At 32.5% G+C, this 144179-nt stretch overlaps 6 protein-coding genes, 2 long non-coding RNA genes and 1 pseudogene across 9 annotated transcripts; 2 read left to right on the plus strand and 7 right to left on the minus strand.

Annotated features, from left to right (window-relative positions):
* Positions 1–20702: 20702 nt before the first annotated feature.
* LOC123654046 (intraflagellar transport protein 81 homolog) lies at positions 20703–34725 on the minus strand. Its single transcript, XM_045590008.1, has 11 exons — positions 34579–34725; positions 26997–27202; positions 26054–26241; positions 25490–25611; positions 25285–25416; positions 24946–25077; positions 24147–24347; positions 22588–22707; positions 22343–22516; positions 21667–22053; positions 20703–20959 (listed from the first exon to the last, which is right to left on the minus strand). The coding sequence occupies exons 1-11, from the start codon at positions 34723–34725 to the stop codon at positions 20792–20794; spliced, it is 1977 nt and encodes a 658-aa protein (XP_045445964.1). The 3' UTR covers positions 20703–20791.
* Positions 34726–35578: 853 nt separating this feature from the next.
* Positions 35579–75230, minus strand: LOC123653591 (trafficking kinesin-binding protein milt). The gene is made up of 13 exons (XM_045589582.1): positions 75126–75230; positions 70038–70142; positions 59204–59280; positions 57390–57554; positions 52120–52321; positions 48436–48566; positions 47763–47852; positions 46188–46393; positions 44222–44395; positions 40854–40996; positions 38488–38643; positions 38250–38400; positions 35579–38053 (listed from the first exon to the last, which is right to left on the minus strand). The coding sequence occupies exons 3-13, from the start codon at positions 59252–59254 to the stop codon at positions 37312–37314; spliced, it is 2211 nt and encodes a 736-aa protein (XP_045445538.1). The 5' UTR covers positions 59255–59280; positions 70038–70142; positions 75126–75230; the 3' UTR covers positions 35579–37311.
* On the minus strand, positions 49560–49678 carry LOC123654130 (annotated as a pseudogene).
* A 10653-nt stretch (positions 75231–85883) lies between the features above and the next one.
* Positions 85884–89218, minus strand: LOC123653592. Of its 2 annotated transcripts, none has more exons than XR_006743126.1 (3): positions 89191–89218; positions 88476–88521; positions 85884–86466 (listed from the first exon to the last, which is right to left on the minus strand). It is a non-coding gene; the product is annotated as an uncharacterized LOC123653592 (long non-coding RNA). The 2 variants fall into 2 exon arrangements; XR_006743125.1 differs by lacking the exon at positions 89191–89218 and adding an exon at positions 88889–89137.
* Positions 89219–102416: 13198 nt separating this feature from the next.
* LOC123654048 lies at positions 102417–103165 on the minus strand. Its single transcript, XR_006743181.1, has 2 exons — positions 102897–103165; positions 102417–102784 (listed from the first exon to the last, which is right to left on the minus strand). It is a non-coding gene; the product is annotated as an uncharacterized LOC123654048 (long non-coding RNA).
* Positions 103166–108548: 5383 nt separating this feature from the next.
* LOC123653594 (DNA primase small subunit) lies at positions 108549–112405 on the plus strand. Its single transcript, XM_045589585.1, has 7 exons — positions 108549–108637; positions 108716–108972; positions 109644–109813; positions 110138–110336; positions 110659–110869; positions 111885–112224; positions 112316–112405. Exons 1-7 carry the CDS (start codon positions 108635–108637, stop codon positions 112333–112335), a joined length of 1200 nt encoding a protein of 399 aa, XP_045445541.1. The 5' UTR covers positions 108549–108634; the 3' UTR covers positions 112336–112405.
* Positions 112399–128721, minus strand: LOC123653595 (peflin). Its single transcript, XM_045589586.1, has 5 exons — positions 128552–128721; positions 128444–128478; positions 116522–116750; positions 115773–115916; positions 112399–112972 (listed from the first exon to the last, which is right to left on the minus strand). Exons 2-5 carry the CDS (start codon positions 128453–128455, stop codon positions 112749–112751), a joined length of 609 nt encoding a protein of 202 aa, XP_045445542.1. The 5' UTR covers positions 128456–128478; positions 128552–128721; the 3' UTR covers positions 112399–112748.
* Positions 122308–125466, minus strand: LOC123653593 (leucine-rich repeats and immunoglobulin-like domains protein 3). The gene has a single exon (XM_045589584.1). It carries the CDS (start codon positions 125170–125172, stop codon positions 122494–122496), a length of 2679 nt encoding a protein of 892 aa, XP_045445540.1. The 5' UTR covers positions 125173–125466; the 3' UTR covers positions 122308–122493.
* Positions 128722–129457: 736 nt separating the features above from the next.
* Positions 129458–133449, plus strand: LOC123653596 (NECAP-like protein CG9132). Its single transcript, XM_045589587.1, has 5 exons — positions 129458–129751; positions 129818–130023; positions 130222–130403; positions 130921–131102; positions 131353–133449. Exons 1-5 carry the CDS (start codon positions 129666–129668, stop codon positions 131414–131416), a joined length of 720 nt encoding a protein of 239 aa, XP_045445543.1. The 5' UTR covers positions 129458–129665; the 3' UTR covers positions 131417–133449.
* Positions 133450–144179: the final 10730 nt, after the last annotated feature.

Genomic DNA, 144179 nt, shown 5'->3' on the forward strand with positions numbered 1-144179 from the left:
TCAACCGATTAATCTGAAATTTTGTATACACTTTGGATTTTGGTGACAATACAATTATGTTTATTCATTATCATTATAAATTCAAGATGGCCGCCGCTACAAAATGGCGGATAATTTATGTTTTATTAATCCCATCAATATGGGTATCAAATGAAAGGGCTCAACAAGCAGAATACAATATACTATAAAAAATTGAAATCCAAGATGGCGGCCGCTACAAAATGGCGGATAACGTAGGTTTTATCAATCCCATCAATATGGCTATCAAATGAAAGGGCTCAACAAGCAGAATACAATATACTATAAAAAATTGAAATACAAGATGGCGGCCGCTACAAAATGGCGGATAACGTAGGTTTTATCGATCCCATCAATATGGGTATCAAATGAAAGTGCTCAACAAGTAGAATACAATTTACTATGCAAAATTGAAATCTAAGCTGGCCGCCGCTACCAAATGTCTGATAACAATTTTTTATCAATCCCACCAATATGGGTATCAAATAAAAGGGCTTGACAAGAAGAATACAGTGCACTATACAACCTCAATATTTAAGATGGGCCTTGCAATAATGAAGCGCTAAATGAATTAAACAGAATGCGAAATAAAAACTAAAAACTAGAAAATAAAAATAGGTAAAAAACTTTTTAAGTTAAACGGTTTTATGTTAAACATACATTGCAATGTTTAAGATAAATGTACTAAAAACCAAAAAATAATAAAATAGATACAGTCGTGGGAATTATAAACATATGCATAGACTAGACTAAAATAAAACCGTGGGGCACGTCAATTGTCTACAAATTATCGACTTAATGTGCGATAGAAGAATCGTTTAATTCGTCGTTAAAATAGGCAGTTGGCCCGCAGACGGTGAGGAAATTACTTACTATTTTCTTGCTCATGGAAATTCCAATAGTTATACACTCCATATAAATAAAAGAGATGTTTCAACTAGTTTATCGTTGGACATTCACACTGCTGGCTGGCGAGGAATCGTTTCACTGCTTGTAGTTTGTCTTTAATCGACAAAACATATGATAAAAGTACTACTCGCTCACCACTATGAAACCCTAAAACTCGCTTATAATCGAGCTTGCTAGCTTGTTTCCACATTCTAGCCCTACTTATCACACGTCCATCGTTGTCGGTTGAACAACTGCCTAATTATAGTGTAACATTACAAAACAAACATTTTAATCAACGATTGTAGACAATTGACGTGCCCCACGGTTTTATTTTAGTCTAGTCTATGCATATGTTTATAATTCCCACGACTGTATCTATTTTATTATTTTTTGGTTTTTAGTACATTTATCTTAAACATTGCAATGTATGTTTAACATAAAACCGTTTAACTTAAAAAGTTTTTTTACCTATTTTTATTTATAATAAAATATTGTTAACGCGAATTCAAGGATAAAATGAAAACAATATTTTATTTGTTTATTTTTTTATTTTGGAAACAAACAATTTAGTAACACAATCAATTAAAAATGTTGTGCTAGGCCATTAGGTTTAGATTAAGAACCATCGAATTATGGGGTTTCGGGGGGTGGAGGGCAGAGGGTGGATGGGGAGCTACACTAGGTAACACTGCCAACTTTCGAAAACCAATGGTTATGGAGATATTATGGAGATATCCATGATTAAAGTTTTGAGATTAGCAGAAGAATTCCGCAGCTTTCACACGTTATTTTCACATTTCACGCGTTATTTTCACATTTAACAAGTTATTAAACCTTACATATCTCAAATTTATATATGTACTAGCTGTGCCCCCGACTTCGCCGATGAAATCTAACATAAAGTTATTTTTTAGTTCGCAGAGTTATAATATAAATCAATTTCTAAAATAAAAGTGGCCTAAGTTACTCCTTATTACATCGCCAGTGAAAGTCTCGTCAAAATCGGTCCAGCCATTTCAGAGATTAGCAAACAGACAGATAGACAGACAAAAATTGTAATAATAATTATTTTTGTATATGTATATCCATTTGCATTAAGTAAAAAGCGATCATTTTAATATTACAAACAGACACTCCAATTTTATTTATTTATATAGATAAAGGTTTGATATCCAAAAGAAAGTTTTTGTTTTTTATTTATTAATTTGTAATGGTTAAAACGTTTTTAAATTTATTTTCGTCGTAATATCATCATTTAATGGTATTTTTAGTAAAGTCATCGTTCCGCAAAGCCCTGATTGTGGCACTTACTCAAAAGTTAATTTGAAAAATTTTACAAAAGGAATTTTGCAACGTTAAATGAAAAATTAACAACACTAATGGTTAAATTTTAAATAAATAAGAATTTAAAATACCTATAAAAAAATAATTCTAACTCTTTCATTTGAGTTTAAAAACCGACCGATGGCGGGATAACCATCCAACTGCTGCTGGCTTTGAAATACACAGGCCGAAGACGGGCAGCAGCGTCTTCGGTGCGACAAAGCTAGCCCTGCGGTCACCAACCCGCCTGTCTAGCGTGGTGACTATGGGCAAAACACATGAGTTCACGTCATTTTTGGCGTGAACTTATGGAGACCTATGTTCAGTAGTAGACTTCAAAAGGTTGCTGTGATGATGATGATGATGATGTTATCATTTGAGTTATTTATTTTCTAAGTAATTTAACGAACACGGCCATGGGCACTGCTTGTTTTGATACTCTATTTAGAAACTAATGTATGTTTAATAGACTATTATGAAAGAATATTATGAAGAGGAGGAGATTTTAGATAAAAGATATATAAAGCAAATGCGAGGCTCGCGTGTGTGACTATTATTTCCTCAATAGACGACGGTGAATTCGACTCACCTTGTGATACGGGAAGGCCGATAAACTTTATTATAAGTAAATTTCAGGATTGACCTTGGCTTTCACTATCGACTGCTACACGTTATTTATTAGTCAATGTCAAGTTCAAGAGGGGATAATTACAATTCTGCCAGAAAAGTTCAAAATATTTTTTTCGCTCGTCATTCTTTTTTCATAAAGCTTTAAAAGGTTTCTAATGGTATATAGCATGTTTAAAACAACAATAGTTTAGTAATAACTATATAGGTAGGGTGCCATCAACTATATATGTAATTTTCTGTATATTCTGTTCTTAAGTGCAATAAAGTATATAATAGGTATACATTATGATACATAAGCATGGAAAGTTAACTTTCCATGCTTAAACTCAATGTATCATAAATAAAATTTCCTCAAAAACATTGCATTGTTAGAAGGTACATCCGCTGCCGAACTAGGCTTTTGAAAACATTTTAAGCACGTTTTCAATTTTTGTATGCATGAAATCTTAATCAGCTATTTAATATAATAACTATGGAATCACGAGACGTGATCAACCGAGAGCAAAAATAGCCTTCTTGTACTTTTTATAATAGTATCATAGACCATTCGGAAATAGATGCTCCTAGGATATTTGATTAACAGTATTTCATACTAAATGTCTTATAAAATATACTGTCTTTTTTAACACTAGCTATCAACACTAGTTTTGAAGTTTATTTACAAAACAAGTAAAAAAAAATCTCTTTACAATATTAGTAGAGATTATAGCTTTTTCGCAATTTAAAATTGACCTTTACCTTATTTATTTTTACGAAATGAAACACCTCGGTATGGACTTACTTCATTTATTATTCAATAAAAAATTTACTAGCGTTGGCTTCTTGCTCTGGAAATCGAATAACCCTCGTTCTTTTTTTTTTCAGAGTGAGTATCAGGCCAGGTACTGAGACCCAACCGTGAAAGAAAGGGAGGAGCTCTTTAGGAGAGCGCAGGATGGCCATTCTACCTAAGGGTAGCCTAGCGAGATCGCCCCTTGGCTTATCGGCGTAATCAGTATAGAGGAAAACGCATTGCCGATATCTGATGCCGGTATATATGGAACAGCTTGATGTAAGCGGAGACAGGCCAGACCTTGTATAACGTCATCTTAGTTCTAGGTGACATTTTATTCCTTCCGCATATCATCGTACATAATCGAGCTAGTACGAACGCTGCCCTGTACTTCGTACTTCGTTTCCTTTTGCCAAGGGATTTTACTACCAAATAAAGTGATAGTCTCGGGTCCATCATATCACTAGAAGACATATTTCGGATGTTTGGAGAAGTTCACTGCGGCACTCGTTTTGGAGTTTACTTCGTTTTTCTGCATCCTGAACCACGCGCCGGAAGCGGTGACCGAGATTGAAGTCGATAATTTATGATATTGACGGAGGGTCCTGAAGTGTGAATTGTTATGTCGTCGGCGTATAGTGCTTTTTTACTACTAAACCTCAAACACGCAAGTTCAGATTCATTCATACCAGTTCTTGCTTTCATCCTGCTAGTTCTTTCATGCTTCATACTATTTATATCTTTCTATCATCCATCATCTATCGTCCGAAGAGAAGGTTCCTTTATTTGGAATAGGTAGATGGAAAATTGAAAGGGCAAATTTTTTTTTACATTTTTGGCTTCATTTATTCTAAGCTTGCTCCGCACTGCACTGGATCGCAAATAAAAAACTTCAATTTTTTTTTATTGAATTTAATAAAATTTATACAATTTCTTATAATAATAGCGTAGCCCATGCAACCACTTTCTTTTTCACCTTTAGTAGACAGGCGTTTTTCTCTTGTCCTGCGTGGTTTTTGCTACAAAGCAAGCTTATACTATATCCCTTGGAGCAAGTGCGGGTGCGGATCTGCAAGCATTGGCTCTCTACCCGGGTTATCTTCACCGAGGGGCTTAGCACTCGGGTTCCTGCATTTTGGCCCAGTGGGCCAGGGTCATACCTATAAAATACGCAGTAGCCTACATTGAGGAAAGGAGAAAAAATTTTTGGGAAGTTCTCTTCCAGACGAAGTTCGAAAAGACACCGTGCATAAGCCTCGGGTTTCCTACTCGTCGTTGCGCGCTGGTAACCGTTAGAGGCGAAGATCTGTCGTTACCAAGCGTGGTCGCAGCATGCTCAGCAGCGAGAGGTGTGACCTCCTTCTGCGAGGAGAACCGACCACGATATCTGGTCACCTTATTTACCACAGGAACGCAACGCTGCTTAAAAGCAGTATTATTTAGCTGTGATCTTCTGTAAGGTTTAGGTACTTCCCCAGTCTGACTGCTCCAGATTTTGAGCAGGATTTTTCCTGCTGTGCCCTAACTCAGTCATTATTACTTAAATGCAATGACTAATAATATACAATTAGTTAAATAATCTTATTTGTACATATTAATAATGCATCTGTTTATACACTACTCTCAAGACCGCTTGCGGCAAGTAATAGAATGGTTTAACTTTAATCTCATTTAACCCAAACTCAAGATAATAACTGCGTAAATCATTGATAACAAAATCCATAGAACAAATTTCAGGTAATTTATTTAAGTCCTTTACTCGATTTAATAAGAGACTAAGAATCCCAATTAATCTCTTTGTTTTATTAAAACGTACTTATCAGATTTGGGGTTAACTAAAAACGTTAGCTGCCACTACTAATTGGGTATTATGATGATATCTTAAAATATGAGTACTACGATTGTGTTTACATTACAATGTATTTACATTATAAAATATTGATTGATTTTCTTTTACTCATGATGGAACACAGAACGTATTGCGATTGTGTGTATGTGTGTTTTTGTATGATTGTATATGTGAATATATTAAATTAGCCGATCTAGCACCACATTCAAATAAAATTACTTTACAAATTTGTAATTCATTAAAATTTTCAATATTTCTTTCATTTTTTAAAGAACACTATTATATCAAATTAAATTATACAATACCAAGTTTTTTTTCAAACGAAACTAAAATTCGTTTTTCTTCTAACATAATTATATGCTATGTTTGTCTCATATAGAACTTTAAGTACCAAATAGGACTCTATGAATAATGGAACTTCCGGAACTGTGGAGTAATTCCGGATGAACAAAGAAATACCGGAAAAAGAGGCGGTCAAGAAAAAGTCGATACAACTTCTTAAGCCGTATAAGACAACAATAAGGATAAAAAAGAAACGTCACTCTAATCTGTTTGGATATAAAATAAAGCGATTTTAACTCCGCCTGCGTCGTAGTATATTTGCTTGAATAGTTCACTTGTGACCAAGTAAGCTGACATTAAATTTTGAAACTTAGGCTTTTACGAAACAACTTTAACGATGAAAACAAAACTCGCTAAATTAAAACTCAAATTAATTTTTATAGCTGAAGTTTATGTGTTAACTTGTTATATTGATGAAGTTTTGATTAAACAATATATAAAAACATTTTAACGCAAATAAATTAAATGGTAATTCATAGGGACCGGATTATAGAATTCATTACATTTAACACATCACTATTAAAATCTATTTTTTAACATCATATCAAAAATCAACCGTTCCAGCGGGGATCGAACCTGCATCTTCGACTGACCCGTGCGGTGCTCTAGCCAATTAAGCTATGGAACGATGTACCCGCTAGATCGAAATTCGTCGATTTTTGATATGATATTAAAAAATATTTAGAATTCCTAATGTGTGGGTAACACAAAAATAAAATCGTACAAATTAAAATCTTTTTGTTATAAAATCGTATACCTGTGAGCAACTAAAATCTTTAGGATAGGGAATAATAAACTTTTAGTGGTTTTGTTTATTACTAGAAGATATATGTTAGATATATGTTACATAATCTACATGTATAAAAATGAATGTTTGCCTGTATGTCTTTTATAGAATCGTAAACTATGCATTTGATCGTATCGTATCTTCAGCAAAGTGTTGTGCATGAGCTCACAAAGGTTTCTGAGTTGGTACAACAAAAATAAAATAAAATAAAAGCGTAACAACGCGGGCAAGGTACAGGTACATAGTAATTAAAATTCCTAGGGTAAACAACTGTTTTTAGGTAACAGTCAGCTGATATAGACATATATTTTTTTTTCAGTTGTCACGTACTTATAAATAATACATGTATCAAATTACATTTCAACTAGACTTAGAATAAGAATTGCTTCCATAACACCTGGACCAGAAATAAGGGACTCTTTAAACGCCGCCAGTTTGCCATATAGTTATATCGATTTCGTCTCATTTATGAGTTATTAAGAATGATTTGATCCTTTCATGGTATGTATTTATGATCCACATTCATTATACTCTACAAGGACGAATTATAACTATTTATTTTATGGAGAAGAAGAAAATTGGTGTGGTATTTGGCCAATTTCCACAACATGCTGAATAGTACAGTGACGTATGTGCGTCTCGTGTACACCATCCATCACGTTGTTAACGAGGGTATGCTACATGACACGCATTTCTGAGGCATTCTTGTATTATATGTCAATATAAAACGTTTGACATTTTCTTACCCTTATCATTTCATAACGAACCTTGTTAGTGGAATAGCCCAAAGCGGTTTTGTAATTTGAACAAAAATGCCGCTTAAGATAAATTACTCTCAATCGACCGCTTACACTCTTATATCGTCAAGAGTAATTGTAACAATCTTTCTTTTCAGTCATTGCATTATTAAGAAAATTCTAGATCACTAAAATAACGGGAAAATAAACATCTAAATTATAACAATCTCAAAAGTAGGTCTTTAGTGGTTACATACAGTTAAGAGGCCCAAAAAGCGATTTTTCAAATGTTTTCCATGAATATACTTTTTACTTAAACATTAGTGCTTCAAGAACTTGTTCGGGTTATCGGGTTTTTTATAGACATTGTAACATAGCCTCACTTTTACAAAACGTCTAATAACTCCGCTCTCAGATAGTCAAAATATAGAGAATTGTAAATACATTAATTGATACCATTTTCATTTCAATACAGTTGGGCCCAAGAATGTATGGAATCGTTTCCACTCCTTTCTAGGACACAAAATAACAGGCAGCGGTGCTGCAGTACTGCAGTGTTGCTGTGCTGCTGTGTTGCAGTTTTGTAGTGCTGCGGTGCTTCTGTGCTGCATTGCTGCTGTGCTTCTTCTTCTTCTTCCTCCTCTTCCTCCTCTACCCGCTCTTCCTGCTCTTCCCGCTCTTCCCGCTCTTCCCGTTCTCCATCTTCTTCTCCTTTTCCTCCTCCTCCTCCCCCTCTACCTTCTCCTTCTCCTTCTCCTTCTCCTTCTCCTTCTCCTTCACCTTCTCCTTCTCCGAAACCTAACCTGAAGAATAAAATTATATATAAGAGATTTCCACCTATTTATTATATTGACTCATCACGATATCTCTAGAACCATAAGGCGTAGACTTGAAATGGGGTAGGAATATTTCTTTTACCGAGGGAACGGATTTTAAGAAATTCCACCCAAAAGAGGGGTTTGCGGGGGCGTTAACAATGGATAATTCCCGTTTTTTAACCGACTTCAAAAAAAGGAGGAGGTTACTTAATTCAACCGTATATTTTTTTTAATGTATGTTCGGGAATAACTTCGTCGTTTTTGAACCGATTGAAACCGAAACACAATGAACGATGCAATACAAACCTATGCCTTGATTTGCCTTTAGTACCCCTTGAGAAACAATAACTACAGAAATATCTACCTATATTTTGTACCTAGATGTGTATTATGAGTTACATTTCACCTGAGCGAAGCCGGGTTTTCATCTAGTATATTTATAAAGTATTCACTCATTTTCTCTTGCTATTTCTTCGTCACTTTTTTCAATAATAGATGCACTTAGTTCAATTTCTATATTTTAAACACTTTATATACATGAATTTTATGTCCCTCCGTCTTACGATTTTTCGATCAGACCACGTTTCCTAACGCGAGTTTAACATTTTTTACCCATCGCAAAAAAGTGCACACCACCGCTTAAGAAGTTTTCACTTCAGTAAAAATATTTATTAATAAATATAGTATATATTTATAAACGAAAAGTTTTAAAAATGTCACAAATAATTGCAGTTTCGACAAAATAAACAAAAATATTTTTCACGACAAGCCAATATGGTATACAACGACTTAAATTATATTTACTCAAAGTTTTAAATTGAAATTGTGTTTATTTTCTTCTAAAGTTTAATTGTTTTTCTTATTGTTATCTTTATTTTATGGTGGATTAAATTGACAATTTATAGCATCATTGCAAAAGCTCAAAACTCTGTAGGGTAACACACAGAAGAAACTCCACAAATATTTGACATCATTAAAAACTTATACTTTATGTTAGCAGAATAACTTGATGACGAGAATATCCGCTATTGCTTCTTTCTTTCCTAATAAAGTAAATCTCACTTCTCAATAACAAATGCATGACGACGCATCAGCGCAATGGTCACAGCGCTATAGCGATTTCTTCTTAATATATTTATCACAGCTTACTGTTATCACAATAGCTCCCTTAGATATGTTACTTAAAACCATCTTAAAATTTATGAATGCACTCACGTCTATCTCGGTATGTTTGCTTGATGTAGGATACGAACCAACTTATAATAATAATAGCATAGTCACCACGCTGGGCAGGCGGGTTGGTGACCGGAGGGCTGGCTTTGTCACGCCAAAGACGCTGCTATCCGTCTTCGGCCTTTGTATTTCAAAGCCAGCAGTTGGATGGCTATCCCGCCATCGGTCGGCTTTATAACTGTGTTATCCCTTAGTCGCCTCTTACGACACCTACGGGAAGATAGGAGTAGCTTTATTCTTTACTGCTGTAACCACGCAGCAATAATTGAAAGACAATATATATATAAGTAAGATGCACCATAAAAAATAAATGAAATGTAAAGCTTAAGATCAGCTCTGTAGCCTAAGTGGAACCAATTTCGACGGTGTGTGTGTGTCCGAAATTGCTTAATAAATCTTGTTGTCTCGGTGACGCCAATAAATCTCACGATACACCATGTCCACCGATAACTAGTAATTTTCTTGATTTATTATTTACGTACTTTTTAAAATTAATATGTTCATCAAATTTTTGTTTTATATCAAACAAAAGTTTAACTTGCTGTAATGCATAATAAATCATTTGTAAAAAAATATTATATTTATTTGTAAATGAAGATTTTTGTATTTTAATCAACATTAAGTATAACATCATCTTGTGAAAAAAATACATCTCATCGATCAATTACGATATTGTTGAAAGAAAATTAGCTTAAAATCAAATATAGTAAACAGAGTTTACAATTCGACCACTCAGAGAGTACGTTATTGACACATATCAAATAGATGGTAACGATTATGTTAAATACTACAATTAAAAAAGTACTCGCATAGTTAAATAACTTGTATAAATACATATTTTTATATCTCCTTATCATATAATAAAAACTAAATTATTTATTATCTACAATACCAAATCATTTCAGCATCTATTATTAGTATATGTACAACAAATAGCAGTATTCGAATAATAACTTTAACCAAATATAAAAATGTGTAAATAAGTTGTTGTTATTATTAGTTATTTTTATTATTAGTTAAAATAATATAATACTACCTAGCTTTGAGTTCAAATCTTCGCTCACGTATGCATATTACACGATATTGACTAAAACAAGACAACACTTATACTATTGGTATAAATAATGACGATTTTCTACTACTTATTTTCATTTTAGAAAAGTGTATCATTTATATGCACAAGAATTTTTGAAGTGAAACTTCCTTAGGCACATGAGGGTAAAATTTTTACGGATGAAACGACAACATTTTGATGAAATGGCAATGTTTTTGTCGATGGCGCTGAAACGGAAATCAAAAGCTTTAGATTTGTATAAATATAAACAAGACTTAAAAATTAGTTTGCCAAAGAAGTTTCACTTCTGACATTGACTTTTTTATATAGCTTACGTAAAAATTAAGCGACATTGTAAAATTTCCTAACGTAAAAAATCGAACCATTTGTACGAAAATCTAAAATTCCAACTTCCATAGTAATACATTACAAATGGCTACCTCATTTGTGAAAATCTTTTAAACGCTTTGTGCCTAAGTGGCTATTTAGCCACGTAGAAAAAGAGTGCAAATGCACATCCCTCAAAGCAAATTGTGATATAATGAAGATAGAAAGTATATGACGTTTATTTTGAAAACAAAAGAAATATAGTATTACCAAAATATGAAAAACTAAATTGAATATTGCTTATAATATGTCCGACGTTAACACAAAAAGACTCAGGTAATGTATTCCGCACCAGATGCGATTATTTTAGGACTTTAATTTGAATATTCAAGTTCTGGTTGTTTTTATTGGTTGTTTTTATAAATATCTGATAGCAATAGTTACTCATAGTAAAAAACTTATCCGCCAACCTGTAAAAAAGCAGCGTGGTGGATTAAGCTCCAATCCTTCTCCTACATGGAGAAAGGCCCAACAGTGGGATATTACAGGCTGAATGCGTGAATGCGATGCGAAAGAACGAAGAATTGTATCATTGACCAAGTTCGAAAACTAGATTTTGTATTCGATACTTTTCTCATACTCTCAACCAAGTATACATATATATTTCAAATTTTAAGTTCATTTTTTAATGATTCAATAATATGTCTTCTATATTTTAATAATGTAGAATTTCCTACATATTTTAACAATACATACTATTATATTATATCTCTTATCAAATTTAAGTAAATACCTATGTTATAGAGATGTAATTGATACGTCTATTGTAAACAATCTTAAGGAATAGGTCAAAGCTGAGGTATGCCAATAAAGTGCTGTCTTTTGTCACCATTAACGCGTCGAGGTATCCATTAACTAATGAGTGCCCGCAACAGCGCCATGCAAACAACGACGTACTAGTTCGGTTTAACTTAACGCCCATTTAGCTTACATTTACACTTAAATATTGTACTTAATATTGAGTAAACTTCAATGCTCACGTGTTCTTATTTCTATTTTTTTCGTGATATGTTTTTTTTTTTACTTTGTTTTTGTTCAATTCTACAGTAAGCGGGTATATAACGTTAATAAAATGCGGGATAAAAAACATAAGCAAAAGGAATACAAAAAAATAATAACACTTTAATTTGTATACAACAAAGTCGGTTATAAAATTTTCGAGTATTTGACTTGTATTGTAAGGCAATTCCTGCAATTAATGCCTTGTTGAAGATACAATATGAACGAAGAAACGGTCTTGTTTGTTGGGTCGACATTTAAATATTCATCAACGTGAATAATGGAACTCGAAAAGGGGCTTCAAGTTGTATGGCAATTAGATTCTTCTCACTAATTACTCACTGAATTTATCGCAAGTAGTTTCTTGATTTCTGCCTCAGAGCATCTTTCTTACTCACTACTTGACAAACTTTTACCAAGCGCTGAGAAACTCGAGATTGAATAAAATGGAGTACACGTCAGTACTGGGGTTACTGGTATATGGAATGTCTGGATAAAATATTATCTACTACATATATACGTATATTATCTATATTCATTTCTTTCATGATTATAGTACAAAAATAAAATACAACGTTAAATTTAAAAATATACTCAAATTCGAATACACTCGTAGTTCCCAGTCTGTGATATATTTACATCCATGTGAGGAAGTCAAGTGGAGTCAGATCATATTGATTTCGATTTATCATGAAAATACTCTTAAAGTGTCACGTGAGGTCAGGAAAACATTAGTTGTCTAAAGCTGTGATTGATGAAATTTTCAACGTGTTGTGGATCAATCGGCGCAAACTGTTGCTTCTTGGGTTAGTAATGTCACTTGACAACTGAGGCAATTAGTACCGACAGATGTTCAGAATAATTTTAGGGACGATTATTACAACGCTAATAGAAATATCGGGTGAATTTTGGTTATTACCTTTACTTAGTACAAAAGAAGTTATATTGAATTTTAATTGAAATATTTAAATAATTGAATTAATCATTTCACTTCTCTTTCAACATAAAGCGTACTGTCAACAAAAAAGTACCCAGTATAATTTTTTTATAGCTTGAAGTCTTTTTGAAGTGTATATATATATTATTCTTATTTATACGAACCTTGTTCTGACACGAATACAAAATAAATATATATTAGTACAAAATAATTAAAAATTTCAATTAAAGAAAACCAAAAAATTATGAAAATAAAGAACCTTTTTAAATTTTTTTCAATTTAACTACAGACTTTGACAATCAACAAAAGAGACCAAAGAATCAGAAAATATGCGTGTGTGTGTGTCAAATAGGTACATGGTGGTGTGTGTAATGAATTGTTTTTATTGATTTATTATATTTTTATGTATAATTTAAAAAAAAATTAGCATTATGCATTCCTTCTCTACATAAACTATAAGTGTACAAAATTTCATACTCCTCCATCCGCGCAATTTGCGTAAAAAGGGGTACAAAGTTTTTGCTTCACGTATTAATATATAGATGTATCCCAATTCAGTGCAGAATATAACGGTTAGTACGCGAGTACGTACATTTCGGTACTATTAGTTTTATTTGTATAGATTTTAGTCGTCTTTGAAAACAAAATCCATTAAAAAATTAATAAAAGGTAACAAAACGGGCGCCTTTGGTGTTTAGACTTTCAGGCACTACTCGAAGCACATCATTGAGACTCGTGTTACTTCAAGCCTCACGAGCGAGTGCCAGCAAGGCGATTTCAACTTTTATTTGAAACCGTATTCCTAATCTGATGAGTTTGCGTTGTTGGAACAGCACGTACATAGTATATTTATTTTCACGGACTTAACTATAAAACATACTGTAACAACATTGATTTATTTTTAACGTGTACATAAAAAATTTAACAAACGTACGGCCAACCTGATGGTAAGCGGTTAGCCAAGCCTAAAAACACCTGCAACACCAGAAGCATCACAAGCACGTTGCCAGCCCAATCCTTGACCCTTTTCAGGAGCTCTGGCCACTTTGCTCACCACAGGAACATAACACTACTGAGAGCAATATTATTTAGCTGTGTTCTTCTGTAAGAGTGAGGTAGCTATCGAGACATGCTGCTCTATATACAAACTTATCTATATAGTATTTGTTAAGGATATGAATTTCAGAGGTTAACCGCAAGTCGATGTTGCATCTGATGAACAATCGACACAATCAGGAACTTTCGCCGCCTGTCAGTCATTAACTATAACTAATTCGAACTGCGACGCGGAACTACTAAAAGTTCATTAATGAGTTCCGAAACTGAAACCGCTATTGTTTTCAATTAATTAGTACAGATCGTCACGGTCGTTGAACAAAGACGGATCTGAAATTCCACCGCTTTGCATTGAACGTTTCAAAATTTAACTGGGGTAGGGCACAGCAAGAAATATTCTGTTCAAAATATGTAGTAGCCTGACTGGGGAAGTACCTTTTTTTAAATATAAGAAAAAATTCTATACTAGCGTAATTATATCGTATATTTTTAAGCTAAGTTTACCCCCGTAACTTCGAGTTTGCATCCCAGCAAACGAATTATTTAAGTAAGGCTGCATTTAATATTATATTAAACTACGCTATGTTCTGCAGTGTAGCACTGTTATCAAAAAAGGAGTTTCGATTTAAAAACACCTAGGTTTTATTTTTTTGGAAGATAGTAACACAGGTACCCAAGTTTCCTTCGCAGTTCGTGCAATAAACATTTAGGTAAGCAAAGTTAACTGTTTTTTAAATGTAATTTATGTCCTTATATAATAAAATTGCACCGGTACTTAACTACATATAGGTATACTCTTTCCCGAAACACATGGATTTTCTCAAGAAAACTTCCTTTACCGGTGATAATAATTCACCATATTTTAAAACAAAAACTCTTTGGAACAGTCACAATAAGCTGTATAGCAAAATATAAATCAGGATGTAAATTATAAGCCTGTGATATACCTCATAACGGGATTGAATAAAGCCGCTTTTATCATCTAGGTAATATAATTATAAACACAACGCTATTAAACAACTAACAAAGGAAAAGGCGTACAATACATTTTACACCGTAGGTTGACGTCATATAAAAAACGGGCCGACCACAGTTAATGGAGAACTCTCGTAACTGCCAGCTACGACACCTTAAAAGCTTTGTATGAATGAAGGTTTATGGTAATATTTAATATTGCTAATATGAGTACCGTAAATTTTTATGTAAAAGATTCTATAAAATTTTATGTAAAGCTCTCTCTTGCTCACACCCTAATGCCATTTATTACAATGTAGCCAAAAAAAATCTAATGAACATATTTAAAACTAAGATGCTACCCTAAGTGCCTACAAGTAAGAACGGGATACTACATGTGTGGTAAAACTAATAGTCACTACCTAATTAGATGTTCAAGAGTTATGAGACAATAGTTGTAATTAAGAAAAATTATTTTATTTTTTTACAACTACTAATTAGCACTAAATATACATACATTAAGAGACAAACATTTGTGGATGTGGATAATTTGAATGTTAGCATATATCATTCTATAGTTAAATAATCGTATTTTATAAGATTAGATCAGTTTCGTCTTCACCATTAGGGCACACAGGTCCCAAGCCCGAGGCCCTCGACCTTACGGGGCCCCGAATCAATGACAAATTTACTTTTGTATTAACTGAAAGTCAATTCCAAAACTTATATTTCGAGTTAAGATGAAACTTACTATAAAATTCGGCTATAATTTAAAATATTCACGGTAAAGTTGTGAACACGCTTGCTAAGCATCTTTTTTATCAAACGTGTTTCATAATTTAACATATAACGACCTACCCAGCAACGAAGGGCTTTGAGTTATTTACTGTGCCATATATTATTGACCATGTACATATTTTTTTATTTAGCTAACTGAAATCGTCGTAATAGAAACCATCAAAAGTTTATTAATCTCTAGACCAAAATATAACTAGCAACAAAAACTTTTAAGATGCAATAACAACGAATAGGCTTTAATCATCTTGAAGATATAAGAATCATAAGTAGAGTTATTTTTGACGAAGAGCACACTTGACCCGAATTATCTAAGTAACTTATCTCATCTTAATATATCAGCTTATAGCAATTAATACTCGTCACATATAAATACGTAATAATGTGACTGTATTGTTTTATTTGTTTAGTATATTCCAGTCATTACAGAAGTAAAAATATAACAACAAGTACAAGGATATGAAATTATATATATATAAGAATTGCTCGTTTAATAGTATAAGATATAAATCTAATCAATATGAATTACATGCTTTTCGCTCGCAGTTTCGCCCGCGTGGATTGCAATATTGTTTCACTTCCGTTTACTTACATTTCTAAAATAATGTATGTCACTCAGTAATAACAGCATTCTACTAGAGAAGGAATTTTAATCTCAATCCTCCAATTTCAATCCTCCAGAAGACTTTATAAAGCTCCGTATTGGACCAGACAAACAAATCAGAGGCCCTTAAGCCGAAATCCTTTAAGGTCAAATCAACACTATTTACCTAATACGATAGGATCTACTGGCTTTATAACATGACCAAATACAACAATCCTAATTAACTAATATATATATCTATACAAATAAATAAAATTGGAGTATCTGTTTGTAATATTAGAATAACTGCTTTTTACTAAATGCGTATGGATTTATACACGATACTGTCGGTCAGTTTGTTCCGGATAATCTCTGAAATGGATGGACCGATTTTGATGTGACTTTTACTGGTAAATAGCTGGTGTAATAATGAGTAACTTAAATTTATTTATTTTATAACTGCAAATTGAACAATAACTTTTTTGAACTTTTAAATTTGCTGATGAAGTCGCGGGCACATCTAGTTGGTAAATGAAGTAATAAATTATCATTTTCATAAATTATGTCAAGAGTAATAATAAAAACTACTCGTTATTTACTTAATACTCATGTATTAAAATAAGATACCTACGTATAAAATTTAATATGTGAAATGAATAAATGTAATATGTGAATAAATGTAATGTGTGAAGATAGCTACGTATAAAATGTGTAAGTCTGTAGTCTTGCCTTACAAAACAACAGAATCATCTATTTGTTAAATCGTTAGGGCAAGTAAGTACATAGTAACATATGGTTTTGTTCAAGGTTAACCGTCTTATTAGCAAATCAAGAGACCATCATATTTCACATAAATTATTTTGGTTATTCACGTATACAATCTATTAAACATATCACAATACCGTATCACAAGCACCACCTTTCAAACAAAAAAAGAAACATCGAAATCGATCCACTCTTCCGATCGTTTTTGGAAGTTGGTAGAAAACTAACTTTCTTACGTCCAAAAAAATTTGAAATAGACTACAACGTGATCGTAACTTGTACAATACACAATACAATTTTGAAAAACCAACTGCAAAATTGACAACTGTATCATATAATTACTTTGGCGATTAATCCACCTCGTTGCTCAACTGCGGGTTGGCGGGTATATTCGCTACTATGAGTAACGATCGTTATCAGGTGTACATGATAACATCCGGAACCGACGACTTAACGTGCTCTCCAAGGCATGGCGGGGAGACCCACAAGGACTGCACAAACACCCAGACCGCGGCAAACGCAATTGGCCAATACAATTGTTTTTAATGTGCGGGAAACGAACCCGCAACCGCCAGCCCAACAGCCACAAACCAGTGCTGTGCCCGTTGCGCCAACACGCCGTCAAAAGTCAGACATGCAGACCGGAAACAAATATATATTTGTACAAATACAAATATCCATCCCGAGCGGAAACAGAACCACTACACAATATCAGTGTCATATGCACATATTATATCATATATTTAAAAAGATCAAAAAACATATATCTCAATTTTAATTTAACCTTGTTTCGTTGTATGAAACTAATACTGTAAATCCAAATAATGTCTTTTCAACAGATATTACACCATATTCCATATTAATATATATTAATTAACCTATAGACATAATAAAAACCAAAAGTAATAGGAGTATATTTAAATTATCGTTACGTATCGTAACTTTAGGTTGTAATTTCTTGAGAAGTATAAACTACTTTCCGCCGCGGTTTAGCCCGCGTCGATTATAGGATTTTGACTATTACGTTTTCTCCTACGTCACTATGTTATGCAGCATTCTACTGGTGAAAGAATTATTAAAATCAGGCAGTATTTAGTACTTTTTGAGTTTATCCATTAAAAACAAACAAAAAGACAACAACTGCTGGCTTCTAAATAAAAAAGCCATAGACGGACAGCAACGTCTTCGTGTCACTTACAGTGTCCAAATAATGTATCGTAATCTATATATATAAAAGAGAAAGGTCACTGACTCATTCATCAAGAGAACTCAAAAACCGCTGGGACCATCCAGCGGTTTTTAATCCATCCAGGATGGACAAAGATGAAATTTGGTAGGGAGGTAGATTATAGTAAGTAGACTTCGGATAAGAACGGATTTTGCGATATTCCACCGCTAAGGGAGTTTAATTGGGGTTGATAGTTTGTACGAAACATAAACAGCAGCTATAAGTTTGCCTGATAGGTTATTTATACTGCAGCCTGAAAATAAAGCTAAAAATGTGGTGTATAGAGAGGTTTTATAAAAATGACTATTAAATTATACTAAATTGTGCCTTTTAAAAAGTTACTCAGTGTGATAAGCATTTCAAGTGACTGAAATGAAAAAATAGTTTGCGTTAAACATCTCAATAGTAATGCATATCTTCATAACCACGCGAACGTAGTCGCGGGCAACAGTTAGTGTATTATAAAACAAAATCCCCAAAAGTGTATGTGGTCGATTCCCTCAAAATCTACTGAACGAATTTTCATGCACTTTCACCAATGGAGAGAGTGCTTCAAGAGGAAGGTTAACGGAATGACTAAGCCGATTTTGATGAAAGTTTCACTGGAAGTTTGCCGGTAAAACTTTGTGAAACACTGATTTCAACGCGGGTGAAGCCGCGCACACAGCTAGTAGCTGTATAATTGGGTGATTATATTTAAAAAATTTGTTTCTTGATACAATTAATTGGTTGATGTATAATAGGGATAGTGAAATAGTACTTTGATCACTTTATTTTGAATTCTTTGTAAAGGCATTAAATTTATCTTAGCGACACATCGCCACATTTCTATTAAATATTCAATGTTAGATTTAAACTAAGGTGCTATAAATTATCGTTCGTACTTTATTATAAATGCAGTTTGATACCTTTCTCAATGCACCCAGTATAGGTAGTAGATTGGTTCCAACGTGCTCTATGTGTTCTTTCCAAATCAATTTATCATCTATCGAAAAGCCCAGACATTTTTCTTTTGTTGAGCATTGTATGATCTTAGTGTTAATTGTAAAGGTGAAATTTTTATTTAAAAATTTATTTAAAATATTATACATTATTTTTTCATACCTCTTGTTTAAATTTAAAACATAACAACCACTCTGGTCTAGTGGTGGGTGTGCCATGTACTCGGCTAAGCATTGACGATTTGTGGATCCCATTTCCCTCTCGGCATGGATTTTTGATTTTTTATTCAAATTTTCTTTCCGGTTATGATGTCTGTCCTTGTGAGTTAAGTCATCGGTCCCAGTTGATATCATAGACACCTGATAGCGATCGTTACTCATAGTAGGGAACATATCTTAACCCTTAGCGGTCAGCTTAGTGGTTTAAGCTCCAATCTCCTAAATGCAGAAAGAGGCCTATGCACTACATATACATGCTGAGCAGTCCGTCTCGGTTGTTACCATAAATACTTGATAGCGATTGGTACTAGAATGGAGTGACGGATTAAGCTACAAATCCTTCTCCTACATGAACATAGAGGCCTATACCTAGCAGTGGGATTTTACAAGAAAATTCATGATTATAACAAAAACAGAATAATCCATACTAGCATTATTCCATTTTCTTTTATTACGTTTAGACTCGAGATGATGTATCAGGTGATATTTCATTTTTTTAATCGTTCGATCGGTAAGAAAAGTTTTCATGTTGCCACTTACCACCAAAATAATAATTATGTTGGTGATACTTACCTATTGCCTTTTATTATTAGAATCCATTTTAATAACTTTATTTATAAATAGTGCATAAAAGAACATATCTTTGTTCCTAATATTTTTTCATATTAAATTGTTAAATACCGCGTATGTCATTTTCCTTTGACATGTTTCCTTATCAAAGGAAAATTTCAGTTTTGATCTACCGTCAAGTTGAATATGTTATATTTTAAAGGAGCTTGTGGAATTCTACGTTTCAAATCAAGGTTCCTTTGAACATGTAATAAAGGCAACGTAATAGGGGTTGTAGCGTAATTAAAACCCATATATAATGATTTGTTATATTTTTGTTTGAGACAGTAATATTTTCCATGAGTAACTGAATAAAGGTTCTTTTTTGTTTGATTAGGAGCAATTTGATAGAAGGGGAACAGAAAAACTTTTGTGCCCTACTGATGACTGCTAGTAGAGCGAGAGCACAATTTTTTTATTTGATTCAAGTGATCTAAAAAAATCTTCCTAATTTTCCAAGGGATTCTAACCTCAAACTAATCAGACTTATTTCATATCCCTCACTCTAGGGAAAGGCATACTAGCTGACCCCGCAAACGCTAGGGGTATGAAAAATAGATGTTGGCCAATCCTCAAGCTATGGGCAAAACACATGAGTTCACGTTATTTTTGGCGTAAACTTGTGGAGGCCTATGTCCAGCAGTGGACTGTATAGGCTGTAATGATGAATCCTCAAGCCAACCCGATATGCACACAAAATTTCATAGCAATCGGTCAAACCGTGTCGGAGGAGTATGGTAACTAAAATTGTGACACGAGAATTTTATATATAAAATTGTTAATACATATGTTTATTGTTATTAAATATTATTACTTCGTTATAATAAATTAAATCTTGGTATTCAAGGAATAATAAGAAAAGTTTTAAGTAAGGGTCAACATTTGCGAATGTTGCGTGATGTGCATGCGCTCTTGCCGCGCGGCGGGTTCGTTACGCGCCTTTATCTTGCAGCGCAACAATTGCAGTGTGTTCTGCCATAGACGAGTTTGCTCCTGCACGACTCCTTGACGAGAACTTATTGCTCTTTGTTCCTAAACGATAAATAAAAACGTATATAGCTACAGTCTATTCGCGTTAAGAAAATAATATAATTATAATAAGGACTCATTAATATCACTCAGCTAAGCCACTTGACCAATTAAATCATAGTCTGCTGCCTGTGTAAAGACTTATTTCAACTAGTCTATATGAACAAAGCGTTCTACTTTACTACGATTTTATTTGTCAAGGAGCGTGGCTAAACTGGGTAGCCGTAAAGTCACTATTTTACTAAACGTATATTACTAAATGTATATTAAATATAAAATAAATAAATGGAATGTACAAACAAAAAGGTCCTAAATACATGCAAATACAGAACTAAACTAAGTCTTGTGAGACACCGTTCATAACAAACAGCATCGCATAATCCTAAGCATTCAATTTATATACTAGGCACTCGACACATGTTTCGCTGGAAATTGGAGCACCCTCGGGAGTTATGTAAGTACCTACTACTACGTACTACGTACGACAATTGTGAAATTTGCTTTGCAGAAGCATCATAAAATAGTCATATCTGTCCTACATAAAATATTTCTTAAGCCTTATGAATATATATAAAAAACTCATATAATATTTGCGCTCGAGACAAACTTGCGATAACTTTTTCACTACCTCTAGTAAGACTTGTAATCGGACTTTTCGTCTTAAATCAATAAAATACGTTATAACGACGATATAAAAACAGTGTGGTTACCTCCTCTAAACTTTTGACGGCTTCTTCCATATCAGCGACCTTTTTCTTCAAGGCTTCCATTTGTGAAGGTTTCCTCGGAGATTGCATTGAGTTTTTCATTTCGAACATAACGATTTCCTGTAAACTTTCCGCTTTAGTTATTTTCTGCCTTAAATTTTTCCATTCATCTTCCTTATTATTCAGTTGGTCAGTCAACTCCTTCACTTGATTCTTTAACGGATCCATTTGAGAAGAGATATTTATAGACGTGGCTTCGTAGATTCTCTTCTTTTGCTCGTATTGCTGTTGAATTTCCTGAAACTCTTGTTTAATAGGTTTTACTTTTTCACCCAGAGGCTGTATTTCTTGACGTACCTGCGACAGCTTTTGAGCCGTTTGTGCTACTAGCTATAAAATTAAATCGAAAAATCTCATTATTAAAAGTAATAAATATGTCAAAGTTGTCAAAAATATTTGATGGAATAACACTTTACATACAAATTAGCTATGTAAGAATACAAGTACGACTATATATATAAAAAATACGCTTTTTTTTAAGCTGGTTAAGTGTTTAAAAATAAAATTAAAAACAATTAATTGATATCTATTCAGTAGTTTTTCTGCAATGCGTGTAAAACAGCTGACCCCTATAACTGTATTTATACACTACTAATCAATTTTCAATAGTTCAATGTACCTGAGACATGTCATGTAATGACTTCTTCGTCAAATCCGTAGTTTTGTCATGATCCTTTTGAACAATGTCATCTTCATCAATTTTCGTCTTTTTATGGTTTACAAGAGCTATTTCAACTGTAGGGTCGTTTGTACTTAAAATGTGTAATGTCCTAGTGAGAATGCCCGCTTCTACCTAGATTAAAAGCTTTTATTTTATACATAATTTCAATGCTACTTCATACTAAATTTAAGAAACAATTATACCTTAAATGAAGAAAGAGTAGCTCTCTGTCTTTTGTAGAGATTACTTTTGGTCCGTAAAGCATTGACATATTTCTTCAGTTCTTCACCTCTAAGTACCATGTCACCAAGTAGTTGTTTTACCTAGAATAGATATGTAATAAAAATCCTGAATCCTTTAATAAAATAGTTAAGCATTAAACAGAACAAAGCTAATTTCGAAGATAACAAAATGCATTGATTATTGGTACAGATTTATCATAAACTAGCTGACTCGGCAAACGTTGTCTTGCTGCTAAATGCTATTTAAAAATTGGGGTTGATCGTAGAGGGTTGAAAATTTAGAGTTGTGTGTATTTTTTAATGTTGTATCATAAAAAAATAAATAAAAATATTTAGAGGTGGACTACCCTTAACATTTAGGTAGATGAAAAATAGATGTTGTTCGATTCTCAGACCTACCTAATATGCACACCAAATTTCATGAGAATCGGTCAAGCCGTTTCGGAGGAGTTTAACTACAAACACCGCGACACGAGAATTTTATATATTAGATTATTCATTCTATTCAAAGATTTCCTATCTTCATTTAGAAAAGAAATTGCACAGAAATTATCAGCGCCGAATCTTTCGACATTTCGACATAATGACCGATTACTCGAAATGAGAAAAATGTTCCGATATCTGTTCGAGGTGGCATATCTATGAAAATTCTTTAAGAAGTAATCGGATATGCCACGTATATTAAAATACCTCATTAACTTTTATAACATCTGTAGAATAATATACAATTAAGTATTTTTACTTTCACTTACACAGACTTTACCGCAATTGTCATTTAGAGAATTTCCATATTTAGGTGACGTTGCTATCGCCCGTGACCTGTGACCCTCTGTTACGTCACCGAAATATCAATAACTTCAAAACGAATATCCTAGTAAGCCCGTTTAGGTCTAACTATAATTGCTATATACTTATTATATGATAATTAGAAGGGAAATTCTTAATAGTTACTATGAAAACTGACAAACTTTATTAAGTATTTTTACGTAGTCAAGGTAACACGCACGTTATTATTTTTGTAAAAGAAGTTTATGATTAAACATTGTTTATTTTTAACTGGTAGTTGAACAATTTATGAGAATATAAAAATTTCTGTGTATTCATACATACATATTTTTAAAACAACTGCATACTATCGTCTGATTTAGCAAATCCACAATTATAATATAACTATAACAAATCCAATTCTGTACTTTGAATTTTTTTTTAATAGCATTCATTTGTATTGAAGCCAAAAAAAATTCTGTCTGTCTGTTTATATCTGGACCCCAGATCATATCAAAAGTGCTACTTTAATTCATAAGAAACTGAGCTTGATTCAAGTTTTTTCATTTTTCGTCTGTGAAACTGTATTTTCAGTATGTAATATTTACGCTCTGTCTTATTTTTCTTTAGTTAAGTGGGAACTATATCAAAATAATGTAGCTTTAATTTTAACAAAAAAGAAGGATTCCCGACAACATAGAAATTTTAAAAATGATGCGACCATGTTAGGCCACGATTAATTGTTCTATACGAACCTGTGAGCGAAGATCAGCCAGTGTAGCTTCGTGTTCTTTTAACGAAGCGGCGAGCTCGTGGACGCGGGCAGCACTCGCTTCCTTGTTGCGCCTGATAACAGCGGCCTGTTGTCGGAACGGCGCGAGTTTGTCTTCCTGAGGGTCGGACGCGGCGAGGCGGCGTTGCACCAGCTGCTCTACCTCACTGTTTACAGCCGCTATCTATTGTATGTAGCATTTTAATTAATATATATTTAGAGAAGTTCTCTGTTTTAAATTTCGTATCTATTATCGTTTGTATATACAATTATATAACAAGAAACTCAATTTAAAAAAGTTACAATTTACAAAAGTTATATACATTATGTTTATAGATTTTGTTTAAAAATAACACTGCTAAATTGAACTGCGAATAGTAAGGCTTCTTGAGGGTGGCTATAGGCTATAAAACATGCGACTGCTATTTATAGTATGAAATAGTATGCAAAACATTTTGGTTACCCCAGTACAGTTTGGTGCTGCTACGAGTACGAGTATATGTGACTTGAAACTAAGCAAATAATTAATATTTCGAACATCGTTTATATGAATTGGTAAAAAACGAAATATAAAATAAACTTCAAAATAATTTTAGCGACAGTGTCTTCAAAGCCGTAAACTTGTAAAACAGAGTTATAAAAACGTTTGAAGCTTCGACTATCTCCGCAAAAGTTTAATGCTAAAGTGTTAAAAGTTTTAATACTCTATCGGTGATTTCGAAATTTAACATCGCTATCTGAAATTTTAATACTCAAATTAAAGTGGAAGTTAAGCCTCGTACCTTATCTTGAACTGTTATTAAATCCGACCTGGTAGGATGCTGCTCTGAAGCAATCATCTGCATTATATTTAACTCTTTTTGTAAATTCGCACTCTCCTGTGGTAGTTTCTCTTTAACAAGATAGCTATTCAACTGTAAACAATAGTCCCATTAACGTACGATGATGATGTGTATGATGTACGAGCTACAGTATCTGCCCAAATTAGTTTCTTATTTATTGATGCTTTTGATTATATTTTTTTCATTTCAAATTTGCACACAGGCAGATACAAAAATGTTAAAACGAAAATACGCTTTTCAATGTTATAAAGGTTTAAGTCCAAAAAAAGTTAGTGAAACCTGAATTTCCTCCTGTAAATGTTTAATGACATCGGACGCGCTCTTGGGAGAAGCACTCTGGCCGTGAATGACGTTTAAGTACCGCTTTAACTGTTCCGACGCAGTTTTTAGCTGTAGCTGCTGCATATCGTACTACAAGAAGATGACATATTTATAGTAATGAAATAATAAAATTATATTTGAAATTCAAATCTGAAATACATACTTGATTTTCTAACTCCTTTGCCCTTTCTTGTTGTAAGCGCAAAAGTTTACTCATATTTAACAGTTCCTCCTTATCTCTTACGTCTACCAAATGTATTTGAACATTTTCCAATCTCTTGATCACTAAAAGTTTTATTACACGATTTATTATACTGAAAATACTTTTTGGATTCTTTATTTTGTTTCTTTACTACTCGTGACATTCCCATAGGACGTCGATTGCGAGACTTGAGGTAGGTAAATTGTATTTACATAAGGCTCCCAAGAGATTTTCTAATGTATATTAAAATTACAACTAAACAGTATATTTGTAAAAATTCTATTTATTCTCTAGAATAAACTAGGATATAACGTGATAAGTTAAATTACATTTTGCTCACATAAATTGACAGGGTACCTAGTACACAAAATGCTTATGAATAATAGAAAACCGTAGCATGATGCTTGAGTACCTGCTACAACTTTGTTAGTACAGAGTACACAATGTATTTTAGCGTTAATGAACATAATTCTAAGACAAAGATACTTTAATTAGATGTAGCATTAAAATCAACAAAGATTATACCGATGTCTCTCTCGACGGCCATTTCTTTTATGTCGTTAATCATTTCAGCAGCGTTTTCTTTTTGCAACAGTCTCGTTCTCTTATGAACATCTTTAAATTCATCTATTAAGTTTTGATATAAGTCTAATAAGTCTTGTACAGAACTGTTTCGTGCTACATCAGCTGGTATATCAGGGATCTTTAAATACCTATAAATTACTATATAATTAAAAATTTAGAAGTTATACGAGTATACTAACATATAACGATCATGAAAATTAATAATAATAGTAGCGTATTAACCGCTTTTTTTCTTTTATGGATACAAAAACCGAATAAACAGCAAAAATGTATCTTCTGTAAACGAAATATGATTTTCGGACTCTATTAAAGCAGAGATGCGATATTTTTCAAAATCGTAAACTTTTTTTCAGTTTTTAACAATTTTCATAAAATGTAAAAAATATTTTTTTCTAAAATGTAAAAAAACATTAACTATCTGGTTTGGCAAAACAAACAATCATTGGTGAAAATATCGTTCTTTTAAATTATATAGTTCATTTATATATTTATCCACGAATCATATTTTATGGCTATAAGTCAAGGAAACTATACCTCGCTCAAAAGTTTTTTACACGTAGAGCTAATGTATTAGAAGTTCGTAACTGTAATTAATGAGGGAGAAAATTAAACTTCCCTGTCGATTCAGAGGCATGCACGCTAAAGTTTTCGTAAATTTCTAATTACTTCTTGATGTTCTTTATTTACAATATATCATTAATGTATATGTTATGTCTTTATTTATTGTACATAATTATTGTTATATCGTTAAACATAATATATTAATTTTATGTTTTCTATATTAAATTAGTATAAAGCCCATAAATATGATAGGTACTTAGTTTTTTTAAAATAAAACAGTAAAATTTGTAAAGGAATTTTAAAATTGTTGTAATATACGTACTTGGCAAGATACGCTGTATTTTTTACTTGTTCTTTATTCGACAGGATCCAATGTAAGGCATGATGAATAGTTCGCGAATCTCCAGATAGTAATTGCGACCTAAATAGCGTCGGTTCGATGCCTGCCGGTGGCCGATATTTGACGTTCCCCAACATTTCCAATATTCGTACCGTCACAGTTTCTGGGTCTTCGTCTCGAATATTTAGCTATTTAAAAAAATAAAGATTTTCTAAAAGAATATTTTATACATCTACGCAATAAATTTCTTTGAAATGATAGCAAACTACGAGTATGTACCATAAATTCAAAATTATAATATGAACTAGCTGACCCCGCAAACGTTGTTTTGCCATATATGTTATAATCACCCTTAATCCCGCCCCCCCCCCCCCCACCTTATAACTTAATAAAAATTGATGTTGGCCGATTTTTCAGGCCTACCCGATATGCATATAAATTTCAGAAAAATCGGTCCAGCCGTTTCGGAGGAGTATGGTAACTAACATTGTGACAAGAGAATTTTATAGATAAGATTTTTTTTAATCACACGATTCCGAGAGCCTCCAGTTACCGATAAACTACTTATTTATTTATTTCAAACAGAGATAGTTTGAGGTCGTGAGGGACTATTTTTAACCGACTTCCAAAAAAGGAGGAGGTTCTCAATTCGACTGTATTTTTTTTTTTTTTTTTTTATGTTTCAGAACTTTTGACTGGGTGGAGCGATTTCGACAATTTTTTTTTTAATCGAAAGGTGGTGTGTGCCAATTGGTCCCATTTAAATTTATTTGAGATCTAAAACTACTTTTCGAGTTATATCTAATAATGCGTTTTTACTTGACGCTTTTTTTCGTCGACCTACGTTGTATTATACCGCATAACTTTCTACTGGATGTACCGATTTTGATAATTCTTTTTTTGTCGGAAAGGAGATATCTCTAGTTTGGTATCATGATAAGGAAACCAGGATCTGATGATGGGATCTCAGAGAAATTGATGGAAATTCTTGAAAATCCGCAATAACATTTTACTGGGTGTACGATTTTAATAATTTTTAATTTAATCGAAAGCTGATGTTTGTCATGTGGTCAAATATAAATTTCATTGAGATCTGATAACTACTTTTTGAGTAATCTTTGATAACGCGCAGTTACTTGAGTATTTTTTCGTCGATCTACGTTGTATTACTCGTCGATGTAATTGAAGTCGGTTTTTTTTCGTTTGCGAGCAAACACAATTATATAATACAGACATCATACAGCTACTGAATCCAATATTCGAGAAATTCTCGTCTTTCAAGACCCCAAATACGAATTATATTACTTGATTCAAGAAAATATAATAATAATTTTTGTAAAAATCTTGGAGAGTTCATATCCCAACAAGCGTTAAGAAGACGCCGCGTTGGCGTAACGGTTACAGCCATGGATTGTACCTGTTGCGCTGGAGGTTACAGGTTCGATCCCCGCACATGACAAACGTTTGTATTGGCTATACAGGTGTTTGCCGTGGTCTGAGTGTTTGTGCATACTTTGTGGGTCTCCCCACCGTGCCTCGGAGAGCACGTTAAGCCGTCGGTCCCGGTTGTTATTATGTACAACTGATAGCGATCGTTACTCATAGTAGGGAATATATCCGCCAACCCGCATTGGAGCAGCGTGGTGGATTAAGCTCTGATCCTTCTCCTACATGGGGAAAGAGGCCTATGCCCAGTAGTGGGATGTTACAGGCTGAAGCGTTGTGCGTTACGTCTGAAATTTTTACAGAAAGTAATAAGAGGTAGTTAATCTTAACGCTTATTTAGTTTGTTGTTTAACTGACAAACTTCACTGATGAAATTTGGTCCTTTTTATAACTAAGTACCAATAGGATAAGCTTGATCACATAATTTACCTTGAAGCCTTCATAAAAGAAGTACGTATCATATATGGCAAAGACATTTTTTGTTTAAATAATTCAAAATTACAACATATAAACTGTGGGTTCAACAAAATAAAATCCAAATCAGAAAATAATGAACAAAGTTATGCGTGATTCGATTAACAGTATTGTATCCTAAATATGAAACCTTTTCCCATTTTCTTTTCTAGCGCTGTATGTTTTTTTTTTAAATTAAAAGTGCATCTAATTTCGATTTACACCCTACACATTTAAAAGTAAATCATTTTGGAATTTGAGGTCCTACCTAAAAAAATCGAATTAAAAAAACAAGATAACTAATATTTAACCGACTTCAACAAATGATGGAATATGTTCGATATCCGATTGTATTTTTTGTGTTACCTAATTTTCACTGGCTGTACTGATTTTGATGATTCTGTTTTTACTCGAACTGGTGCTTGTCATGTGGTGCCATTTAAATTTATTGAGATTTGATGATTACTTTTTGAATTATTCCTAACTAGCTGCCCGGACAGACTTCGTTCTGTCAAAAGTTAATAGTAATTTTTTTTGTATTAAATTGTGGGCCTACACAAAAAATAAATTAGCCGAATTGGTCGAGCTGTTCTCGAGTTGGGCGCTTAGCATTCATTTGCATGTATATAGATAGATAATATAGATAATAATATGAAATATTATTGACTGTTTTATCGAAAACCTACGTCGTACTTACTTATTACTTTTCGACGCAAGTGAAGTCGGTTTCGTTTGAGAGCAAACACAATTATTCGGTAGTATGTACATGAATAATACGGTAAAACATAAAAAGCTAGTTGGGATTTTTTATTTCTACTAGTGGTCATCCAGTGGTCGAAATTCGACCATAACCAATTTAAATTATAAGTTTTACAATAAACAAAAGAGTATATACTCGTATCAGTGTGTGTGTCAAACAGGTACGTAGTGATGTGTGTAATGTTTTTTTTTTTATTGATTTTATGTATTTTTTATATATAATTAAAAAAAAACGATTAGCATTCTGCACTCCTTCTCTATATGAACTATAAGTGTGCGAAATTTCATACCCCTCCGTCTGCGCATTTTTGTAAAAAGGGGAACACTGGGATACTTACTTATGTTATATGCAATCGAAACTATTTCCACCAAAACGCTCCTACTAACCATTTCCCTGCCAAATTTCAGGCATGTAGCACAAAAAACTAAGGACTATCATACAAAATATCACATCATACAAGACAATACAACATAGGTAAGACAAGACAATATAAGAGCCAAGTCCATAATCTTGCTATCGATTTACCACCTGCCAGTCGCTGTTTTTTAGATACTTGATGTAAGTTTTGTAGCTTTGTTTTGTCACTGTTTTGGATAACTGATTTTATGTTTGTCTACTGAATTGTGTTTAATTATATGCATGTGGTGTTTACCTAGATGAGTTGTACACTTAGATTAAACATAATGTACCTATTTTCCCTTATGTAAAGAATGTTTTAGTGCAATAACTGCTGATAAACCAATAAATAAAAAAAATATTCTCGAGCCCTTAGACCACATTAATCTGATCCAGCCACAAAATCCGTTCTTAGCGACAAAAAAAGATGGATTTTCATACAAACTTGTGAGAACCCTAACATAACTTTAATGCGGCCCTATCGAAAAACCACTCTTAATGGAATTTTACCAACTATAAACTACATCTGAGTCAAATTAAGGACTTTTATTTAATCTTTCGGAGCCCTTAGACCTTCATTATACGACTCTGTCACAAAATTCGTTCTTAGTGGACTTCTTACTATTAACAATCTCTCTGCCAAGTTTTAAGTTTGTAGCACGAAAATGAAAGACTTTTATTCAAAAGTCCCGTTAAACCGGCCCTATCGAAAAATCCGTTCTTAGCAGACATCTACTAACTACAAATTATCTCCTTCCCAAATTTCATATTTAGGCGTCCTGCAGTTTATATAAGAGATTGTTTTAAAAAAAAAAAAACATTTTAATTTATTGATTTTTCATTGAACAACGTTTCATTTAGCGAGTTTTTATCTAAACGTACACGATCGTACCCGAAATGTTATTTAAGTAAAAAGCTTACAAAAATACACCAACAAACGGGGCCCCCAATAGGCTTAGTCTGGCACTGGATAAAAACTTAACCCTTAATTACTCGCACAAAGAATATTACATTACTGCTCGCATGGGGTCATGGGTGACCCCAAATAGTATGAGTAGTTTTTAATATATTTTGAAATATATAAGTAAATGAAACGATTTTATTATTAAAGTGCTATGTTTATTTTATAATATCTATAAGTAATAACATGAATTACTAATTAATTATACAAAAACAAGTTAAAATAAAATTAATATCAATAATCAACAATTTGTACTTAGGTATACTGAGATCATAGTAAATACTCGTATTTTTTTGGAACTCTCCAAATCACTCTCGTTACACTGTTGACAGTATATATCAGAATGATCATAGCACACAAATCTTATACATTTCTTGCATTTTGTTGGTACTTTGCGATCGCATTTCCTTGGGCAGCTGTTGTAACGTTCACGTTTTGCAATGGTTGGCGGGACGCGATTTTCCAACTCGTGCTCTTCCATCAGACGTTTTTTTACCTTCTTAGGAGTTGCTCTGACTTCAAGTCGTCGTTTTTGGTTATTATGAATAAGTTCAACAGACAATTGCCGCAAGAAATTACGCCTCATGTGAGTACGTGATTTTTCGGTATTTACTCGATGTACAATGAGTGCATTTATGCCTGAAACATCTATCAGGTGGAAGGAAATGGCTAACGGCCACCGTTTGGTTCACCTCCCTACGTTGAATGTACCACACAAGTGATCATTGGTGTCCACTCCTCCATTAGTGCTGTTGTAAAATGTTATTATTTCAGGTTTCTGCTTGTCAGTTGAGGCTGGGTCGATATGAGCTACATGATGCATGGAAGATAACAACACAATAGCTTTTTTGGTTTTTGAACATAAGAAACCTGACCCTCCAACTTCTTCTTCATCAGAACCTCCTTCATTCTCTACCAACCATTGCGCAAATCGCTGTTCTCTCCTATCCATGACTAACTCTGACAAAAAGACAAAACTCGTAGTAAAACGGAATTTTTTAATAATTTCATTGTATAAAGATGTAAAAAACATATTTATAACAAACATTTATTCACTGAACATACAATAACACAAATATAATTCATAATACACAAAAAAAATACATAAAATAAAAAACTTACCTCTTCCAAAAAAGTAACGTAATTACTCGCACGGGGTCAGCGCTGAAGAGTGCAGCGACGCATCCTTCCACTCCTGTGACTTGGTCGCTAGTAAAATACAAACTTAGACGCACGTTATGAAGCTAGCGAGGGCGCGGGAGAAATCGGGCCGAGTCAAGTGCTTCATTTTTTAATCCGAAAATGCTTTGACCCCATGCGAGTAATTAAGGGTTAATAAGCTTCCAGATACAGAATTTGTTTTGATGGATTAGAGAGAGGCAATTTCCGTTTGATTATAGCTTCATAAATTTTTACTTTAATAAAATACTTTGCTTATAAACATGTCTTGATACGCGTTGCTTGATGAAACAGTCGTAAGATTAATGAGTTTTCAGATTGCACTCATTATTTTAAGAGAAATTAATTGGGTAAAAATAAAGTATGTTTTAAATTACTATCAACACTAACAGAAAATTGTCACAAAAGCTCGCGATTATTATCAGAGCGATAACAGATATATTCAATCTCCAGTTAATCAAACTAAGGCTCGATCCATATTACAGTGTTGATCTCAGTTCGTTCTCGGTGCGATCTCGATCTGGTATAATATTGTTAAACAAGAAACAACAGACGTATCGTTGCTGGAGTGTGATTTGATTGGAACTTGACTGTTAGGGATTGTGTACACAATTTTTTTGTATTGTGTAATTATTTGTTTACACTACCTTCATAGTTAGCATGTTACAATTATTTTTGAAATATCAGCTGACACAAAAATAATCTCTACCTAAGATATCTTTTAACGTTGAATTAAAAAAAAACTAAAATGGATATTAAATTAAAAGAAAACATAAAATTACGTCAACTTTAATAACCACTCCCCTTATCCTTCATAGGTTTGGATTAAATTCGCGCAACCCAATTCCTAATTGGTATAGAACTCAACCAATAATTACTCGAAAAAGTTCTTTCCGCTATGTGTTAAAATATATATATATATATATATATATACTAGCTGACCTGGCGAACTTCGTATCACCTTATTTTTTTCTGAAATATAATAATAACATAATATATCAAAATAAAATATAGCCTATCTTTTAAGTTGGATCAATCTGCACACGGTGTGCAAATTTGACTAAAATCGGTTAAGTAGTTTAGGAGTCCATTGAGGACAAACATTGTGACACGAGATTTATATATATTAAATATATATATATATATATATATATATATATATATATATATATATATATATATATATATATATTCTTTATTGCACTTTAAAAAAATCATAATTACAAGTAAAAAATAATACAAGTAAAAAATAAAATTATATTTTATACTAGCTGTGCCCGCGAGTTCGTCCGTGTGGAATTTAACAAAAAGTTATTGTTTAGTTCGCAGAGTTATAAAATAAATACAGCATAAGTTACTCCTTATTGCACCAGCTATCTGTCAGTGAAAGCCCCTTCAAAATCGGTCCAGCCGTTTCAGAGATTCGCCGGAACAAACAGACAGACAGAGAGACCAAAATCGTAACAAATATTATTTTAGTATACATGTATTTAGTAAAAAGTGGTTATTTTAATATTACAAACAGACACTTCAATTTTATTTATTTGTATAGATATTTAAGAAAACACTACAAAAATCTTTTGGTTCCTTATTTAAAACTATCTTGTACTAGTATGAATTTCTAATAGTAATGGTATTTTGGTTTTTTTTTTAAACCATTAAGGTAAAGTTTAAATTTTTAGAATACTAAATAAAATACGAGATATGAGAAATTAAAATATTTGAAGTGGACGCTGATGTTACTAATGTATAATCTATACATATAATAAAATGGTAGGAAAGTCAAAACTGTACATTGTCAACTGTACATCTACAATCGATACCGAAGCCAAAAATATAGTTTTTAGAATTTTTGTCTGTTTGTCTGTATGTATGTCCGGGATAAACTCAAAAAGTACCGCATGGATTTACTTCAAATTTGGCACGTATATCATTAAGAAGTCGGGTGAACATATAGGCTACATAATATCACGCTATCACCTACGGGGAACGAGCAGTGAATCTTTATTTCTTCAACACATTCTGTAACAACGTGTAATCTAACGACGCATATTTGAATGTTGTTGTTATTATGTTAATAATCATGCTATAAGCTAGCTTCACACTATAAATAAAGACATTCTGTAGTATATTTAGTATCAGCATTGCACCCGTGCGAAGCCGGTGCGGGTCGCTAGTCATTGAATAAGAGTAAACTTGACTATGGCATTAATATTCAAAACGATATTTACTAAATGAGAAATAGCTGAAGTATGACGACACATGATAAATGAGAAATAGCTTAAGTGGGTTTAGTTTGCAGAGAAGGAAAAAATTGTAATTTTAGCTGGATTACTTATAAAAGAGATTTATAGATTAACAAGAATTACCTTATCACCAGCATTAAAATGACAGAGCAAGTCAACGAGAACCTGCAGTAGCTGTTTTTCATCTAAAGCATCAAATTTTATCAGGTCATAGTTTCGATTCAAAATCGCATTCAGTTCTTTCACAATAAACTTCATCAGCTCACTCATATTGAAATATTTTCTTGTAGAATGTTTTAAAAAGTATATTTTTTATAACGACGTACTCAACAAATTGCAAATGTTGTGAGTTACGTTGTCCTGGTAACCTTATGTAACCATATGTTAAGTGTTGCCATAGGTAGTTATATTGTTGTTGTTTGTGTTTATTACATCGCTTCAGCCTGTAATATCCCGCTGCTGGGTATAGGCCTCTTTCACCACGTAGAAGAAGGATCAGAGCTTAATCCACCACAATGCGTGTAGGCGAATATATTCCCTACTATGAGTAACGATCGTTATCAGGTGTACATGATAACAACAGGGACCAACGGCTTAACGTACTCTCCAAGACACAGTGCGGACCGACAAGACTGCACAAACGCCCAAACCACGGCAAACGCATGTATGGCCAATACAAATGTTTGTCATGCCATGCGCGTTGATCGAATCCGCAACCGCCAGTGCAACAGAGATAAACCAGTGCTGTGACCGTTGTGCCAACGCGTCGTAGGTATATTACGTAATATGACAATAAGCTTTTATATTTATTTATTTATTTGTGATAGATTAATTTCAAAAGTGTATTGATTTCATAAGTCAAAAAGGTTGCGCAATGTTAGAATTGACTGCTACGCTAGCGGTCACGAATTCGAATCCGATTCTTGAAATGAGCTGATAATAGTATTTTCCAAAAGTAAATTAAAGTCAGATCTAAGGGAACGTTCATGAAAGAATACTTTGCACCAGTATCTACATCTTTCAGATTAGTGTGTTTTACCATGTTTAACATTATTTATTTATGAAAAAGGAAATGTGACTTTACCTTTATAATAAAAAATCGGGATTTAATAAAAAAACATTGTCATCATGGAATAATTTATATTTCTATTATAATACAATCATCGCTAACCATGTTGTTATCGTCAAATCTCAACAATTTATTTCTATACTGTACAGTTTGTGCCTAACCCTTGTTATCATTATTTATTACCTCAAATCTTACAACACAATCGAAATCAATATGTATTGCCTCACAGCCTCGCTGACTACTTCCATCAGTAACCATTTGATTCATTTACTACAATGAGCACTAGAACTGAACAAAAATTTTATATATATATCCTATAAAATCTACGTGATTCTGTAGATTGATAAACTAAAACTAAAACAGTGCGATTAAATAAACCGCACTATAAAGGAAACCTTACTGGCATTGTTATCTAGCACCGAGTAAATTGGAGAAGTTTTAAGTCACATAAATTAAGGTGATGTTAAGTAAGGCTAAAGTAACTATAACTTCTAGGAATCAATTTTCATTGTTTAATAATACTTAGTTTTATACATTAAAATGCTGACTCATCAATAACTTCTCCAACATATTTAAATATTAAGGATAAATAAATAATATATAAGCATAAATAAATCATAAATTTATCAAAAGTACAAATTAAAAAAAAAAAACATTTTTTTATTACCGTGATCGCCATTCTCACCTAATATTGATAATTTATTACTTTGCACAAAATAACTTCTTAAACTATGACATGCACCATGTATCGCTTAGTCCCTGGATTAGTTAAGTTAGAAAACTAAATAGCAAATGCACAAATATGTAATGATTTAGAAAATTACAAATTTTCGATGATTTTGCGTAGTTTATTGATATAATTATATTACTATAATTATTACTCGTGAATTACTTAATTGAAAGTAAGTCATTAATCATTATTATTATTGCTATTTTTTATTTATACAAACATAAATATTTTGTACTCTTCTAAATTAATGGAAATTTAACTATTTACAATAATACACATTTCGAATTGCATATTGATCGTATAATAAATATTATATTAATCAAAATGTCAAAAATGATAATAAATTAAAATTATTGTTAGTTGCCAAAAAAAAAAAACGACAAAGGACCAATCAAGCCTAAGACATATGTGATATTTCAACTAATCAAAATTATTTGAAAAAGTTTGTCTTTATTGATACTCTCAAGTGTGATTATAAAATTTTTTGCTCAGAGATTGATTTACATTTTAATCGCAGATTGTGACAGATGCACCTTGGTCCTCGGTATTTAAATTATCGCATCAAAATTAATACTAATCTCTTCAAAGGGAATGTGATAGAGAGAAGGTGCTATGTTGATCACACCTTTATTGTGAGCATGTCAGTAAAGATCCAATCAGATTCGTAAATTTCAAACATATAAATGCAAAAATAATGTTGTAAAAACAATTAGTGAATACTAAATAAACAACGTCAAAACGATTTAAAACACAAATACTCAAACATAAAACTTTCAAAACATAAAATGTTATCATTCGCATCGATGATACTTGGACGCTTATAACTAAATCCACAATAGGTAGATCACACTGTAACATTAAAAAAATCGTTTGTCTACAACTAAATCACAAGTACGAAAATCGATAAAATAAGACTGCACACGGAAAACGAAATCACTTCAAGTAACGCGGCTCGATCCGCCGTTCGCGGTTCGATTTAGCGAGCTGCGTCCGAGCGACCGTCGCGTGGCATCGCAGTAGCACCTCTAACAGTAGCCGGGATAATTAGTTATCACTCTCACAGTAAACCACCTTTCCGACCGAAAAGAAAGGTGCTGAGTGTGCCCAGAGGGGTCGACTGAGTTGGCGGACAAGAAGTTGGGGTCGGCGTCGCCCCCACCGTCCCCAAATCGGTGCGTGGCCGCGGCGCACGCGCACGTGGGCGTCTCCCGTTCATACTCGCGGCCGCCGTCGACGTGACCGCGTCCAACGCACCTTCTCCCGGATGTGCCGGAACGCCGAGCGGTGAGTTTGTAGCGTCGCTTCGATCGGGAGGCGGAGCCGCCGGCGATCGAAGATTACGCTTTAGGCACGTCAACTGCTCCATGGGACTACGATGAACTAGACCCGTATAAAGAGATCCGGGAGTCTGCAGTGTGAGAGGTGCCGGCGAGCCGTCGGAAGCCGGCGACGTCAGGTAACGCCGTCGCAGGATCGAGGTACCGCTCGCGATTAGAGCGTGGAGGGAAGGCGGGGCGTCGCCCGGACGGGGCGTCGGGGGCGGAGACGAGTCGGGCGAGCCGAGGAGAGGACTGTTGGCGGGCGTCGCCGTGGGCGTGAAGTGCGGCCGGGAGGGCGGCGCGCAGAAGGACTCGCGTCGGGAGAGCACGGGGGAGACCGCCGCGGAGGATCGCCGGGAGGTGAGGCGCGAGCTCCACGCGCTGCCGAGCACGCTGCTGGCGAGGCTGCTCATGCCGCTGCTGCAGACGCTGCTCACGCTGCTACCTACGAGGCTGCCATCGTTTGGATGTAAGACCGTGCTGTAGCGAAGAAAAAATAAAAAAGCTTAAGCTATGATTAACATCTAAATAATCTATGCATAATAATTAATTAATAATGGCTCTAAAATAATATAACTTATTATAAGGAATTTTATGTTGACAGCATTAGCAATTGACGTAAAAATAAATCAGTGACGAAATAACTTGCGTATTGGATTAATGTAACTAACTCTACCTGTTCGTAAAAGTATATATGTGGCTAGAATGCGGTAGTCTCGGCATATCGTCGTCTTCCTCGACATCTGACAGTCGGTATACTCTCATACCGAGTGCTTGTGCTGATCTCGATCCCCTCACTCCGACACCTTCTTGTTCTTCTAATAAGCCTAGAATATAAGAATTGTCAATAAATTGTATTTATATTACCAAAACTATATAATATTTATTTATCAAAATTAGAAGCAGATACGAACCTGACATGGTTGGCTTAGCAAGTTGAGCCCATGTGTGTAGAGTGAGAGAACCTTCCAATGGTTTAACAATTTGAAGTTTATGTGGGGTCCTAAAGCGCGCCAGACCGCCAGCCGCACCTGCACCCCATACTGCACTTTCTTCACTTACATCCCTTTCTGCAAATTTTATCATTTTTCAATCAATTTTAGTTTCAGGCTAAATTATTGGGTTGATAAGAAAGTAATTTAAAGTTTTTGTGTAAAATAAAACTCGTATTTCCCTATATAGGAACTTTAATCAGCCAAAACTTTTTCGTTCTGTTTGTAAAGGTTTCCATTCTGTTTATGGAAAGGTCAACCTTTCGCCACTTTTCTAATAGCTTTATTACTTTCTGGTTCTCAACAGCAAAAAACTCAAGCAAGTGCAATTCGTGGTCATCGTTATTATTGAATTTTTTACCATTTAAGAAGTTTTGTAGACATCAAAATAAACAATAATCCGATGATGCAAGGTCGGGGCTATATTGGAGATGCGACATCACTTCTCAATCAAGATCTGTTTCACACGTGTTTCTAAAGATGTGTGAGTCCGCGCATCATCGTGGTGAAACACGATTCCTCTGTGATTTACCAATTGTGGCCTTTTCTTTTTGATTGCTTCCTATTTTACAAGTTGTTGAAAGTAAACATCTGAGTTGATCATTTGGTTACTTGAACGCAGCTCAAAATACATAATACCTTTGTAATCTCACGCAATTGATTGCATGATCTTTTTTGGATGAAACTAAGATTTTGAAATGGTTTGTGCTGGTTCATCATGATTGGTCCATGATCTTATTCGATTAGAGTATTGTATATGGCCGTCAGGGATAATTTCTTTTAAAAAAGTGTCGATTGCATTACGTTTGAAATGTGTATCACAAATATTGATAAGTTAATTTATTTAAATTCGCGTGGAACACAAATATCGAGCTTTTTAAAAAGTCTATGTCATCTTATATGATTTTCTATTGTTGTGTATGATACATTCAACTGTTTTGCAATCTCTCGCACAGGTATATGGCGATTCAATCCAGTTATGGCTTTCATTTTGTCATCATCAGAAGAAAAATCTCCAGGACCAAATTTTTTAAACCAATCCTAACACGTGTGTTCTATTAAGCGATCAACACACATAAACTTCACATCTCTTTGTGAGCCTCGTCGCTTTTTTGCCTTTATAAAAATTAAAATGTGTCGAAAATGTCAATTTTTCACTGCATGTTAAAATAACTCTAAAATGATAGTTGTAAACAAAATTAAATGGAATATTTACACAGCACCTCGAAGGTATGGAATACCAAATCTCACACACATTGACAAAAGAATGATGAAACAAACATAACGCTATCTACTGGTGCAAACCGAAATTACTTTCTTCCCAACCTATTAGTTTTAGCTTTGATATTAGGGAGTAATAAGGGGTGATAGCATTTTATAAATTATGACAGCAGATCTTATCCCTTAGTTGACTAAGGTGTAATAAACAAATCTAATTTCACGCTACGAAAAAAGTAAGAGGCACAGCGAGTTAAGCTTATACAATTGAGTGTAAAGTCGCATTATGCTAAACTACACACATCCTTTAGTTGGACTCGTATTACGCGTTTACAACACCGAGGTTCTGTTTTACAGCACGAACTTATTGCTATAGAAACCATACCGTAAACAATAATTATTACTGCAATTTTTAATTGCGTAACATCATTGACATTACCTCTTGAGGCGAAATTAACAAAAGTAAAATTGATGCTTTAATGTCTTTCTCAGTCGTTTTTGGTGTCTTAAGCCTTCTGGGTATCTATGCGTATCTGTTTGACCAAAGTAATAAAACATGAAGAGAACATTGCTTTCGACTGTAGGCAAAAAAAATCGATGTTGTAACCTCAATTTAGCTAAAATGAATTTTTATTTTACTCGCACTTTAATTTTTTATTATCAATCTATAAGCCCATAATATAAAATCAAAAAATTATTTTGAATTTATTATAAAAAAATATTTAGTACTTAAAAACTAAACATTTGAAATTTCATTTGGTAAATATTAAACTTTATCAGTTCAGACTATTACAGTCCACTGCTGGACTTAGGCCTCCTCAAGTTTGCGCTAGACATTTCGGTTTTCCACCATCCTCATCCAGCCTACACCGGCAATCTTATGTTGATCGTCGGTTCAACGGGCCGGAGGACGTCCCACATTGCGTTTGCCAAGACGCGGTCTCAACTAATGTTAAACTTCAACAACCCTCTAAACGTTATTTTATAGTAAAGTTTTATGACATCATTGAATGTGGTCATAGTAACTCGCTCTTTACTTATGTGTGTTAGATCATATTTATACGACGTACCATTTCGCCTTCTATTTCTAATGACATGTGACGCGGCTAACGAGGCGCGTCTCGAGTTGATCTCCTGTGGCGTGAGTCGCCGTAGAGCAGCCGCTAGCTCAGCTGCTCCCGGAGCGCCTGGCACCCCGACCGCTGTGTTGCCACTAAGAAACAAATACACATGAACATTTTAATCATTGTGTTTTTCTCACTTGCAGTCCCAATATAGCAAAAAGCCGCTCACATATAAGCTATAAAATGCTTGATGTTTTTAAAAAAGGCACAGGCCACTATGAGCCCGTGTCTGGTATATTAATAAAAAACTTAACATATTATCAGAAACTTAGTGTTTAATATTATGTGTCTATCATAATACACAGTTCAGCCTATTGCAGTTCACTGCTAGACGTAGGCCTCCCCAAGCTCTCGCCAGTCATCCCGGTTTTCCGCAATCCTCATCCAGCCTACACCGTCAATCTTACGTAGATCGTCGGTGTAACAGGCCGGAGACGGCCATCGGTCCTGCGACACAAATGGCTTGCCAAGTGCCACTTCAACTTGCTAATTGCTAATGGTTTATTGAGAAAAATAAAATCATAGCAAATTGTTCTACAGGTTTTAGGAAAAATCAATCGACTTTACTGAATCTGTCTGCTGTTGTAAGCGATATTCAATGCGGATTTACTGAAAAACAAACTACTGTTGCATGTTTTATTGATGTAGATAATGCTTACAATAATATTGAGTTGGTTAGCTTAGTAAAGTGTTTGGATGGTTTGAATATTGGTGCTAGGATTAGCAGCTATATTTGGAATTTTCTTCAGCAAAAATGGTTAACAATTCGAGGGGATAATTACACGATCAGTAGACAGACCAACCGTGGCTTGGCACAAGGTGATCCATTATCTCCATTGCTATTTAATATTATAACAGCACATATTTGTAAAAGGCTCTGCAATGTAGATTCAATTTCACAATACGCGGATGACTTTGTGTTGTATACCAGATCTAATGATATTCATCAGGCGGTCGAATCGTTACAATTTGCTGTAAACTTAATAGTTAAGTTACTTTCTCAAATTGGTCTTGACATATCTGTATCGAAAAGTAATAAAAATATGTTAGTATGAGTTTATAGTATGAAAAAATATGTTTGTAATAAAAATAGTGTTGATATAAAAATTAATAATCAGAAGTTACAAGTTGTAGGTAGTTTTAAGTATTTAGGCGTTTGGATGGATCACTCACTACGTTGGGTTAAACATATAAACGAATTGGAACGTAATTGCGTAAGATTAATTAATGTATTTAAAATTTTAGCGGGACCAGGTTGGGGGGTGCACCCAAAATATTTGAGGCGTCTATATATTTCTATAATAAGGAGTAGAATAGACTATGGTAATTTTCTTTATGACAATAGTGCTCAGGTACATCTTAAAAAATTAGATAGAATTCAAAACCAATGTATGAGAGTAATTGGTGGGTTTTTAGGAACTACTGCTATTCATGTGATGGAATGTGAGGTTAACTTACAGTCTTTACGCGTACGGAGATATTTTTTGGCGGGAAATTTTTTGTTAAAATTAAAGTCTTTTGATAGCTATGGCTTAATTTAAATCATATCATCATTAAATGATCATTGTCAGAGTCCTTATTGGTTACATAAGAAAAAACCGTTACTAGTTTCAGTTTATCAAACATTGCTCGAGTTACCAATTCAAAATAGTACAGTCCTGGGTATGTTCTCGTTGGATACATGGATAGGCAGTATGGATTTATCTCCTGTGATTAGAACTACCGTTAATAATTTAAAACACGCGAAGAAATGTTATAGTTTAAATTCGATAAAATGTATAAGTGAACAGTATATATCTTCTATGTACTCTGGCTTCTATCAAATATATACCGATGGCTCCAAGGAAAACGATTACATAGGAGCAGCTTTTTATGATCCACAATTAGACTCTTTCGCTAAATTTAAGATTAATTGTATAACTTCGGTAATGTACGCTGAATTATTTGCTATTTTGGAAGCTTTGTCTTATATTGAATCATTATATGAGAAAACATTTGTAATCTTTAGTGACTCAAAGAGTGCTCTTCAACATTTAATTAGTTGTACGTATGGAGGGCGTGGCATTCCATTGGCTTATACTATTTTAAATTTACTATGTAAAATGAATAGCAAAAGGATAAAAGTTATTATACAATGGATACCTGCTCATGTTGGTATAGAATACAATGAGGTGGTGGATGTACTGGCGAAGGAAGCTTGTTCTGAGGGTATTGTTTGTGATTGTTTACCACTATACTCTGACATGTTACATGTTATTAAGAAGAGATGTCATTACATTTGGAAGGAGTATTTTGATGAACGTTCGCGGACAAAAGGAGTATGGTATAAGACGATCCAACCTAGTATATTTACTCGCCCATGGTTTGATGATGCAAAGATGAGCAGGTCTGATCTTGTTATCGCCTTCAGACTTCGATCGGGACACATTCCCCTTAATGCATTTGCTTTTCTTATGGGAAAGATAACTTCACCAAATTGCACGGAGTGCGAAAGAACAGAAGATGTCCATCACATTTTGACTGAATGTGTCCGGATTGAAGCCGAGAGAGAGGTTTTTTATACAAAATACAATGTAATACGTAGTAACATAGGGGTTTATAATACTATCCTAGCTTTTCCTCTTAGCGAAGAAGCAAAAAAAATATATAAAATTGTACAGATACATCTTAAGCGTCGTGTGTAAGATTTAGTGTGTAAAAATGAGGGTGGCGTGTTCAACCTGTGAACAAACCCTCTATAAAAAATAAAGATTAAAAAAAAAAAAAAAACTTGCTAATTCTGTGGGCTATGTCGGTTACTTTCGTTCTCTCGCCGATAGTCTCATTCCTAATCCTAGCTTTGTGTGAAACCCTAAGCATAGTCCGTTCCATTGCACGTTGAACGACTTTTAAACTTGTGGACCAGTCACTTCGTCAGTGTCCAGGTCTCGGCTCCGTATGTTAACACAGGCTGGACGCGTTGCTCGAAGACTTTTGTCTTTTAAGCATTGCGGAATACACACGTTATATTTATTATTTTAACTATATTAAATACATATATTTAGGGTTATGTTTTATCTTTTTAGTCTATTTACTTTTTTATTATTATTTTTTTTTGTTTGGAATGAAATAATTTTAATTTAAAAATAAATCAGCTTGATTCATTTAGGTCCATTTTAATTACATACAACGATATCATTTTTATTATAGATATTACAATATTTTAAACATAATGGCAGTCATTACAACTCTGGTTACAGCGTCGAATTTTTATTTTTATTCTTAGTTACATGTATGAATGTGTCGCTAAATCTAGGCAAACAAACAATACTTACGGGTATAAGTCCTCCGATTCAGTGTCAGACGTGTCTTCGAAGAATGAGTCAGAAGACGTCGGCTTGATGGGCGGCTTGTACACCGGCTGCGTATCCGCGTCCGACCCGGACAGAGATGCGCCAGACCAGCGAGACGCACACTGGACCGTTTCGAAAACTTTTTGCATGCTCGAGCTGTAAATTAAATTAGAAAATAGTTTCAATTATCTAAGAGAAGTGATAAATAAAGTAAATTAAATGACGGGGACAAAAATAATTACTAGACAAGTTTGTATATATATAACGCGTCACTTTGTTTGTCCGCGATGAATTCCTAAACTACTTAACCGATTTTAATCAAAGGAGGCGGGCGAACGTCCATAGAAAGTTGGGCCTGAACGTTACATTGATGATTTTAGTGTTATTCTATAGAAACTATAGTCCTTTATCAAATACAGAACATTTTGCATAAATCCTTCATGGGAGAAAAAAGTTACAAGATGACTTTGTTTAGTAAAAAAATAACCTCAAATCGTTATAATCACTCAGTACTTGTGTCATTTAAAGTACAGTTACACGATTATGGACACCTACGTTTTAATGATAAAGCACGTTTATTACAATTGAATCTATGTATTTGTTATTTTTCATTTGTGAATAATAAAGAGGAGAGTTAAATAAGAAATGGTTAATTATTTTATCATTTATTCATCATCATAAATTATTAGAACGTTATCTAAAAATTGTGCAGGTGGTATTAGATTTTCTTGATGTCTTGCCCAGCCTAGGTACCATATTACGGACATTACATGGCAACAGCAACCTACTGTTCGTCTCCCTACAACACAATTACAATAATAAGCTCGGATGGCGTCCCTTTCTCTGCGAGAATCGTCAACTAATATGTAAAAAACGTCGTTGTGTTGTTGTTGTTAAACGTAGCGAAAGTCGTAAAAGAAAACCAAAAGATCATACGAAATGCACAAAACACAAAAATATTCACTGCCGCAAGCTGAGAACAAAACGAGTGAATGGCTTTGACACTTGACTTACACCTGACTTAATGTTTTTACGCCTTCGATTGCCACCTTAAAAAATAAAGGTAGTCGTTTTTTTATACTTAGAATCTCTTTTTTTTTTGAATAAAACCATTATACCCATTGCAAATCACGATAGCATTGCATACTCTTATTATGGCAACATAAGTACATAATAAAAAACCTTAAAAATAAAGACAAATAAAACGAATCGGTAATCCAATAATTCGTTTTTCTCAGCTAGCAACATTTGAAGTGTCTATAGTACAGAAAAATATACTAGGGCACAGGAAAACAAAAGTGTTTCAATTTATTAATCAATTTACTATCCCATGGTAAAATAACGAATCGTTTCGCCATTGGAAATGTAAAAACTTGAAACGAATATTGATAAATATTTCAATGATGTAACGGACCGTAAAGTTCAGGCCCATTTTCGCCCGTCGCCTTTGTACACGATTTGAAGTTTAACCTAAATTGTAAGATAGGCTATGTTTTACATAAGGCGCAAGAAGGAAAAAAAATTAAGGCGGTACGAAGTTCGTCAGGTCAGCTAGTATATATGGCATAACTGCTTATACTAGCTACTTTATTAAAATAGCCAGTTTCCTAACTAATGTTTCTAAATGTGCAAGGCCTTAGAATGCAATATCAAGTGAAGGATGTTTCAACATAAATATATTAAGAATTAAGTACTATATTATAAAGAAACACCGACGGTTTGTGGGTTCGATTCTCACTCAGGATGGATATTTGTATTTTTACAAATATTTCTTTTAGATTTGAATATCTGTTAATAATCCTTGTGGGTCTCCTCACCGTGCCTCGGAGAGCACGCTAAGCCATCGGTATCAGTTGATGTCATAGACATGATAGCGATCGTTAGTCATAGTAGGGAACATATCCCACAAACCGCAGTGGTCAGCGTAGCTGGAGGCGACGGTACTCACTGCGCGAGCGGGTCGCCGATGCCGGAGTCGAGGCTGAGCTCGGAGTAGACGGAGGAGTGCATCTCGCGGTGCAGGCTGGCGGGCAGCAGGCCGGCCGCGGCCGCCACGGACGGCATGAGGCCGCGCGCCGCCTCGCCGCGCCGCCGCGCCGCGCGCAGCTGCTCCTGCGCCTCCGCCAGCAGCGCCGCCACCTCCGCGTACCGCTCCTGCGACAGTGCAACACGTACATTACTATTATCATCATTATATTGTTTATGTATTATTCCTAAATTCGATCTATCGATCTCGTAAACCATTCGACCTAGTCACAATATCTATGCTAGGCGCAATCTTTCAAATGTGTACTTTTAATCTAATATATAAAATTCTCGTGTCGCGGTGTTTATAGTTAAACTCCTCCAAAACGGCTTGACCAATTCTCATGAAATTTTGTGTGCATATTGGGTAGGTCTGATAATCGAACATCTATTTTTCATCCCCCTAAATATTAAGGGTAGTCCACTCCTATTTTTTTTTTAATTTTTAGATAAATTATTTATTCTTTATTTTATTACTAGCTGACCCCGCAAACGTTTCTTTGCCATATATGTTATTAACCCGCTTAATCCCCCCCCCCCCCTTATAACTTAGGGGTATGAAAAATAGATGTTGGCTGATTCTCAACCTACCCGATATGCCCACAAAATTTTATTAAAATCGGTCGAGCCGTTTCGGAGGAGTTCAATGTTTAACACCATGACACGAGAATTTTATATATTAAATGATTTGGCATTGAAAAATACATACAACCCTAAATGTTCACCCTTCTACCACCAACCCCTATTTTTAAATAGCGTTTAGCGGCAAGACAACGTTTGCCGAGTCAGCTAGTTAGAATATAAAATGATAATATTAATATAAGAACATAGATAATTATGTACTTACTACTTATGTCTACTATCAAAGTCCATTGTATTAGTTGCTGTTGTGAGTCAACTTATGCGTTTTACTGTTTTGTGTCTACCTGTATCTGTGTTTAGTTTCGTAGTTATTTATATGTGTATTATAAGTATGAAAAACTGTTTATTCACCTAAGAAATAAAAATAGAATGAAGTCAAGTATTGAGTAGATTAAAAAAATTGATTTATAAGTCAGTTGCAGTTGAATAAGTACTTTGTTATCTCAATTTTGTGCTTAAAAAAAGGCTAGGTTTATTTAGTTATTCACGTAAAAAAATTCTACAAAAACACATAATAGTATGTAAATTGTCAGACAACTATGAATAGAGCAATGAATGTATTGATATAGCATTTTCCTATATGAGAAAAACAGAAGAGCCTCGTGACGCACTTGGTTACACTCATTTATTACTTAATGTGTAACTAATTTTTCAACAACAGGAAAAATATTCCGAATCTACCTTTCTTTCAACAAATTGCATTGAGGAAAATCCATATAGGTACAAATTTAAAAACATAAATATCGTTGCATCTTAAAACCTTGAGTTTATATTGCGAGTGTAAATATAATAAAAAGTCGTTACTTTGTAATATAATTTATATAACCTAGATAGATAATGTTTATTAAAATCATACCTTTGCGTCCGCCAGTTCAGCAGCAAGAGCATTTTGATTATCTTTTGTTATTTCTAAGATTCGTAACGAATGTTCGTGTTCCGCAGATAACTAAAACAAAAATAATAATGTAAGTAACATGTCACCAGTAAATGATTAAAACTAAAAAATACACTTTCGTTGACAAGTCATCGTTAGCTGTCATCGTTTCCGACACACAAGCGTAAATATATTTTTTTTAGAACATTAAGACTGTTGGCACGTCGAATCGCCTATCCGGTGTCTATTTACATCGAGAAAAACGTACAAAATATTTAAATAAAAAGTACACGAAACAAGTTCGATTACATAATGCCCTTCCCAAGTACCGTTTAACTTTCGCATTTAATGCGACTAAGCCACAAAAGAAAGTTAACCTATGTAATACCACATACTACATTGCCTCGTGTCCAATCTAAATAAATATCTTAAGTACTTTTGAAAAAAACAATTCCACTTTTTAATTTTGAGTTCCAAGTCGAATATATTACTGCATAATTCAATACTTAGCTTGACTAGGACTTAGATCTTACTTTCGTATTAACGAAATTATAACTTAATTTTACCTTCTTGCATTTACACATACATGGCCTTTTTTAGTCACTGGTACAAAAAAAACGGTGTGATATTAACAATGGACAAGCATAATGTTTACCTGCTGCAAATTCCTCTCGGTGACAGCAAGTCTAACGTTAGTGCTGTCGAGTTGCTGCTGGAGATCAGCTGAACGTTGCCTCTCCTCTGCTAGCTCCGAACTAAGCGCACTCGCTTCGGTATTAGCGCTCGCTGCAGACCATACATAGAGCAACATTATGTTAAAGGAGAGTTACATTACGTTAGTTGGTAATATAAGAATAGTACATTTAATTTAACAATAATAATATAACTCTAGAATACGTGTGAACACGAGTCATATAAATAATTCTATTATAAGCACACAATTCTTACATAATACAAAAAAAAACTACTTTAAATTTTACCACGTGTAGTATGACGATGATCTTGAAGCTGTGATGGTGTTCTTTTCACGGCGAAAATAGGCAAGTTAGAACAAGTATGGTCTGACAGGGTGCAAGCCTTAGAGAAAACACGCTGCTAGGCCACCTTGTTCCACCGAACCCAAAAACTGTCAGTACTTGTTCTTCGCAACTTCACAACACGTTTAACGCTTACATGACATGGAACTTGATTTGTAGCATAAAAATTGTGTGTCAGCTCCGACACGCGACTGGATACTGCTTACTAACGATTACTATGATATAAAAAATAAGATGATGTATTAATTAAATTATAATTAATTAAAACAATAAAAATTACAAAATCAAAACATAAATTAGCGCGTGCTATTCGTATCGGTACAGTAAATGTTGATTTAATATTATACATTCACATATATCTAGCTACAGCTGAAAGCGCTGTAATGTGTCATTCTCCAGCGTCACTATCAGCGTCACTAATATTTCGTTATTACACTTCACTCCATATATTTCTTTCAAATCGCATCGTTTCTTGAGGAATAAACTTCAATCATAAATTTTTAATGATATAATTTTGATGTTAGTTTGCAAATCCTATCACTTTATACTAAGTATCAGTTAATTGACTACTATAAAAAACATTCATAAAATTAACATACTTAGTATTTAAATTCATTTGATAAGGAATAGAATTCATTACTGATAAAATAAATAAAAATTGCGAGCGTACAAAGTACACATGTCAGAAGTGAAACTTCTTTGGCAAACTAATTTCAAAAAAACCTAATTTAAAAAAACAAAAAGCCAACGTCAGACGGTGTTCCCAGGCGGTCACCCATCCAAGTACTGACCGCGCCAGACGTTGCTTATATTCGATGATCGGACGAGAACCGGTGTATACAACGCGGTATGGACGTTTAAAAATTCGTGACGCCCCGTGACGCGTTTGATTCGTAAAAATTTTACCCCTCATGCGCCTAAAGAATTTTAATTTCAAGAAAATAACATTGAACAGAATTACTTTACAGAGTCATCCGCTCATTCCACTTAATCGTATTTTTTATTATGTCATTAATTAACGCGGCAACCGTGTCTATTTTTTTTTTACAGCAAGACAATAGATACTTCTAGAATTATTATGGAAAAAACTATATGAATAAAACAATTGTGTAAATTCAACTCATTAGTGCAAGCCAAAAAGTACGGCATCAGTTCTCGGCAATCCCACTATTCCCGGCTACGTAAGGTTACCGATGGAAGCTGAATGAGAATCGTGGAAAACCGGGATATTTGACGCGAACTTGGGAAGCTTATGGTCCAGCAGTGGACTGCGGATTAGTTTAAGTGTGTGTGTGTGTGTGTGTAATTTATTATATATTGTGAACTTATAAAATATAAACAGTATGTTGCATATGAAACACTATATTTATTGCCTCACCCTATAATTTTGAAGGCATGGTCCGGTATGTATTATGTTACAAAAATATTAATTTATATGAATAATATTTTTTATTTGTTTAAATAATTTATGTCTGCACGTAGCATTTGCAGTGTAGATTTCATAATATTTTTTTTTTCTTTATATTATTGCTGAATTTATAATTAAAATAACATCAGAATAATAACAGTTAACACACATTTATTACTTTGACTGACGTTAATCTGACTGAGAAAAACTGACGTCAAAAAGTTAAAATGGAATGTATAAAATTAAAGTCAATAAAGTTATTCCATACACACTTTATGAACATAACATAATAAATTTAAAACAATGTTATTACAAAGTTATATAAAAATATTACCTTACGAGAACACAAACTCCAGAACACAAACTCTATAAATAAAAAAAATTACAGTCTTTCTAGTTAATACTTCATGGTTAATTGACTACAAATATGAATAACGATAATACATTACATTTACAGTCTATTTCATTATAAATAAGGGAAAATTATTTGCAAAATTATACTTTAGAAGTATTATATATAGTACCTACGTACATAAATATTACTCTTTTATATAACAATAAATACAATAAATGTAATATATATCTTTAAACAAATTAACTTTGACGGTGTTCCCCGGTGGTACATTTAGTTCCTTTGAAACACAAGACCACAAGTGGGAATTTTATCATTTCCTACATAACAACATACTGATTAAACACATTTTAATACAAATTTTAGTTTTAAAAAATCGCTTGTAAACAAACGATAAAGACATTAAATAGGTATCTCATCTAGGAAATAAAGAGCTTAGCCAAGTGGTGAAATTTTTGCAATGCTTAATATGATCGATGATTATTAATATTATATAGGAAAAAAAAACTAAAAATATGATATATGGTATTATTACTTATACATACTTAAAATCTCAAATGACATTTATATAATTCTGATAGTAATGTACATTAAAAAATGTGATAAAACTGGTCCATTTTTAATTTGATCAAAAATAAGCAAATCTTAAAGTGTGACAGTTGAATTAAAACGTGCAGTCATGTCAGAAGTGAAACATCTTTGGCAAACTAATTTTTAAGTCTCGTTTATTTATACAAATATAAAGCTTTAGAGTTCCGTTCCAGCGCCATCTAGTTAGTTTGTAATGTAATACTATCGATATTTAGTAACAACTTTTGAAGTTTCTATAGTACACGCTAGGTGGCTCTGTTGTTCGAAAAAAACGTTGCACATCTTCGTGACGCTGATATTATTATTATTATTGCGTTTCATCCGTAAAAATTTTACCCTCATGCGCCTAAAGAAGTTTTACTTCAAAATCGTAGGCCGTTGCGATTTGTTTTATCGACGATGATCACGGTCTCGTGAAGATCGTAAACGCCATGCATAACGCGTCGCTTAGGTAAGTGTTTTGAGCAGTAATGTATCTATCTCATTCTCTCCTATACATTTATGTGTTTCTTTATCGTAACGTAAATTATCATTTCATCTAGTTTACGATTCCTTCATTTCAAAAAATTCATAAAGAAAGAATGCATTTTTCCTTAGACAACATTTCTATAATTCGATTTTATAAAAATAGTAAAGACCAATATTTAGGATAAACCTAGCATATTATTAATTACTTCACCGAGAAAATGTTGGAAACCATAAAGTCTTATGAAATATTTGTTAATTTAATCTAATTACATAAAAATCTCGTAAAACAGTGTTACAGAACTCCTCCGAAACGGTTCGACCATTTTTGTTTTTTTTTTTGTGTATATTATGTAGGTTTAAAAATATAGATCGTAGACTATTCTATGTATACCTAGTGTGAATGGTGATTGGTGTCCCTATCCGTAGGACAGAACCACATTTGCCGGATCAGATAGTTTGGTATGATAATTGAGTTAAACTCACATAGCTGAGCAGCGATGTCCCTGAGCAGCTGCCGCTCCGCCAGCTCGGCGGAGTCTGCGCCGGCGGCGAGGCGCGCGGCCTCCTCTCTGAGCGAACGGTTCTCACGCTCCAGCGCGCCCGTCCGACGCTTCAGCAGCGCCGCCGTCGCCGCTTCTTGTTGTTCCTCGGTTGGCGAGCTCTCCTCTGTGTCATTTGTTAAAACCTACAAACGCAAATATTTAACGCATTTTTAATACAAGTCTAATTTACTTACTACGTATCTGTATAATTTATACTAATATTATAAAACTGAAAAGTTTGTTTCTTTATATTTAAACGCGCTAATCTCAAGAACCCGCCTGCCCAGCGTGGTGACTATGGGCAAAACACATGAGTTCACGTTATTTTTGGCGTAAACTTGTGGAGGCCTATGTCCAGCAGTGGACTGTATAGGCTGTAATGATGAATCTCAAGAACTAAGTAGAAGTAGAATAAGAAGTAGATTTTTTTTGTGTTTGATAGCCAAATTACTAAGAAAGGCTATAAGGCTATAGAATATTTTGGCTAAAAGGCTATAGAATATTTAAGTACCTACGTTTTTTTTTTTCTTACATTCACGCAGACGAAACCGTGGGGGCAAAGTTACAAAAAATAAATAAACCAGCAGGATTTATACCTGTGCCTGGGATCCGAAAATACACAAACACAATGAACAAACACAAACGCCCAGACCTTTTGCCGATGATTAATTATGCAAAAACCGTTTACCCTATACAAATTGCCATAAGCAAGCGCCAGTTCTGTGACCGCAGCGCCAACACATCGTCCAATAACATCAGATAATAATGATTTTTAAATGCCCTTTAAAATTTTGAAGGTCAAAAAGTAAGAATTTTCAAAGTTTAATCTTTTAATCGGCTCTTGAGATATTAGAAGTACTCTTATTGTGTAGCACAATGAACGAAGAGTTTTTTAAAACAATACGTCGTAACCACTGATAAAATAATTTTAAAAACCTAGAGTTAGTCGTTGTTAGTTTAAAATATATTATTAGAAAAATAATTTTATTTTTATATTACTGGACTTATTCTGTGTTAACTAGAGAATTAAAATTGTAATTTTCACTAATATTTATCTATAGTAAAATAAAAAATTTAAACTATTTATAATATTGAACTGTACCCGCGACTTCATTATTTTTTACGGCATGTCCTGAATCCGCGGGAATTATGGGATAAAAAGTACCCGACTAGAAAAAGGTCGAACTCAACCACATCATGTATCTGGACCGAATCAGGATAGAATGAGGCATGTCAGATTCGGAGAATAGCCTGATGTAAAATATAATCAAGTATGGTAAGGCATACTGGATCAGGACCCGGTCCGGAGCAGATAAGGACAGTCTGATGTAAAATATAATCAAGTATGGTAAGGCATGCTGGATCAGGACCCCAGGATCAGGTAGGAAGTAGTTAATTAGTAGTTAATTATTAAAAGTTTATAAATAAAATTAAATTAATAACAATAGTTAATTATTAATATAAAATAAATAAAAATAATTGATATTTAAAGTAAAAACATAAATAAATAATACATTTGAAAAAATTAAAGGAAATAAATATCTAAATGATTATGTTAAGTAACATATTAGTAATATCAATTCGCTTTTTTTTATTAAACAATTTTTTCAAGAATATACATTCGTGTTTTTTAAAAGGACCGAACCGAACCGGCTGATCAGGATGAGATAAGATTTCCTGATCCGGACCGATCAGGAAATCTCATCTCATCCTGATCAGGTCCAGACAAATCTTCTGCGTTACATACCTTATCCGGTCCAGATCAGGCATGCCCGGTCCGGTCCTTCTAAGGAACACGAAAAAATTTCTACTCGGGTTCATCTTATTTTAGTCGTTCCAAAGACAAATGTACAGACCCATAGACTATAATTATATTTAAAAAAGTTTTCATCTTATCATGTTAATAAAAAAAAATACTATAAAGACTTGACAAAACTAAGTAAATTTTTGGTATACAGAATTTAGTATTTTTAATTTATTTGTTTTTTTAGTGTTTATATGTAAATGTATAAATATTTTTATAAATTAAACCTTTAGGAATTTTAGTTTTTTTATTGCAAAAATTTTCCTATAAAATATAAAAAATGCGGGTTTTACCGAATAAATCTTGATTTCGCGGAAATTCCGAGACAAAAAGTAGCCTTTAAGCTGCTCCACAACCTCTTCTATCTTCCAGTACAAGTCGCATAATAATCAGAGTCTAGGCCATTCCGAAGATTAGACCAGACAAAAAAGACAGATCGACAAAAATTGTAAAGTCGTTTGTTTGTGTTTTAGTATCGTGTAAATAGCTATATGAAAAACAGTTATTTTGAAATTACAGACTGACACTACAATTTTATTTATATGTATGGATAAGACAAACTTAGTGTTTGACACCAATTCGAGTCAAAAAAATTAAATGTACGAGTTATAATAAAGTTCATTCAGTTAATTACATAGTATTTTTCATACTATTCTTTTACCGAAAAGTTGTTCCTAATAACAAAAATACATATATAATCCAAAGTAAATTTATCTTCCAAGAATTCAGAATGACATTGCCCAGATGTGTATAACACATTACACCTGCTGTTTTGTTTAAATGTCTTACAATGCACACAATACAAAAAATATCTAACATTGGTAATAAGTCGTCTGTACAAGGGACAAAAGAATCAGATATAAAAAGAAAGGTGGAGCAATTGTATCTACAACTATGTCAGTGTAATAACCACTAAATATTATTATTGGTTACGGCAGTAAAGAATATAGCCACCCCCTCTATTCCCGTTGGTTTCGTAAGAGGCGACTAAGGGATAACTCAGTTCCATTACAACCTTGAAACTTAAAAAGCCGACCGATGGCAGGATAACCATCCGACTGCTAGCTTTGAAATACACAGGCCGGAAACGGGCAACAGCGTCTTCGGTACCACAAAGCCAGCCCTGCGGTCACCAACTCACCTATCCAACATAGTGATTATGGACAACACACATGAGTTCACGCCATTTTCGGCGCGAACTTGTGGAGGCATATGTCCAGCAGTGGACTGCGATAGGCTGAAGTGAGTAACGTATAATTTGCTTACGTATATATTAATACTTATACATACATTATTTATTTATTTTGCAACTCTCGTGTCACAATGCTTGTCATCGAACTCCAAAACGGCTTGATCGATAAATAATAAAGATTTAATAGATAGCAAAGTAATGATAAAGCCGTAATAACAAATAAATTGAAGGATAAACAACTACGCTAAACAGAATTATACTTTTATGTTATCGTTTCCTAATCTTTTATATAAGACTTACTAAAAATGATAACAGACAATTATATAGATTAAATATAAACATTGTATTTCTAATAATTGAGCCATACTAACCAAATGTTTAATTTCATTTGTAAGCAAGTCAAACGATTTTTAAAATATACATCATGATTGACGTTTGGAGAGTTATTTTCACACAAATACGATAAAATTTAAAATCGTCCTCCCGTGACCATGGTTGCTGTAAAGTATCCGAAACGTTGGGCATCTAAAAAACTTAATAAACCGCTATAAAATTCGAAAAACTTATTTCACTGTAATAAAAATTTAAAATGTTATTTACTAATCACAAAGTGGTTCAAAAGGGATGAGAATCGCTTTTATAAATTAAACCGTTCTATTATTAAACTCATATTATTTTAGGTAGAATTACTATTTTTAAATCAAGTCAGCGAAGTCGACACGCCTTTACTAAAAATAAAATAAATTGTAATAAACATGAGGAAAAAGATTTTTTTCCCCTTTAATAATTAATAATCAGGAAAACTTATATTTGTGCTGAGGTCACTTTGACCTTCTATGTTGCATATATTTTAGAATAAATTTGCAGTCAATTTATAATCTTAATGTTTTCCACATCTGTAAAAAAGACATAAAAACATTTAATATTATTTATTTATATGTATATTCAAACATTACTTTATATACGCAAACCAAATCTGGCAAATTTTCAAAGCGATCAGTAATGTCTATTATTATCGCCAGGAGCGGATTTAGGTTAGATTGTTCTCTAGGCCTAATTCGATATACGCCGTATTTTGTTTTGACCTAATCTACATAACTTTAGGCACGATAACATTAAGCAAAAGGTTATTTTATACCTATATCATGACGAGGAAATGTTATCTTGCACGCGATATTTTTACCTAAATTATCAAACATTCATTACTTATCAAAATAACGATATCTTACGCGAATCAATATGTGAAATTACAAATTATTATTTAAACAACTCCTTAATAGTATTTTTTTACCTTGCAATAGTATTTATTAATCAGGCCCGAACGTTTGTTAATCATTGGAAACTCACAATATGGACCGTCGAAATTTAAAAAGGTTGCTTTATCAGAGAAAGCAAGAGTAGTACAGTAGTAGTAAATGTTATAAACAACTGTTATACCCCTATGATAGATTTGCGACACGTTACAGTTTAGTTAGTATCGAAAAATAGAAAAAATGAGAAAGTGCTTTTATTTTTTATCAATACTTAACAATAAGTCTAGCAAGCACAATTTATCTAATTTAAGAATTAAAAACAAAACGGTTACACTACCAAAATTTAATTATCCGATACACACAGATAAAAAAATCTCCTGTACAAATTTTATGCTATTAAACACTCTTAGGCGAACTTTTAACACTATTCAGACAGTCGTTCATTACAACTGTGAAAAAAATATAGGGAAGAGGTCATATGAAGAGAGACATTTTCTACATACCACCGTGGAACTTAAAAACCAACTGATGGCGGGATAACCATCCAACTGCTGACTTTGAACTGAAGACGGGCAGCAGCGTCTTCGGTGCGACAAAGCCAGCCCTGCGGTCACCAACCCACCTGCCCAGCGTGGTGACTATGGGCTAAACACATGAATTCGCGCCATAATGACCGGCGCAAACTTGAGGAGGCCTATGTCCAGCAGTGAACTGCGATAGGCTGAAGTGATGATAGTGTTAATATAGAGAAAGAAATAAACAAAAATGAGTGTCCTTTAGACCACACGACTGAAGTAAAACTTATATAAATATGTGCTCGCCGCTTTCTTGCTCCGTTTACCTCGCCCGATCATACTTTTCGTAACCCCCTCGTTAAGCATTCACCAGCTTACTTCCCAAGTCAAGCGTGTTTAAAGAAGTTTTACTACAAAAACTATTTCTATATATTTTTTTTACTTTACCTGTAGCAGATCACTCTTGGCGGTGAGCTCGTGCCGCAGCTGAGTGATAAGGTCGCGAGCGCCGCGAAGCTCGCCCTCGAGCGCGGTCACGCGAGATTCGAGCCGACCGTTCGCAGTCAGCAACTCCTTGCCGATACGCGCCGTCAGCTCTAAATCTTTCTCTTTCTATTAACAATACATTTCTTTCGTCACCTTGACGCTTTTTACATCTGATCACACCTCTGATACAGCACATAGGTATATCAACGTTTTCTATTTGTTCAAAAATACAAAAATCCATACCTACATTATACATTAACACAAATAATCAAGTATGGTAAGGTATACTGGATCAGGACCCGGTCCGGTCCAGATCAGGATAGCCTGATGTAAAATATAATGAAGTATAATAAGGCATACTGGATCAGGACACGGTCCGGTCCAGATCAGGATAGCCTGAAAGAAATTACGCAAACTAAGCATGAATCGCGCTATCAATGTTTTAAACGCACTTAGTATATATTATACAGTTATCAGGACAGTCCAGCAGGGACTCCATTTCTACACAGTGGAGCAGTCGTAAGTAGTAGGAAGTAGTTAATTATTAGAAGTTAATAAATAAATATAATTAATAACAATAGTTAATTAATAATATAAAATAAATAAAAATAATTGATATTTAAAGTAAAAACATAAATAAATAATACATTTGAAAAAATAAACGGAAATAAATATCATAATGATTATGTTAAGTAACATATTTATAATATCAATTCGCTTTTTTTTATTAAACATTTTTTTTTTCAAGAATATACATTCGTGTTTTTAAAAGGACCGGACCGAACCGGCTGATCAGGAGGAGATGAGATTTCCTGATATGGACCCGATCAGGAAATCTCATCTCATCCTGATCAGGTCCCAGACAAATCTTCTGGGTCACATACCTTATCCGGTCCAGATCAGGCATGCCCGGTTCGGTCCTTCTAAGGAATACGAAAAAATTTCTACTCGGGATGCCTTACACTTATACTTGATTATATTTTACATCAGGCTGTCCTTATTTATCTGGACTGGACCGGACCGGGTCCTGATCCAGTATGCCTTACCATACTTGATTACATTTTAAATCAGGCTATCCTTGTCTGGACCAGACCTGGTCTTGATAGAGCTTGCCGGATCTGGCATACCTCATTCTATCCTGATCCGGACCAGATACATGATCTGGTTGAGCCTGACCTTTTTTGTAGTCGGGTAGTTGGCGATAGTAATACTGTAAATTAAACCTATGTTTATATTCTTTACAAACGCTAGCTTTGAGCATCTCTGTAATTTTAAAGCAGTAAACGCGAATAAACGATGGTAAACAATACTATATTTATATCACACAGCGCAGCTAAAAACAAAAGCCTATTACGATGAAGGCTTTCGTTATAAATCCATATTAGATTCAGTAAAACGATTATGTCTTGTATGTAATGTATTAAAAATATTTAATATAATTTGAAATAAGATTAAATAAATGCGTAAGTAATTACTTTTGTTACTTAGAAATACTGCCATTTTGGATATTTATAATTAATTTTATCTTATTTTCATCGAAACAAATGCTTACTTATTCTTTAAAAAATATACAGATATTGACTTTACTAGCTATTATATATCCAGAGGAGATTTAAAAGATTTTATTTCAAAATTGCAAAAGTTGAACTTATATAAGTTGAGTAATTTTAAAATATACTTTAAAATTTAGTCGTTGATAAAACAATAATATTGTACCATTTATAAATAAACAAATACAGGTGCAATAAACCAAAATAAAATATATAAAAACTTACTTCTTCTAAGAGCCGTGTTACCGCTTCAATGTCATTGTAGGTTTTTGTCATTTGGCTCACCCTGTTGCTGCATAGAACTGCAAAAAGAGGTCCCGGATTATATAACGACTAGCTCGAGTAAATTTTATCAAAATACATAAAATACAAAACTCTCTGATCTGATAAGATATAGGACGGGTAAACATTAACACCTGTTATAGCATCAATCACTTAAGCGTTAAGACAAATAAATAAACAATAGTTAACTTCTAATGATAAGATATTCACATATAATACAAATACATTAGAGAAATATGGCGAGATAGCGAGATTTCAACTTGTTTTATTTGGCTCATTAATGTTTCCATTAAAACGTAGGTATTTAAGGTTTAATTTTATCGAAATTTTTGTACGCTGATTTCTAACAAGACTACACAACTTATTATAATATAATGTATATGTTATAATTTATATACTAATAAATATATAATTGAAATACAATAAAAACAACGTTATCTTATACATCGTTAGATAGATAAATAATAAGCACGCATTATTTTAAATATTAAATATACTACTTTACGAACTTTTTATTTTATTGTTTTACATTGTCACAATTAAAAAATCTATTTTTATTATTTCAATGGAAAAGACGCCGCTAATAAAATTAAGTTTAATCATTAGTGTAAATGGGCGTGGTATTTAGATTACTTTTTAAATATTATTTTTAGCAAAAAAAAAAACACTTTTGTTTAAAAATGCTGTAAATACTGAACAACTACCACAAAAATTTGGTGTATTCACAGCACCATGAAACAAATCACGACACGACATGTTGTAACGACATTTCAAAATAATACACTAATACACCCAAATCAAATTTGTAAACTAAGCTAGACAAATTATACTCGAATGCCTCGATGATTCAAGTATTGATAAGATATCGTTAAAATCCGGGGCATATATTTAAATAATCATATCCAATCAGCGATCAAACGATACTGACCCGCAATAATATCATCAAGATTCACTGAATGATCGCTCATGGAATCGTCCGTTTTGTATTATATTCGAATTTAAGTTAACAGTTACAGTCCGTTGTCCAGAAATTAGACAATACAGATACAGTACTAAATAAAGTGCGTGCTTTCAACTCTCGACGTGAACCGAGTGCCGGTCGCTCGAGTTAGTGACTGCGTATTCATCAACTGAGTGCCGAGCTCGGAGGGCAAAACAAACTATGTATTCTATTGTGCAACATGGGAAAACTGGAGTACAAACACAACATTTTTTACAATGCTCGGTTCGTTGTATTGAATTGCATATCACTGAAAGAATTATTGTCATCAATTAACCAGATAATATTCAGGTATTTATAACAAATATAAATTTGACTCAATCAAATATTAATTACCATCACCTGAACTGTGTATTTAGAAAGCAAAGTGCAATGTGTGACACGGTGTTAACAATGGGTGATTACTGAAGTGCGCTAAGCATTCTTATAACTACCCGAACCGTTATAAAGTCATATTACATAAACTGATCTTGTTAGACTGACTTCGTTTCGACGTTATGACTGTGATAATCAATAAAAACTCGTTCTTTATACGTAAGTACGATTATTTCGAGTGTTACATATGATTATTTCGATTTGCAACACACAACACATAAAAGGCTGCAAACACACTAGTAAAGCGAAGTACAAACTGAACATAACAATAGTTTAGTAATATTTAATAAGAGAACACGATTCAATTGTTAACGTTGCATACATATTAGTCTGTTGCATCTAATGATGCTGCTTTCTATTGAAGCAAAAAGTCAAGAGTGGGAACAAGTCATTAATAGCTAGTAGTTAGTTACATTCGATGCGAATGTATTTTTTCTCAGTCTTACCTAACAGAGCTGGGATACAACGGATATCGATTGTGTATAGGGTTACGTCTCTCTCAGAGATCAAATAATCACTTTTTCAATTTATATAACAATAACTAACAAATCGCACATAAAATGTCTTATTGTTCTCCCACTACTCGCACTTATTATGTGATAATAAATAATATCATCAATACTCAGTCAAGTGGCCCTCGAGACACACCAGTTGTGATCAAGTGAAAATAAATGACCCTCTGCTCGATCCAATTAACTTTTTTTTTATTACATACGAATTTTTTTTAATATAATATTAATAATCCAATTATGAATTAGTTAAATAAGGCCGGTTTCATTATCCTGTTCCGCAAATTTTTACAGGTCGTAAAATATTATACCTGTTACAAACAGTAATAGAAGACAAAGAAAAGTTAAAAACCGAAGACAATGTAAAGTTTACATTTAGAGGTCGCAAAAATAAAATATTTTCTATTGCTATTATATGAGAGGAATAGTGATTTTAATATAGATATTAAAAAAGGAAAAAAATAGAATTAACAGCGAAAGTAAGATGCAGAAAGTGAGACGCGTGTAGAAACTGATGCAGGCGATGAGATGATGTGTTTTTGGACTATTTCGTCGTAGAGAATGACTGTACCTCGATCAAGGAGCAAGGTCCGTATAACGCGAAAGTAGAGTCGGCCGAACCTATCCCGCGCCAAATGGTACAGGAAGTCGGGGTACTCGCCGAGACACTCTCGGAGTTCCGCGTCTGGTAGGAAGCTCAACTCCTGGAAGAGCTCGCGATCGAAGCCGGGCGGCGGCGAGGCGCGCGAGCCCCCCGCGCACCCCGCGCCCGAGCTCGCACCGCCCTCCGCCGTGACGCGCCCGAGCCGCGGACATCGGCTCCGCCCGCCTTACGCCGGCGATGATTTTCCGGCCACACTTATTATGTACACTTAACTTGTCCACTCAATTGTAATATTTCACAAAACCTATTTTAAATATGTTCGATTTTGTAATATTCTTTGACTGATAAGTGGTATCATAGTCACAATGCGCTAAAAAGTACTTATTTATTTAGATAATATACACATAGGTACACATAACGTGATCTACTCGTTAATAAGGAAAAACGGAGATTCAGGCAAGTAAATAATTACGACACTTGATCAAACATTGAGATTAGTTTAACTTGAGTCTTGGCTTTGAAACAATTTTAGAAATATATCGAATAAAGAGTTGTTTTATTTGTGAAAGGACAACTATTACCACCAATGTATCATTTTAGTTTCTGTCAAACTCAGTAGACGTCGAAGACGTCGTTTAGTGGCAATAACTAAAAATCTAATTTACTTTACCATAATAAAAACTTTAGTGCGACTAGACGTTTAAGAAGAATAATGTTGACATAAAAATTTAACTGTTTATATTTAACCAAACTTCTAGCTCGTCGATCGTCAATCTTAATTATTATTTCACGAGAAGCATTAAAGTAAATAAGTGAACTATTAAGTATTCACGACGAAAATTTTAAACGCGTTCTATAAATAATGACCACCATTACAACGCTTGAAGATGTGAAAAATTATTTATAATTGTGTTAAATAATGTACATTATCTTTAAATTCGATAAAAGCTTTAAAATTGCATATAACATAAATAAACATGAATTATTCTCAAATCTTCGTTTAAAATTCATCTCGTAATAGCTTAGAAGGAGATCATGATAAAAGGATGACATCGTGAAAAAACTGGTTTTTCTTCGAGAACCTTAGACATGAGACATGTAGGAGCAGTCGTGGATTAGCCTATAAGCTATTTAAGCATCCCGACAAAAAAAAACGAGCACACAAAAGTTAAAGCAAGGGCAGAAGGAACAATACATACATATCCTACCTACGATACGTATTCACATTTTTTTTTTTCAATTAAATCTTTGTAGTTCATTTAAGGTTAGGGGGGCCCACAGGAGAAGATTGCTTAGCGCATCGTGTGTACAAATATGTTTTTTTAATGTTCGGTAGAATACTGAGGTGGATTTAACTATAACCCTTCACCTTAGCATTGAGATCATTATAGCCATGGGACATTTAAATGCTGTCACAGTTCAGTAACAATACTAATAACATTGTAAATTAAAAGCGAGGTTATGACTTTTATAATATTCTACTTTTATATTTATATTATTTAATATTTTTGTATTCCTACTAGAAAACTCAACAAATGCCGACGTAATGTAGAAACTCAATTGCTGCGCCAACTATATACTAGCTCCAATTGTAAATTTAATCCATCCAAGGAACCATTCAAATGTATGATAAACTTCATCAACATCAGTTCAAAGACTTACACGCATATATATTATATAATTAATTATTTGAAAAGGGTTTTGTAATTTATAAACGCCAGGCCGTATTGCAAGGTACTATCGAACAAATGAGGGAGTGCTATATAAAGGTCGCTTTGCACGTGATTCAACGCTGACGTCAAACAGCCTTGTGTCAGTCGTGTATGGAGTGTTTTTACACAAATCACTTGTAAAAATCAATTATACAGAAAGTATATCCTTTCGTTGTGTAACAATTATATTTTACGTAATTTGCGTGAGGGTAGTATATAAAAAACAAATATTTGCATCATTTTTTTTTACATAATACCTACTTTTACATATCGATTCTTAATTAAATAAATATTTTGATTATTTTAATTTAATTTTTAATAACCATTATGTTATGATAAAATATTTTGTACCCTCATAATAACACAATTGGTGAGAAACATTGCTTGTTAATTTTTTTATCTTCGTTTATTTATCATTATTATAAACACCGTTTCAATTAATACTTAGAAATAAAATTTAATGTGTATTTTATTATAAGTACTATACGTATTAATTTTGGCGCGATAATGATAAGATTTTTTAAACTTAATTTTTCACATACAGTCGTTTTTAAGATTCATTAAAAAACATAAAAACAAACAACAGAAATATTCATTACCTTAATTTGCAGTTAATTTAATAACAATAGTATTAAATTAACAAAAATATACAAAATCGATTCTAACAACAAATATCAATGTAATTTCATTTAAATTAAATAACACCATTAAACTTCTACATTTTTTTTATAATGAGGTTTCTTTTTATTTTTACTAACGGTTTCAGTATTTGAGGCCAATGTTAATAAACTTTCACGATCAAATGCAAGCACTTGCAAAGGCACGCGATTCAGACACACATGCGGTTATCGCGGAACAAATCGTAAAACGTCCACTTCCGTCCGCAACCGAACAGTCACTAAAAATTATAATACACTGCCTGCCCACTACTAGTTTATTTGCAAATAAAAATGTATAGTTACTAAGTACAAAGTAATTTGAGTCTTGTTCCTTTATCAATTCAATCTATTCGAAATCATTCTCGCACACAAAGCAGACACGCACGCTTTTCTGCATTTTAAACGTATGCGTAATCGATTCAATGGGATTATAGTTAAAAACCAACACTAGCTCGACAATTCTGTTACTCATATACCTAGCTGAAGATACTGGCGTAGATGTGTAAGCAATGTTATTCTTCGACAGACTATGATGCAAGTATGATAACGTACGTAAAGACAGAAGTAATAAAATTTATTCTGATTATTTTTGTTTGCTCCTTACTCCTCGTGCTAGTTTTTCTTTAATAATTTCTTTAATAACCATTATGTATATCAAAAATTTTCATAATTTTTCTTTTAATTTTACATTAATTTACAGGTAAGATTTATTACTATACATCATTATGTACATCAAAAATTTGTATGTAATGTATTATTTTCCACACTAATACTGAATTTATTTCCAAATTATGCACGTTGTTTGAATTTATTACGGTATCGCAAAATCCACGTCGTATCGTAATTGTTGTAATATCTTGTAGGGAGCTAGTGACAGATTTTCATGACCAAGTCCCTCCCAATCGATAATTCTATTCTACTAATTTTCGCTCGAGAAGAAATAATTGACTGAATTTGTACCTGATTCCTGGAGCTATAATGTTTGGAGCTATAATGTTTTATAAGGTCTCCGCGAAGAATACGAGAAATGTAAAAACGATTAAGAATAAACTAAGTTAGACAACAGAGTCAAACACATATGTGTATTAATTTTTAAACTGATTTCTAAAGTACTGGTAAAATGTAAATAAATAAAATTTTAATAAAATCATTAGGAAAATATTTTTAGAAAAAGTCTTTAAATCTCCTATAGCTGACCAAATGTCTCTTCGTCTAATCAGGAGATAAATATGATATTTATTCGTCATGCTACCTCCAATTTAATTGGCGGAATTAGTCTAGAACTCTAGAAACGTTAGTTTAATACGATGTTCACCATCGCGGTCGATGAAGACAAAAATTCAACCAGAATTTTGCACTGCAAAGTTTTAATAATCATTTTTTTTTTTTATATCACTAGGTCGGCAAACAAGCGTACGGCTCACCTGATGGTAAGAGATTACCGTAGCTTATAGACGCCAGCAACACCAGAGCCATCGCAAGCGCGTTGCCGACCCATCCCCAATCCCCCCCAGGAGCTCTGGTCACCTTACTCACCAACAGGAACACAATACTGCTTGAAAACAGTATTATTTAGCTGTGATCTTCTGTAATATCGAGGTACTACCCCACTCGGGCTGCTCCAGATGCTAAATTCATTAAAGTTAATTAAAACCTTCACAAATATAAAAAAAATTAAATTTGTCTGATGATAACAAACTAAGGTTTTCTCCAAATTAATTAAAATCCATATTTCTCGTAAAAGTCTACCTTTTATAAAATTTGCTACGAGCTTTATATCTCTAAGCAGAAGAACTTTAATATTAAAAGCCGAGTGCTTAGTTATGTACCCATAACAAACTACATTTAAGTTCCATTATCTCATTCAACCCGCACCTAGAATAGTTTATTAGTCATTACTCATTTAACGTAAATATATATTTGACTGTTTCGATAAAACATACATAAAACAAACCCACATACATATGTTCCTCCAGGTTATACAAGTACGTGACTGGTATTATCTTGTATTAAATATTATATACAGTAAGATAATGTCTATTGCTTTATAATTTAACTAAGCTGAAGTAAAGGGGCATCACTAGAGGGGGGTATCACTGAAAATCAGTCTATGAAAGCCAACTCCAAGCTGAGTGATAGGTATACCTTTTTGGGGCACAGCACTTAGCTGCAGGCGGTATTATTTGGATATACAATTATGTTCACATTACTTGTTTAATCGTCTTTTTTTCATTACTTTTTTTTACTTTTTTTATGATATCAATATTTTTGTAGTCTATATAATTGTTCTTGTCATTTTTTTAATACGTATTTACTTATTAATTATTATGCTTTCTATTTAACTGTATTTTTTTGTGTAAAAACTGTCTGCGATTTGTGTGATGTCCCGAATAAACGTTCTTTATTTTTCTTTATATGACATACCTATTTACTATACAAAAATAAAAGTAAACGGGATTTTGATATTTTGTTTTATTAACGTTTTTCAATTCAGTGTTTATTAACGTTTGATTAAACTGATACAAACTATCTTTGGGATTTTACTTTTACTACTCATAAAGAGAATGTAGGAAATCTTGTAATCAATACCAGTTTCTCATTATACAAGTACCGGCATATTAAGAAACAAGTTTTATAAATGAACTATTCTCTATCCAAACAATGGAAAATAATTCTTTTCTCTATTGCACACAATAGTAAGTCCTAACCTAATTAAGATTGTTTTATAAAGTTACTGATTAATTTGAATGTTTTACTATCACAAATTCCATATAGATTTATTTGTTGATTAATCATACATCGACATCCGTTTCGTTTCTGTTTGGTTATCTATTAATAATATTATTTTTCATTTTTGCTTTTGATAATAAATTTGATATTAAATTGTTTCGAAGTTCGTCAATAAGATAAAACAAATAACTACTATGGAATCAGAAAACATCTTGTTTTTAAGACTATATATAATATATATTTAATTATATATTATATGCATATTATGTACTTATATACGTTTACGAATAGATAATAAGATAACAATGTGCATGACCTATGATTTACGATTTAAATAACAGCTAACGAATAATTTCATAGCGTATCAATCAAATATATAAATATATAAGAATGAACATATTAATTATGTTCTCACGGTCAAGATAACAGATAGTCTGGCGATGGCCCACAGCTGTTGCGCGGTGCGGGGCGCCGTGATCGACGTCCCGACGCGCTATCCCGTTCCTGAACACACCCTAATCGATGGCACGCGAACTTCGAAGTTAAATTTGTACCAAACACTATTTTTCGGTTGTAAGGTTACTCCAGTAAGTACTATGAGCTCTAACTAATGTATCACAATATTATGTAAGGCGTATCAATGTTTTATCACAAATCGATTTAAAAAAGAATGAGGTCACGACCGCGACGGAATAAGACAGGAACGGTGATCAACTAGGATATAAGGACGGTTGCGGTAAACTAATGATTAATAATAATGCAATGCAACGGTGCACCGTCGGCCGCGCTAAACATAGAGACGTTCGCCGCAGTTTTAGAGCGGTGCACAAGAGGCAGGCGCGCCGCGAGCGGTCCGCCCGCAGTATCGATCGCCGGCAGCGTGAGCACGCGTATCGCGTGGCTATCGACACGAGTCGCAACCGGCACTGGTGCTCGTGTCGAGGCGCCGCGCATGCGCTCTGACCGCACCAGCGAGACTGGCGTGGCGCTTGCCGCAACGTCCATTACATTACAAAGACACAATTTTCTTATCTATCAACAATTTCTTCACGCTTTTACTGATATAATTATCCTCATATTAAACACGTACCGATCGTCAAGTTCAACTTACTGTATGGTCAAGACTAGTAACTTTTTAATAACTCTTAGAAATAATCGTTTTGAGTATATAGAGAGAGTTATACACATATATGTATATGTACCTATAGATTATATAGACCATCAAAGTACATTACGTCATACAAATTGATTTGCTGTTTGTACAGATTTTTATAAGAGAATATCAAGTCAACCATTAATTAACGTTTATTGGGACTTTTAACGTAGTTTTTTTAATGTAGTCAGATGCTTTAAAAACTATCGGATATCATCATAGCATTTGTGACGACATAAATTGACTTGTTTTCTTTTTATTTATTTAGCTTGTAACATCCCACTGCCGGCCATAGACCTCTGTCACCATGTAGAAAAAGAGTCGAAGATTAATCAACCACTGCTCCACTGAGGGTTCCATACTATGAGTAACAATCGCTATCAGGTTTTATATAACAACCGGGATCGATTGCTTAACGTATTCACCAAGACACGTTGGGGAAACCCATAAGGACAGACACCCGGAGAGGCTTGAAAACAGTATTATTTTGCAGTGATCTTCTGTAAGGTCGAGGTACTACCCCAGTCGGGCTGCTCCATATTTTGAGCAGGAAATTCCTGCTGTGCCCTACCTCAGTTAAACTCAATTAGAATATAGTCACTAACCCAATTAAAATATAGAATCCAGCCCCTTTACTGAAACACTATATAAATGTAAACTGATGCATGCGCCCTGCTGTGGACTGCGATAGGCTGAAGTGAGTGATGCATGCGCAAATGCCTTTTCCCTAATTCAGGCGATTGCTCGACTGTGGTTTGAGGGATGAAAATACTTTAAAATCTCACCCGAGGCCTGCATGTTTCGCCGATGGACACAAGCTAAATTGTTACACAAGCACTTTGAAGATTCATCGCTGTGCGGTTTTGAACTTTATTTCTCAAGTTAAAATTCGAATCTATTCCATTGCGGCCTTTTCGGCTCTATTAAAAATTAAATAACTTTTACGTAAAGTAAAATATTGTTATAATTAATAAAATTAAAATATTAATTATATAAATAACTTAGTAATATAAATAAATTGTGCAGTTCTTACCGTAAAGTTTACCGTATTATTTTATCTACTTGCAAAGTGGATTGAAATATAAAATTATAATAAGGAGTTACTAAATAAAACTAAGTATTTTTTGTTTGACTTTAAGTATAACTAGTGCTTCGTAGTCTGTATTAATATTTAATTAAAATTTTTATTTTAAATTATTTTATTGCATTATCAAAAATTCATTATAAGATAGCGCATATATGAATCTCTTATATCGGTTAAATTTTATTAGCAGTATAAATGCAAAAGTTGTACGAATAAATGCTTACAAATGGTTATTAAAAGTGTTAAAGTAATAGCATACTCACTGTAATATTATTCTGATTGCAAAGACCTTTGGTATGTATGTACATAATCGAAAGACCTCTTGTCAAAAATCTCGACAAAGGTTCAAATGTAAGCTGACTTTTAATGCTAAAGCTATCACGAGTTCGAAAATTACACGCTTGGTATCGCGAGATATAATTATGAGTATAGTAATAATTTAGATATTATTCTCGTTCGTAGATAAGTCGTAAAAACTAATTTTATAAAAATAAAATACCCGAATAAAGCAAAATAAATCTTGCTTGCAGAGTAGACTAGCGATATATTAATAATTTGACAGTATGACAAAGACCCTCACAAAAATAACAAGATAGTGATAACAGAAATAGGGTTAATCAAACCTTACTCGTTGAAGGACATTAATAAGCCAAACATTTTTTTATCTTTTTAAAATTATGTATTTATTGATAAAACAAAGCGGTTACCTTTTTCACATTTATTATTGTGATCTAAATAAAGTACAATCATACGAAAAGGTAAGGAATCGTATGCGTAACTGTTATTGTTTTGGATAAATTAAGATAAAATCCGTAACATGATATGACAATTAATTTACTAAAATCGCGACAAATTTTGACATAATATACCAGTTATAAAAGTTCCACGTTACGTTTACGATAATTTGGTTAATTTTATTAATATAATATGAAAATTAAGAAAATTACTTACGAAAATAATTGAGCGTCTCCCTGATCTGGTCAGGTGTAAGTGCAAGATCTTCGTCGCTGACTGGCAGCGCCGGCGACGGTATGAACCAATCTTGATTCTCGTACCCTGCAAATAAACATAATATTTAATTGAAACCCATTCCTACACCTATGAAAACATAACAAAAAAGAAAAACTTGATTTTCAATTTTTAGCAGAACTATTTAAATATAAAAAAAACCGTAAAATTAGTTGTAGATGCCAAGCGATTCTTACTGTCAAAACAGTAATTGGTCAATTATTTAATTTAATAAATATTATTAATTTAAAAATTATTATTTTCATTCGTAGCATTTCATAAAGAAATTCCTAAAAGCCAACTAGCAACAATTCTCTAGCACACTGTTTCAAACATAGAAGCGACTACGCTAGAGGAACGCTGAATCACATCGACAACATTCCCCGTTCATTTTCAATCTAGCTCATTCCTGTTTTTGATATCACGTGACTTAATCTACAGCATTCTACGGTTATAGTAAACGGGCATGCCGATGCAGTTCAATCCAAATTTTTTGTTTTTATACTCATAACGGAGTTTTAATCATTATTTGAATGTCTTTATTTAACTCTATAACTTGAGAACGACAATGCCGCTTTTGTCATTATTTTTTTAAATTTCCTAAACATTTGTAGAAGGTTCTACGGAATAAAAAATATGATTGCTTAAGCTACGTATTTCATAGTTTGTAAGATAGGACAATCTTTCGGGTAAGATTGTATAAAATAATATGCACCAATATTTACTTTTATATTTCAGTGGTATTCCGATATAAGAGGACCTCAAAACGAGTATAACATCCCCATTTCGGTCAATATCGAATTGCACTAACATCAAGTACTCCTACGTCTAATAGTTCATTATTACAATGAAGAGTGTGGTATCCGTCCAACAGAGTCCTTGTGAATCGAGTTCGGCCCTCGATAGAGTGGGAAACGTTCTGGTAAACGATGTACAACAATTATGACTTGGAACCGAGGGGTTATTAACGATTAGGACGACAACGGATGCAGAATCAGATGGCGAAATTGAAGAATTAGAAGTTGCACCTTCGGAACTTACCGTATAACTTTTATGCAACAACGGTGCTTTCAGAGGCAAAAAATTAAATAAAGGGATTTCCTTTAAACAATATACAGAAAATTTTAAAACAATTACCAATAAGTATTTTAGGAGTCATTAAATCAACGATTCGAACGCGGCCAAAGTAAATTTGCAAACGAAAATCCCGGCCTCGTGAAAGAAAATTTACATAACGAAACGCGCTTGGAGTTTATCATCATTGTTCATAATTTTAAGAACAAACGAAACAAAAGTATCATCGTAAATAAAAGTTAACATTCGTCGTTCAAATATGCACCGGAGTAGTAGAGAAGTCATTATAAGATTCCCACATAGGCCTGCTAATAGCGCGCTAGAACTGCAGTTAGTTGACAGATGGCACGCATGAGACCGGTCGGGAATGCGCTGGTCAGCGGACGATGACTCTTACGATGAGACACCATTATTTATAGCGTAATCGGACGACGCAGCGCTGGCGCCGGAAACCGTACCTTACACTGGGACGGAACAGTTTTAGGACTGCTGATAAACTACAAATTCAATAGAGATGTTTATATTTTTGCATTAATTTATATTCATTATTGCTACAGTTTTTGGCTACCAGTGGAACAATACATGATTGTTTTATGAAAATATTTAAAGTGCTAAAGACAATGATGTTTTAAAATAGTCATTAAATAAATTTATATATTGGAACGAAGTTCCTTACGGCAGGCTTGACATTTGGTTGGACGAGTGAACTGAAAAAAATGTGATACTAAAACCGTAAGAAAAATATATAACGGAAGTGACGTAATATCAGTCACAACGACTGTATAATATGACGTTTGTAAAACTAAAATATTACTAATAAACTTTTTTAAATTATGTATATAATTTTATAGTGTCAACAAAAATAAATAAAGCCATATGTTTTTTTTATTTCACTTAATAGTTTGAATTATTATTATTATTATTATATTGTTTAATTGATTTTATTTTACGGTATTTGTTATTTTCTAAAATACAAAATTTCCTAAATACTTTTATGTACTTAATTAAAAACCAATCAACAAAATTTAAAAAAAAATCAAGAACGAAAATATATATAAAATTCAACATTTTGTTTTTCAAATTGTGTTGCTTCTATACTATCTGAAGGAACTTCGTTCCTACCTGGTGTCCTATGGCACCACTTAGTTTTTTTTTTTTTTCATTTTTCTTGCTACTAATACATTAAATAAAATATCAATACTATGATGAATAACTGACTGAATAGTCTCAAATTATTCTAATAAATGGTATGCTTATTGCGCTTGCTTTGTTTCTTACATATATTAGAAATAAGGTCATTAATTTTCATGCAACATAAAATTCATATAATACAAAGAATTTTTACATAAATGTACTTATAATTCTTTATTATATTGTTCACATTTTTTCCTTTCCTGTTTTACTGCGACTTTAATTAATTATACGTGACGTGTAAAAACTTCTCGAGCGTTTTGTTGAAGGTCGTATTAACTGAAATGTTAAATTGGTCAATTTCTTCTTTCAAAAATGGTACCATTTATGTGTAATGAACTACAAGCTTAAAGAAGTCTTACTAATTGTAATCGATTAGTTCAAATTGATGTAAAAAAAAATATATAAATATTCTGCAGGTGTAATTTCTCAAGGCCTAATTATTAAACAAGACAAACTAATAGGAAATGAATATTAAAATAAACATATTTTTACAAGTAGTAATATTTCTCTTTGTCTGAAAAATAGACACAAGTCAAACTCGCTCGCAAAGGATGCCGTACCGCCGTACTATATTAAGATGACATATTTTTCTAACATCAAGCTAAAAACATTTAAAAGCTTTTTGATATGGGGAACTTTTGTAATTTTAAAAGGGTTCTATTTTGTCTTATGTCACCAAAATAACCATATTTTGGTAATAAAATACTATTTATTGTAGCCTGTCTAAAGAATTCCAGCTTATGAGCCCTACAGACCTTCCATAGACGGATAACGGAATCTTATGAATAGACAGTAGATACAAGGCAGTCGTTAGAAAGTTTAGATACAGAACCCTAAAAACAAACAAGTGACATTTATCCTGTATACAAAATTAACAATAAATTTAATAAAAACTCGAAAAAATTAGTATTAAGCCTCAAATGGAAGAACTTACATTCTTGTCGGCAGATCTACAGTCTCATACAATACACTAACAGAAAGAAAGAAATACACTACATATTCGCAGTTAATAATACATAATGTGCGTTAATTGGTTATAGTAGAGCAGGTGCACACTGTTATATATAGAAGAACTTACTGCAAAAATAGCTAAGAATAGACACATTTATATGTCATGTACTAGAATGTATGTAGCGACTACCAAACAACTGACACGTGGATCTTTAAACGCACAAAAAAAACGTTTTACTTACTCCACTCGCCAGCTACGACATTGTAAGAATAAGTTTAATATAAAATTTTCATCGGTATTATTTTAAATGTACATTGCGTAGATTGTATTTGCTTTTGATTTTTGGAGAAAGGTATCTTGACAATCATCTATCGATTTAGCCTATTGTTAGGTTGAACACGATTCGTTTCTATGGGTACTTTAAACAGTAATAGCGGAGCTTGTGACCGTTTCGATGCAATATAACATTGTGTAACTAAAGGAAGGTTATGATACCAATTAGAATAAGAATTACTTATTTTACCTTCGAAAAAAAAAATTAAACTTATTAAGTAACATGCTTAATGATTTAAATGAATTAGTAATTATTGTATTATTTACATAAATGAAGTCCTAAACATGACTGAATTAAAGAAAAATAATCTAAAACTGGTTGCTTATCTTAAACAATAATTGCAAATACGTGCATTTTTTTTTTTGTAAATGTTTTAACATTTTCATTACAAAATTAGTTGTTGTTACCAATATCATTATTATTTATTCATTAGAGACGCAGATTTGTATTCGAAGATTTTCACGTGTAGGTGTGCTTTACTTTATATTTAAAATTGAAAATGTTAGGCTTTGTTGATGCAATAGAAACACAACAACGTTCGACCTTTTCAAATTCACTCAAGAACCTTCGTGGGAACTAGGTCGGTATTAAAAACTTAATTTGTCATCAAAATCATTTGTTTCATTTATCAATTATTCAAATCTATAGAAATAAAATATGTCTTATTGTAAAGTTCATAAAAAGTATACCGGAATAGTCAAAATTTAGTGAGGTATTGTGAGAATGACGTGTTGATCTCAATAATCATATGACTAATTTTAAGATTAATTAAATTGTTTAATAACAATAACAAAATGAAATAAACTTACAGAACTTATATTTTTTTTTAAATAACTTATTTAAAAAAAATGTTACAAGGCAATTTACAAAGAATCTTAACAAGTGGAACTACATGTATTATTACTTTTTTATAACCTGAAAGGTTATTTGACATCTTATCAGACATGGGTTATTACAAGAACATAGATAATTAGCTTTTCTAGTATAATAGGTATACGGTGATTGATAAATCCCTTATAAACAGAAAGTGGAAAAAGCTACTTTCTTTTAAAATTAGCGATTAAATTCTGAATATTATCATTTTTTGATATGAATTTTGAAATAACATTACTTATTCTACTCAAATATGCAACCAGTCGACGTTGTTTTTTTTTTTTTTGAAGTTAAAACAAACTTTACTAAATTAGGTCAAGGAGTTATGGAAACATAGTTTTAATACTACGGTAAGTTTAGTAAAAATCTATGAAATCATTGTCGCGTACGTGGCAAACGAAATAATAACCTTGTTTTATGATCCAATTATATACATAACTCAAGTGTTATAATACAAATATTACGTATTATCATAATTTATAACCTTTTTTTTAGAAATGGCTAATTTAACACAATAAAAATTGTTCAAATAGAATAAGTAGTTTTAAAGATGGAAACATACAAAAATTCTTCGAATTACTAACATTATGATATTATGTATTACCTCCGAATTGTGTGAGACTGTCTGCTCTTAGACGATATTTTGGTATATGCTCTTGAAGAAGGCTTACAATCTCTACCTCGGGCACCTCCTCGCTATTGCACAGCTCTGTAGACAAAAGACCTACATTAGTACCTATTGAGATTTTTAACATAGTACAATAAGAACTATTTACTATTTTTTAGAGAAATAATTAACAGGTTTTTTTCTCATATGATTTTAAGCAAAATTTTTAATTAAAAGTCAAATAATTACTACTTTTCTACTATCAGTCTACTTTTAATTGATTTTATGCATTATACATTATTATATTATAGTTATAAGGTACAGATTCTATAAACTATATGATATTTTGACATAAGACAACAAATAAATAGAAAGCGAGAGCTTAAATGTATATCGTGACTAGAAATCGAAGTAGCGCGTAAAGCTGTATTACTAAGTTTATCCATGTACCCGGAGTATAGATTGCACTTAGTGTAGAGCAGACAGAATCGATAGTCAGCCCTCTCGCTGCTGGCTACTGATCGCGCCATCTACAGAAAATACATCCCAACTTCTCTTATAATAAACTATACAGATGCGTAGACTTACATTTTGTGTTTTTTTAATCAAAACCTAATTTATTTATATTGTATTTTGTTTTAAATATACAATATGATCATGACATCACATGCGATGACATTTATATGGGTACATGGCATAATACTTATATCATGCTATAAAAGAAACGTTATAACTCCAGGTTTAAAATGAACTAAACATCTATGCAATGTTTAATTTTTTACGAAATCAAACAACTGATAAAATTCACTGATCTCTCTCAATTTATTCTAACTAATTACTGAGTAGACTAGCGTGGGTTCTTGCTCTGGTAATAAAGACCCTCGTGAATCGTCTTCGAATCTTTTATCGAAAAATACTATCAACACTCCCTGTCACACTCGATTCTGATTGGTTGTCACACGTCATCAGGAAATCAAGACCGCGCAGGAAACAAATTGAGTGACTAAATGCGTACAATATTTTAAAAATAATAATAATTAATCGTACATTTGAACTGAAATAATACAATATATCTATCGTACAAACAAAAATCACACAATATGATAACGTCACGAATATCCATTTGCACAGTCATTTATTATGACTTGTCACCTTCAAAATAACTTTTAACAGTTAACAATTTCAGTTTTAACAGTTAAATCGTTGTTTTCAAGCAAACGTATTAGAAACTTTTAGTTAAGCTTAATGTTACTTAAAGTTAATTATTGTTCAATATAACCGCATAATCATAACGGTAAGTATATTAATTTGTATTCTACTCATTTTCTTTGAATCTATTTGCCATCCGGTTTGTGAACTATATCACTGGCAATGTCAATAGGTTTTATTTTTAAAATTACCAAGAGTTTTCGAAACCTTTCCTTTGTCTCATTAGCGAAGCCGAGTATCGTTTAACATATAAATGGAAACTAAATGAGTTCGTGACTATGAAATTAAACAAACATTGTTACTTGTTATTTAAATTATGTAGTACTAAACGGTAATGAGACAAGAATAACTCTTTTTTTAAAGATTTATTTGATTCCTTGGTTTTAACCTTGCTCCAGATTTCATCACACATCACTTCAGCCTATAGCAGTCCTGGACACTGCTGGACATAGGCCTCCACAAGTTCACGCCAAAAACGGCGTGAACTCATGTGTGTTGCCTATAGTCACCACGCTGGGCAGTCGGGTTGGTGACCGCAGGGCTGGCTTTGTCGCACCAAAGACGCTTTTGCCCGTCTTCAGCCTGTATATTTCAAGGCCAGCAGTTGGATGGTTATCCCGCCATAGGTCGGCTTTTTAAGTTCCAAAGTGGTAGTGGAACTGTGTTATCCCTTAATCGCCTGTTACGACACCCACAGGAAGAGGCTATATTCTTTACTGCCGTAACCACACAGCAGGTTTATAGGTATATTAGGTGCTCAAGGTTTATTTCATGTAAAAACCACGATTACAAGAAATTAAATAGTAAGCTACAACGTTAACTATTGTGGCTTCTTTGAAAGATTTAGGTCAACTTTATATTATCCACTGTCCTGAAAAAATATGTCAAGCAATTTTTAAAAAATATAATATAATAACGACACGGGTTTAGTTTAATACTAGTTGTACCTGCGTCTTCGTCCGCGTTTTAGTAATTACATGTTCAACGTGATTCTTTAAAATGGCATAACTTTTTTATTTATGAACCGACTGACATGAAACAAACACTATATGTTAAGTGAAGCTTACCACAATATATTAATGAAAACCACATCTAAATTGGATAAGCCAATGGGGATAAATTGGATAAGCCGTTTCTAAGATTAGCGTGCACAAACGCACAGACAAAGAGACAAAAATTCTAACAATTTGTTTTGGGTGCTATTTGCCATGATTAAAGTTTCAATAATATTTTTTCTCATATATCTTCCATGTGCAAGACAGCAATCCGTTACATTTTTATTGTATGTACTGATTGATATGTACCTATATCCAAAACACTCAGTTCGTATACAAACTGATTATTATCAGTCAAGCGCACCACTATCATATAATATCACATAATTGACAAGATGCAGACAGTCATTTTTTACTTTAATTAGTTTGATAATTGTAATAATTTACTATTTATATACAATTTTGTCTAGAAATGTGTTACAATTCAATTTATATAACAAAAAAAAAAGGGTTATGTATAGTTCGTGTAGTTACGCACTATATCAACCTAAATAATACCTGCCATTGATTAGATAGAGAATTCCTGACAAAACTTTTCCTTGATATTAATCAAACTCACCGTCACTCCAAGTAAATAACAAATCCTGTTGCTTGTCATAAAATTCATTGCGCCGGCGTGGTCGCGGCCGAGATCGCCTCTCACTCATAGTAAAACATACACAAACTTCCTCGGCCGTTCACAATAATAGCAAAACGGCTAAACAGTCACATAAAAATAAACAATTTCACTGTCACCGTCAAGTCTGTGTACGTGCACTCAAACCTCTTTCTTTTAATAATAAATAATCATTCATGTTATAATCTAGATACTAGATAAAGAGAAAAACGTCATAAAACTCGATAATAGTCAGCAATGTTATCGATAGCAACAGCTGAAAAAGCAATTACCTTTGCTTGCTTAGTTTTATAGTTGATAATGTATATAGTTTTTTTTCTAATTGACACAGTCCCTTGTGGTATATCCATTTAAAAAAGAATTATATTAAAGAACTAGCTGTACCCTGCGCGTTATTGCTACGCTTTTGCTTACGCTTTTTTTATTTATATTTTATTTTTATATTTTTATTTTTGGTCATACCAACTCAGAAACCTTTGTAGGCTCATGCACAGCACTTTGCTGCAGATCATGACATGATCAAATGCATAGTTTACGATTCTATAAAGAACACACAGACAAACATTCATTTTTATATATCTAGATTAGTAATAAACTTTCACACTAAGAAAGTTAATGAACAATATAATTGAATTACAATTAATTAACGTTATAATTATAATTCATATAAGTAGACAATAATATATTTATTGCCAAAGTCCTATAGAAATAGAAATGATACCGAGGCCACACGCACAGTTCAGCTGTGGAGGCGGTACGGTCGACGCACTCGTCAACGCTCTAATAAAAATAAGGATGTCGTCAATATGCTGGCATCAAAACCATAGGTTCACCTTTTTGGTGTTGTACCTTACGTTGTTATTAACTATACGACCTTGTACATAAATAAAGAGCTAATATAATTACAGCAAATTAAGCAATTACATACTATTCCATAAACGAAAAATATTCTATTGATAGTTAAAGATAGCATCTTTCATAGACAAGGCCAAATATACTGTTCTAAATAACGTGATTAATAATTTTAACATATAAATTTATACGTATTCTACAATTTTGGAGTATTGAGATGACATAGGTACATAATTATCTACAAAGATGGTACGACATGAAGGCGTCGTTCTATTATGTAAGCTAGTTTTACTTACGCTTGCGATGAGAAAATAATAAGATTATTTTCCTACCACTTATAGTATTTGTTACGTGAACGAGTTAAAACTTCAATTTTTCAAGTTTTTAAGCATACATATTTATAACACATTAGACGCGGTTCATTATTCAATAGTTTACAGCACTTTTCTACGTTACGTCGGTGGCTAACCGATTTTTTGTCGAAATTTCATAGTAGGTAGTAGTGATTTTTTTTGAAGTTATACAAGTAAAATGAACGTGTCAATCGTGAAATAAACTTTAATAATATAACTCACTTTTTAAATCCATAAAAAATTTTCAACGACAGTTGAGAAGTTTAGAAAACAACAAAACAGCTACAATTCATTAGTCATATAAGTTTTAAAAATACATGAGCTACATATCTTCTATAAATAGGTACTTTTCGTAATATAAAAAATACATCACATACATTAATAAATCTTAATTATCGTAAAAGTTATAATAATAAAAGTTAAAATGACGTCAGTCATTAGCAGACAGTTTTGTAGTACGGTTAACGCGGGCGTGAGACGTATACGATAAGATCTTTGTCAGCGGGATCGCGGCGCGCGACTGGTCCTGCGCGAGCGCCCGCCCGCCCGGAATAACAGCTGGCACCTTGCCAATAGCAGTTTTATGCTTCTTCCCCCATTCATAAACTCTACACTACATTTCTGTGCTTAGTTAACCTTAATAATAGAGCAAATAAAATATAACCGTTACAGGTTAAAAAGTTACGAAAACAAATTAACAGTTAGATTTATAAAACTCCGACTTGTGACATTATGGTGTATTTTTTTAATATTAATAATTATAACTAAAATATCTGTAGTATCAACATGTTCTTTGTAACATGTTGGTTACTTCAAATTTCACAGTTTTAAATATAATAACAATAGAAATTCTTATAATTCCGCATCATCTGCAGATCTTAATTAACCAAAAAGATATACGATTGTTTTATTATATATTTTAGGCCCTTACATATGAAATTCTCGTTTTGTCGTACTGGCCACTTTGATCTCAAATATGTATTTTCTCTTTGGTTAAGAATTCCAAATTCAAATTTATACAGCTATTTCATATTCATTCATGCATTTGCGTTTTTGAAAACAGTAATTCATTTTTTTCCTCTTTTGTTTTTCATTTGCGCCACTCAGTTTACAAAATGGAAAACTTGACATATCGTCTTATTAAGAGTTCCACAAAACAGCGCGTTTTTAATTCAAACGTTTTCGTTCTGGAAATACTGACCTCCAGAACAAGCCCTGTGGACGCCCGGAAACCAAAGTTGATAATGAAGAATTGAAGGCTATTGGGAAAGCGGGTCCATCACAAACCACGTCCGAGTTAGCTGCAGGCTGCGGTTTTAGTGCTAAAACTGAATAAATCCACTTGAACAAACCGACAAACACGCTTAGACTGTTACGTTACATTACTCGACCGGCACAATAATGAAGGAATTTTAAATCGAATCATTACATGTGATGAAAACTGGATCATGTACGATAATAGGAAGCGCTTATCGCAATAGCTGAACCCAGGCGGGCCAGCTAAATCCTGCCTCAAGCGAAAATTGACTCAAAAAAAGTTATTTGTTTTTAGTTTGGTAGACTAGTGCCGGTGTCGTTCACTACAGCTTGCTTAAATCTGGCCAGACGATTACGACAGATGTCTTTTGTCAGCAACTGCAAACCATAATGGAAAAGCTAGCTGCTAAACAACCGAGGCTAGTCAATCGCTCTAGGCCACGGCTGCTTCAAAACAACGCTAGACCACACACTGCACAACAGACGGCTACTAAATTAGAGAAGCTTCAATTGGACCTTGCTCCAACAGATTACCATTTTTTTTCGAAATTCGGATAACGTCTTGGAAGGGAAAAAATTCAACTCCGAGGGGCAGCCCAAACTGCCTTCAAATATTTTATTTATACCCGTCCGAATGTTTTTTTTTTTTTTCGTTCTGTAAAGGTATCAATGAATTACCTATAAAATGGCAAAAGTGCATAAAATGCAATGGTTCACACTTTGATTAATTAAATATATTATATATTTAAAAAAATAGACTTTATGTTCCGACCATACAAAATGCCAATTTCATATGTAAGGACCTAATACTATTTTTATTACATGACACTCACTATCTTGGGTATATTCTTGTAAGCTCTAAATCGCTCGTATATACATATGTTTGAGCATGTCCACCACCGGGAGTCATCCAACCAGAATCAATTTATTTATTGAGGCGCAATGGAGTAAGGCTATGTTTGCATTGATCAAAGGCGTCTTATAGTTTATACTTATGTCATCGGCAAGTCTTAATTAGTCATATACCGTTTTCCACACAAGGTCACATATTAAATATGTTTTTATAAGAACAAAAATAATCAAAAGTTTACAATTTTTATGTCCCTTTTTGATCTCTTGCTCTTTTTGAGCTGTTAGATCTAAATCCAATGTATTAATTCTAGATTTATCCCTAATCCTTAATATAATACCCTAACCCGTTGGCGCAGTTTGGCAGTTTGGAAGGCGCAGTTTGGCAGTTTTGAAGGCGCGGTCGGCGACGCAGGGCCTACCTGGCCAATCTGCTGCCGTAACGCCAGACCAGCGAGCTATAGATCGGGGGATGTATCGTCCTCATTGCACGGTCCTGAGAAGGGAGGCGACTTTTGTGTTCGAGGGAGCCCCTAAGGAGTCACTAATCGCGTCGAGCTTTTAAGGTAACCGCTAGCGGTATCGCGGAATAGCAACCGCGTCCCCGTGATTCCGCCCAGGCGTGTCGCGAAGGAACACCCCAGAGGTTTTTAGTCCGTGCGAATCGGACATACCCTCTAGCTCCCTAGAGGCTAGAGGCATCCGTTAGGGATTTCCTCTGGGTAAAAAATAAAATTCCTAGTCTGTATATTCTATTATCCTTAATGTAATATTTATTTTAATATAAATGTGAATGTAAGTTTGTTTGTCACTCTTTCACGCGAAAACTACTTAACCGATTATCATGAAACTGTATACTTATTCTTGGAGGTATTAGAAGTAACATAAGATACTTTTTATTTAAAAAAAGTCAATGCGAGCGAAGCCACGGGTAAAAACTATCAAGAAATACTTCAGAGATTGAAAAGGAGGAGTAACAGACTGCAGAGAGAGAGAGAGAGTAAAGCACAGCAATAGCAAGTACCAGCATCGAAAGAGTGCAAGTGACCTTAACAATCAACATTCAATCTTTTTTGCCGTATTTTGTATCGATCTGTTTGAAGAAAAAACATCGCAACTGTTATAAATTGTTTATTTTTTTTATGGAAAATCGGTAAAATAATGTGTCGACGCCAATTGTATTTACGCCTTTTTATTTTTCTGCTTAGGAAAGTGTTAACAAACTTTTTAAGTAAAGAACTCTATTTTGTGGCTGATCTGTATCTAGCTTTTAATATTATATATTTTTTTAAAGTATCTACTACTAAACTTAGTAAAATTTCTAACGAATTATCAAACTCAAAATCATAGAAGTAGGGAGGATAGTGTAGTAAAGTCAATTAGATTGGTTATACAAATTATGTATGAAGGTTAATTAAGCCCCTTAATTCCTTCTACTCGAATTTAAGTCACGTCTAACTTTTTGGGTATCCAACCCTATATATAAAAATTCTTTAGTTTTATATGCTTGTACAATTTTAATGACAAATTTTTAACACATCTAAAAAAGGTTTTTAATATTTGTGACATTATAATTAATCATTATTAGATTAAACGGTGGATTCATCTCTCACCTTCGTTTCGCCGACGATATCGTCATCTTTGCGGAGACGTTGGATGTTTAGGCCAAATGCTGGCCGGCCTAAACGAGTCCTCCCGACGTGTCGGTCTCTTTATGAAGTTGGATAGGACGAAAGTTATGTTTAACAACCAAGTCATACCGGTACCGGTATCGGTCGATGGTACCCTTCTCGAAGTTGTTCAGGATTGTATTTACCTAGGCCATACTATCCAACTAGGCCGTAACAACTTCGAGAGGGAGGCCGATAGGAGGATTCGATTGGGCTGGGCAGCGTTTGGCAGACTTCGTCAAGTCTTCACTTCGAAGATTCCGCAATGCTTGAAGACAAAAGTCTTCGAGCAATGCGTCCTGCCTGTGTTAACTTTGTTGTGTTGTGTGTGTGTGTGTGTGCCTGTTTAACTGAGGTAGGGCACAGCAGGAATTTCCTGCTCAAAATCTGGAGCAGCCCGACTGGGGTATACTTCGACCTTACAGAAGATCACAGCTAAATAATACTGTTTTCAAGCAGTATTGTGTTCCTGTTGGTGAGTAAGGTGACCAGAGCTCCTGGGAGGATTGAGGATTGGGTAGGCAACGCGCTTGCGATGCCTCTGATGTTGCTGGCGTCTATAAGCTACGGTAATCTCTTATTATCAGGTGAGCCGTACGCTTGTTTGCCGACCTAGTGATATAAAAAAAAAACATACAGAGCCGAGACGTGGACACTGACGAAGGGACTGGTACACAAGTTTAAAGTCGCTCAACATGCAAAGGAACGGGCTATGCTTGGGGTCTCTCTCAAAGATAGGATTAGAAATAAGACTATCCGCGAGAGAATGAAATTAGCCGACATAGCCCACAGAATTCGCAAGTTGGAGTGGCAGTGGGCTGGCCATCTGTGCCGCAAGACCGATGGTCGTTGGAGCAGACGGGTCCTGGAGAGGAGACCGCGTCTTGGCAAACGCAGTGTGGGACGTCCTCCAGCCCGTTGGACCGACGATCTACGTAAGATTCCAGTGTAGGCTGGATGAGGATTGCGGAAAACCGGGATGTTTGGCGCGAACTTGGGGAGGCCTATGTCCAGCAGTGGACTGCAATAGGCTGAACTGACTGACTGACTGATTATTAGATTGTTTTTTTTTTATAATAAAAATGTTGGGGGCATTGCTTGTTAAAGCCTCGACAACGCGATTATTTAAACACACAGGCAAGTGCGAGAACAAGCTTAATTTTATAAATTAGTCATATGTGACTCATGCACGCAAATACGAACCGCAATAAGAATTAATGGTATGGTATGACGAAAATCCAACCATATCAGGCAACAACTTTTAACAAACAAAATAAAAAAGTCGTCCTCAATTTAACTGAGTGTATTGTATGAAAGTTATAATATTTTTGCCGTTTATAACGTCAAGTAGCTACTAGCCTTTTTCTGTAAATGGATTATCCAAACAAAATAATTTTAATTCGAATTTGTAGTTAATGTTAATTAATATTTATACATAGACATTAAATTTTGTAAATGTACCCATATAATCTATAGATTAAAATTTGGTAGTTTTCCAAGTTAGAGACTGAACTTCCTCAACGAATCTAAGTCGCTATTTTTCTTAAAACGTCGAAGAGACAAGTCTTCCTGAGGTATATTATTTACTTAACAAATTGTATAAAATGTATTTTAAAGAACGTTCAGCAGAAAATTAATATTGTAACAATTCAAATGTGCTTTTGAAGCCTACTTGAACATAAAACTATTTTTGTTTTATTATTTATTTAAGCTACAAACACATAAGCTTCCCACATTTTCACAAAACATTGTTTAAATATTTTCGAGCTTAACGACATACGATTTGATAGTTAAAGTGTTCAGCATTTAAATATTCAAATTACCTATATCTATGTATAAAGGTATGTAGGTGATAACTGGTACGTACAGTATGGACTACTAGGGTACTTTCACTGCAGCAGGTACCCGAACAACTTATAAAGCAAATTAAATTTTCATTTTGCATTGGAAATGTGTAAAATTAAATAAAAACATATTTAGTTTTTATACATAGTTTGTACCTTTATGAAAAATGACGATGTTAATAAAAACTAATTAACAGACTATATTATTATCGTTCTGTTATTTAAAATGTGAACATCTATTGAGGCTTAAAGTTCTAAGTAGCTCCTAGTCTTTCTTCCATTTCATTCCACATTTATATTGTCAAATATGATGTACAAAGAAAGGTTTTTTTTAATCGTTCTAAACTTTTTTTTTCATAACAAGAGGAATCGAGTATACGAATCAATCTGATGTTAAATGGCTAACGTTACCCATGGACATCCGCAACATAGAGTTGCGTATGCGTTACCGACCTTTAGGGAAAAGATAGACATCTTTACACTTGACGTTTGAAAACGCCCCAAATTATAGCGCCCAGGGAAAACCTCAGAAGGGAGGTCGTTCCACTTTGCATGTACACGGAAAGAATGAGCGTGAAGCTTGCACATTGAAAGCAAAGGAGATATTCAAGTCTCTTTTACAAATGTGGGCAAATTTTTACGACATTAAGCTCATTTAATTCCATTCTTGCGTTATATATTTATTATTTTATTGTCGGGGTTTGAATAATTTATATTATGACAGATTTATGTAGTTAGCATAATGTTTTGTAACACTTGTTATGTCTGTTTTCCCAATGACACAAGCCACCTACTTGAGAGAAGATAAATACCTATAACTCGAAAATGTTCCACATTAGGAAAAGCGAGCAATCCTGAGTTTATTATTTCTTTTTCTAAATTCCTAATTGCTAATTGTATAAGATAGTATAATTGAACATAGCACGTATTTATTTGTTATTTTAAAATTTGCTTAAAAACTTTGCAATTTCTCAATTTAATATCAAAATTTATGATATTTATTACTTAATTATAATAAAAACGTTACAAATAATCGTTATTTTTTTTTTCGTTTTAGTTTTACTGTAAATTTTTTGAGATTGTCATAATATTTTAGTAAATTGAACGAAACCAGGTAGGCATATTTAACGCATAAGACAAACATTATCAATATTTCACATCATTCAAATCGATCTGCTCAATATAAATAGTTAACATAAATCTGGCTTAAGACCAAATTGATTATTCAAACAGGATCTAAGTAAAAATGGTACATATACTTTCTAGAAATCTCAAGAATAAATTGAATATGATACCTTGTAGCATTTAATAATTCTAGTAATGTTTTGTAACAATCAAACATTATCATACAACAATGTAAATAGAATATGAATTTTTCTTACTCTATTGATTAATACCTAAAATACATAATATTAAAAAAACTTAAAATAATTAAGTATAAGCGGAAAATATTCTTTAAACTTAAAGAAAAGAAGTACTTCACAGGAACATTATGTCGCATTAATTATGACTGCAAAATTTTTTGATGTGTTGATGTTCTCACCTGTAATTGTAGCGACGTGGCGTTTTGTGCGCGGAGCTAGCGAGGGCGCGCGAGCCGCATCCTGGAGGGCCGCCAGCTTGCCGAACTGCCCTATAAAATATTACTGACATTTTTGTGGGCTCTGCTTAATGACATAATAAATGACCTAATATCAAGTAGATTTAATTGATAAAAATTTAAACACATGTGTAATGTACTTTCGACACTTTACATTTTAACATGTAATGTATATAGTATTAAACAATATTGACCAGTTCTTTGAAAAGGAATTGGAATTTATTTCCTTATAGCTTTTTAAAAAATAAAAGTTCAAATTAATTCTCCAAGAAACAGCATTTATTACATTATTAGAGACATTATAGTAGATCTGAATGAAGGACTTCTAAAGAAAAAAATCTTAAAAATTGCAATATAGTAATATTGCAATTACTATACTGCAAAAGATAACTTAATAATGTTTAGAAATTTAGCAGTTCATTGTAATTAATAGTAGTATAATGTAGAAGTAGTTCCATTTGCATTGTATTCCTTGGAAGTATTGGAATATAGTTCACTTAATAAAATGTACAATTAAAATAAGCCTTTAATTATCACCCTTATCAGGGTTAGTACTCTGACGCTAAAGTCTTGGCCTCCCCACCCATTACATCTCTATGACTCTGCACTATCATTGTAAGTTAAATAAGGCACCGAAAAGGGAGGATCCTCTGACCAGAAGAATGTTATGTCTGGTGGGCTAAAGCCCCCGTCAGTTGCTGTCGGGTTCTTGTATATATGTTAAATCTTCGGATAACTTTGATGTCGCAATGTAGGATACGTCAGTCTAGTTTGTCTGTCTTGAAATAAATATCGATACATGTATATCAATTTAACATTTTAGTATATTATTCAATTAGTTTATTATTTATTATTAGAGTGTATTATTTCTTCAGCTCAGCCTATTACAGTCCACTGCTGGACGTAGGCCTCCCCAAGTTCGCACCAGACATCCTAGTTTTCCACATTCCTCATCCAGCCTACACCGGCAATCTTACGTAGATCGTCGGTCCAACGGGCTGGAAGAAGTCCCACACTGCGTTTTCCAAGACGCGGTCTCCACTCCAGGACACGTCTATTCCAACGTCCATCAATCCTGTGACACAGATGACCAGCCACTGCCACTTTGACTTGCTAATTCTGTGAGCTATGTCGGTTACTTTCGTTCTCTCACGGATAGTCTTATTCCTAATCCTATCTTTGAGAGAAACCACAAGCATAGCCCGTTCTATTGCATGTTGAGCGACTTTAAACTTGTGGACTAGTCCCTTCGTCAGTGTCCATTCTTAAAAACATGTAATTTTTAAATATTTAATTATATATTAAATTAGCTCACTCACTGATACACTTTATAATCCTATTTCATCAAACCTAATAAACTACAATTGATAATTGTAAACAGCTTGCAAATTTAAATATTTGACAAATTAAATAGTATGACAAAAAAGAAAAATATTAAGCTTGTAACACTTAGGGCCTGTATCACCAGTTGTGGACAAAGTATATCTTTCAAATAAGTTACAATTAGACCTGAACAGCAAGAAGTAGACTAGGCCATTAGGACCTCATCTCAATTATTAAACTACAGTTTTTATATGCATTTTTGCAAATAGAAATATCTCATAAATACACTGGAATTCGATGGTAGAAAAAGGATAATACATGAAAAACTTTTATCTGTTCGTCATCCTTCAAATAGCACTATTCACAACTGGTGAAACAGGCCCTTAAATAAAATTATACGTCATATAGCTTATCAGCAACGAGGGAAACCTTAAAAGTATAAAAGAAATATTATCAGATAATAATCTCAAGTACATTTCACATCAATATAACCAAAAATAGTAAAAGATGAACTTAACTCATTCTTAAAGGTCAAAGATTGATTGATTCAAGCCAGTATTGATCTTAAGCTTAGTGGCAAGTTTAAAATTATTATAATGTATGGAAATGTAAATAAATTAGTTTTATTATTTCTAATTCTTGTATGATACATTTTGTCAATTAGTCTTCACAGTGAATAATCATAGACACTTGTTTGGGGAATTTATATTTAGACTTACTGTCTTATTTTGGTGAGGTTTGATGACTTGTATGTAGATTAAGAGCCTGCAGACAATACATTTTTATAATTAAATTGACTATAAAAAAAAATAGAAAGTATTTAAGTATTAGAATACCTACAGTAAAAATGTAAGGATATTCCAAAATAAAAATAAAAAGTACTTAAAAAATATCGTAATATTTATAATATGATAATATTCTTTGGCTTTTATCCATTTGATCTCATATACAAATGAAAAAAATGTTAAGTACAAAGAATAATCTCTAGTTTAACACATAGCTCTTGGTTTTAAATGTTTACATAACTTTTCATAAATCTGTTTGCAATTATAATGATCTTGTTAAGCTCAATATAATAAATAATAATTGACAAAGATTTAGGTAAATTTAATAATTATTACAGAAAACTTACACTCATTTTTACATCATCGTTTCTGATAGGAACCCTGACCTTGTTTAAAAAAAAACCATTGTATCACAACCACAGCACTTTAAATTATGATTTTGTTTATTTCACAATATACTAACAATAACTAACCATCATGTCTTTCAGAATTACTAACTTCACGAGAGCAAATTTTATATGGTCTATTCGATGTATTCCTAATTTAATAGCCATAGATAGCGAGAATTACAGACCGTACTTGTCTTGCAGAACCTGCACAACAGTCATTTCATTTTAAGAAAGTCGTACCAGACTCAACGCGTAGGTACCTTGCAATTGCATCCTGTAAATAAACATAAAAAAAAATCAATTTGAATTTATGAACACTATAAATAATGTTTTTATTATTTCATAAATAATAAATAATATTTTATAAAACCCCTGATTCTGTGGTTTATTTTTTATTATATTCCTATCTTATTGAATTTTTAATTATTTACATACAATTATATTTTATTTGAAAAGTTTTCTATTAATGCAATTTTAATTTTAATTTTTAAATATGATTTTAGAGTATAAAACGGCATGATGTTTATTTACGTAGATAAAAACTTATTTATTTTCATTCTAGCAATTCTCGTATATAGATAGATACATGATAGATACATTTGCATTTTGCTATTATCATTATCAAACGGGAGAAATCTCTTTGGGAAAATTTTCGTCATGTATTTAAAGGTGCCTCCACACATGGCTATTTGTGTTTGCTGTTCAGTATTTGTGGTTTTTGACAACATATTTGACGTACGGGCAAATAGCCGATACGACCTTCTACACATGGAGACAAATATCAAAAAATTAAACATATTTTTTGATATTGGCCTTTGCCTTGCAAAACCGACAGAAATTCGGTAAGCCGTTTTTGTTATTGGCCATATTTGCCAAATAGGTAAATTTGGCAAATACACTCTCCACACCATAGATGAAGTAAAAAAAAGTAGATAATGCGCGGCCTATGTTGTTACTGAAGCCACAAAACTCACCTACCCCACCCCAGCCCGCAAAATAATGATATTTGTAATAAAAAAAATACTTATTGATAGATTTTGAATTGCTCAATTCAACTACGTTTTCCTTTTAAATTGCTCACCTCAAATTATATAATTAAAAATCAAAATTTAAAAAAAAATCAAATATTTTCAAACTCCTATATCTTTCGATGTATACAATATTTTAAATTGCTCAAAGTGTTAAAAAACTGCTCAAGTTGCATTTATAATTGCTCAAGTATAGTGTGGAACAGATCCACTTCCCTTAATTTTTAAATAAATATAAATAGTTTGCACAAATAAAATATTGATATTTGTAAAAAAAAAATACTAATCGATACATTTTCAATAGCTCAATTCGACTACGTTGTCCTTTTAAATTGCTCACCTCAAATTATTTAATTATAAATTAAAAAAGTCGTTGAAAAATATTCTTTTATCAATATTTTCAAACTCCTATATCTTTTGATGTATACAATATTTTAAATTGCTCAACGTGTTAAAACCCTGCTGAAGTTGCATTTATAATTGCTCAAGTACAGATTTGAACAGCTCCACTTTCCTTAATTTTTAAATAAATATATAAAGTTGGAACAAATTTAACGTTTATATCGATAAAGTGAGCGCTGCAGATGCGCATAGACAATGATGGGAAGCCAAAAAAATTGCGGATATTCGTAATAAAAAGATGCTAATCGTTCGATTTTCAATAGCTCAATTCAACTACGTTGGCCTTTTAAATTGCTCACTTCAAATTATTTAATTAAAAATCAAAAAAGTCGTTGAAAAAAATTCATTTATCAATATTTTCAAACTCCTATATCTTTTGATGTATACAATATTTTAAATTGCTCAACGTGTTAAAACCCTGCTGAAGTTGCATTTATAATTGCTCAAGTACAGGTTTGAACAGCTCCACTTTCCTTAATTTTTAAATAAATATGTAAAGTTGGAACAAATTTAACGTTTATATCGATAAAGTGAGCGCTGCAGAAGCGCATAGACAATGATGGGAAGCCAAAAAAATTGCGGATATTCGTAATAAAAAGATGCTAACCGTTCGATTTTCAATAGCTCAATTCAACTACGTTGGCCTTTTAAATTGCTCACTTCAAATTATTTAATTAAAAATCAAAAAAGTCGTTGAAAAAAATTCATTTATCAATATTTTCAAACTCCTATATCTTTTGATGTATACAATATTTTAAATTGCTCAACGTGTTAAAACCCTGCTGAAGTTGCATTTATAATTGCTCAAGTACAGGTTTGAACAGCTCCACTTTCCTTAATTTTTAAATAAATATGTAAAGTTGGAACAAATTTAACGTTTATATCGATAAAGTGAGCGCTGCAGATGCGCATAGACAATGATGGGAAGCCAAAAAAATTGCGGATATTCGTAATTAAAAGATGCTAATCGTTCGATTTTCAATAGCTCAATTCAACTACGTTATCCTTTTAAATTGCTCACTTCAAATTATTTAATTATAAATCAAAAAAGTCGTTGAAAAAATTCATTTATCAATATTTTCAAACTCCTATATCTTTTGATGTATACAATATTTTAAATTGCTCAGCGTGTTAAAACCCTGCTGAAGTTGCATTTATAGTTGCTCAAGTACAGATTTGAACAGCTCCACTTTCCTTAATTTTTAAATAAATATATAAAATTGGAACAAATTTAACGTTTATATCGATAAAGTGAGCGCTGCAGATGCGCATAGACAATGATGGGAAGCCAAAAAAATTGCGGATATTCGTAATTAAAAGATGCTAATCGTTCGATTTTCAATAGCTCAATTCAACTACGTTATCCTTTTAAATTGCTCACCTCAAATTATTTAATTATAAATCAAAAAAGTCGTTGAAAAAATTCATTTATCAATATCTTCAAACTTCTATATCTTTTGATGTATACAATATTTTAAATTGCTCAAAGTGTTAAAGAACTGCTCAAGTTGCATTTATAATTGCTCAAGTTCAGTTTGGAACAGCCCCACTTTCCTTAATTTTTAAATAAATATATAAAGTTGGAACAAATTTAACGTTTATATCGATAAAGTGAGCGCTGCAGATGCGCATAGACAATGATGGGAAGCCAAAAAAATTGCGGATATTCGTAATAAAAAGATGCTAATCGTTCGATTTTCAATAGCTCAATTCAACTACGTTATCCGATAGTTTAAGGTGAGCAATTTAAAAGGCCAACGTAGTTGAATTGAGCTATTGAAAATCTATCGATTAGTATCTTTTTTATTACGAATATCCGCAATTTTTTGGCTTCCCATCATTGTCTATGCGCACGCGCAGCGTATATACACCTGTCTTATGATATAAACGATAAATTTGTTCAAACTATTTATATTTATTTAAAAATTAAGGAAAGCGGAGTTGTTCAAAACTGTATTTGAGCAATTATAAATGCAATTTCAGCAGGGTTTTAACACGTTGAGCAATTTAAAATATTGTATACATCAAAAGATATAGGAGTTTGAAAATATTGATAAATGAATTTTTTCAACGACTTTTTTGATTTATAATTAAATAATTTGAGGTGAGCAATTTAAAAGGATAACGTAGTTGAATTGAGCTATTGAAAATCGAACGATTAGCATCTTTTAATTACGAATATCCGCAATTTTTTTGGCTTCCCATCATTGTCTATGCGCATCTGCAGCGCTCACTTTATCGATATAAACGTTAAATTTGTTCCAACTTTACATATTTATTTAAAAATTAAGGAAAGTGGAGCTGTTCAAATCTGTACTTGAGCAATTATAAATGCAACTTGAGCAGTTCTTCAACACTTTGAGCAATTTAAAATATTGTATACATCAAAAAATATAGGAGTTTGAAAATATTGATAAATGAATTTTTTTCAACGACTTTTTTGATTTTTAATTAAATAATTTGAAGTGAGCAATTTAAAAGGCAAACGTAGTTGAATTGAGCTATTGAAAATCGAACGATTAGCATCTTTTTATTACGAATATCCGCAATTTTTTGGCTTCCCATCATTTTCTATGAGCACGCGCAGCGTATATACACCTGTCTTATGATATAAACGATAAATTTGTTCAAATTATTTATATTTATTTAAAAATTAAGGAAAGCGGAGTTGTTCAAAACTGTATTTGAGCAATTATAAATGCAATTTCAGCAGGGTTTTAACACGTTGAGCAATTTAAAATATTGTATACATCAAAAGATATAGAAGTTTGAAGATATTGATAAATGAATTTTTTCAACGACTTTTTTGATTTATAATTAAATAATTTGAGGTGAGCAATTTAAAAGGATAACGTAGTTGAATTGAGCTATTGAAAATCGAACGATTAGCATCTTTTTATTACGAATATCCGCAATTTTTTTGGCTTCCCATCATTGTCTATGCGCATCTGCAGCGCTCACTTTATCGATATAAACGTTAAATTTGTTCCAACTTTATATATTTATTTAAAAATTAAGGAAAGTGGAGCTTTTCAAATCTGTACTTGAGCAATTATAAATGCAACTTCAGCAGGGTTTTAACACGTTGAGCAATTTAAAATATTGTATACATAAAAAGATATAGGAGTTTGAAAATATTGATAAATGAATTTTTTCAACGACTTTTTTGATTTATAATTAAATAATTTGAGGTGAGCAATTTAAAAGGATAACGTAGTTGAATTGAGCTATTGAAAATCGAACGATTAGCATCTTTTTATTACGAATATCCGCAATTTTTTTGGCTTCCCATCATTGTCTATGCGCATCTGCAGCGCTCACTTTATCGATATAAACGTTAAATTTGTTCCAACTTTATATATTTATTTAAAAATTAAGGAAAGTGGAGCTGTTCAAATCTGTACTTGAGCAATTATAAATGCAACTTCAGCAGGGTTTTAACACGTTGAGCAATTTAAAATATTGTATACATCAAAAGATATAGGAGTTTGAAAATATTGATAAAAGAATATTTTTCAACGACTTTTTTAATTTATAATTAAATAATTTGAGGTGAGCAATTTAAAAGGACAACGTAGTCGAATTGAGCTATTGAAAATGTATCGATTAGTATTTTGTTTTTACAAATATCAATATTTTATTTATGCAAACTATTTATATTTATTTAAAAATTAAGGGAAGTGGATCTGTTCCAAACTATACTTGAGCAATTATAAATGCAACTTGAGCAGTTTTTTAACACTTTGAGCAATTTAAAATATTGTATACATCGAAAGATATAGGAGTTTGAAAATATTTGTTTTTTTTTTTTTAATTTTTGATTTTTAATTATATAATTTGAGGTGAGCAATTTAAAAGGACAACGTAGTTGAATTGAGCAATTTAAAATCTATCAATTAGTATTTTTTTTTTATTACAAATATCATTATTTTGCGGGCTGGGGTGGGGTAGGTACAAAACTCGGCTCCTTCAAGTAAACACACGCGCTCACGCACACATATGCATCAAACTACGCTCATTTTCGTTAGTATCTCACGGGCAGTGTTGCCAACTTAGTGGATTTTCCACTAGATCTGGTGGTTTAGACACCCCCTTTGGCGGGAAAAAATTGGTTTTAGTGGCTAGTGGATTTTTTAGTGGTTTAGGTTTGTTTCAGTTAGTGGTAAGCTTCATAGCTTACCACTAAAGAATGATCTAGTATTTTTCTAGGATTTTTTTTTACAGGCACACACGACAGGCAAAAATGGTATATTTGGGGAGTGTGGGTTTTTCACGCCCGTTAATTATTGTTTTCATAGTACGTAACTTAAATAATAATTATTTTATTCCATGATAATAATTACGTTGTTGTTGTTGTATTTTCAAATTATATTTAGGTAGGTAGCCGTTGTCTTTGATTTTTTTAGTGGAATTCTGGTGGTTTGAGAGGCCAATAAGTTTTGGTGGTTTCTGGTGGTTTACACGGCTTCATTTGGTGTGTTGGTAAAAATAAAGTTGGCAACACTGCTCACGGCGCCTCGTACAGTAACTTTGCCTTCAACATGCCGTTCTTATGTAATTAAATGTTGCAAAAACAATACCAAAGTGAATAAAAAGTCTCAAGAAATATCGTTTCACACGTAAGTACATATGAAACTTTATATTTCTTGTTATTCCAAAATAATATTGAGGTTATTCGGAACTTATAATTTCGATGTCCCGAAATGACGTACCGAGGGAGTGTTACCAGTAATTTTTATTTCCATTAGCCCAAAATGCGGGTAAGTAAATTGTAGGCAATCATAGAAAAATAAAGTAGAAAGTGGACATCATTATTATGGTTTTTTTTTATCGTGTGATTTTATGTTTTATTTAAATTGAAGTCAATATGAATTTTTAACTCGTTTGTGTCTGTTTAAATTTGTGAATTAACTACTCATATTATACTACTAAATATCATGATTTTAGGTTTCCAACGAATATTTTAATAGGAGATAGATAGAATAGGTAGATGCTATACGACTGAGCCGAAATGAACTATACGACAGCCATCCTCATCTAATGTGGTTTGTTCAAACCATTTTGATAAAGCTGACATGTACGGTACAAAACGTGGACTTAGCAGAGTACCATCACGTATATACTACTACTTACTACTACGTATTTTAATGTTGTATTTTTTGTTCTAGGACCTACCGGAAGAGTCTAAAATCAGTCAATAACCAAGATTCAATCTTTAATACACCTAGAAAACATAAACTAAGAGAAAAGGTAAAAAGACAGGAACTTTATTTAAAAAAAAAATTAAATCATTACAGCAAAGAGTTAGACGTCTTTAAAACAGGAACTTGCCCTTCAGAGAAATCATCAATTACTTAAAAACACAATTTTCATTGACACAGATTTATATAATTCATTAAATCAAAACATGGCTGCAATAGATTTATTTAACAATTTGAAGCGAAAAAAGGAGTAAATATATTTAAAACTATAAACAGGTTTTTATTTTCACATACCCATTTTACCTATATTAAATTAATTGTTTAATAAAAATTTTAGGGACTTTTTTTAAAAAGTGTCAACACTTCACTCACTCACACATCTTTAAAAAAGTGGCTTCACTTTTTTGTTCTAAGTGCGTTATCTATATTTTTTACTTGATCTATGCTCCACACATGGAAGTTATTTGTCAAATATGGCAAATACGCAAACACAAATAGCCATGTGTGGAGCTACGGTAAAGGAATACCTACCCCACCCCAGCCCGCAAAATAATGATATTTGTAATAAAAAAAATACTAATTGATAGATTTTGAATTGCTCAATTCAACTACGTTGTCCTTTTAAATTTCTCACCTCAAATTATATAATTAAAAATCAAAATTAAAGAAAAAATCAAATATTTTCAAACTCCTATATCTTTCGATGTATACAATATTTTAAATTGCTCAAAGTGTTAAAAAACTGCTCAAGTTGCATTTATAATTGCTCAAGTATAGTTTGGAACAGATCCACTTCCCTTAATTTTTAAATAAATATAAATAGTTTGCACAAATAAAATATTGATATTTGTTTAAAAAATAAATACTAATCGATACATTTTCAATAGCTCAATTCGACTACGTTATCCTTTTAAATTGCTCACCTCAAATTATTTAATTATAAATTAAAAAAGTCGTTGAAAAATATTCTTTTATCAATATTTTCAAACTCCTGTATCTTTTTATGTATACAATATTTTAAATTGCTCAACGTGTTAAAACCCTGCTGAAGTTGCATTCATAATTGCTCAAGTACAGATTTGAACAGCTCCACTTTCCTTAATTTTTAAATAAATATATAAAGTTGGAACAAATTTAACGTTTATATCGATAAAGTGAGCGCTGCAGATGCGCATAGACAATGATGGGAAGCCAAAAAAATTGCGGATATTCGTAATAAAAAGATGCTAATCGTTCGATTTTCAATAGCTCAATTCAACTACGTTGGCCTTTTAAATTGCTCACTTCAAATTATTTAATTAAAAATCAAAAAAGTCGTTGAAAAAAATTCATTTATCAATATTTTCAAACTCCTATATCTTTTGATGTATACAATATTTTAAATTGCTCAAAGTGTTAAAGAACTGCTCAAGTTGCATTTATAATTGCTCAAGTACAGTTTGGAACAGCTCCACTTTACTTAATTTTTAAATAAATATAAATAGTTTGTACAAATTTAACGTTTATATCATAAGACAGGTGTACGCTGCGCGTGCGCATAGACAATGATGCGAAGCAAAAAAATTGCGGATATTCGTAATAAAAAAGATACTAATCGATAGATTTTCAATAGCTCAATTCAACTACGTTGGCCTTTTAAATTGCTCACCTTAAACTATTTAATAGAAGCAACCGGCAATTGAGGATAACAGTGGAAAGTAATGTTACTTTAACAATGTATGTGAATCCTGATAACTAATAAAAGTAGGTAATTATTTTAATTATACGAGGAAAGTATGAAATCTGCCTGCCAAAAAAGTGGGGCTGTTCCAAACTGTACTTGAGCAATTATAAATGCAACTTGAGCAGTTCTTTAACACGTTGAGCAATTTAAAATATTTTATACATCAAAAGATATAGGAGTTTGAAAATATTGATAAATGAATTTTTTTCAACGACTTTTTTGATTTTTAATTAAATAATTTGAAGTGAGCAATTTAAAAGGCCAACGTAGTTGAATTGAGCTATTGAAAATCGAACGATTAGCATCTTTTTATTACGAATATCCGCAATTTTTTTGGCTTCCCATCATTGTCTATGCGCATCTGCAGCGCTCACTTTATCGATATAAACGTTAAATTTGTTCCAACTTTATATATTTATTTAAAAATTAAGGAAAGTGGAGCTGTTCAAATCTGTACTTGAGCAATTATGAATGCAACTTCAGCAGGGTTTTAACACGTTGAGCAATTTAAAATATTGTATACATCAAAAGATATAGGAGTTTGAAAATATTGATAAATGAATTTTTTTCAACGACTTTTTTGATTTTTAATTAAATAATTTGAGGTGAGCAATTTAAAAGGACAACGTAGTTGAATTGAGCTATTGAAAATCTATCGATTAGTATCTTTTTTATTACGAATATCCGCAATTTTTTGGCTTCGCATCATTGTCTATGCGCATGCGCAGCGTACACCTGTCTTATGATATAAACGATAAATTTGTTCAAACTATTTATATTTATTTAAAAATTAAGGAAAGCGGAGTTCTTCAAAACTGTATTTGAGCAATTATAAATGCAACTTCAGCAGGGTTTTAACACGTTGAGCAATTTAAAATATTGTATACATCAAAAGATATAGGAGTTTGAAAATATTGATAAATGAATTTTTTCAACGACTTTTTTGAATTATAATTAAATAATTTGAGGTGAGCAATTTAAAAGGATAACGTAGTTGAATTGAGCTATTGAAAATGTATCGATTAGTATTTTTTTTTTTACAAATATCATTATTTTATTTGTTCAAACAATTTATATATATTTAAAAATTAAGGAAAGTGGAGCTGTTCAAATCTGTACTTGAGCAATTATAAATGCAACTTCAGCAGGGTTTTAACACGTTGAGCAATTTAAAATATTGTATACATCAAAAGATATAGGAGTTTGAAAATATTTGTTTTTTTTTTTAAATTTTGAATTTTAATTATATAATTTGAGGTGAGCAATTTAAAAGGACAACGTAGTTGAATTGAGCAATTCAAAATCTATCAATTAGTATTTTTTTTATTACAAATATCATTATTTTGCGGGCTGGGGTGGGGTAGGTTAAAGGAATGAGAAAAGCTAAATTTAGGAATCACTCAGGACAGGAATAGATATAGGATATTTATGACATATAGATAATAATTATATTAAACTAGCTGACCCCGCAAACGTTGTTTTGCCATAACACAAAATTTCAAATATTTTTCTCAATTTGATCGCAGCACCAACTGTCGGGACAAACTGAAATTAAAATAGAATAATATTTAATATTTGATGCTGCGATGGTAGCGCAGTCTACCGGATCCAATGTAAAACATTCCAAAATTAACAACTACTTTTAAATTAAAAATTAGTTAAATAAACCATTTTCCATTGGACCAAATTGTGAATCTAAACCATCCTCAAACCCCCTTGAACTCCCATGAAAAAATTCATCAAAATCGGTCCAGCCGTCTAGGAGGAGTGCAGTGACATACACACGCACACAAGAAATATATGTATAAAGATAATAAAAGATACAATTATATATTTGGATATATTAGTTATATATTGTATATATGTACGACATACATAATATACATACATATATACAGAATGTCCGGTAATTAATGGATAACCCCGCAAGTGCTTGTGGAGGGGCACAGGGTCAACCCAGAAAAACATAAAAAATAAATCTATCTGCAACGGTCTAGGATTTATTTAAAAAATAAAATAAGTACGAAATTTGATACCTTGTTCAAACTTTTGGGCACTACGGCTGCAAATTTATTAATAACGAATCGATTTTCTCTGGAAATAACCGCGGATAATTGTCCTTGCTAACGCGCATTACAAAATATTTCTAGCCACTACTGTTTCTTTTTTTTAAATACTTAAAAATGAAAAATAGTGTATTCGAATTTTTTATGATAAAGTTTGAGCACCTGTTGTATAAAAAAAAAACGTAGGGGAACCTAGGTGGCCCATAGTTTAAAAAACATGCCTACTTCATGAAGTTTCTTAAATGGTATTTTACTCAATTTTTTTTATTGCCAAATTACGGAGTTATTACCTGTGTTTCTCTAGCCCTATTTTTCTTATAAGCAAAACAAATAATAAAATAAGAATTTTATTTCGAAAATCAGTGAAAGTGTATTTTAGGGTGGTTAGGATGTTGTTAATAATTTAAACAACAATTTCAAATAGGTACGTAGTTTTATATTAATAGACCCTGAATCAGCGGGTCAACGGGCGATCGTGGTGAAATGCTGTGTGGTTACGGATGCTGTGTGGTTACGGCATTAAAGAATATAGCCACCGCCTCTCTTCCCGTGGGTGTCGTAAGAGGTGACTAAGGGATAACACAGTTCCACTACCACCTTGGCACTTAAAAACCTACCGATGGTGAGATAAACATCATAATTTTGGGGGTTCCCCATGCTTAGAATTGAAACTCATTTTTTTTTCATCAAACCCATACGTGTGTGGTATCTGTGGATATTGAGGTTCCTAATATCATTTTTTTCTAAACTGAATAGTTTTCGCGACAGACACTTCCAAAGTGATAAAATTTAACTTCTAAAAAATAATAATTAAAAACAAAAAACAAAAAACCCGCCTGCGTGAAGAACAACTAATAGAAAATCAACTGAAAAAACTGGAAATTAATATATTTTAAATGTACAGCACAAAATGTTTGATACTGTTTCTATTTATTTCGCTGACTTTGTGTGCATATTGAATTTTTATCTTGTTCCAGCTTTTTCAGTTGATTTTCTATTAGTTGTTCTTCACGCAGGTGGGTTTTTTGTTTTATGTTTTTAATTATTATTTTATTTGTGTCTTTTTAGTCAGACAAATTACGTAATCGGTTCAATTCATTAAAACAGTTTACATCATGTGGTTGATTAAGTAATTTTTTCGGGTCAAGAGAACTGATAGCAAGCCCGGAGAAAGATCTCTCTGCTCAAAGCAACGTAAGCCTGACCTTTAACAAATAGGTGACTGCTTAAGTCAACAACTATTAGTTTTAATATAATGAAATTATTATTAAAATTATTTGTTTGTATTTGGTATTATGTATTTGTTATTGATTTTATTAATGTAATTGTAATTTGGTGTGACATTTATTAATTTTTATTTGTAATTTTAATTGTATGATTTTTTTTAAAAATTGTATTTTATTAGAAAGATCGTCGCCTAGGAGGCGAGTTTGGCGTGGCATAGGCGTGGGAACGAGCAATGTCCACATTTTTTAAACTTTAAAATTGTATTTCTTTATTAGTATTACGGTAATAATAATCATGATATACCTTTTTAAAATCCTTGTATTGTGCCCTTCAATTCGATACCCATATTGTAGTATTCAAGAAAAAAAAATTTTTTTCATTAACTACAATGGCTTCGCGCAGCCGCCATGTTTGATTTTTTTTAATGTCACCTATCTAAGAACACTTGGGCAGCTAAGACGAACCTAACGATACCTCAATTATGTAAATCCGTTCAGTGGTTCTGGAAATATGAGGTAGTAAAGAATATTACATACATACATACATACAAGATACGCGCGAAAAACATAACCCTTCCTTGGCAGTCGGGTAAAAATAGATAAAATTTGACTTTTATAAAGAGAATGATAAAACTTAAAAAAAAAAATGAAGTACATTAGCATGCAAATTTCCACCGAAAATTGGTTTGAACGAGACCTGGTAAGTTATAAATTGTAAACCGCAATCTACCTTTCATTCAATCAGCTCAAACGTAGAAAAAGAAAGATTAAATTTTTTAAACATACACCTTATGCATATGTTACTTGTTGCTACGGAACCCTTCATGGGCCAGTCCGACTGGTACTAGGCCGCTTTTTTATTCTGTTTGAGAATAAACCTACGTACTTACCTATTCGCCCGTTCCGATTCCTACATAATATTCCAAGGTCAAGTCCCTGATCCTTCTCCTACATGGGGAAAGAAGCTTATTGCCCAGCAGTGCAATATTACAGGCTGAAGCGTTACGTTACGTACGAAGCGACACGTTATTCATAAGTTCTGAATACATCCCTGCTATATTTTACATTCATTCTTTCTTACACCAGCCTACTACTAACGTCTTAGATCTAAAGGTTACTAATAAGTATCTACGTACGTAGATAAATAAGATTTCCAACCACGCATTTCAGCGCTGGTAAACTTACAATGATTACTTATGTAATCAAATACCATGAAAGAATCTACTTTTGAGCTTGCACAAAACCAGCTTTTACTTTTTAAGTACTCGTTTAAGTACGATTTATATTTAAATATCAAAAAATTACAATCTATTTATCTATAACAACACTTTTTTTTTTAAATAAATTGCAAATAAAATAAACAACGCGTCGCCGCTGCTCAGTCGACTGCGCTCGGACCGTCACAGCGACGTCACACGCATCCCGCGTACACTGACTTAGCGGAATCCCTATGGAAAAAAATCTCATAAAACATGGACAAATGCAGACCAACTTCTCATACCGAGTTATGAGAGCTCGTAGACTCTCATTACTCGGTATGAGAATTTAGTCTGCATTTGTCCATGTTTTATGAGATTTTTCCATGGGAATGAACTGCATGTTTATTACTAAATATCTTCGTAATCCGTCCGATTTAAGTCCGAATAATACAAAAAGAAATTTCATTCTTATGCCATAGAGAATAACGTGGATACTAGTTCTATTGAATTTGCAATATCTTTACTGATCCTCATTAGGCTAACATTTGGCTAACATAGTACCTACTGGCTACTGGATTGTTATGTTTACGTAAAGATTTAATGTATACGTACATTAAGGATAAAACACACTAAAAGCATCATTTACTTTAAATTTCATTTTAATTGATAAAAATGTAACAATTTTTATAGCATATCTAACAATATTACGTAACCAATTACAACAATTTTATTTATCTAATAAAATCATAAATTAGCTATCGTTTAAAAATTAATATGTATAAGTCAATTAATTATAATTATAAGTCAATAAAGATATTTTTTGATTAAAATCAATGCATTTTCTTGTAATCGTGGATGCGAAGCTACGATGCTACGGTTATAGGTATATATATAATCTAATTCATCAATTAAATATCTTTTACTTTTATTAAGCGTGTTATAATTAATGTTAATGTTATAACAGAAAGGATATTGATGAATAAACAAATACAAATCAAAATTAAAATACCTGTAACAAACAAATAACCTTAAATATTTTAGAAAATATATCATTTAAATGTTCATAATTTTTATACATAAAACATTTGAAATATTGATATAGTAAAAATAATAATTCATACTTTCTACCACAATAATAAAAACCGCCAAACACGTTATCCCAGCCATGGCCATAAAAGAGATAGTTATTGCAATCATTATAAAAATTATAGCAATCAAAACGATTGAAATTGAAAGATCAGGTTTTTGTAACAAATAATTAATTAGTTTGTAAGCTTTTTCTTGAACTATTTTTGTAATAATCTTGGATACAACCAAACAGGGATCTGCAAAATAAAATCTATAATAATTGAGGTTGTTTCTCATTTAGTTTTATAGTTACAAAACTTAAACATAATTGTTATTAAAATAAAAGACAATTCAATTAAATACTCACGAACTGAACATTTCACAGAGAGATAAAAAGCATTTTTTAAAGTTATTTCCATATTTTATATATTATTAAATATTTTAAGTTTTATTTTGTCAAACATATAAATAAATTGAGTTAAAGAAAATAAGATATAAAAGAAAAAAATTAAAATTTATCAATACCCCACAAAACCTATATAATAATATTAATAGACTTAAATGTACGTCTATAAGTTACACTATAACTATGATAACTACCTCTGTATGTAAATATTCAATAAGATCATAACTGGCACAAACTAAAGGACCGAAAAATAAATGAAAGCTTATAATTTTTATTTTTAATGAACGTATTACAATTATAGTACTTCTGGCAATAAATGTTTATTATTATGTTGACACAACAGTGAAGGTGAGCGAAAAAATGCAATGAAGAAGTTAGTAATACATTTTTTTTGTTTTAAGCGTCCTTTTAGCACTTACAAATTGATAGTAAGTACGAGAATTGGGATCTGTGTTTGTTTATTTGGATAGATTATGATTCTGATGTTCAAATTTCATAAGCAATACATAAATGTATAATCCTTTCATTCATCTTTGGCAGTGTATAATAGGCATGAGTTCGATATATCAAAACTTAACTAATAACCGATATGAGTTAGACAACATATCGTATCGATATCACGTTTTCACATAACTGATATTTCAAAAACTATGATATCGAAACCTCAATCGAAACAATAACTCGAATCGCGCGACAACTCGATACGGAAACCGAACGAAATGTTACACATTTATCAAAACGAAAACCGTGCCCAAACGAACTACGATGGTAACGAAAGCCGAACGGTATCATATTCGCTTCTTCTCTTTCTTGTAAAGCGATGTAAAAGAGATGAAGCGAATATTAGGATATTCACTTCGACTCTTACATATTATAACAGTGTAAAAGAGATGCAGCATTTTTGTTTTATTTGTGCAATGCTTGGACAATTACAAGTTATGGCATTTCGCTCTTATGTATAGTAGAAATAAAGGTTGATTTGAATTGTTACGATTGCGTTTAGAATGTTTTGATATTTAGTCGGTTATTCCGCGAAAGATTCACACCGCAAATTGTAATTTAGTATAATAGCAATACGGCTCAATTTGAATTGACGATGCATTTAGGTAATAATGATGTTTAGTTCTTGAATAATAATAAGGTGCATTTTGACATGTAATTGTTGGCATAGTTTTTTGGATTTAGTAAACAACAACAACAGTCATATTAATAAAAACAAATCTTCCGAGTCGAGTGCCGAAACCACAGCGAATGTAAATATAGCTCAAAATGTTAGTACTAGTGTAAGTGCTTGGGATAAATTTGACGATTTATTACGAAAAAATAAGCCGCAAGAAAATGCTCAAGCGTGGGCCATTAGGGAACTGCAGATGTACCTAGACGATGAGATGTTGCCCCGTAAAGATTCCGAAGGAAACTGGAATAATCCAGCGCAGTGGTGGAGAGACCATAGGATAATTTATCCACACCTCTCGGAACTCTATCGAAATAAGTGTAATATAGTTGTCACCTCAGTTCCGTGTGAGCGACTCTTTTCGAAGACATGGCTTATAATAAATGAAAGGAGATGCCGTTTGAAATCGAAGAAAGTGGAGTAGCTTGCATTCTTAAATGCAAATCTGTCTTTATCCAAAAAGAAGTAGATTTAAAATTAAACATCTGTAAATATTTATAAATCAAAAATCATCAATCATACCTATATGGCGATTTTTAAATGAGCCAGAAAAGTATCTTTATTTTTTTACTTAAAAAGCTTTTCTGATAGTCCTAAGTCTAATAAAGCATGAAGGGAAATTGCCATAACTAACTAAAACACCGCAGACTGAGACATTCTTTAAAATGTATTAGGTTAAAATAACTCGTTAAATGTGCACGTGTTTTCGTTTGTCTTTAGTTACATAACTGTGTAACCAAATACGTTAGCAAACCATAATAATGATATCGATATCTAAAAACCGTTTTCGATATCGATATGAAAACTATATAACGGTTACATATCGGTTTTCATCAAAAAACGAAAACGCCCATCTCTAGTGTATAAGTGTATTGATGTAAGTACTCTATTAATCATAGTCATAGTCATTAGCATGGAGCATAGAGAAAATGCTCCATGGTCATTAGACTCATTAGTCTTTCTTATCTATGGTCTTGCTTGACACTTGTCAAGGTTCATGAAGTTGGCACCCAGAATTAAGAATTAATAATTTATGATAATTTAGTTTTACTTAATCGTTTGCGCATTACATTTTCAAAAAAATTAGGAAACATGAAAAAATTGAAAAAAAAATGAAAAAATTTGAAATTTTTCTTAAATACTCGTGCGAAGCCGGCGCGAAATACTAGTTTAGTTATAAAAAGAGAAGTTAGATCACGTGGCCAGTAAAGAAAATCTGTGGCAGTGTGGCTTGACTTATCGGGCGTGTAATAAATCGAATACCAGGCCATAAACTAAAAAAAAGTTATTGGGTGTGTTCCACTAAAAGCCCGCGCATGGATTGGAGTAAAACGTTAATTCAATATGGATTCGCGTAGTGGAACGCTCTGATTATTTCCCGATAAAAAATATTAAAATATTAATAATTTATTATTGAGTTATTATAGCTCATTAATTCTTTCGGGTGCCATCTGCGCGTGTCATGCGCAGTCGATATGTATAAATAAAAATATTCAATACTGCCATTTTTAAGCCAAAAGTGGATTTCATTTTTGGGTGCTGGCGTTGTAGCCCCCAATTTTGATTTTGATTTTTCTCAAAAACGAGGACACGCGCAAACAAATGTTATTGATCCCTTTTTTCATAAATTTTAACGCGCAAACGATTAAGTAAAACTAAATTATCATAAATTATAAATTCATAATTCTGTGTACCAACTTCATGAACCTCTCTTGTCACAAAGCATTGAGAGCGAGCTCTTGTCATTATATTCATGTATAGTCGTGGGTCGTAACGTCTTTTATGTGTAATCGGTTATACGTAGTTTCGTGGATGCGCGTAACTAGTTTCGAAACTGCTTATTTTTCGTAACTAGTAATTTCTGTATACAGCATCAGTTACTACGTTATATTACTTTTGTTTGTATTATGGTTATGCAGTAGTTATATGTTATAAATACGAATGCCGTTACGTAAGTTAATATTGATGGATAATATAATAAAATTACCTTCCCTTTTTTTTTACCCAGAGGAAATCCCTAACGGATGCCTACAGCCCGGGGGAGCTGGAGGGTATGTCCGAGTCGCACGGACTAAAACCTCTGGGGTGTTCCTTCGATACACCTGGACGGAATCACAGGGACACAGTTGCACTTCCGCGATAACGCTAGCGGCTGCCTTTCAAGCTTGACGCGATTCGTAACTCCTGAAAGGCTCCCTCGAACACTAAGGTCGCCTCCCTCCTCAGGACCGTGCAATGAGGACGATATAAATTAACTTCCCTTCATACTTTATCCAGGCTTACGACTGGCTGCAAAACATTTTATTTAAATTATTTTTTTGATTTTTGTATAGACATAATACCTAATCGATGCAGGCGTTTTTAGAAGTTCATTTGATTTTATGTACAGCTTTTAATTGTTTTTCGAGATACATACATTATAATTAAAAATACAACAAAAAAACCCACACTTCTTAGTAGGTATATACTTCAACGCGAGAGAATAACATTAATCTTAATACTAAATACTAAATTCGAAAATATTTAAAAAGAAACGACCGAAATTAAAATTTCTTTAAAAAACTGTACGTATTAAAATAAACTTAAGCTCATAGTAATTGCGTACAAAATCGCATGAGCATATTCGAAAACAAAGATGCGCTTATAGTACTTATAGCCATCTCTTTTTAACCGACTTCCAATAAAGGAGGAGGTTCTCAATTCGACTGTATTTTTTTTTTATGTATGTTACATCAGAACTTTTGACTGGGTGGAGCGATTTCGACAAATTTTCTTTTAATCGAAAGGTGGTGTGTGCCAATTGGTCCCATTTAAATTTATTTGAGATCTAACAACTACTTTTCGAGCTATATCTAATAATGCGTTTTTACTTGACGCTTTTTTCGTCGACCTACGTTGTATTATACCGCATAACTTTCTACTGGATGTACCGATTTTGATAATTATTTTTTTGTTGGAAAGGAGATATCCCTTGTTTGGTATCATGATAAGGAAACCAGGATCTGATGATGGGATCCCAGAGAAATTGATGGAAATTCTTGAAAATCCGCAATAACTTTTTACTGGGTGTACCGCTTTTGATAATTCTTTTTTTTGTTGGAAAGAAGATATCCTTAGTTTAGTACCATGATAAGGAAACCGGGATCTGATAATGGGATCCCAGAGAAATCGAGGGAACTTCTTGAAAATCCGCAATAACTTTTTACTGGGTGTACCGATTTTAATAATTTTTAATTTAATCGAAAGCTGATGTTTGTCATGTGGTCACATACAAATTTCATTGAGAATTGATAACTACTTTTTGAGTAATCTTTGATACTCGTCGGAAAATAGCGGATGTTTTGACTTTATACAAAATTATACATGGTTTAATGATCTGTCCAAACTTTTTAAGTAAAATTTATTTTAAGATCCCACGTTCTGGTAGTCGTCTGTCAAATATGTATAGCTTTCAGTTACCGCGTTTTCGTACTAATATTGGACATCATTCGGTTTTATATAGAATTCTGTCATCCTATAATGATTTATGTCCAAACTTTGATATTTTCAATGGCTCCTTGGCCACGGCCAAGAATATCGTTCATAGATTGGTTAAATAGTTTTTTTTTTTAAATAGTTTTTTAATATTTATTTTGTGATTAGTTTAAGCTGAACATGTCAAAATTGCATGCTGTGTTCACTGTAATTAGAATGAACATTGTACACCTTTCAAATTGTTACATACACAAACCTTTTTTTATATTGTATCATTCAATTTGTGAACCGAATAAAAAAAAAAAAAAAAAAAAAAAAATAACGCGCAGTTACTTGAGTATTTTTTCGTCGATCTTCGTTGTATTACTCGTCGATGTAATTGAAGTCGGTTTTTTTTTTGTTTGCGAGCAAACACAATTATTATTCTACGCGTAAGCGTATCCGCGTATTGTAATGATTAGTATTAGTAGCCTGTTACGTTATTAGACAAAACGCTTATGCGCTGGTCGTTGAGTCAAGTTTTTGATAAAACTGCGTACGTAAAATAATCGTTACATTCGTATCGGCGAAACTACGTACCTACATGGTTATAAGCTTCGTAACTAGTTACTGAAACCGATTACGTTAAATAACGCCCAACGCTAATGTCATATATATAGTCTTGTCTACGAATGCAATTAGGCGGGAAAAAATTGAAAGGATAAGGAGTAAAGCTTTTTTTAATTAATAGTATAAAAATGGTAGTATTAAAGTATATAATCTAACGTTTTAATTATATCCTTTTGACATAATTATATGCTTTAACTTTATTATTGCAGGTTGGTCAATATGACGAAAATGTGTTATCTGATATGTTGCCTGTGTATTATACGAGACTATTTCCACAAAACCTGTTTTGTAGGTGGCTTTCATGTGGAAATAATCCTCAGCCATTATCAAATAGAGAATTGTCCTTTACTCTAGCTGATGATGTGTATTTACGGTATTTATCTATAAATAACCAGAAAGAATTTTTCACTTTGTTGCAAAAGAAATGTCCTCACAAACTCGATATCGGCGCTGTTTATAATACAAAGTAAGTTAACAAGCGAATACTTTTATTTACTTACTGTTTAATCATATTAAATCTGCCCACATTAAGATTTGACTCATCATTCTGGTTGATTAAAAGGTATCAAATATCTTCTGCTGCAACCCATGTCCTAATATTTTGCAGCCAATTAGGCTAACTTTCCTTGAAGTCAAGAAATTAAATTCACTTGTAAATTCTAATTTTTCAAACAAAACCATAAGATTTATTCTCTGATACAGGTTTGAATACAGGTTTTCTTTCTCTTCAATTCTTACATTTAGATTTAGATAACAGTAGTAAGTCTATAAGTGTAAATATCATAAACAAAAATGTTTGAAATGCTTTAAAGCTCATGTGTATTCTAAATGTTATAATTCTAAGTATAGAGATGCTTACTAAGCAATGCTAGATAAGATATATTTATAATCTATACTAATAATATAAAGCTGAAAAGTTTGTTTGCTTAAACGCACTATTATGAGACTCAGGCGCTGCCTACTGCGCTACCGAGGCTGTGCTTAAACGCACTAATCTCAGGACCTATGGGTTTGAATTGAAAACTTATTTTTGTTGGATAGCATATTTACTGAGAAAGGATTTAGGGCATTTATCCTTAAATTAACATGGGAGAAACAGGGGGGCACAGCTAATTACATTATATAATAAATTTACAGACCCTCTGTTGGACGTCACGATGCAGTTGTACTGGCTAGGGAGTTGGTGTTTGATATAGATCTTACAGATTATGATGAAGTTAGAACATGTTGCCAAGAAGCTAAAGTTTGTGATAAGTGTTGGAAGTTTATGGTTGTAGCATGTGAAATTATTAATGCTGCTTTGAAAGGTTCTTACAAATAAATATTACTTACAATTGTACAATACTATACTCAATTCATAATGAATGTATCTATTTATTTAATAAATAGTATCAGTAGTATTTTATATAAAAAATTAGCATTAAACCTATTACAGTAAATATGACAAATTTTAGATTATAAATATTGTTTTAGCATCTTTTAAATTAATAAAATTAGCACAAACTGATAGAAAGATGGACAGCATAAAGCTATAAGAAAGAGTTAATATCCACTTTTCCAAATGGAATACTCAAAAATTGAGAATTTTAGATTTAATTAACAAGATAATTAACTTGTGTGTAAAATTCCAGATGATTTTGGTTTTCAATCAATTCTATGGGTGTTTTCTGGAAGACGTGGTATACATTGCTGGGTTTCAGACTATGAAGCAAGGACATTAGATAGTCCAGGACGAGCTGCTGTCGCAGATTACCTTTGCCTCATTATGGGTGGTGAAAATCAAAGTAAAAAAGTACATTTGGGTAATGACAACCTACATTCTAGTATAAGGTTTGTAAACTTTAAAAACACTTATTATTTTATAACAACAAAATATTTTTGAGCAATCTTAAAGTTTATAAATATTTAATTTAAAAATCATAATTTTATTAATAACATTAACAATAACTCTATAAACTTAATAATTTAAATAATTTTTTTTCTTAATATTACTTAATGTTAAAAAAAATATCGTTTTCAGTTTATGATAATATAAAGTAAAAATAATGTGATATTGCAACATATTCAATAGTTAATAAGTTTTATTTGATAACTTAATTGAATACTATTTTAGTTATGTTTGCAATTACAAATACAAGTTATGAACTTTCAGGAGGGCTTTAGACGTAATAGATAAATACTTTGAAGAGATCCTTCAAGATCAAGAATTCCTTTCAACATCAGATAGATTGAAAAGTTTTTTGAAGATTATACCTGATGAAGTTTTAAGGAAGCAGGTACAAGAAAGTTTGGAAAGGCTTCCAACATCATCAGTTGGTAGATGGGAATCTTTTACAAATATTTACAACAAATATTCTAAAGAAGTGAGTAGCCCATTGTCATTTTGCTAAGTAAAATAAAATCTAGAAGAAACAACTTATCAAAATTAATAAATTTAGAAAAGTCAGTTCAGCAATACCAAACAGTTTTTTTCTAGAGAGAATTTATATTTATAATAATAAAGTATTTAGTTAAAAAAAAAAAAAAGTTTACTCTTGTATGATTGAATGAATTTGTCAATATTTCCTACATTTTCTTGCTTAAAGTACTTAAGTATAAGTTGTAATGATGCATAGGGACAGCTGACCCTTATTAATGCATACTCCTTTTTATTCTTATTTTTTTTTTTACAATGCAGAAAAGCATCATCACATCAGCTTATCGCTGTCCACTACTGGACATAGGCCTCCACAAGTTCGAGCCAAAATTGCGTGAACTCATGTGTTTTCCCCATAGTTACCACGCTGGGCAGGCGGGTTGGTGACCGCAGGGCTGGCTTGTCGCACCAAAAGCCCTGCTGCTGACATCTTCAGCCTGTGTATTTCAAGGCCAGTAGTTGGATGGCTATCCCGCCATCGGTCGGCCTTTTAAGGTGGTAGTGGAACTGTGTTATCCCTTAGTCGCCTCTTACGACACCCAAGGGAACAGCGGGTGGCTATATTCTTTGATGCCGTAACCACACACAACAACCAAGCAGTGAAAAGCATGTAGGGGTATAATTAATGATAGAAGCAGTCTATAAATAAATGCTTGCTCGATAGGCACTATCATTTCTCTGTTTAAGGGAAGGGTATGTGTTTAATTCACTTTGCTGCTCTGTTTAAAAAAATCTTTCTGCTGAAATGGCGTAAGCTGGCACCTTAACGCCGGTGGTCACTGCGATTACCTCTTCAGGCATATACTTGTATTTGTATAAATTTTTGTTTCTAGTATAGGTGTAAAGTCCTCGGTCCTGATTGTTATTGTAGACACCCGATAGCAATTGACAAGGAAATTATCCGCCAACCCGCAATGGAGTATAAATGTAAATGAAATTAATATGACTAATTTTTCTTCTAGAACACACATGCTATTAGAAAAATGAAGTATTTAATAGAAGAAATAAAAATACAATATTGCTATCCGCGACTTGACGTGAATGTGACAAAAGGTTTCAATCATTTGTTAAAATCTCCATTCAGTATTCATCCAAAAACAGGAAAAGTATCTATTGTATTTAAACCAGATAATGCTACAGACCTAAAATTGGAGGAAGTTCCTACAATTTACACACTTCTTGATGACAGTTCATCGGATAACTTGCAGCATCAAGCTAATATGAGAGCTGCTGTTAAAAATTTTCAAGAACTAGTTTTCTCTTTAGAGAAAGCAGAAGCAGTGAGACGAAAAATGGAAGCAAGTTAGTTGTTTTTTATTCTAAAAAATGAATGTTGAACATTATTTATCATTTAGTATCTTGCTGTACTATTAATTTTTTCTTGGTATTTCAGATACATCCCTGGAATTTTAAAAATACGTAAAAATGTGGTAAATGAAACTAAATTGTGAGAAGTATTTTAGTATTAAAAATATATTGTAAATATATAATTTTTATTTTAATAAAATATTTTGTGGATGCATTTTTGCAATCATACTGATGTTTGCAGTTACCAAGCTACATTCATTTTTATGTCAAAATAATTAAAATACAATAATTATGTGCATGAGAAATGTTTAGCAAAAACTAATTATCTCTCTAGTTTTCTTGACAGCAGTTGAAGCGAAAAATACAATATTTAGAGTTCTGTCTGTCCGTCTATTTTTTCGACAACTCAAAATCTACTGCACGAAATCGAATGAGGTAAAGTCGTAACGAAAACGTTTTCTACACACAATTAAGTTACACAAACGCGAGTGTCAGACAGACTAACTATTATTTTATTATTATATAGAACAGCTTAGAGCTACTTGAAGAAAATCTTCAAATCCAATGGTCACAGTTCCATTTTGCTGAGTGTCCCTCGCTCTGAAAGCTTCAGTAAAACGTTGTAGTTGTACACAGAGAACTATGAAGTTATCCACTGATATTTTCCCTTCTGTAGGGTCGCATCTTTTGACTAAAAAGTTGACGAACTCTTGGCTGAATCTAAATCCCATTTGCATCAAAGCTAAAAAGAAACATGAATAAAATATATTTATAGTATGATTATGTATTTGAATAATGACATTTTTTCAAGTTGCACTCTTACCAAGTAGTGAAGTTCTAAGTATATATAAAAGGAAGAGGGGTCAGGAGTCAGTTTACTATCGTTTTTTAAAACATGGGGCGTTCAGTAAGCATGTAGTCTAGCTATTCAAAGGGGGAACGCTGCCAGTATCTTCGGAACCTTGCCTAAAGGGACATTTTAATAATATTTTTTAGTTATTATATTATATTATATATTTATTTAAGGTTGTTAGTTTTAGGTTCATTGTTGATAGTAAATTTCACTAACATAATTTTGTGAACATATTGTTAGTTTCTGTTATGTGCTTTTAAAAAGTGTAGTTATGTATTAACCAGCGATGTATCGGATCGTCAAAAATGTATATCCGCGAATACGGATATTTAGTGTCAAGATCCGCGGATACGGATACGGATTTTTATTTACTCACGTAATCGGTTTCGGCGCGTTACCTGAAAACGATAGTTGACGTCACGCCCGATACGAAAAAAAAACCGACTTCAATTATATCGACAAGTACAACGTAGGTAGACGAAAAAATAGTCAAGTAAATACGCATTATCAAAGATTAATCCCAAAAGTTGTAATCAGATCTCAATGAAATTTAAATGTGACCACATGATAAACATCGGCTTTCGATTAAATTTAAAATAATCAAAATCGGTACACCCAGTAAAAAGTTATGTGGATTTTCGGAAGCTTCCTTCGATTTCTCTGGGACCTCATCATCAGACCCTGGTTTCCTTATCACAGTACCACACTTAGGATATCTCCTTTCCAACAAAAAAAGAATTATCAAAATCGGTTCATAAACGAAGTCTTAAGTCGGTTAAAAAGGAGGAGATTCTCAATTCGTCTTTATTTTTTTTATGTATGCTACCTCAAAACTTTTTACTGAATGGACCGATTTCGATGATTCTTTTTTTAATCAAAAGGTGGTGCGTGTCACGTGGCCCAATTAAAATTTTGTGATGATGAATGATGAAATGAGATTTAACAAGTACTTTTCAGGTTATATCTAATAATATGTATTTACTGGACTATTTTTCCGCCGAATTACGTTTGTATTATACCACGTAACTTTTCACTGGGTTCGCCGATTTTAATAATTCTTGTTTTAATCGAAAGCTGGTGCTTGTCAATCAAGATCAAGATATAATGAGTAATCTTTGATAACGCGTATTTATGTAACGGTGCGCACGCGTCGTTCTCGTCACTTATTTTTTTGTTAACGTTATTAAACTACTTCGGTTTGAACTAATGTATAACGTACTGAGCTATATTATCCACTAGAGGGCAGTGGCAGTTTACTGTTTATAAATAAGTTTTATGATTCTTGTTTTAATCGAAAGCTGATGCTTGTCTTGTGGTCCCATTACAATTTGATCGAGATCTGATAGCTACTTTTGTAATTGAAGTCGATTTTTTTTTTCGTTTGCGAAAAATAATTATTTAGCAATCAGGTCCAGGAAATGTCGGGCATCTAAAAGTTAAATAAACTGCGACAAAATACAAAAAAGTTGCTTTAATAAAAAAGTTATTTGTTTTTCACTTTATTTATTTATAAAAATAAAGTCAACTTTCTATGTGTAATAGTGATTTTTTAAGATAGTTGATCTAGTATCTTTAAGTTCTATACTATTAGTATGGTAACTTACTAGAATATATGTTTGGTATTAAAGGTGCCAAATATTTGATTATAATAAATAAAAAATACTCTGAATGGGATTTTTTTAACACGTTCGCGGACAGTATCATGGTAATCTCTGTTCAAGATTGACAAAAAATTTCATACAAATAGGCTTGACGTTTATATACGTCGTCCTGGCATCGTATTAAATGTTTTGAAGACTTTAGGACAGAAACGTCTTATCACGTCATCATTAACAAAACAATATGTGTGTTTTGTCATTAAAACTACAACTTTTAATATGTTAATGCAGGGAGTACTAAATGCGGGTAGTTAGAGGGACGTATTGACACGTTGAACGACATCAGGAATTAACGTTCTGGCGTACAAGACCGTACTTTTTCTAACGTCATGGTACGTTGTGCCACTATGAGATAATCTTACATTCTGACGTACTATCACGTACTGTCCCCAAAGGGTTCTTACTTATAGGTTTAATATGAAACTAAGTTTGTTTTTTTTTGTTTTTTTTTTCTTTTTTTTTTTTTTATCGTGTTAATGGTTTTGTTTTTCCTTTTATTTATTGTTTTTCACGTATGTTAATTTAAATTTTAAACGGATGGATGGTCTTGATTGGCCTTTTTGATTATATTTCCTTCTTGTTTGTTTTATAATTTTTTCTGTGCTGTGTACCGTCCCTTATAAATAAATAAATAAAAGTGTTAATTATACTGATTAATCCCATCATCTAAGTTATTATGCAGCATTTTATCCTGTCAATTGAATTTGTAAATTAATATAAGATCCGCATTAAAAGTGACGGATACGGATACGGATCTCATTTTTCCTACGGATATCCGCAGATACGGATACGGATTATTTACGGACGGATATTTTTATAATCATATAATTTTTAAATAGCCAATAAAATTTATTATGCACTAATATTGTGACACGAGAATTTTATATATAAGATTACGGATTTAAAAAATTCTTAATTTTTTTATAGACTTGGTTTTGTAAAGCTTTCTATAAAGACTATCTTAGAAAAAAAGCACATTGAAAGGTTTGCTATGTTACTTTAGAAATATATGAGTATGAAACATTTGTTACCTTGGGATAATTCTTGTTCATCAATATTGCCAGATTGATCTCTATCATAAGTTTTGAATACCGCTAGCCATTGGTTAATGTAAGTATATAACTTATCAAATTCTTCCAGATTTATATGGCCTGAACGATCTTTATCAAACATACCTGTTAAATTAATCGATATTAATTTGATGTTAAAATCTACTTCCTTGAATTTAATTTAATAGTAAAAAATTCTAAAGTAAAAAAAAAAACAGGTCACATAATTAACAGTAAAATGAAAATCATAAATATTATTTTATTTGATAGATTGAAGGCGGAAAAATATTTATTATATTACTAGCTGAACCCGCGACATCATCCGCGTGGAATTTAAGAAAAAAAGTTATTGTTCAATTCGCAAAGTTATTTAAATAAATTTTTAAAATAAAATTAGCTTATTACAGTATCTGCCAGTGAATGTCCCGTGAAAATCGGTCCAGTCGTTTCAGAGATTAGCCGGAACAAACAGACAGACAAAAATTGTAAAAAAAAAAATATTTTGGTATATGTTCCTACCGTGTATACATCAATATGCATTTATTAAAAAGCGGTTATTTTAATATTACAAACAGACACTTCAATTTTATTTATTTGGATAGATTATTAGATTCTCAATTAGAGAATCCTATGGATTGCATAAAATATTTATCCCTCTTAAATTAATGTACTTTATACACCTACCTATATAATAAATTTGATTAATAAAAACACCATTAAGAATAAATTACCAATCATTAAGTTACACGCAGTGTCCGAGAAATTTTTCCCTTGAGCGTTAACAAGAGCTGATTTCAATTCTACCGCTGTAATGAATCCGGATCGGTCTTTGTCGACAGCGTTGAACCATTGCTGAACTTGAGGTGATACTGTCCCTCCCGCACCTATAGAAGGATATGGTCCATGGCCCATCTCCAGTTGACCAGCTTGCCCTCCATAACGTGGTTGATTATAACCTGGCTGCATAAAAAAAATTAACACAATATATCTGATTCGGAAAAGCTATAAATACATATTTTTAAATTATACACGATTGAGGTTAAAATATATCAAGTAAGTTTTCATTTCTGGAATTACGTAAAGAAATTAGAAGTTAATCGTCCACTGCAATACATGTCAATGGATGAAAAAAGTGGTTATAGTTCTATTAATTGTGTTTACTCGCAAACGAAAAAAAAAATCAACTTCGATATTCATGGACAAGTAATACAATGTAAATAGTTGACTAAATGTTTAAATAAATACGCATTATTAGCGCTAGCTCAAAAAGTACTCGTCAGATCTGGATTAAATTGAAATGGGACCACAGGACAAGTGGGCAGTAAACTGTTACGGATTAAAACAAAAAATATAGTCGAATTGAAAAACTCCCTTTTTTTCGAAGTAGGTTAATAGTATCGCCAATGACGTTAAAAAATTAGTCAGAGATGCATGTTTGGTATCAATTTACAATGAATATAATATTTCACATAAATTACAGTGTTCATAATATTTCTGATATAGATAATTATGTAGCTTGAAATATTTCCTGGCTTTACACGTGTTTCTATTTATGAAGTGGCGTAGCATACTTTGACCTTGTATCGAAATTAGTTGGGGAGCCCAAATGGTAAGGGTAAAGATTTCTCAAAAAAAAAAAAAAAAAAACAAAAATGCTTGCATTAAATTAAAATAAATGTTTAAGATTATAAGTTATTACTTCCTCCTAGAATAAGATAATAGTGACAAGTCTTCCTACGTAATAATAGTGACAAATTCCTGATCTATCGAAGTCTAGGTAATTTTTTATCATTTTTAGTTTTGAAAAACTTCTTTAGCTGTTGCGGTTGTAACTGATAGGGTCAAAAATAGAAAGCAATCTTTATTACCTCCGGAAAACATCCATGAACAATCCATGAGTTTCTTAATGGAATGAATTTTTTGGATTTCGGATTTTAAGCTAATTGAAAGAGCTTGTAGCTCCAAGCTGGAGAGTTATCACACTTGAGCTGCAGCAATAGATCCGAGGGATCCTTCGCTTCAGCCTGTAAGGCTAATAATAAATGCGGGGGATTTACAGGTGCATAACCCGAAGAAGAGATTCAACGCTATCTTAAAGGAAGCAAATCGCTAGGGAAAAGTTCAAACACTTTAGCAGAATTGGCGAAAGACTTGGGCTTTTCAAATGGAGCCCGTGCCTTTTGGTTTCTTGCCAAAGTTGTCGAAGGTATCTTTCAGTCTTCACTTCCATCATTGCTCGAACCTGAAGGCTCTTTGGCACATTCTGCGAGAAAAAGCGAAAATTCTTTGCACTCTTATTGCGTCAAATCCACACACCATCGACGAACGCACGAGGGGAAAGCACAATCGAGCATTCCACGGTACGAGCACGCGATGCGTAATGTGCGCTTTGAGCAAAGTACCGTACGTCGTGTTCTGTATTGCCTCGACGTCAAGGAGTCTAGCAATCCTGATAGTACACACACTACTTGGATGCATGGTTTGCAACCAATGTGCGAGCTTCGCGCGCATTCAAAAGACGACAATTTCTCAAAGACGTTTTCCCTGAGCGCTATAATTTGGGGGTTTCAAGGGTCGAGTGTATACATCCTTTCTCTAAAGGCCATGGGCGACGGTAGCCGTTAAACATCAGATGGCTTCGTCTGCCCCCATTGTTATAAAAAATATTTATTAATTGTTCATAATAATTAACTGAATTCCACAATAAACGATGCAGGATGTTATCCACTTTTAGGCGCACGCCTAACTCGGAAAAAAGGTGATTGCTTTTTTACTTTTGTTATTTCTGAAGTGAAAACTCTATAGGCACGTGTGACAGTTTTTTTTTTGATGTTTTTTTTTTCCAGGAAGCACGAAATTAAGTGCCATCGTGGATAACATTTTACTAATTTTCGCTTACATAAGGGCCCCCTGTAGATAGGAGATGCCGTATCATTGATACGGCTGATACGGCGGTAGCTACGGTAGGCTACGGTTTCGCCGACGAATAGAGGATAGGAGTTAAGAAACTGTCCTAAAAATACATTAAATTGTTGGCGTTATAAATACAATTATATCATTAAATTAAAATTAGTAGAAATACAGCAAATTTTTCTACTAATTTTTCAACGCACATATATTATTTCGATATTTTAAAATATTTTTATCTTTTTCTCTAGACGTTGCGCCGCTAAATACATTCAGGATAATTTCTCTATATTTTTTTCATAGATACCACCTTTATGTAATTTAAAAGAGTAAACTCCAAAAAATAATTAACTCTGAGTATAATAAAACATTAAAAGTTATTTTGTTTAAAACGAATTTATTCTATAAAGTATAAATAGTGATTACCTTATGTACATCATAACATAAAAACAACAGAACAGTCGTAAAAAGTTGCTAAAACATGAATTTAAGCTAAATTTTAAACTTAAGAGAAAAGGGTACATGAGTGACTTGAAAAATAGGTATTTGAATAAAATTTTTCTGTCCCGTTGTGAAAGTATTTGATCTAGTGCAGGGGTGAGCAAGTTTTACTAGAGGGCCGCAAAATTTTGAAAAATTTATATTCGAGCCAAAAGCACAGAATGATAGAAAATAATAAGACTTGATGGTACAAGTATTGAATTTTGGTGTGCCTTATTATAATAAAATTGACAGTTTGTATATTTGTAAAAGTCTGTCGGGCTGCACGCGGCCCGCGGGCCGTGCTTTGCTCACCCCCGATCTAGTGTCAATATCCAGAAAGAAAACAGTCGACTACGTTTTGTATGAAGAAACAGTCTGTATCCTTTCGTCTTAAAAGTTTAAAATTGTCAACATGTAATTTTTGCTTTTTTTTCAATGATAACTTTTGTTAGTGTATATAGTTCTTTCTGTTTAATTTAAATGCATTAATAGAGAATTTTAACAATTCTAAACAAAATTAATTTTACAAATAATGTCACAACAGTCGAGGCTCTTAAAAGTTTTATAATATAATCAAACAATTTACCTGTTCCTGATTACATGTTACATAATACACACACGTTGGATTGTTATTACTAACTTCAATAAAAATTTAATCTTTATTTAATAAAATGTATTCATAAATTTTATGTATTAGGAATAAATTAATTTCTACTACAAAAGTATGATATATATATATATATATATATATATATATATATATATATATATATATATATATATATATATATATAGATAAAGCTACCAATGCTTATGAAAAATTGCAGAAAGCTGTCATTAGGCAGGCACAGTCCAGTCTATCTGATTATATAGATTCCTGTATATATGTGTATATCTGTAGTATTTCATATATGTTATTGTAATGTATGGACTTATTGTATATTACAAGGCTTTAACTCACATAGCACTTCATGTATCACCTTAAAATTACCATATTTACAAAATTATAAGTAATCACACAAAAAAAATGTTTACAATATAAAAAGTTTAATATAATCCTTAGGTGATTAAACTTAGGTAAAAAGACATTAATATTGCTGTAATATACTGTAATAGCCTGAAAATATACCACAACTGGGGATGCTTTTACTTCTTTTTAAAAAGCAATGATTTTAAGCTTCGTTTATTTCAAATTTAAAACAATAAATACTGGTTTTTGCACAAAATATTTTCAACACTAAAAATTTAGCAGCTGTACCCTCAATTTGAATCTGTGATTTTATGTTTAAAATAAATAGATGAATTCTTGAAGCCTTTAAAAGAAAAATATTTCATTTTATAATGATTCCTGTAGTTCGTTTTTATTTTGCGTAATGAGTTTAAAGTATTAGGTGAAAAATTATAATTATTACTTACAACATACAAAATATATTATAAATTACAAAGATTACAATACTTAATGTAAGTTGAAGTACATATCTTAAAATTTCCATAAATATGGGAACATTACAATGGTAGAGTTGAAATAAATAGGGATTTCTTATTAAAGCAAATATTCTTACTTTATTTGGAATTATATTTTCAAATATATATACAATATCTTTTTATATTTAATTATATGAACTTGGTGGGAAACACTACAACTATTTATTGTGGTATTAGTTTGTAATTTGTTTCATATTTTACACTTGACAAATGTATGTATAAGTATGAAAATATAAAATTAAAATATTTTCCCTTCCTGTGAAGTATTTCATTCAATTGATTTTATTAGGTAGGGTGTACAAATGCTTAGTTCGTTTGAAAGAGGCCTTAAATAAAATTATCAGAACCAATTTTGTGCCCTTTACTTCTAATCTCACTCTACATAAGCAACACATTACTGCTAAACTTAAATCTTATACATACAATACAAAGCTACCACATATGAAGTTTATTTATATTATTGTTTCCTTGTTACTAGTAATCAGTACTAGATTAGTTTTTAAATACACACTAGCTATTATCAACCCACATTAATCATATGGATTAAGAAACTGACTTGTTAAGGCTACACATAAATCTCATATTTAATTATTAATATAGTTATTATTAGTTAAATCACAATGTTATACTAAATATAAATTAAGGAATATTTATTTGTAGTTAATTTTTATGCAATATTATTGCCTAGTTATATTAGAAAATAACAATGTTCATACTAGAGATGCCACGAATATTCGGCAATTATTCGGTATTCGGCTATTCGGCCTCTTTTTCTCGCTATTCGGTATTCGGCCGAATATGGTTAACCATTTGGCCGAATACCGAATAGCAATTTTTTTATTACTTACTAACTGTTTTTCCGCGACATCGCGTAAATTATAGCCCATGTCCTTTTTAAGGGTCTAGGGTATCTGTGTACCAAATTTCATTTCATGATATAATCATGATAAAAAGATTTACTTCCTTATTTAAGATAAAATATAGTAAGGATTACCAAATAAATTATGAAAAAACTCAAAATATTACTCACAAAGATATTTATTTAACCAAAAAAGAACTAACAAATTAATATTTAAAATCTACCAGTGGTAAGAAACAAACACAACAAACTGCCAGTTTATTGTCGTCACTATAAATTTTATAATAGTTCCAAATAGGCGATTTCTTATTAAATTGATTCATTTTGCTTTTTTCGAACAAACGATGATATTTCTTATGGTAATCAATCACGTTAAATGTTATATTTTAGTATACAGTACGTACGATGCACTAACGATCAACAAATAAAGCAGGTTGTGACACGACCGTGACCTAATCACAATCACAAATGAAAATATGAAACAAAACCGCCCGCGCCTACCAAACGTATTAGGTGCTTCAGCGATGCAAATACGGTACGGTTTAAACTCGTACGGTGACGAGTTATGTCTTGTCGTCCGCGAAAAGTACTAAGTGTGGCCGAATATTCGGTTGCCGAATGTTCGGCGCTTCGGCCAAGAGCCTCGCCGAACATTCGGTATTCGGTATTCGGCAAAATTACTATTCGTGGCATCTCTAGTTCATACATATAAATGACATTCAGTCTTTTACATCAAACCAATACTGGCAAGTTTTTTTTTTATATTTTGTACTAAGCCTTTAAGATAAAAATGCCTAAACAGTGCACTTTTACTAACTAAGAAATTAAAATTGACCCTTTATGGTATGTACAAAGGTTATTCATACAGGTGGCAGAGTTTACTGTTTTTAGCTTTTATAATCTCCAGTTAGTAATAAATGCAATGTGTTAATAATATATTATCCTTAATACAAGTATAAGTTTATAGACTTAAACATTACCACTGTGACTAGAGAAGCTATAAGTAGCAGGTGTAACACACGTATTTACACAAACTTGTATAGACGGTTTAAAAGATGATGGTAAAAGTTTATGTGCTTCTGGCACTGGAGAGTAATTTTGACAAACTGCTGTTTCAAAGTGTACTGGCTCACTTCTATCTGAGGGTACGCCATCGATGCTAGTTTGTTTTGCAGAGTCACCTGTTCCACTGTCTTTGCATGAAGAATGTTCTGACAGATTGTCCGGAAACATTTGCGGTGAATCACTATCACTATGAACTACCTGTGTCATTTTCACACTTTCAGGAGGGTACCTGTGCACAGCGCCTGCCATGCGTCGTCGAGTGTGATAAATTATAACCACCCATATAATTGAAGTCCCTACTGCACAACACACAACAGTTATTATTATTATTCCTGTCATATCTTCTTCTTTAACCATTATCGCTACTGGAGGTAGTACTTTAAGTTCAATCATGTCTTTTTTAGTGCCTAATTCATTAGTAATTTCACACTCATATTGGCCTGCATCATTAGATTCGGCCCCAATAATGACAAGTAATTGATCATCAGCTGTAAAATAATGACGTTCTGTGGGCACAATGGGAGTACCATTCTTAAACCATTTTAGCACTGGCTTTGGAGAACCTGTTATCATACATTGTAATACAACAGATTCACCAGTAATTACTTCTTTATTCTCCATCACCCTAATAAAGGATGGTTCCTGCAACACTGTTAAAGTTGCATTAGCCATAATAAACCCCGCTGGATTTTTAGCAGCACAGCTATAAATGCCCATATCTGTAGTTTTAGCATTGACAATGAAAAAAAGGTGATCAGTTGGCATTACATTCATGCGTCTCTCTCTAGCAGCTGGGAAATCATTTCCACCATCTTTCTTCCATGATATTTCTGGTTGAGGGTCACCAGTTGCAGCACAGTTAAGAGTAACCGTTTCACCTGTTTTTACAGTTACATTTGTTGGAGTTTTTATAAAACGTGGAAATGTTACAATATTAACTTTAGCCTTTGATGAGTATGTAGTACCAAATTTGTTACTAACTACACATTGATATTTACCCGAATCAGAATGTGACACATCTGGAATAACAAGAACAGATGTTGCATGAGGCTTGCCATTTTCCTCTAAAGTAATATTTTCATACACTGCTGGGTTGCTGACATTGCCATTGTTTTTCCTCCACAAAAATGTCATATTACTAAAAGGGTTAGATGTAGCTGAACAGATTAAATTGGCCGATCTGTTTTTTATTGCAAGATGAGATTTAGGGTGTTCTATAATTTTAGGTTTTGGGGAATCTCCACAATTATCTTCCTTTAACTTTGCAATAGTGACTCCTCTTACTTCAGCTGGATAGGCACAAGTCGCTGTAACGTGCTTATGTTCAACCTTATCTCTTATCCATTTTACCATCCACAGTAAGTTGCAATCACATAACAAGGATGTGGAATTCAAATAAAGCTTTCTTAATTTCGACAAGGAATCAAAAGCATGATGTTGTATTGAGGTTATGTTATTAGCCCTCAAATCCAATTCAACAACGTTTGATAAGCCTTCAAAAGCCCTTGAGCTAATAGATTTTATGTGATTTGCAGATAAATTAAATATTATCAAGTTCTGTAACTTTGAAAATGGTCCAGACATGTCTTCTACCGTCCATGATATTTTGTTGTTGTTTAAAAACAATGTCTGTAGGTGAATCATGTGACTGAAAGCCTCCTGGGATATAGCAGAAATATTGTTATTACTCAAATTAAGAATATGCAGATTAGTTAAATGCTGGAAAGTACGCCCTTCTATCTCCACTAAGTAATTGTGAGAGAGATCTAAATTTTCTAAATTTGTACACAGCTCCCAACTGCCAAAATCAACTTGAGATATTAAATTATTTGACAAAGATAATGTTGTTAAAGATTCCAAACCATACATCCATCCTTTGGATATACTTTTAATACGGTTGTGATCCAATTGCAATAGGCTGACAGATTTAAATCCAAAAAATGCTCCATCCAAAATGTTTTCAATGTTATTGAATTTTAATTTTAAAGTTGTTAAACTTGACAATCCTTGAAATAGTAAGCCACTAATAACATGAAGTTTATTGTGATTCAGTTCTAATACTTTCAAGTTAGACTGATGAATAAACAAATGATTAGGCAGAGAAACAAGTTCATTTCTGTTTAATTTTAATGTCATCAAACTAGTCAAGTTATTAAGAGCACCTTCTTTTATTAATTTTATGTGGTTACTGTTCAAGCTTAATGTCTTTATTGTACTATTCATTGGAAAGTGATTGGTATCAATGGAACTAATACTGTTTCTATTCAGACTTACTTCTTGTATTTGGTTAGGATAAAGAAAATTAGGAATATGTAATAGTGTATTTTTGTCTAACTTTAATATTTTTAACGACGATAATTCCTTGAAGCCTTCGGTAACATCTTTGCTCAGCTTATTGTAACTTAAGTCTAATTGTTCCACCCACTTCGGAATTCTTGGCACTGACACCAAATTTTTTTTTGAACAATCCACATACTGTTCTAAACAATCACATCTCTGTGGGCATTCATTATTTTCATTTTGCATAGATATTCGTATCAAAAACACGATTGTTATAATCGTGATCATATAGAAGGTCCCCATTTTTATTCATTTGTTTAGATGCTATGATCATTTAATATGAACGATTTGCGTCTTTATTCTTACATAATTCTAGACGCATAACATACACATTGAAAGTTCAAAATTAGTTTTAGGTCATATGAACTCACTTATTCAATCACTACATTTTGTCTTTCGTGAAAAGAATAACAATAAACACAACTTTAGATAGGTATTATTTACTGATACGGACTCGACCGCCATTTTCTTTAATCAATCGTTGATTTGATAGCGAACTAATTCACTGGTTCCAACATGGCTTCTAGGCAATTTGCTCGGGATTTAAAATAAATTTGAATTTTTATATTTTATAAATTAATTTCAAAATTACAAAAATTTAGTTTGTTATAATATAATAACACAATTATAATTTATGTGATTTTGTGACATTATCTGTATCAAAAATATATCTTTAAAATAACACATTCTTTCAATTTTTGATAGCGGACGAATTAAAATAAGATGGAATATAATGCGTATAACTTAAATACAGTACGTAGCGCGTTACAGTGTGGTTATAGTCTAAGATCTCACACTTCCTTATTTTCTGATTGACAAAATATATAGTGTAGTATAAAGTTGCTTAAATATTTTGTAGAGATTTGATCGATATCTGGCAATAAATACTGCCGACAGAAAGTGTCTGGAAGGAGGAATTTTGTACATTTTAACAAAATTTTATTAATACAATAAATGGAGATGTGACAACTAATCGCTAGTCGGCGACTATTTGGCAAAATGAGCCTCTGACTTCTATCACTTCAGCCTATCGCAGTCCACTGTTGGACATAGGCCTCCACAAGTTCGCGAAAAAAAATGGCGTGAACTCATGTGTATTACTCATACTCACCACGCTGGGCAGCCGGGTTGGTGACCGCTGGGCTTTGGCGCACTGAAGACGCTGCTGCCCGTCTTCGGCCTGTGTATTTCAAAGCCAGCAGTTGGATGGTTATCCCGCCATCGGTCGGCTTTTTAAGTTCCAAGGTGGTAGTGAAATTGTGTTATGCCTTAGTCGCCTCATACGACACCAACGGAAAGAGAGGGGATGGCTATATTCTTTATTGCCGTAGCTACACAGCTTCTATATTATAACTTTGTATGTATTTCTCAGTAAAATATAGTATAAGTATGTAGCACGGTTATTATTTAATGTATTCTCCCACATTAAATAATAATATTGATTATTTATTAATAGTTCTATTTTATAACACTATATATTTCATTTTGTAATGTAAAGCAAAGCAACTTTTCTTTTGGTATTTTTTTTTATTGTTTTATAGAAAAGGGGGCAAACGGACAGTTGCCTCACCTGGTGGTAAGTGAAACATAGATGAAGTAAAAAAAATAGATAATGCGCGGCCTTTGTTGTTAGTGAAGCCACAAAACTCGGCTCCTTCAAGTAAATACACGCGCTCACGCACACATATGCATCAAACTACGCTCATTTTCGTTAGTATCTCACGAGGCCTCGTACAGTAACTTTGCCTTCAAAATGCCGTTCTTATGTAATTAAATGGTGCAAAAACAATACCAAAGTGAATAAAAAGTCTGAAGAAATATCGTTTCACACGTAAGTACATACAAAACTTTATATTTCTCGTTATTAACAAAATAATAATGAGGTTATTCGGAACTTATAATTTCGATGTTCCGAAATGACGTACCGAGGGAGTGTTACCAGTAATTTTTATTTCAAAAATGCGGGTAAGTAAATTGTAGGCAATCATAGAAAAATAATTAAGTAGAAAGTGGACATCATTATTGTGGTTTTTTTTTATCGTGTGATTTTATGTTTTACCTAAACTAAAGTCAATATGAATTTTTAACTCGTTTGTGTCTGTTTAAATTTTTGAATTAACTACTCATATTTTACTACTAAATATCATGATTTTAGGTTTCCAAGGAATATTTTAAAAGGAGATAGATAGAATAGGTAGATGTTGTACGACTGAGCCGAAATGAACTATAACGACAGCCATACTCATCTAATGTGGTTTGTTCAAACCATTTTGATAAAGCTGACATGTACGGTACAAAACGTGGACTTGGCAGAGTACCATCACCTATATACTACTACTTACTACTACGTATTTTAATGTTGAATTTTTTGTTCTAGGACCTACCGGATGAGTCATAAATTAGTCGTTAACCAAGATTCAATCTTTGATACACCTAGAAAACATAAACTAAGAGAAAAGTTAAAAAAGCAGGAACTTTATTTAAAAAAGAAGGTTCCAAAGGTTCATGTGCATTATTTATGGTTGGAACATTACGGTAATAGCAGACTAACAGAATATCTATTTTAATACAATAATTTGAATGCTCGGTGGTTGAAAAAGCACTTCATTAGCATTTTATGACACAATTTCTATTGTAACTACAGAAATTTTAATTATAATTATATAGCAGTTTGTTTTATTATTTAACAGTACTTATATTAAGTTATTTATATTTACATTAGTGTAACATTTTTTTATAGAACAAATAGATGATAGTGACATCAAAGTTTATTATCTTTAATCATAATACTATTGGTCAACTACATAAATTACAGTAAATGTAAGGATTTATGAATATTTTAAAAACGAAAGATGTCTTACTGCTATCCGATACAAATGCTTGTATCATTGCATTTTAATATATAATAGGTTTTACTCAAAATAGATGGTAAATTTATCTTGCTGTCAAATATAATAAAGATAAATATGAAGATAAACTGCAAAAAGTGTAACTATTGTATAATAAACAGACATCGTGCCTCAGCAGCTACAGCTTACTGATGTTTATTTGTTGGCCAACTTTCAACGCCTAAGATTTGCACTGAGCATTTGCTCGTTTAAGACAAGTTAAGGATTAATGATGTGGAATTTCATTAAGAAAAATCTTAAAAAATTATATTACGGATTTAATAATAAATATGATATCATTTCAACAGTACTAGTACCTACTGTTACAAGACAGTATTGTTATCTATTATATCAAATATACTTGTCTATCTATACATTAGTCATAGAAGTTGCAGTAACATTTTATTAAATCACACGATAAAAAAAAAATTGTATTGCCGATAAATATGTATATATTTTTTAATTATTAATCTAAATCCTCCATATTTTAGTTCGATTTACATTTGAATTGTAGATTTAGTAACATAAAAACCATCAACATATTTATGTTTTTACTTTACGAACCCTATCAATTCATTTGTAATATAAACTATAACAAGTAAAAGAAGAACTACGTAAGTACTTACGTTATAGGCCATTATTTTGGTGAAATTGAAGAGTTCTGAAAATTAAAACAATTAATTAACATTTATAAAGTAGTTAGAAATTTACTAGTTGCAGCTATATAAACTTACATATTACTTAATAGAAGTAGCGATAAGAAGATTATATTCTTATTATTAATTTAAGAACTGAAACTATTTTGTTGCTGTTTCTTCTAACTGTTTAAAAGTTGGTTATTATACTTCGATAAAATCTTATTTTGAAGTTAGTACATAGACCAATGACAGTAGTAGGATGGTAGTAGGTATGCTTTTGTCCATGGATGGGCTCTTGTCTATTATGTATAGTCTGTGCTTATCAGATCAATGTTAAACTTATATTAACATTAAATTTATCGATACAGACATCAGAATTACAGACATTATCAATATATGAATATTTAAATATAAGATATAAGTTAGGTACAGCGGTAGTATACTTGGAAACTGCAACTAAGGCATTGAATAATTGTATTTGCAGGCAAACGAAGAAAAACCGACTTCAATTATATCGACAAGTAATACAATGTAGGTAGATGGAAAAATAGTCAAGTAAATACGCGTTATCAAAGATTACTCCAAAAGATGTAATCAGATCTCGATGAAATTTAAATAGGACCACATGATACAGATCGGCTTTCAGTTAAATTAAAAATCATCAAAATCAGTACACCCAGTAAGTTATATGTTAATTTAATCAGGAAATAATAGTCTACTTACATTTGAAACATTTTACCAACCGAGCATGCTTTGTTTACAAATCGGTTATTAACAAGTAAAATTTTGTTATTCGTCGAAAAATTATTTACATTACTTTAATTTAGTTGACATGTTGTTGAGTGACATGTAATTTACACATTTTTTGTTTAGTAGTTAATCGATATTCTAGTGTTTTATTATGAAGTTTGTAACTATGAATTCATTAATAAAAGGCAACATTTAAATAATTACTTTAAAATTATCTGTGAAGACGTCTTGTCACGTCAACACGTCATGTAATAATAATATGTATAATAATTTGTATGCTGTCAATAGTTTAATATCGCTAATTCAAGTTAAGGTGTTAAATTGTTGATTCTATTGATCAATTGATGTATCTATAGTTTAGTTAAAGTAATAGGATAAAATTAATAGTTTATAGTTAACAAAAAAACGCTTGTAAATTTCATTAAAGTATTATATGGATATTTATTTTAAGTATTAAGTCATGGAAGCGTACGAAAGCGTTCTACTTGTTAAAAATGAAGTATTCGTTTTTAAAATACCTCCGAAAACAACGAACAGAGGATATCGGTAAAAAATCGTTTATTTTAATAGAATTCTATACCGCGAACATGATTAAGAAATAGGAATTTACAGGGCAGCTGATTGGAATCTTCAAGAGCCGCAATGGACGGGGCGTATGCGTCTGGTTTCAAAAGGGGACGAGTTGATAATGAAATTGGAGGACAAAACTAGTGGTGAATTATTTGCGAAATGCCCTATCGACAAGTATCCGGGATTAGCACTTGAAGCTGTTACTGATAGTTCACGTTATTTCGTGGTCAGAATACAGGATGACAATGGTATGTACAAAGTGATATCTACCTATTTAATAATGATGAGGTATTGTAATACTGTATTTTCTTTGATAGCAATTATTGCATATAGCAATCTCTTTCAAGTTCCTTTTTTCTAAAGCCTTCTTTAGTTTAAATATTATAGAAATATAGGTTATTATTTCCTATAAGTATTTATGTAATCTTGAATTATTTTTGTTATAGGAAGAAGTGCTTACATTGGCTTAGGTTTCGGGGATAGATCAGATTCTTTTGATCTCAATGTGGCTCTTCAAGACCATTTCAAATGGCTCCGAAAAGAACAAGAAGGTGAACAAGGACAGCAACAACAACTTGACCTGAGTTTCAAAGAAGGGGAAACTATAAAGATAAACATGAAGATAACTGTAAGTAACACAAACAACTTGATTTTTTTTTATAAATTAAGGTTAATGATCATTGTATTAAATATGTTGTTGACAATATGGTCCATACATATAGTACAATTTAAACTGACCAAATTCTATACGTGAGATATATTAGGGTAAAACTAATTGTAGGAGTCTATGAAAATAGCAATAGATTCCAAAATGATTATTTCTTTTAGAATTTTTGTTAGATAATCTGTTGCATTAAATTGGATGGAGTTTATACAGTAGTTGATTCTGGAGAATGATCTTAATATGTGATGTAGGTTTCAACTTGATACACAGTCTAGAAGAAGAGCTTTTATCTTATAAACAATTTGCAAAATTAAAAAATTGTACGAAAGATCTTGCAAAGGGTTTTCATACATACATCTATCTAAAGGAGTTAAAACATAAATATTTAAGAGTACAATAAAGGCAGTGTCATCGCTGCTCCGCTTGTGTCATTGTGATCTTGATGTGTATAAAAACAATTTGAAATATTTTCCTTTACCAGAAAAAGGATGGCAGTGAAGGTAGTAGACCACGTCGAGCTGGTGCTTCTAATGTTGGGGGTCTTTTGCCACCCCCTCCTGGAGGATCTAAGCTCCCTCCTCCACCATCACCACAACATGTGCCAACTCCTATTGGAGCCCCTGCAGCATCCAACACTGAGTGGGGTGACTTCAATTCAGCAAGGTATTTTCATAATATTATTTTTGTTAAAGTACATATCTATTTTACATATTGCATGACTATAACATTTGTATTGAGTAAGTTATACATTGAGCGTGACTCTTTTCTTTTACACAGTTATACATGTATGTCTCGAAATTTCTCTTGACATGTGTATTTTTCATACAAGACTTTTTTATCTGAAATTAGTTAATATAATATATATTTTAAAAATAGTTCTTAATGTTGGTAATAGTATATTTTTACTTTTCAGTGCTCCCAGCCAGCCTCCTAAACCTACAACTCCGGCTAATCAACAAAATTGGGTGCAGTTTTAAATGAAAAAAAAAAAAATGAAAAATGTTGAGATGATCATGTCTATAATTATCAAGTGCTGTGTGTGCACATTACTTATAAAAATTACTTAAATTATTTATTATAACATATCCATCATATTATTCTCTATATAAGATTATTTTCATAAATATTCATAAAAGGCCTCTCTAACCATTTATGAGTTCATAAATATTGTTGAAGAGCATACTTTTACTTCGATTATAACAAAGGTCAAATAACTAAATTTTTAAGTATAGGCTTAAGAAGTATGAAACATTAAGGATCAATCTGAAGTAATAAAATAAAAATTATTAAACAGTATACTGCCTCTAAAATTATATTATTTACTTTCATCTTATTATATTAATTATAATCTTTTTAAGCTTCTATTTATTCTTCTGGAATTTATTGCTTGAAAGAATTAATTATGATTAAAATTACTTATGATGACTTGCCTAATCAATATAATAACTTATTTTGTTTATTGTTTGATAAGAAAGATTTACAGGGTATACATTTGCCTATGCTAATGTATAATTGTGTATCCTGCAATCTGTTGTGTGCAAAAAAACAAATACCTACTACTTTACACACAGTAAAGTTAGTAAGTACATTTGTTTTGTTGATTTTTTTAAATTTTCTAAATTCTTTTAATTCCCGAAGCTAAATAACACATAATTTAATAGCATCTGGATTTAAGGTATAAAATAATATGTTTAAGACGTACGTTTTTTAAACAATAGACAATATTGCTAACAAAAAAATTCAAAAAAAATCAGAAATGAGACAGTTTTCCATGAAAAAATTGCCATGAGTAATTTCGCAAAGTGATTAAAACATATTTTGTTAGTGTTGCTGATGCAACTAAAAAGTTATATGTGTATTATTATATGTATGTTATCTCTATGTGTATTTGTATTTTAATTATTGTATTTTTATTATTTGTATTATTTATTATGTATCTCTTGAAGTCTTTGAATATTGAAAATCATTAGACCATTATTATGAAAAGAAAAGTTTTTATGAATGCATGTGCAGTAGTAAAAAGTGTTTAGTAAGTAATGAAAATCGAAAATACATATTTTTTAAATTGATAATTAGGTCAATTTGCATCCAGCTAGGCTTTACATAAAAGAAATTTTAAACAAATTTTTAATTTTCTCCAATTTTCTTTGTTAAATTTTTATATAACTGCATACACATACTTCTAACATTCCCAATAAATTAGGTTCTGTAGCTTTCTTATTAAAAGTTATGTTTGAAGTTATGTATGGTTTCGTAGTAAAAAATATGATCTGTGATCTGATAAATTCTTTTGTCACCAAACATTAAAGTATATATTATATCAAATAATTGTGTGACCCTTAAATATTATGATAATTCATTCTTCTAACTATAAAAGATCCCGTAAGTTTTGTTCAACGGGAATCAAAAGATCGATTGATTTATTGGTAATGCTCAAAATAAATACGAATTTTATTTGCGTAGTATTTGCAGTATTTTCTACTGAACACTACTAAACGCACTTGATATCGTCTAATTTTTGTATTTAAAACAATTTTACTTTTAAAATATCCAATTCTTGGATTAAAAAATTCGTTAATAAGTAGTTTTTCTTTAGTTATTCGTTCGAATTCATTGTATTTAATTTTTTTTTATTTACTGTACTTTAATGTTGTTTAATTAAATTTAAAATATAAGGTTTAAAAAGCACTAATCTACAAGTTTTCGGTAAAAAATATAAGGGTTTAATATTATTAATATCTGTACATGTTGAAATATTTAAATAGAATAATGTTAGTCTGTTTATCTATTATTACCTTAGATATAGATAAAATAAAATGATGGCTCTACACTCTATTGTTATCCAATGTTGTTAAAATTCTGCATGTCATAGACAAGCTCTATGTAAATAGCTTATTAACTGATAGATGTGTGATGTTGTACAAATTTTTTTTTTTTTTTGTTTTAAATAGATCTGTTTTCGCGTTTTGTTTGACACATGTACAAATGTAATAAATCAAAGTAGCAGCTATTCTTGTCTTTCTATTATAAGTTCTACTAAAAATTTTAACCGACTTCCAAAAAAGGAGGAAGTTCTCAATTCGATTGTATTCTTTTAATGTATGTTACCTCAGAACTTGACTAGGCTGACCGATTTCGATAATTCTTTTTTTAATCGAAAGGTGGTGCATGTAATGTGAACAAGACGTTCGTAGATAATGTCGAAATATCGAACTCCGCAAAATAAAAATAAACGACATGGTACCTAAATATCCCGTTTTAAATAATTTTAGTATTTATAGAAGAACGTGAGGTAGGGCACAGCAGGAATTTCCTGCTCAAAATATGGAGCAGCCCGACTGGGGTAGTACCTCGACCTTACAGAAGATCACAGCAAAATAATACTGTTTTCAAGCAGTATTGTGTTCCTGTTGGTGAGTAAGGTGACCAGAGCTCCTGGAGGGATTGGGGATTGAGTCGGCAACGCGCTTGCGATGCTTCTGGTGTTGCAGGTGTCTATAAGCTACGGTAATCGCTTACCATCAGGTGAGCCGTACGCTTGTTTGCCGACCTAGTGACATAAAAAAAAAAAAAAAAAAAAGTCCATCAAAAATCGTTATTATTTTCTGATAATGCCCATGACACACCACTTATCACAGGAGGCACAGAATTACTCATATTTTGTGCTACAACAACACCTAAACACTCGTACTTTCAGTTCCGTGGAATCATGTTAAAATTTTCTTATTAATTTTGATCCATTCTTGTTGCAAGTTGGAGTGGAAACTGGACACGTCTCAAATCTGATACAAGAATAACAGTCAGAGAAATAATATTTAATTCAGTATTAAGATAATCCGCTGGTTATTTTTAATGTATTGTTGGCCGTTCTGATTTGACCAAGATTTGTTTGACCAATAACGAAGAAGCATAAACAATAGCGTGTTTTCAATCCGGGAACCTTTGTATCATTGCGATCAATATTATTCAATCGGCCCTTATTTTAGTACCGATGGCGGAAATAGTAGGATTAGGACATACCTATATTCATGACTGAATCACAATCACATAATTCCATATATTTCACATTCATATACAGAAAATAAAGTAGATAATCTCGTTATTATTGTCAAAAACACCTTTTATTAAAATAAAATATGCTTTATTAAAAAAAAATATTAAATGATCTTAATGTTGAAAAAACGCCATATCTATATATTGAGACAAAAACTATATACTGTCTTCAAAAGTTTCTCAGTACCTTGTTATAAACGGATTTTGGTTTTTTATATTACTACGTTTACATCTGTTTGTTTTATATTAAACTTTCATAATGAAAGTTTATTATATAAAATTTCTTGAAAGATTAAGTTTTTTTTTCCAAGCTCTTAATCTTTAATGACACTGATGGCTAAGAAAAATGTGAATAGATCTCAATAGAATTAAATGATTCTCTATGTTTTTAAAAGGAATCAACGTAGGAAACAGAAATATTTAGATGTAAGTTGTTAGTGAGCCGCAATCCATTAATCCAATTGTAAATAGTATCTCGTTGTCACTGCAATATGTTACATAATATAGTTAGCTGAAAAGTAATTGCTTCAAGTAAATTATTTGAATTAAATTCTACCACTGAGGATGTCTGCCAGAGAAAATACCAATGCCCGCGCTGTTGTACGCAATCACAGTACTTAGGTACGTATGTCTGTACCTACATATAAAAATGAACCGCCGAAATGTTTGTTCACGCATTACAATTTCCAAACGACTGTATCAAACTGGAAATTTTGAAGTTTGAGATTGAGATGATCCTTCATTTTACAGTATTTTTTAATTTAGGAAGACGTAGATATAGAGCGTCACAGTCACTTGTATGACAAAGCTCTGCTCTTTGTATGACAAAGCTTTACCTGAATATAAAGATATTTTTTAGACTGTTGTCTAACTAGAAGTAAGGTTTTGTACCCACTTAATTTTTTTTATGTAACTAATTGGAATTGGAGTTAAGGAATTGCGTTCTTACTCCTTTGTTGAGCGCAGTAGAGCACGTCAATTGCAAAAAATGAGAAAAATAATAAAATATAAATACATACCTTGCCGAAACCATTTTGTTTAGTTCTTGTGGCTGGTAGAGAAAATTCCATAACTCTGTCATTTTAAAATAATAAAGTATAAAAATATAAAAATTCTCGTGTCACAATGCTAGTTACAATACTCCTCCGAAACGGCGGGACCGACTTTTATGAAATTTTGTGTGCATATCATGTAGGTCTGAGAATCGGCCAAAATCTATTTTTCATACCCCTAAGTTATGACGCGGGGGGGGGGGGGGATTAAGGGGCTTAATAACATATATGGCAAAACAACTGACCGTTTGCAGGGTCAGCTAGTAAGGTATGAAAATAATAAGACCTTTACTATAGAATTCACATATTTTAAATAAATATGATGATGATTTCCCAACGTTATAATTAGAAAGACGTATAGAAAGTTTTAGCCTCAATTAAAAACTATTTGTAAATTTATTTTACAAAATAATTAACCCGCCTGCAGTTTTCAGCGATTACGTTTACGGTCACTACTTCGCTTATTAGTTACGGTTAAATAAATAAATAATAATAAACGAATGCTTCACACTCAACAGCCCCCACTGAGTGACGTAGCGAGCTTAACTCGCGTCCGGGGCACAAATACCTTTTTAGCGCCCCCGCCCCCATTCGAAAACCATATAATATGTCCAGCAATTTTTTGTCTTGCGGACCATTTGGCACCCCTTTGTAAGTAGCGCCCGGGACATGATGCCCCCCCTTACCCCTCCCACTACACCACTGCCCCACTACGTAACATTGATAATAATATTAATATTATAATAAGTTGTAGCTTAGCACGCATACTACATTTCATTAAAATAGATTTTTCGTAAACTTTTTCCTAAAATAAAGACCGAAGAAATCTTGTGATTATTTTGTATAATCAATCAATAATAAAAAATCCATTGTTTCGCTACGTAAAAGTATAATATGGTACTGCTTAAAATTAATTGAGTGAAGCGGCAAACATATTTCTTTAGTCTAGCTCACAGCTCACCAGAGTAGGAGAAATTAATTTAAATGATGATTATTATTACCTACTTTTGACAAATCTGTTACATGCAAACCCATATTTCATTATGTAGACACACTACACTATATATTAACTATACAATAATTACAAATTTGTATAAAATTTACTTGTAATATTGTTATATTATTGTTTATATACTAGTAAACTAGTAAACGTGTGCTGTGTGGCTACGGCACTAAAGAATTTAGCCACCCCTTCTCTTCGCGTGGGTGTCGTAAGAGGCGACTAAGGGATAACAAGGTTCCACAACCACCTTGGAACTTAAGAAGCCGACCGATGGCGGGATAACCATCCAATTGCTGGCTTTGAAATACACAGGCCGAAGACGGGCAGCAGCGTCTTCGGTGCGACAAAGCCAGTACTGCGGTCACCAACCCGCCTGCCCAGCGTGGTGACTATGGCAAAACACATGAGTTCACGTTATTTTTGGCGTAAACTTCTGGAGGCCTATGTCCAGCAGTGGACTGTATAGGCTGTAATGTATATACAAGTAAACTGTAAACACTAAAAATGTGCTTATTTGTATAAAAAAATAATAGGTACCTACTAATTATTTTAGATCATTCAAAAAAATTTAAGTTTTATTAAAATGAAATCTGCAAATTTAAACGGCCGGATCTGAGACTATTAAATTGAACAAAGCCTTCGTTTTTATTTGATGAACTTATAAAATTCTACAGACGCTGTAAAATTTTACAGTTCACTGATGACACAGCAAATTTGATAAAGGTAAAAGCTGCATTTTATTTTTCACGTGTATAATGGAGAATAGCACGAATTTTTTTCGTTTCACCTATTGTTTCATACTTGAATATAAGCCGTAATATTGCTTTCTTTGTCAATGTAATTTTTGAGGATACGATGCGTCGCCTAGTAGTAAATCTAATACACACACACACACACACACACACACACACACATATATATATATACATATATATATATATATACATATATATATATATATATATATATATATATATATATATATATATATATATATATATATATATATATATAATCTGAATCTCGAAAACGGCTCCAACGATTTTCATAAAATTTAGTATATAGGAGGTTTCGGGGGAGATAAATCCATCTAGCTAGGATTCATTTTTAGAAAATGTCGTTTTATCCCTGTTTTTAGGGAGTGAAAAAATATCGTTAGAATACGAAGGTAAATCGGCCGGTCGGGATCAACCGAGAAGATCATGGTTCAAATCGCCATGTCCCTGATCAATTATTTTTTCTTTTTTTTTCTGATTGCACTCGTTATTTTTTATTTAAATAGGCAGTTCTTATTTTTTATTGTTATGTCGGTAAAATCGAAAAATATTATTCATATTTTATCATTATTATTTCTTAATTATTTTTTATTTATGTTTATTTTTTTTTATTATTGTCGGTAAAAAAAATATTATTCATATTTTATAATATATAATTCGTATTTAAATATGATTTTAAAATAAAACACGATTTGCGCCTATCAGTTTTTGAGAAGCAATTACTCTTAATCTTGTAATTGTGTATTTTGTATTAATTTTTAATTTATCGTTATTTTTTATTTTTATTTTGCGTTAATTCATCTATAATATAAAAATGAGTCGCTAAATGTGTTGCTAAGCGCAAAACTCGAGAACGGTTGAACCGATTTCGCTAATTCTTTTTTTAAAATATTCCTTGAAGTACGAGGATGGTTCTTACGGAGAGAAAAATTCTAAAAAAAAAAAAAAATTTAAATTTCCTGAAAAAGTCTAAAAACAACACTTTTCTATACTACCATACAAAAGATTTGTGATAATACTTAAAAGTCAATTTGAACTTTAATACCATACGATAAAGTTTGTGTTAGGCGATACGAAGTTCGCCGGGTCAGCTAGTTATTTATAATTGTGTTTGCAGTGAAACGAAAAAAAAATCGACTTCAATTACATCGACAAGTAATACAATCTAGTTACACGAAAAAATAGATAAGAAATACGCATTATCAAAGATTACTCCTAAAGTTGCAATCAGATCTCGATGAAATATGACCACATGATAAACATCGGCTTTCGATTGTTAAAAATCATCAAAATCGGTACACCCAGTAAAAGCGGATTTTCGAGAGTTTCCCTCGATTTCTCTGGGATCCCATCATCAGATCCTGGTTTCCTTATCATGGTACTACACCAGGGATATCTCCTTTCTAACAAAAAAAGAATTATCAAAATCTTTTCATAAACGACGACGTTATCAATAAAAAATTATACACACAACATACATTAAAAAAATATATATACAAATTAATAATTTAATATTAAGTTTCCTCCGGCCAAATGGAGTAACCTCCTCCTTTTTTAAAGTCGGTTAAAAAAGACTTCTTCCAAACCGGCAGCGAATCATTTTAACTCTCTCTTCGACTACTAATCCTTCACGATTTACTAAAAATACCTCGCATACTAATAAATGAGCTCGGACACCCAGGTACTGAACATTAATTACTGTTTTGACATAATACCGAAATTAATTTCTTTCAGACCTTTATTTTTTATAATGCTGCAGACTTTTTAAGAGCTATAAAGTTTTTAGTATAAGTACGTGCAGACGCCCGTTGCCCTTTTATTAGCGCTGAAAATACGCCACAGTAATTAGCTGAATGGAAAAGTTAAATGTTCAAAAGTGACTTAAAAGTTTAGTTTATTTATGTGTTCTTTACGTTTGGGTCTATAACTTAGCACAGAACAATTGCATAAAATAGTAGTAAAACTAATGTGACATTTTAGATGCAGGGATTCCGGGCGTAGCTTGTCGAGTTTATCGACTTTTGAGGACGTGATGTGATTTAGTTATCTTTCATTCGGCATTCTATATAATTTCTGTTGTTTCCTTTGCGCAGAAGTCCTTTTTTCTTACTTATTTTGTACACTTGAAATTGTAACAAATATACTAGCTTTCTCTCCACCTATTTAATAGATACACACAATATAATTACTGGTATAAATTATATACCAAATTTGAAAATATTTATATAGATAAATTATATTAAGTGGGTGGAGGATTACGCCCCTGCAAGAGATCAAGCGGCCGGGGGTTAGGGCTGTAGACTGAGATACAAGGGAACAATTCTAGCAAACGACAACGCGAGAATCCTAGGACCATGTGAGCGAACCGTCACGGATCCCCAGCAAGGCTAATCGGGATCAAGTCAGTGGCAGAAATTACGATATGGATGATTTTTGCGAACCCCGCCGCACCTTAAATGTCGACAATCTCGTGCGCCAGATCCAGATATTTAGGTTTCTTTCTCTGTTACGGCTTCCACGTTGTTCCACATTGTTCTCGTCATGTGAGATGGTGATTCAAACTAAAAACACTCTCGACTGAGTCTTGTTCATCACCATGATTCGTCAGCATCGTCCTGTCCATAGGCAGGGTCCAGTAGAGCCGGACTCCATCGCGTTCGAGTAGGCACGAGCACCGGTGAGTACTGAGTATTAATAATACGGCATCCTCTGTTCCAGAAGACCGTACACGAGATCAAGCTCTTGGTGGATAATCTCGGACGCTTGGTCATGTTTATGCAAGTGCGGTACAGGTTGCCTAGCTATAAAAACGATGTTGGCAAGGGCGATACAACCCGAAAACACATGTCTGAGTGACTCATCGGGATGGCGAAAGGCTCTTCAGAAATCGGGAGTTGTTGTTATATTTTTTTCCTACATATTAAAGAAATGTTGTTTAAAAACGTCTGTTTAAAAAATACTTAACAATTGAAGCACAATAAGGCAGTATAATTAGTAACTAGCTTCTGCCCGCGACTTCGTCCGCGTGGAATAGGATCAATTCTGTCATTCATGATTTTTGCAAAACTTTTACTGTTTACGCAGGGCACGCAGCGGAAGCTCTCGAAAGGAAAAAAAAACCGATTTTGAAACATTCTTTATTGGCACTCCACACACTTATTGGTCTTAGTGTTATTATATATAGCCTATAGCCTTCATCGATCAATGAGCTATCTAATTCTTAAAGAATTTTTCAAATCGGACCAGTTAATGAAACTCTTTAGCTTTATAATATTAGTATAGATTGTAATTTTCAATATTTTTTGGAAAACCTTAAAGCTTGGTAACAAAGTCAACAATGAGTCAACATTAAGTTTTACAAATTACATATTAAAAAACTTATAATGAACATCAAGTACAACACATATTAGGTTTAATATTTACATTCAAATATTCACATAAATAAATATATAACTATAGAATTAATGAGTTCATTGCAAATGTACAAGACATTTTTAGGCCGGCCCTAAAATGTGTTTAATTCGTAAACTGTCAAACCCTTGTTATGCACTTGATCGGTTGAGTATAAATTAAAGCTGGTTTCATAAAAATACACATTATCTATATTAATATTATAAAGAGGTAAAGTTTCTAACTTTGTTTGTTTGTAGGGGATAATCTTCGCAAATAATGATCCAATTATGAAAATTATTTCACTGAAAACAAAAAGCTACACTATTCAGGAGTGACATAGGCTATATTTTATTGTGATTGAACAAAAATTCAGAAAAATCTTATATACAAAAATTCTCGTGTCACAATATTAGTTACAATACTCCTTCGAAACAGCTAGACTGATTTTTATGAAATTTTGTGTGTATATCGGGTAGGTCTGAGAATCAGTCAACATCTATTTTTCATACAGCTAAGTTATGGGGGAGGGGGGGGGGATTAAGGGGTGGCTAAAAACATATATAGCAAAACAACGTTTGCGGGGTCAGCTAGTATAATGTATAGGTCTGCTGTGTGGTTACGGCAGTAAGGAATATACCCACCCCCTCTCTTCCCGTGGGTGTCGTAAGAGGCTACTAAGGAATAACACAGTTCCACTACCACCTTGGAAATTAAAATGCCTACCGATGGCGGGATAACCATCCAACTGCTGGCTTTGAAATACGCAGGTCGAAGTCGGGCAAGAGCGTCTTCGGTGCGACAAAGCCAGGACTGTGGTCACCCACCCGCTTGCCCAGTGTGGTGACTATGGGCAAAACACATGAGTTCACGTCATTTTTGGCTCGAAATTGTGGAGGCCTATGTCCAGTAGTGGACTGCGATAGGCTGAAGTTATGATGATGATATGGCCTCCTTCTCCTAAATGGAGAATAAGGCCTATGGCCAGCAGTGGGATCTTAGAAGCTGAATGTTATGCAATACGATATAATATATACGTATCTATGTATAAAAAAAATATAAGAAGAGAAGAAAGAAGTCGCTACGAATTACTATTATTTTCCTTTTTTTGTTTCAAAAATAAAGCCGAAATTTAAAATAAAATAAAATTATATATTTATAATTTTATAATTAATTAATTTACAAAAAAAGCAATAATATTTTTGTTGTAGTTGTCACCAGTAGAGCAAGCAATTATATATGAAATAGTATATTATTTATGTGGAATTATTGTGAGGCTTTTTCTAAAAAGGGAGGAAAACATCTTAAACCTTAGCGTATTAATATATATGACGATATAACAGACGCACGAATAAAATACACAAATAAATCAATCAATATATCGTTTATATCTTTGGAAACAAAGATTATTTGGAATCGATTTCGTAATTGTCTGACCTAGCTAGAAAGCCCGGTCGTTGCATCCAAGGAAAATTGCATTTCATGGCTCGCTTGTTTGTAACCCGTGCCGTGTGTAGCAAACAAGCTTACTCGTTAAAAGTATTCGCTCTAATCTAGCGAATTTTTTTTTTTCATACATTATAACTATAATATATTACTTGTATATTTATTTGTAGATTAATACTATAATGTTTTAAAACTCAGTTACTTTAAATTAGGTTACTTCAAATTTTCAGAGAATATTTCTAAGATATTATACTTTAAAAAAATGCAAAAAGAAAACAATTTTTTGAAAATTCTGACTACACCTCATCCCTTAATTACCAAAACAAAATCACAAAAATACGCTTTTTTAATGAATATGAATGATGGTAACAATTAGGTAATCGTTTTAAACAAACTACGACCATGACATTAACAAATACAATTATTAACACAAACAGTATGGAACTTAAGATAAAACTTTATTTCTAGTAGAGTTAATAAAATAGACTTTCTACTATATTATACTTGCTATATATACCTAACATCAATTTGTGTTTTTATTTTTTTCTGTAATAATAGATCGTTCTATATTTACAGTAGGTAGGATAAAACTTAATTTTATTGTTGTAAGTGTAGTAGAAAAGTTATAAGACGCATTTATTTAGGGAATGTAATTTTAATATTATAAATAGAAATTTAATTTTGTTTATTTAAATAGATAGACAGATATTTTCTCTTAGATATATAATACGTACCTATATAAAGTTTAGTGGAAATACAAAAATTGTTCAAGGAACAATTTTATTACTTTCGCAATTGAGAACGGAAAACTTAAAGAAATTAAACCTTTGTATGTAATGAACTGGTCAAGTAGCGAGGGTTTATTTTGGTATCCCCTTTTTTAGCAGTAGGTAGGCTTATAATTGTATAGAAGGCTTATAATTCTTTCCATTTGCTTTGGATATATATGGGCACTTGTCTTATACAACTGTAACTAACTTAAATATAATATCATATGTTGTTGGCAAACAATGGGGCTGTATAGTCCCTTTATAGGGACAAACAAATAGATAGCCATCGGGACACTAGGCGCGGTCGATCGTTCCATCCTTATGTCATCGATATGCCACCTACGCGCACAAAACGCTTTGGCTCTACTTTCCTGATGCGCACAGCTAAGGAATGGAACTCGTTGCCCGCGTCTGTGTTTCCCGAACGATACAATCTGGGTGCCTTCAAGGCCAGAGTGAATAGGCTGTTATTAGGCAGGCATGCTCCACCTTCGACCGCATCGTCACTTAACATCAGGTGAGATTGTGGTCAAATGCCAAAAAAAAAAAAGATAGACGCCAAAAAAAAAAGATCCATCAAAAGTTCGGCATTGGACACAAAATGTCACTATGATTAAAAAATTATTGATTAAAAAATTATAAAATAGGCTAAAAACAAGACAAGGTAATCAAATATATTATTTTGAATAAAAATGAATGAAAAAATTTTTTTATGCAACATCAAATTGTCTTTATTTAACATTATAATTAATTTTGTACTACAAGAGAAAGAACAATTACAACGTCTATGTACAAAAAATATTCTTAGTTCGCACATGCATAATGTGCCTCTATTGATTTTACGATTACAATAAAATCTCAAGAATTATTTGTAAATAAATAAGAGTTTAGGCACTGCACGTGTTACATTTCCTCATATCACATTCATGGGCTCTATTAAGAGTTATTCATTTATTCTAGTAAGCGTCTCCGTTCTTTAAAGAATTATTATCATAGCATCTCATTCTTCTCAAGAAAAACACATGCAATTTATTTATATCTAGTCCTTATTAGGATGAAACGTATTTAAGAATTAAATACTTCATACAAATAATTGAAAAACTATGATTTATATTTTATTGAACTGTCATTATTTATTAAGCAAAATATTTTCTATTTCGCCTACTAATAAAGGACTGTAAGAGATCAACTTTTTTACATTTAATTATAATTGTACATACCTATGTCCGTTTTATCTGTTAATGGTCCTT

The sequence above is a fragment of the Melitaea cinxia genome, chromosome 5 (assembly GCF_905220565.1).
Source record: "Melitaea cinxia chromosome 5, ilMelCinx1.1, whole genome shotgun sequence".
In the NCBI taxonomy this organism is placed as follows: domain Eukaryota; kingdom Metazoa; phylum Arthropoda; class Insecta; order Lepidoptera; family Nymphalidae; genus Melitaea; species Melitaea cinxia.

Excerpts from the sequence above, each read along its gene's own strand:
- LOC123653591 (XM_045589582.1), bottom strand. The coding sequence starts at position 59,254 with ATGACAAAAACCTACAATGACATTGAAGCGGTAACACGGCTCTTAGAA. Across the intron at positions 57,555-59,203 it reads TAACACGGCTCTTAGAAGAA|AAAGAGAAAGATTTAGAGCT; the intron begins GTAAGTTTTTAT and ends TATTGTTAATAG. Across the intron at positions 46,394-47,762 it reads CTGAACTGGCGGACGCAAAG|GAGCGGTACGCGGAGGTGGC; the intron begins GTATGATTTTAA and ends GCACTGTCGCAG.
- LOC123653595 (XM_045589586.1), bottom strand. Across the intron at positions 115,917-116,521 it reads TGCGTGTAACTTAATGATTG|GTATGTTTGATAAAGATCGT; the intron begins GTAATTTATTCT and ends TTAATTTAACAG. Across the intron at positions 112,973-115,772 it reads TGAACAAGAATTATCCCAAG|CTTTGATGCAAATGGGATTT; the intron begins GTAACAAATGTT and ends GTTTCTTTTTAG.
- LOC123653593 (XM_045589584.1), bottom strand. The coding sequence starts at position 125,172 with ATGGGGACCTTCTATATGATCACGATTATAACAATCGTGTTTTTGATA.
- LOC123654046 (XM_045590008.1), bottom strand. The coding sequence starts at position 34,725 with ATGAGTGAGCTGATGAAGTTTATTGTGAAAGAACTGAATGCGATTTTG. Across the intron at positions 24,348-24,945 it reads TAATAACAGTTCAAGATAAG|ATAGCGGCTGTAAACAGTGA; the intron begins GTACGAGGCTTA and ends TACATACAATAG. Across the intron at positions 22,708-24,146 it reads TGGCTGATCTTCGCTCACAG|GTAAAACAACTACTTGGTGA; the intron begins GTTCGTATAGAA and ends TATCTATTCTAG.
- LOC123653596 (XM_045589587.1), top strand. The coding sequence starts at position 129,666 with ATGGAAGCGTACGAAAGCGTTCTACTTGTTAAAAATGAAGTATTCGTT. Across the intron at positions 129,752-129,817 it reads ACAACGAACAGAGGATATCG|GGCAGCTGATTGGAATCTTC; the intron begins GTAAAAAATCGT and ends AGGAATTTACAG. Across the intron at positions 130,024-130,221 it reads CAGAATACAGGATGACAATG|GAAGAAGTGCTTACATTGGC; the intron begins GTATGTACAAAG and ends TTTTTGTTATAG.
- LOC123653594 (XM_045589585.1), top strand. Across the intron at positions 109,814-110,137 it reads TATTAATGCTGCTTTGAAAG|ATGATTTTGGTTTTCAATCA; the intron begins GTTCTTACAAAT and ends GTAAAATTCCAG. Across the intron at positions 110,337-110,658 it reads AACCTACATTCTAGTATAAG|GAGGGCTTTAGACGTAATAG; the intron begins GTTTGTAAACTT and ends ATGAACTTTCAG.